Genomic DNA, 121,896 nt, shown 5'->3' with positions numbered 1-121,896 from the left:
ATGTCTGGTGATGTCTATGTGTTCGAGACTTCAGGCTGTAATTGACTGCAAAGGATTTGCAACCAAGTATTAAAAAAGTGAAAGTTTGATTTATGATTATTATTCTGTCCCATTACTTCTGGTCCCTTAACAAGTGGGAGGCACATATGCAAACTGTTGTAATTCCTACATCGTTCACCTGATTTGGATGTGAATACCCTCAAATTAAAGCTGACAATCTGCAGTTAAAGCACATCTTGTTTGTTTCATTTCAAATCCATTGTGGTGGTGTATAGAGCCAAAAAATGTTAGAATTGTGTCGATGTCCCAATATTTATGGACCTGACTGTATAAAAGGTCCAACAGCTTAAAAAAAATCTTCCCTATTTCAAACTTTAGAAAAACATAACTCTTCAGGCAATATGCCAAGTGGATTAAACTAAATGGAAGTGGGAGACTTCACAGGAGGGCATCAGATCCTGCCGTGCTGTTACATGACTGAACAGCTGGGATCCACTGTCTGGTGGGACTGAAAAAGAAAGAGGGAGACTTGTTAAAGCTGAAAGGTGCTTATGTAACAGGTGAGTGCTAGAAGGACAATTGTTATGGAAGATGTGGTTCAGAGACTCTTCTGATTGACACAGACATAACCAACTTCTAGGTGCCACTATAGGCTGAATGTATACATACAAATTTACGGAATCATTTACTCAGAATACAAAAAAAAAAAAAACATGTAAAAAAAAAAACTGTTTATTAATACATTTGTTTAAAAACACAGAATTCCACAAGAGTGGGGGAAAGACACCAAAAAGTGTCACACTGGACCCTGGCATAACACCTCACAAGCTTAAATTATTAAAACAAATATATATATATATATATATATATATATATATATATATATACTGTATGTATCCTGTGCATACAAATCATGCTACATATTAATCCGATACAAGTATCCATCAATTATGCCAGTACATACTTAACCACAATGAGCAGTGGGTAGAAGGGAGCGGCGTGACACCACCCCAACGTGGCGATCCGGGATCATCCTTTGTCGTGGGGTGAAAAAGGATGATCCCGGAACGCCACGTTGGGGTGGTGGCACGCCGCTCCCTTCTACCCACTGCTCATTGTGGTTAAGTATGTACTGGCATAATTGATGGATACTTGTATCGGATTAATATGTAGCATGATTTGTTTGCACAGGATACATACAGTATATATATATATATATATATATATATATATATATATATATATATATGTTTTAATAATTTAAGCTTGTGAGGGGTTTTGCTACGGTCCAGTGTGACACTTTTTGGTGTCTTTCCCCCACTCTTGTGGAATTCTGCGTTTTTAAACAAATGTAGTAAATGACTCAATTTTTTCTATCTTTTATTCTGATTAGTGGGAGTTCATGGTAGCAGTGTCATTGGGGTTAATTACGTGTTAATACTTTGTCATAGGGTTGGTACCCAGTGCATTAGTATTTTTATACTTTAATTTAAACACTTCTACCCTATATGTCTTTGAGGTTTACACATACAAATTTACATCTCACGTTCTATTATGGAGTCTACTGGAGCATCTGCTTCTGTACGGCGTATGCAGATAGCATCAGAAATACTGCCAAATTTAGAAGAATCCTTTCAACTTGTGTTTCAATATTTGCTACCAGAACCTTGTGCATACACATTGTCATTATACATTGACCAGCACAGACTGAAGTTAGTATTTTGCAGCCATTCTCACAAGTTCAATCAGTTCTTGAAGCAGATGTACTGAAAGCAGGAAAAATGGCCAAGGGTAAGGATTAGAGATGAGCGAAGTTACAGTAAATTCGATTCGTCACAAACTTCTCGGCTCGGCAGTTGACGACTTTTCCTGCATAAATTAGTTCAGCTTTCAGGTGCTCCCGTGTGCTGGAAAAGGTGGATACAGTCCTAGGTGACTCTTTCCTAGGACTGTATCCACCTTTTCCTGCCCACCGGAGCACCGGAAAGCTGAACTAATTTATGCAGGAAAAGTCAGCAACTGCCGAGCCGAGAAGTTCGTGACGAATTGAATTTACTGTAAGTTCGCTCATCTCTAGTAAGGATCTAAGGCACTCTGACAAGGACCAGAGTGTGAGGGCTAGTAAACAGAGTCCGAGCATTTCCCAAATGGTGGGTCTTGTCATGTTCCCGGTATGCAGTATTTAGTATCCACCATAAGAGTGACAACTGATGAACCAGGGATATGGTCATAGGCACCCAAGCCTAACTGATGTATCTAGAGCACTGTTTCCAAACCCAGGGGCCTCCAGCTGTTGCAAAGCTACAACTCCCAGCATGCCCAGACAGCCTTCGGCTGTCTGGGCATGCTGGGAGTTGTAGCTTTGCAACAGCTGGAGGCACTTCAATTGAAAAACACACAGATTTAGAGAGTAAAGGCTATTCTGTCTGGTCTGTCCCCAGAGAACTGCAGTACAATCTTGTTGGAAAAGTTAATTCCGCTTGCTGAGTATAGGGCTGTGTAGCCGCACAGCTCAGTTATAGTGTCCAGCCTGACCTCTGTCCACCACCAAGTACCTAAAAGTCGCACATGGGCAACAGAACCATTTTTGTACATCCTGTTTTATATCCACACAATGGGCATTGTTAGGAAAACCAACCCTCCCATTGGATAACCCCTTTATAATAAAAAAAAAAAGCTACTTTCCCTAGCAAGCCTGTTGTACAATTGCTAGGCTGTGGTATTTGTAATATAAAACAGGCATGATTCCCATTAGTATTTCATTGTACTTTGGCTAATACAAATGATCGATTATCTGCTGATGAAACAATGGAAACTATGGGGAAGATTTATCAAAACCTGTGGAAAGGGAAAGTTGACCAGTTGCCCATAGCAACCAGATTGCTTCTTTCATTTTTCACAGGCCTTGTTAACCTGTTAACGACAATAGACGTCTATACTCGTCCATGTGCCATTGACTGGGTATGGCGCGGGCTCCCGACTCAAGCCCACATCCTACCGGCCCCCAGCTGATTCCTGTAGCTGGGGGCCGACGTTAATGGCCAACCTGCGGCGATCGCTTTAGATCGCCGCTGTCAAAGCTGACATCGGCAGCTGAAGGTGCCTTTATCCCATCCCTGTCCCTGGTTGTCCAGTGGGGTGCGCGATTGCAAGGGGGGGGGGGGGGGGGGGGGTTGGCGAACCACTGCTGAGGTAGCCTGAGTGCTTACCTCTCCTGCTGTGCCGGCTCCTGCGCTGAGAATGATAAAGCCTGGCAGGACCAGGCTTTAAAGGGTAGCTAACACCATCCTATTTTTTTTTCTGTCCCTGCCTATTGCCAATCTATCCCTAACCCCCTCCCTGCTTTTAATTTTTATTTTTACTATATTAAAAATTACTTTTTTTCTGCCTGGTAGTGTGCTCACTACCAGACAGACTTCCCCAGCAGGCACCACGTCACTGATGCCTGCTGGGGGGGGGACTTCCGCCCTTAGTTCATCTACACAGGGTGCCTCCAGCTGTTTCACCACTACAACTACCAGCTTGCCCTGACATCTATTCCCTCCATCACAACCCCCCCCCCCCCCCGCATACCCAGTTCCCTCCATCACAAACCTCCCTCCCGCATACCCCGTTCCCTCATTACACTTACTGCAGAGTCCTGCAGCGGACGTGCAGGGACAGCGGCGGCGATTTGCGGGAGGAGTGGCCACCCAGCCAGTGGCCGGGGAGCCAATGCGCTCGCTCCTCCCTGTCTGATTGACAGGCAGGGAGCGAGTGCAGCCTAACTGAAAAAGGACTGATTGCCAGGCCAAAATCAGTCCTTTTTCAGGCGTGATGTCACGCCAGGCTGCAGCCGGCCACTAGGAGGGAGACCCCTAGTGGCCGGTTTTCAAATGTAAATTAAACCATTTTAATAAAAAAATAAAAATAAAAGTATATTAGAGATATGTTGTAGTACATAAGTACTACAACATATCAAAAAATAAAGTTGGTGACAGTGCCCATTTAATCAATAGAGTGCAGAGCACAAAGATCAATGTGGTTCCAGGAAACCAAATTGATCTTTATGAGGAATCTAATGATAAAAAAGTGTAAAAAAAAGTTTTTTAAAAGTTTTAAAAACGCACACATTGACCCCTTCCCTATTAAAAGTATAAGTCACCCCTCTTTTCCCAAATTCCATATAAAAACGAAACAAAAATAAACATATGGTTTCGCCGCATGTGTAAATGCCCGAACTAAAAATATATCATTAAAATATATCATTAATTAAACCGCAGGGTCAATGGTGTACGTGTAAAAATAAATAAATAAATAAAAAGTCCAAAATAGCGTATTTTTTGGTCACTTTTTATACCATAAAAAAATTTATAAAAAGCGATCAAAAAGTCCGATCAAAACAAAAAAAGGTACCGATAAAAACTTCAGATCATACCGCCCTATACGCGACAAATAAAAAAGTTATAGGGGTCAGAAGATGACAATTTTAAATGTATTAATTTTTGTGCATGTACTTCATTTTTTCCAGAAGTACGACAAAATCAAACCTATATAAGTAGGGTATCATTTTAATCGTATGGACCTACAGAATAAAGAGAAGGCGTAATTTTTACTGAAAAATGTAAACGGAAGCCCCCAAAACTTACAAAATGAAATTTTTTCTTAAATTTTGTCGTACAATGATTTTTTTTTGTTTCGCCGTACATTTTTGGGTAAAATGACTGATGTCATTACAAAGTAGAATTGGTGTAGCCCAAAAAAATAAATAGATAAAAAAAAGGCCCTCATATGGTTTTTTAGGTGCAAAATTTAAATGGGTTATGATTTTTAGTAAGGAGGAAGAAACAAAAGTGCAAAAACAGAAAAACGCTTGGTCCTTAGGGGGTTAAAGGGGCATTCCGGGATTTTTTTTTATTTGACTATGCTACAGTAAAGTTAGTGTAGTTCATAATATGGTGTCTGTACTTGTATGTGACGGTTTTCTCACAATTCTTCTGTGATTTTCACCCCACTATTTATTTTTACCAGCATACAAAATGACTGTTGTCTCAGGATTTTTCCCAGCTTGCTATGTGGCCGAGACCTGACTCACTAGTCAGCTGATGCCTGTCTGCTTCAATGGGTGGAGGGATCAATCTGCAACTAATGCAACAGCTGGAGGCACCCTGATTGAAAACCACAGGTCTGCAGCTCATTTAAGTTTCAATGGGTGGGGTGGCTGATGAGTGGAAAGGAGGAAAATAGAATTGTGGGATTTGTAGTCAAAAAAAGAAAAATCAAACAGGAAATACAAGTTCACAAAAAGCTAGCCACAGTGTTATGGTAATCTCACAACATAGCCATTTAGCCCCAAGACAAGCGCAGATCCTTCCTAAGCATGTCCATTACTGTCTGCCAGGTACGTGCTAAAATCACCTTATGCTGGATAACCCCTTTAAGAATGAAAGAAGCAATCTGATTGGTTGCTATGGGTAACTGGGCAACTCTGCCTCTCCACAGGTTTTAATAAATCTCCCCCTATAGGACATTAAAAAAGCTATAGCCTATGTTGTTGTGATGTTAAATGAGATGTATCAATGTGAAGTTATAGGATAAACGTCAGAACACAAAGTATTGCCGAGTTAATCTGTTTGCTACATCTAACCACATGGAGAATATGTGTTTTTCTTATAAATGCAGATATATTCCATTACTGTCAAACAGGCATACATTAGGCAATTGCTTGCATATTTGAGCCATGCTTGTTATTTGCATTAGGTGGCAGCATGCACATGATGACCCGCATGAGTGGCCTCACCTGCAGACTCCTGCCTGCTGCATCATGATACTAAGCAGCATTTTTTTTTCTTTCTTTTGGGCTGAATCAAAATTGAGAATGTGCAAATGGAGGAAAACATTGTTAAGTATTGTTCTTAATTGGATAAATACATTTTGATGGGAAAAAAGTATGAAAATGTATTACCTTAGAACGAAATTCAGCCAATTCCTCTTCGAGAAGTTCCTCATCTGTTTCCCCTTCATCTCTTCTTACTCTAAAGAGAGTCCGCTCGGCACATTCCTAAAATGATTGCTGCATAATGAATCTGAGAAAATGAATCCTAACATTCCAGGTATTTGCTGTCCATCTGTTTTGCTGCTTTTTGTGGAAGACTCAATGAATGTGCAGGTTATCTTCTCAGGACATGGGGTCTTTTTATAAACTGTGCAATTTCCTCAAGGGAAGCAAACAATGCTAATCTAGATAATAGAATAGTTAACTGAGGGTGGACCATTGCGCTGCGATCCCGGCCGGCCATCTATATTAAAACTTGATCCGCACCCTAGAATTTTAAAAACTCAGCCGGGAGCCCTCAATGAGTACTTGGTGCTGGCCATTCAGGGCTCACGGCAGGGTATGTGAATATTAATTTTTGACAGTAAAAACATGTCACCTGCTCCCCCAATTAATAACTTTTGATTGCATTGGGTTTCAGAAATGAAACCCGATGCGATCAATCCCTCAGCCCCTGTACTACTACCCCCAACATGAAACAGACTCTGTTCCATGATGGGTGTAATTGTACCCCCTGTGAATTTTTTATTTATTTTTATTTTATTAAACTAAACCTGGTAGTTCGTGCGGATTCCACACAGAATCAGCATGCATTCCGCATGAATTCGGCACCATTGACTTGGGATTGGGATTCCGCAGCCGAAGTGCAGAAAAATATAAGACCAGACTTCTATTTTTCTGGACTGCGTAATGCAGAACTTCAGCAGTGAAATTCTGCATGCGTAAATTCTGGTGTCTGAACTTGCAGAATCCCATTAAAGTTAATGGGCAATAAATTCCCTTGGAATATCTATCTATATCCTGCTGTAGAAGTTATTCAATGCGAGTGTGTATTTAGTGATTTAATCTGTACTGAGAACATAAAGGCATGACAATTCAGAAATCTCAGATCTCGTCTCTCTTGAGCTTACCGTATATACTCGAGTATAAGCCGACCCGAATATAAGCCAAGGCCCCTAATTTTACCCCAAAAACCCAGGAAAAGTTATTGACCCGACTATAAGCCTAGGGTGGGAAATACATCATCCCCCATGTAATCATCCAGACCCCCATCATCATCCCCCTCCCTTCATCATCACCGCCTGTCAATCCCTTCATCAGTGGTCTTCAACCTGCGGACCTCCAGCATGCCGATGGCTGTCCGGGCATGCTGGGAGTTGTAGTTTTGAAACCTCGGGAGGTCCGCAGGTTGAAGACCACTGCGGCCTTCGTCATCGTTCCCCTCACGGCCCCCCCTTCATCATCACCGCCTGTCAATCCCTTCATCAGTGGTCTTCAACCTGCGGACCTCCAGATGTTGAAAAACTACAACTCCCAGCATGCCCGGACAGCCATCGGCTGTCCAGGCATGCTGGGTGTTGTAGTTTTGAAACCTCTGTAGGTCCGCAGGTTGAAGACCACTGCGGCCTTCGTCATCATCCAGCCCCCTCCCTTTTGTTTTGTACTCATATCCCCTTGGCGGGAAGTTAGGGTGAGCTGGTCCGGGCCATCTATGCTGCAGGGACCGTCCGGTGGGGATGGTTAGTCGTTGCGGGCTGTCCATCTTCCAGCGGCTCTTCTCCGTGCTTCAGGCCCGGACTAGTGACGTTGCCTTGACGACGACACACAAGGATGTTGCGCATGAATGTCCCTGTGCGTCGTTGTCAAGGCAATGTCACTAATCCAGGGCCGGGCCCGAAGCGCGGAGAAGAGGCCCCCCCGGTGAAGATGGACAGCCCGCAACGACTAATCCTCCCCACCGGACGGTCCCTGCAGCAATAGATGGCCCGGACCAGCTCACCCTTCCTTCCCGCCGAGGGGAGGAGAGTACAAAACAAAGGGGGAGGGGGGGGGGGGCCTGGATGATGACGAAGGCCGCAGTGGTCTTCATCCTGTCCGGGCATGCTGGGAGTTGTAGTTTTGCAACATCTGGAGGTCCGCAGGGCAAGACTACCGATGAAGGTATTGACAGGCGGAGAGTTCACTCGAGTATAAGCCGAGGGGGGCGTTTTCAGCACGAAAAATTGTGCTGAAAAGCTCAGCTTATACTCGAGTATATATACGGTAATACACATTTTATTTAGAATCTCTCTTTCAGCAACCTAACCCTTCTGAAGTTGCTGGATACATGAAATGTTACTGCACAACAGAGAAACAGGAAAATAACTAGATATTTTACAATAAAAACATAATTTTGGCCATACAGCTTACCTCCCCTGTGGAGTCCACCAGTGTAACTTTAATATCATCCCCAGTTCCCCAAGATTTTTGAGCTTTCCATACGAAATCTGTGGGGGGGTTGTGAACAGCTCCAGCACCTCCTGCCCATATCTGTCAGAAAACATACACTGTAGTTAGTGGTAATAACTCAGAGCATCAAACACTGTACAAGGAAAATACAAAACAATCATCATCTGATGCAGCAGAATAACAATGTATTGCAAGACCACTGTGACCTTCATTCATGAAAACTTATCAAAATGTATCTGTGTTGCCCAGGGCAACCTGTCAGTTAAATTTTTGCACAGAATAGTCACTTATCTTAGATTCTATTTTTATCCAGAGCAAGATTGAAAATAAGTTCATATATAGACCCCACAAAGTTACCAGTAATACAAGGGAGAAGAATCCACTAATCTGAATGTAACCTAATGCACAGATGAAAGGTTTAAAGGGGTACTCCGCCCCTAGACATCTTATCCCATCGCAGCGGTCCCGCTGCTGGGGACCCCCGGGATTGCCGCTTCGGTACCCCGCTCTCATTACTGCACAGAGCGAGTTCGCTCTGCCCGTAATGACGGGCAGTACAGGGGCCGGAGCATAGTTACGTCACGGCTCCGCCCCTCGTGACGTTACGGCCTGCCCCCCTCAATACGAGTCTATGGGAGGGGGCGTGGCGGTCGTCACGCCCCTGCCTTAGACTTGCATTAACGAGGCGGGTCGTGATCTCACGAGGGGCGGAGCCATGACGTCACGCTGCTCCATCCCCTGTATCGCCCGTCATTATGCACAGAGAGGGACCGCCAGCAGCGGGACCGCAGCGATCTGACATCTTATCCCCTATCCTTTGGATAGGGCCTAAGATGTCTAGGGGCGGAGTACCCCTTTAAGTGATTATATCAACCTATTGTCTCCGTTCACATTAAAGGGGTTTTGTACCCAGTAGTCTACATGTTCTCTATCACTGAATTGTGATATTGGTAAGGGTCCCATTCACACTCGCACATCTGCAGCAGAAATTATTGGTGCTAGGACCACACGGACATGCACCTTCACAACAGACGGCAACGAAGTCCGCAAAAAGAATGAACATGTTCATTCTTACATCAGAAGATACGGAATTAAAGAGTTATTGTCATTAGTCATTAGTAAGAAAATGAAAAAAAAAAGTCACTAGTCAGGTCAGTAGAGTAATGTGCCCTTAGACCTGTATGCATAATAATATGCATGTGTTAATATGTAAAATACCTGGAGCTCCTTCTCCTCCCCATCCCTTGTCATGAGGTCTGACATCATGGCCCGGCCCCCTTAATGCAAGTCAATGGCAGGGGGCGTGACAACTGCCACGCCCCCTCCCATAGACTTGTATTGAGGGGGTGGGCTGTGACATTACGATGGGCGGGGCCGTGACGTAACGATGCTCCGGCCCCTGTATCACCCGTCATTATGCACAGAGCGAACTCGCTCTGTGCAGCAATGATAGCGCAGTGTCGCAGCGGCGATCCCGTGAGGTCCCCAGCAGCGGGACCCCGGCGATCTGACATCTTATCCCCTATCCTTTGGATAGGGGATAAGATGTCTAGGGGCGGAGTACCCCTTTAATAGTTATGGAAGCAGGGCCTACCTGTACACCCTGGTCCATTACCACTGTTTAAGCACTCTCACAAGCTGAGCACACTTCATATGCGGTGGGTTCTGACTGCTATCAGCAGCTAGGACCCAGAGTAAATGCTGGACTTTGCCGATCAAGCAGATGCCTGGCATAAATTGTTAGCTCGTTAAAACGTAACCTTTAATAATATTTCACAATAAGATAAATAGTCCTCAACAAAACAGAAATGTAATCAGGTATAGGTGAGATGGGAGGAGAGCTCAGACAAATAAATGGGGCTCCAATATCATCCCCTATCACAACAAAGTAATCCTACAATATACAACCTGTGCAATTGTACACTAAAAAGGCATAATAAATCCCAAATCAAAAATTTAGTGTACAATTGCACAGGTTGTATGTTGTAGGATTACTTTGTTGTGATAGGGGATGATATTGGAGCCCCATTTATTTGTCTGAGCTCTCCTCCCATCTCACCTATACCTGATTACATTTCTGTTTTGTTGAGGACTATTTATCTTATTGTGAAATATTATTAAAGGTTACGTTTTAACGAGCTAACAATTCTACTTCTGTGAACTGTTGTCCTAATAGCTCCAGCCACAATCAGCCATGCTTTATAATTTCAGTGATTTTGATGCCTGGCATTAACCCTTTAGACGCCACAATCAAAGTTGATTGCGGCGTCTGAAATGTAAAAAAAAAACTATTAGAACACTGTTAAAAAATGTATTAAAAAGAAAACAGAGCACTCGAATTAAATCGGTTCAGCAAGCATCTGAAACCTGTGAGCTGTATCTTCTCTTTTGTTCAACAGAAATGTGGTCAGGCAGGAATTTGTGTCCGCAATATGTAATGCTCCATAATGCTTATATCAGTGTACAGTGATCCCTCAACATACGATGGTAATTCGTTCCAAATGAACCATCGTTACCTGAATTAATCATATGTTGAGGGATCCCTGGCAGAGGGGTCACTGTATAATGTGAAGGTTTGTGTGTATGCCTTTTGCTCACCTCTTTTTGCTCATGTGGCACGCATGGGATAGGCATGATTTTGGTTTATAAATGCACAATGAAGTTGTTTTAGCGATATATTGCCATGACGACAAAGTGATTTGACCTATAAATCACAATTGAGGAGTTTTATAAAGATTTTAAGTCTTAAAGGGGTATTCCGCCCCTAGACATTTTATTCCCTATCCAAAGGATAGGGGATAAGATGTCAGATCGCAGCGGTCCCGCTGCTGGGGACCCCCGGGATCCCCGCTGTGGCACCGCGCTGTGCGTAATGACGGGCGATACAGGGGACGGAGCCGCGTGACGTCATGGCGCCTCCCCTCGTGACATCACGGTCCGTCCCCTTAATGCAAGTCTATGGGAGGGGGCGTGACGACCGCCACGCCCCCTCCCATAGACTTGTATTGAAAGGGGCGGGCTGTGACCTCACGAGGGGCGGAGCCGTGACATAACAATGCTCCGGCCCCTGTACCGCCCATCATTACGTGCAGAGCGAACTCGCTCTGTACTGTAATGATAGCGCGGTGCCGCAGCGGAGATCCCAGGGCTCCCCAGCAGTGGCACTGCAGCGATCTGACATCTTATCCCCTATCCTTTGGATAGGGGATAAAATGTCTAGGGGCAGAATACCCCTTTAAGGCTGTCTTCACATGTTGAATTTGAATTACTTTTTCACACATTGTTACTATACACATTGTATCCATTTTCCAAAGTTGTGATAAAATTTACAAGGTTTATACTATGTTTTGCAATTGTGGTACAAGCAACAATTGCAGCAAAAATATAAAAAATAAAACAAAAAACGGCAAGTGATGCAATGTGTGAACAAAGTCTCAGATGGAAAAGTATAACTGTATCCTGATCTGTTAGAGCAAGGAGATGAGCTGGGAGGGGTCTGGGAGATAGTAGAGAGGGCGGCGGTTCTGGTAGGTGAAGATGTCATCCGTTAGTCCATAGGAAGTCAGAAACCAGAGTGTGCATGATATGCACAAAAAAAACCATACCTGGAGTGCTTCATTCAGTGTCGCTACTACTACCATTTAGTAATAAAGTGGCAAAATATTCTACTGCACCACAATATTTCTTTATAAATATTTATTTATAAGCCCCCCTCCCTCCCTCCATTCATATAGCTACTACTTACAGTGACATGTTGGCCAGCTTTAAGAATAAACCTTCCAGGAAGCTTGAATCCAGTATCAGGCAGGCTTCCATGTTGTCTTCTAATGGTCCAGCCACTTATCTGCTGATCCTTTAAAAAAAGAAGGTAGATACTTTGTCAGCGATCTTTTACTTACTGTACTGCAGATTTTATTTCCATCACTTTGCACATAATATACCGTATTTTTCGCCGTATAAGACGCACTTTTTCTTCCCCAAAACTGGGGGGGGAAAGTTGGTGCATCTTATACGGTGAATACATCCCTATAGCAGCGGTCCCTGCGGTCATCAACGGCCGGGACCCGCGGCTAATACAGGACATCACCGATCGTGGTGATGCCCTGTGTTAACCCTTCAGACGCAGCGATCAAAGCTGACCGCCGCGTCTGAAGCGAAAGCGACACTAACCCGGCTGCTCAATCGGGCTGTTCGGGACCGCTGCGGTGAAATCGCGGCGTCCCGAACAGCTTACAGGACACCGGGAGGGACCTTACCTGCCTCCTCGGTGTCTGCTCCTTGCCGGTATCCCTCCTTCGACGTCATCAAGCACGCCGTCCCGTCATCCAATAAGAGCGGCGTGCGTAGATACGTGATGACGGCGACGGAGAGCGTGGATCCCGGGAAAGAAGACGTCCGGAGCATCGGGGACGCGGCAACAGCGATGGAGCGACATCCAGGGCAGCGGTGACTGGTCCGGAGCGGCGGGGACACGTGAGTATTACCTCCTATACCAGTGGTCTTCAACCTGCGGACCTCCAGATGTTGCAAAACTACAACTCCCAGCATGCTCGGACAGCCAACGGCTGTCCGGGCATGCTGGGAGTTGTAGTTTTACAACATCTGGAGGTCCGCAGGTTGAAGATCACTGTTGGGTTCAGAATCTTTTTTTTCTAGATTTTGCACCTTTAAAATTGGGTGCGTCTTATATGCCGGTGCGTCCTATAGGGCGAAAAATACGGTAAATACTTGTAACCACCATTGTTGCTCTTGAGCTACTGCAAAACTTCTCAGCTGGCCCTGACAGTTTGCAGCTATCAGAGCATGCTGGGAGTTTTTAGGTGTAAAACAAGTAGATAGCCACAGCTCTAGATAAATGACAAAAGAAAGACACATAAGAACACAAGATGACAGCTTCTGTACTATATAAGAAAATACCTCGTCTGAATTGTTCACAAGCCTCAAGTACTTTCCTTCAGGGTCTATTTCTTCTATAGACACCGGACCTGAAGAGGAGGCCTCTTGGATTATCTTAAACCCTTGTCTGCGCTCTCCTCTTTCGCTCTCTTCTAACTTTCTCTTCTTACCACGTGTCTGACTGATCCAAGAAACCGAGCTCTTTTGAGAAGGACTTGGAGATAGCTTCAGCCTAGACAACACAGATACAGGAACATTATTCTACAGTCCCACTCAACATTTGCCTTGAATCCGTTTTTTTTATCCTCTAATCTAATGGTCTACACTATTAAAGCACAAAAAAATGGATTTTGGACATATAATGCAGATTTAGAAATATTTCTGCAGTGCCATTTGTGTTTGTACATTTTGTAAATTTTTTGTACATTTTTTGAGCCCTTTCATTATTGCAGCTGGTTCACATGATCACCTATCTCAGAAGGGTAAGTTCACATTACATTTGTGATATCACAGCATCATGTAAAATGGGATACTGACATCTGTGCATGGACAGGTACAGGCCCAATTTACTTTGTTGTCCCAAACATAGCTAGTTGACTACATTTTGTAAAAGTATACATGTTTATACTTTGAGCCTAAACTGTGCTTTGTGTCGACTTTAGGGTCACATAAAAATCTCTTATACGTTCAGAAAATGACCCGAACTTAGTCAACTAGCCGATTACATTTGGGCCATTGACGTTTACTGGGCCTGTGCATGCCAACGTATCTATGACTCAGAATTAGAGATGTTCCCATACCATTTTTTTTAAGACTGTACGAGTACCGATACAAGTACTCACTGATACCAATTACCCTTTTGTTTTCTAAATGTCATGTGATTAATTTTATTTTTAATGGGAAGGGGGGGGGGGGTAAGTTATTAGAGAAAGGGCTTTTTTATTTAAAAAAAATAAACTTTTCTATTTACCTTTTTGAAGGGGGTAGTTCAAACTTTTATTAGGGGTTAAGGGGTTAATTCACATTTATTACTATTTGTTTGCACATTTTTTTGACTTTAGTCCACATAGAGATCACATACACTGATCAATGCTGCGCTATAACATTGCATTGATCAGTGTTATTGGTGTTATTTTACTACTGCCTGCCATGGCTGGCTGCAGTATAGGAGCGACGATCTGACGGCACAGAGCACAGTAAGAGATCTCCGTCCATCCTTTCAGCCAATTAGCATCCCTGAGATAACCCGCAGTTAATTTCATATTTTAAGATGCCTCAAACTTTGCTCGCTGTGTCTAAAAGGATTTATGCCGGACATCACCTCGATCAGTTATGTTCGACATTAGCCACAGGTCCCGGCTATGACGTGCGCTGCATAGCCCAGTGCACCTCTGATACCTGCCGAGGGGACCCCCCGCCTGATCTGCTTTGGTATTGGGGACGTTTGCACGAGTACAAGTACTCATGCAAATATCCAGTATCGGTCCAGATACCGGTATCGGGACAGCCACACTCAGAATACACAATCATAACGTAAACCTATGCTAAAGTACATGCTCTACTGTGTGTGGCTTACTTCTTGCATACTACACGGCTACATAATCACCTATAAAATCCTTCCAGGCAGCTTTCAAACCTTCCACTCCCACCAAGCTCTGTCCTCCTTGTGATTCTATATGCCCCTCCATCTATATTATGCAGATGAATCTATAATATCTGACTTTTCTAAAGAGACCAGGAGGGCAGCATGGTCACTGCACCTGCACTCACATTTAACCCCTGGACATGTTTTATTTATACAGTTATCGTTAGTCTGGGCACTAGTTTTCATGGATTATTACTTGAGATGCTTCTGTCAGAAATTTTCATGATTCAAAATTTGGCCACTTGACACTTAAGTTATTTTGCACCAAAATCAGCAATTCTGGGGCAAAGAAAAAAAAAAAAATAAAAAAATAAAAAAAAGTGGCACAAAAATTAGCTCATATTTTCAAAGAAGCAGAGAAAAAAAAAGACCTGATTAATATTGCTAGAGCAGAAATTACAGTAGTTTTTAAATATGTCCCCCAATGACTGTATCCCCTGCGATCTCTGTGTAGCATACCCCCTCCCATAGCCATGAATGGAAGGGGGGGGGGGGGGTGACGTCACAGCTCAGTCTCAGAGACTCTGTGTTTCCGAGACTGGCGCAGCACCCAGCACAGAATGCCAGGTGCTGCACATAGATGGCAGGGGGTTCCAGCCGCAGGATCCCCGCGGTCAGCTATCCAATCCCCCATCCTTTGGATAGGGGATAAGATGTCCAAGGGAGGAATACCCCTTTAATGTAGCTATAGGCCTTGTGAATACATTTATGGGGTGATTCATCAAAACATGTGCCGGAAATTAGGCCTGGCCATAGGCCCAGCACTCCCTCTCTGCCTGTGTATAATACAGGGGAGAGGGAGCGCCCTGCTCTGCATAGCTGTGTGCTCACAGACTAATTTGCATAACCCCGTCCCCTCTCTGTACTGAGCCAGTGTGAGACGGAGACTTGGGTCCCATGCAATTTTGCGTTGGCTCCTCCCCTCAGCTGTAAGGAGATTTCTGAACATACAGCGAGGAGAGGGAAATGCAGAGCTGTGCAGGACGCAACTCTACACCTCCCTCAGGAGGAGGGACATAGATTCTCACAGCCGCGCTCCTGGACATAAATTTTGACAGCTGTGAAAATCTACGTCCAGGGGGCTGTGTGAGCGGGGCTGTGCACCTCCCTCAGGAGAGGAGGGATTTTCACAGTCCCGGCTCCTGGATGTAAATTTTCATGCACCTCCCTAAGGAGGAGAGAAATTCACACAGCGCTGCTTGCACAGACCCCTGGACGTAGATTTTCACAGCTGTCAAAATCTACACCCAGGAGCGGGGCTGGGAGATTCTACGTCCTCCTGAGGGAGGAGCGAGGAGGGAACTGTGAACTGCGTCCTGCACAGCTCCGCCTTCCCCCTCCCCTCACTGTATGTTCGGAAATCTCCGGACATGGGGTGCAGCTTTGCACCTCACACTGGCCAAATGGCTAATTTGCATAGCCCTGCCCCCCTGACGACACAGACTGCAGATCTGTGCTATCATCTTCCTCCTCTCTGTATAGCAGGTGCAGTGCTAAACAGAGAGGAGACTCAAAAAAACAACAGAATGCTGTTCACCATGAGTTAGGGACAGATGTAGAAGTGATTTAGGGAAAGATTACTTACAGGTACGCTTTAAGGAACGATGGCGTACCTGTACACCCTGGTCCAGTTAACAGGGTTTAAACAGTTCTCACGAGCAGAGAACGCTTTAAGCCCGGTGGGTCCCAGGTTGCTACGGGCAGCCATGACCTACGAGAATGCCAAGAACCACCGATCAGGCCGATGCCCGGCATCAACCCTTTAGACGCCGCGATCAAAGTTGGATACAGTGTCTAAAATGCGGGTTAACTATGCTGGTTGACTCTGGAGCTGATCGGGACATCTGCGGCGACAAAAAAAATAAAAGTTAATAAAAGTGAATTAACCACTTCCCTAATAAAAGTTTGAATCACCCTCCCTTTCCCCATTTTTTAAATAATGTAATAAAAAAATAATCATATGTGTCCCAAATATTAAAATAAGGTTAGCTAAACCACACGGTCGATGGTGTACACGTAAAAAAAATACCAAAGTCCAATTTTGTGCATTTTTGGTCACTTCATATACCATAAAAAAAAAAATTTGTTATAAAAAACTATCAAAAAGTCCCATCAAAACCAAAATGGTACAGATAAAAACTAAAGACCACAGCGCAAAAAATGAGCCATAATATAGTCCCGTATGCAGGGGTAAATTTTATACATACAAATTTTGGTGCATGTAGTCATTTTTTTTTTTTTTAAGTAGTAAAATAAAATAAAACCTACATAAATTGGGTATCCTTGTAACCATATGGAGTAAGGTGTCATTTTTATTGAAATATGCACTGTGTAGAAACGGAAGCCCCCAAAAATTACAAAGTGGCTTTTTTTTTTCCAATTTCACCACACATTTTTTTTGGTTTTGTGGTAGACTGTTATAAAATGTGTAATGCCATTACAAAGTACAATTGGTGATGCACAAAACAAGCCCTTCTATTGAAAGCATTATGACTTTTAAAAGGGAAGGAAGAAAAAACTAAAGTGCAAAAAATGAAAAATTGGTCCTTAAATGGGCACTCTCATTAAAACTATTTTTTTTTGCCATTGCACTCCTGATGGCAAATACAAAAGATTTCTAATATACTTTGGTTAAATTTTTTTTTTAGTTTTCTATGTTTTATTTGTGATTAAAAAAAAGCTCATGAGCACATTTTCTCCCATTTCATACACAGACTTAGGATTGAGGTCCAAACGCAGGAAGTGCAGCCTGGAGTGCTGAGGGGGTTCCAGCCAACTGCATATGGTAGTTAAGTGTGAGAGGAGCTATGACTGGATGAGGCTGGACACTCCCCCCCTCAGCACTCCAGGCTGCACATTCTGTGTTAGGACCTTGGTCCTAAGTCTGTGTATAAGATGGGGGAAAATGTGCTCTTGAGCTTTTTTAAGCACAAATAAAAGATAGAAAACTAAATTTTTTTAACCAAAGTATATTAGAAATCTTTTTTATTTACCATAAGGAGTGCAATAGCAAGAATTAATTTTAATGAGAGTTACCCTCTAAGGTCAAAATGGGCTCCATCCTTAAGGTGTTAAAACATAAAAAAAAAAAAAAGCAATCTACAACAATTCTACAACGTTTCATTATGTATCAGAAATATAAGGATAAAAAAAATAAGAAAAAAAATATATATATAACATTATTGGTACGCACGCATACTACTATGCAAGTTATCTCAGATATGTTATATTTCCTTTATTTTTATTTATTTTAGTTTAGTCTTTTTTTATTTCTGTTTTCCTTTTGGTTTGGTTAAACAACTGCCTATCTTATATGTAAGATTGAATCGACAATCAAGTCTTCCTATATGCAGTAAACAACTGTTTAAACAACTGCTGTTTTTGTTGTCGTAAATTAATAAGTTGACAGCTGCGTCTGTCCTTTATACATGTTTGTTTTTCTATTATGGTAAAATTCAATAAAAAAAACTATTGAAAGAAAAAGAAAAAAAAAATCTAATTGGTTGCTTTGGGAAATTCAGCAACTTTTCCTCTCCCTCTATGTTTTACTGGAAAGAGCTGGAGGTACAGGTTCCCTTTCCTAACCAGTTACTTCCGGGATACGGCCCACTTTTGGCCATCCGTGCTCTCCATACACCACTGTGAGCTGATATACGAACTTGTACTTCATGTTGTTTATGCTCCTGACTACAGATGAGCGAACTTACAGTATATTTGATTCGTCACGAACTTCTCGGCTCGGCAGTTGATGGCTTTTCCTGCATAAATTAGTTCAGCTTTTAGGTGCTCCGGTGGGCTGGAAAAGGTGGATACATTCCTATGAAAGAGTCTCCTAGGACTGTCTCCACCTTTTCCAGCCCACGGGAGCACCTGAAAGCTGAACTAATGTATGCAGGAAAAGTCATCAACTTCCGAGAAGTTCGTGACGAATCGAATTTACTGTAAGTTCGCTCATCTCTACTCCTGATACATCTTTGTAGATGCTTGGATACTTTTTGTATTTAAACGTACGCTGGCTGATGATGTAAAAACATGATAAGAATGGGGCCCACCTTTTGTATGCCCACTATATAAACGTATTATGGTAACAACATTCATGCTACGGTTAGTAAAAATAATTCTAATAATATGAAGCCATACCTCTGCTCTTCTCCTTCCAGCATTTTTCTGTAAGCATTTATTTCCATGTCTAGCGCCAGTTTAACATCCAATAGCTGCTCATATTCTTCCAGCTGCGCCTGCAGTTTATACCTCATGTCGGACACCTCTCTGTCCTTCTCAGACATCTGCCTTCGGTGCATATCTTTTGTGCGATCCAGCATCTCCTGTAACTCTCTCACCTTGTTTTCCAGAGCAGAATTCTGTCAGAGAGCAGAGATTCCTTCAGAGAACGACATTCACCCCATTACCTGTCCTCATTCACCTGACCACAGACTGGTTTGTGCTTTATGTGCCGGGTCCCCCCAAGCTATTCTCTCTTGATAACGTGTGAGAAGAACATGTGCAGTCTCTACCAGGCAAAGAGCACAAAAGCAAGCAGTGTCACTGGCAGGAGACCGCGCTACTTTTACAAGCCTTTATTTGGGAAGCCGTTTGCCTTCAGAACACTAAAATTATTAACGTTTGTTACGGTTCACAATACATGCATAAGGTGCTCTAATCCAATCACTTTAAACACTGCGAGACACTGCAAGATTATGCATGACAATTACTGCGGGTATACAGTGATCCCTCAACTTACAATGGCCTCAACATAAAATAGTTTCATCATACAATGGTCTTTTCTGGACCATTGTAACTTGAAACCAGACTCAACATACAATGCTATGGACAGTCCAGATCTGTGACACGTGTCAATGGCTGGAAGAACTGACCAATCAGAATGGACATTTTACTTGTAAAAGCACCTGTATTAGTGAAGTGTATGCACTGACTGGTGTCTGGTAGCACCCCCTACAGTACAGGGAGGTATTACATGTTCTGTCCTACCCTTTACCTGTATTACTGAAGCGTATGCACTGACTGGTGTCTGGTAGCACCCCCTACAGTACAGGGAGGTATTACATGTTCTGTGCTCTTTACCTGTGCCAGGGTTAGCTGCTCCTTTGGACACCAGGTGAGGGCGACTCCATGTTACTTTTTTAGGACATTGCGTGTACTGTACAGAACCTGAAGAAGCTCCTGTCCTCTACATAGACCAGTGTTTCCCAACCAGGATGCCTCCAGCTGTTGCAAAACTACAGCTCCCAGCATGCCCGGACAGCCTTTAGCTGTCCGGGCATGCTGAGAGTTGTAGTTTTGCAACAGCTGGAGGCACCCTGGTTGGGAAACACTGACAGACAGTGATTTACAGCTCCCAGGAGATATTTCTTACTTTTATATGTACGATCTTACTTTATCTATATTAGTTATCTACTTATTTTTCTTTAATCCTCACTTTTTCCTATTTTTGGATGACATTTTGGGGGCTTCAGAACCAATTACCAGGTTTCCATAGAGTTCTGGTCTCAACATACAATGGTTTCAACATACAATGGTTGTCCCAGAATCAATTAATATTGTAACTTGAGGGACCACTGTATAGGGAGTTACCGAGCCTTTTAAAGCTAATGGCTTAGTGCTCCAGCACACCGAAGAAATGCAGGAAGGAATTTCCTCACAGAATTGCTTTAGCGGATCCATGCTGCCCGAATCAGTGCTTGTTTTCTGCAGAATTTAACTGCAGAAATAAAAATTGTCTTCATGGACGGCAATGCATTACCAGAGCAGAATCAGCAGAACCATTCAACGGTCCAACGTTTCTGCGGATGCTGGAATAGGGATTTCTGTGTCAGATATTTCTGAAATTCCTGTGAGTTCACAGTGCAGCAGAATCCTATTAAAATCAATCTGCAGCAGAAATTCCATGCAATATACCGGCAGAATTCCACTTGGAAATTCCGCCATGTGAACATAGCCTAAGAAAATTCTGCTCTGAATTTCTAAGGCGGAATCAGCTTGCAGCAGAACCCCAGTGATGCCACTTATCCCAATGGGATTCATTGCACACTATAGAAGGTAGCGGAACTTCTGTAGTGTGCACTAAGCAGCAGAATCCCCTTGGGATCAATAGGATTCTGCTACAAATGGCTTCTGCTCAGAATTTCATCTCAGAAATTCAGAGTAGGATTTCCTCAAGTGTGCATGGGCCCTTACTCTTCTGGGCTATAAATAATAAAACCGGTGTGGGGTATACTCTTGGCGAACCTTCCCCAGGACGAAGGTTCGCCGAAACGATCGTAGGGGTGGCGTCACTCCTGCTCTGCTGCTGGTATTATCAATCACATCTTACGAGTGGTATGCATGTCTGTATTTTTAACTATGTGCACTTTATAGAGGTCTTTTCCTGACCCTTTGATGTACGCACCTTATCCAATGCACCATGCACCTTTATTGTATTATAGTATTATGCACATGAGCAGGTAGTGTCGCCCCTTTTTGTCTAACCTCCCACAGTTAGTTTGTTCTTTCCCCTTTTCTATGTTTTTATGGAACTAATAAAAGCAATCATATTTTAACTATTTAAATGACTCCGTTCTCTTGGTGTTTTGTCTAACAATTTTTGGAGGCCATATATGAAGCCCCTTTGTACCGGGGATGCACTTTAGACATATTGTATGTCCTATTGATATATCTACACCCCGATACTCTGTTGCTATTTTATTATTTTTTGTAATTAATAGAATAATAGCATGAAGTGTCTGCCATGTTGTATGAATTCTCAGAAGGCCCCAAGTAAAGAAGGCCTAAGTGGAGTTCGTTGAAAGATCACATACCTTTGAATGTTTGAAAATGTGATATATAGAACAAAAAGTCCCGGCACTCCCCAAGTTGCAAGCCAATTTGTGTTTATTGTATGCGGGTAAACAGGACGCGTTTCGGCAAAGCCTTCCTCTGCTGTCTGACAGCAGAGGAAGGCTTTGCCGAAACGCGTCCTGTTTACCCGCATACAATAAACACGAATTGGCTTGCAACTTGGTGAGTGCCGGGACTTTTTGATCTATATGCCTATTTTTTCCACGTGCACCACCCACCACAGAAGTGCCGACTTTTTTTCCTATACTGAAAATGTGATATGTCTTCTAAGAGGCATGCAAATAGGTACTAGGCGTATGACAAACAAGTCAAGACAATACCCATAATGTTTGACAAGTCTCCAAGGAGAGTTCTGGAGAGAGAAACTCATTGTCTGTCATTTTGGGGGGGGGGGGGGGGGGGTCTGCTCTGTACACCTGGATACAGGTGTGTGGGTGTTTAACAATGGGTTGTATTTGCATTCTATTTGTCTATATCTCTGCCCATCTATTTGAGATGCCTATGAAGTATCAATGACATAGTCTTGTCTTTGAATGTGTATACAGGTGATAAGGTGACCACAATAATCTTTTGCATCTCTAACAAAATTATAGTAAATTATTGTTTAGCTGTGATGTCATGTGACTAGCCCTGATCTCCATACACACACACACACCAGTCATCATTGGATGATATATTTGCTTGGGTGGATCTTTAAGTCAGAAAATAAGTTAAAAGCAGGTGCAAGGAGGACAGAGGAGAGGAGTAGAGAGAAACTACAGGGAACACAGAAAGAGGTACCCCATCCTCATTACTGAAGTTCCTAGAGGTGTCGGGGTTAATAACATTTATGAATTATGAATTAATTATGGTCAACAAAATATGAAAAATATTATGACCGTTATGAATTGCCAAAAATATACAAACAATGCAATTCACCATATCTGGGCTAGACTATTTTCTCACATATGAGTTCTTTGAAGTAGTGGTAGAAGTAACTTTTGCAACATAATAAAGTAATACCGCAGTTTAGGGATTGACCGATATCGTTTTTTTAGGGGCGATACCGATAATCGGTGCAGGTTAGGGCCGATAGCCGATAACTTATACCGATATTCCGGTATAAGTTATCGGCTATTTAATCCCCTGCGACACCGCTGCAGATCATTGATTTAAAGCGGGCGCTTTAAATCAATGATCTGCAGTGGCTTTTGCGGGGCCATAGGCCGCCGCCGCCACCACCCGCTTCTCTCCCCTACCTGCCAGGGTGCTCCGGGCCATCCACCCATTGTTCCTGTAGTGTCCGGGGGCGTTTCGGGTGGAGGGTGGTCCGGTCCGGGCTGTCCTTCTCCGGCGGGCCTCTTCTCCACTCCGGGCAGGCTCCGGCCTAGTACGCTGCATAGACGTCGCTGCGCAGTGACGCCCGTGCGCAGCGACGCACCTGACGTCACGGCGTAGCGGCATCTATGCAGCGTACTAGGCCGGAGCCTGCCCGGAGTGGAGAAGAAGACCGTGGGAGAAGGACAGCCCGGACCGGACCACCCTCCACCCGGAACGCCCCCGGACACTACATGAAGGAAGGATGGCCTGGACCACCCCCATTACGGGTAAGTTTAATTTTTTTATTCACTCGGAGGGTGGGGGAGGGGCCCGACGGGTATAGCGGTATGGGAAAAAATCCATACCGGTATACCGCCTAGCATCACGGTGGGGGGTGCGACGCGGTGCGGTGGGTCGGAGGTGCAGTGCGGCGGGTCGAGGGGGTGGCGGTCGCGGTGCGGTGGGGGCGGTGCGGGGGGCGGGGCATTAACGGCTTATCGGCAAGATAATTGCCGATACCGATAATGCCCAAAATCGTGATTATCGGCCGATAATATCGGCCATACCGATAATCGGACGATCCCTAGCGGTATTATAAAAATGATATGTACATTTATTGGTTTCAATTTATTAACATTGAAGAGTAATAGACAGTAATATAAATGAAATTATATAAAGTATATCAATGACGTCATGTCAGATGTAAACCACTGATATATTAGTAAGATATTTAAAAAGATTAAACTTAGTCACATAAGTAGGTTAGTTAGTTGGCTCATTGAGCGTATATGAAACCAGTGTGGTTTCTTTCTAGGGGCAAGTAATAAATAATGATTTTAGGTCCTATTCTGTGATTTGTAGTTCAGATATTAGTATATTACTTTGTGTAGAGATCACATCAAATGATATCAAATGGGCATTTTACGTGTATAAAATGGGAGTAAACCCGGCCCAGTTCTAACCACAACTATCTCTGGTAAGATACGGTACTAAATATACAATTTATAGTACGCTACTGATTAGGATGACTTAAATTAAGTTTCCCCGTGGGAATTATTACGTCATGTCGGAGCAGAGTAGGATCCCAACAGATTATGCTAATATGCAATATGATCATTGCATTGATCCCCATAAGACGTGCCCCGTTCATCTGCAGTAGAAGGGGGTGTGGCATATAAACTACTATTACATCTCATAATTGAGGTTATATATAAGCCAGGTCTGCTCATATACATAACATAATTCTGTCCACATTAAAAGGAGGTAACTTAATCAAATAAGAAACCTATGCATCTTACCGAGAGTACTTCTGGATGAAAGATGGTTGCCCAGGGTCCATGGAAACGCCTGTAGTCATAACCGATTATCAGAGAAGAATGGGCTTATAGCATCAAGTTCTCTCAATGGCTCTTCATGGCTCCGCCCCTTCAGGTAGCCTCTAGGAGCTTCTGTGATGAGGATGGGCCTCATTTTCTGTGTCCTCAGTTCTCTCTCACCCATGTTTTTAACCGGTTTCCTATCTTAAGGGTCCATACAATGCCATTGATATTTCTCAGGCATCTCAAATAGATAAATAGAATGCAAATACAACCCATTGTTAAACACACACCTTTATCCAGGTGTGCAGATCAGAGCACTCACTGTGTACAGATCAGACCCCCCATTGGAGTCAAAAATTACAATGAGTTTTACTCTCTCGGACTGAGACTTGTCATTGTTTCTGTAAAACACTGTTGACAAACCATTGTCTGACTTGTTTTAGACAGATAATTTTACAAACATTCACAGGAATTTCTAGAGTGATACTTTGGTCTTTCAATTAATTCCACTTAGGCCTATTACTTGGGGCCTTCTGAGAATTCATACAACATGGCGGACACTTTGCCATGTTTTGTCCTTTCATATTATAACATTTGATGATATCGGCACAAAATAACCCAACAGAGGCTACCTGAAGAGGCAGAACCATGAAGAGTCAGGGAGAAAACTTGATCCAATAAAGTAATTTCTTCTCGGATAACCAGTTATGACTACAGGCGTTTCCATGGACCCCGGGCAGCCATCTTTCTTTCATTCAGAAATACTCTTGGTAAGATACTCAGTTACCTCCTTTTAATGTGGACACAATTATGTTATGTATAGCAGCAGACCTGGCTCATATATAACCTCAATTATGAGATGGTAATAGTAGTTTATAAACCACACCCTCTTCTACTGCATATGAACAGGGCACGTCTTATGGCGATCAATGATCATATTGCTTATTAGCATAGTCTAATGTGATTTTCCTCTGCTCCTCCACATGAGAATTCCCAAGAGGAAACTTAATATAAATTGGCACTGTCAGATACAAAAACTTTTGATATGTTGTAAAGCATGCAAAACCAATAGGTTTGGCAATTGCTTTCATTAGAAAATTTTCAGTATTTCATACTGAAAAAGTCAGTCAAACAACTGGCCCCCTGCCTGCTTGGACACATACTAGTCCTGCTGTGTCCATGCGTCATCACCTATGTCATGGACACATTTCCTTGATTGACAGCTGTGAGCGCAGGGCTCATAGCTGGAGGAAAAATCCTCCCACTGTCAGGTTGTGTCCCGCTACTGTCAGTGAGGACAAGCTGGGAGTTGTAGTTTTGCTAATGCTAGGGGAGATGTGAGCAGACAGCATACTGAGGGAGGGGGCGGAGACCTGCACAGTGAGGCCACGCCCCTCCCTTTGAGAGGAATTCCGACTAGTGAGCTAAATTAAAGAAGTGTAATAAAATAAATAAAGGTGCTAGACACAAAAATGTACATGGTCAGGATTAGGTACTGAGTGATATATTAAAAAAAATAATTTTGTTGGATCTCACAGGTACTCTTTAAGTCTTCCTAATTAGTAGCGTACTATAAATTATATATTTAGAACCGTATCTTACCAGAGATAAATGTGGTTAGAACCGGGTGGGGTTTACTCACATTTTATATATATGAAATGCCCATTTGATATCATTTGATGTGATGATCTCTATGCAAAGTAATCTATTGATATCTAAACTAACCTACTTCTGTGATTTTATTAAATATTATTATTAAATAACATTATTAAGGTATCATTGGTTTCTATCTGACATGACGTCATTGATATTCTTTATATAATTTCATTTATATTATGGTCTGTTTACTCTCCTTAATGTTTAACCAATTGTAACCAATAAATGTACATATAATTTATATAATAACTGCGTTATTTTATTATATTGCAAAAGTTACTTCTACCACTACTTCAAAGAACTCATATCTGGGAAAATAGTCTGGCCCAGATATGGTGAATTGCATTGTTTGTATGTTTTTGGCAATTCATAACGGTGATAATATTTTAAATATTTTTGTTGACCATAATTAACTCATAATTCATAAATTAGTTATTAACCCCGACAGCAATCTACTTCTCTGATACGCTAGAAGGCAGGCCAAAAAAGACAATGCCGGAGAAAATGGCAGAGGCAGGGAAGGGGACCTCTGTCTGCCTTCTCGGCTGATCTGATCCCCGCAGCCGGGCTGCAGGCATTCAGATCAGCCCTTAAAAGCACATCACTGCCACAGATGTTGTGTTCTGTATAGATCATGGTATCTGAGGGGTTAATGGCAGACAACACTGACACTGTCCCTAGCTGCTGATAGAAGCCGGGACCTGCCGTACATGAAGCAACCACCGCTATGGTGCTCGCTTCATGTACAGTACGTAAATATATGTCCTGGTGCACTAAGTCCCATCGCATCAGGATGTACATTTACGTCCATTGCCGTAAGGGGTTAGGCAAACAATTGGACATCTATGTGCAAAGCAGTCAACCATTCTAGAAATGAGAAGGTACCTGCTTATGATACTGGTTCAGCTGTGAGGACAATGTATCAATTCTGAGCTTTGTAGACATAATCTCTTCTCTTGTTGCACTTGCATAATCGCTGTTCTTTGCAGCCGCAAGCTGTGCATTCTCCAACTGTAAAACATTCAGAAGCATTTATATTACCATACAGTTATAGAAAATCAGATGACCCACACAAAGAATAATACTGTAAAAAGCATATATGTTGCATATGGGCTAAATCACCAGCTGACCATTGTTTACTTAAATAATTTGACTTTGTCTTGTGAATAATTCACCTAAACATTTTAGGGGAAATGTATCAAAACCTATGTAAAGGAAAAGTTGACCAGATTTCTTCTTTTATTTTTTCAGAGGCCCTTTTCAAAATTAATGAAGCGATCTGATTGGTTGCTATGGGCAACTGGCCAACTTTTCCTCTGCACATGTTTTATCTTTATGTGTTATCCTAGTCTGATTCACCTACAACTCTATCTGTACATTGACATCATAAACTGTAAATAGCCAGAAGCATCTAGTCCGCCCAGTAATCTGAATCCTATGAATAGTCCCTGGCCCTATCTTGTATGAAGGATAGCCTTATGCTTATCCAATGCATGTTTAAACTCCTCCACTTCTGCAGGAAGGCTATTCCATGCATCCACTACTCTCTCAGTAAAGAAATACTTCCTGATATTACTGCAGAAGCCTTTAAACCTTATCCTACTTGGAGGACCCATGACCTGCAACTAAGACTAAGCTTCCTTCATTTTCAGTGAATAATTATTACTTTTGTCATTTTTATTTATTTCAGGGAGTATTGTGGGGTTTTCTGTCTTTAATGCAAGGGTACTGACATTTTGTCCACATCTGTATTCACTAGGCTTGGAAAATAGGTACATAGTATATTGCATAATAAATAATATTTACAGACATATGTGCTCTTATATGTGTTTGACAGAAAGCAAAGAATGCTCGGCTTTGAAATACTATGTAACTCAAAACAAATTCACTCCCTATTTACCAAAACGTGCTGGTTATATAGTAAGACTCCCCTAATGGTGAACAAACAGTTCTTGGTTAAGCGGTACATCCAAATAATCAAGAAATTCAGCACTGTTTAGCAACCAAAATTTACATTACCTTTACTGCAGCCAAACGCCAGGAAATCAGAGGACAGAAGTATACATTTTGGGTATATATAGCAATCCTATTTAGCTACCCCTAAAACACAAATATATGCAACAAAGCACCAATACACAGAGCCAAAAGAAAATACATCACAATAACAGAATAATTAAATATTATTCATGTATATAAACACCACTACAAAATTACTTAAATTGTGGCCTTCTGTATCGGTTTTTCTATATTTTTGTGTTTGACCACCCAAGCTGCTTGGATGGGACCCCACTTTTGTCTGTTGTGAGCAAGGTTCAGTTTATTGTGCAATATTTCTACCGCAAGCATTTTAATCGTATGACATTGTATTTTTTTTCTGTATAAAGTTTACTAATTGTCCATTACATGCCTTTTTTGCTTTATACACAGCAATGAATTAAGGGGACTTTGCGTGAAGCCAAGTACGGAGTAGCTGTCTACCCGCAATGCTGTAGTAACATTTCTCTAAATTGTTAACCAGTTCAGAATACTTTCTTTACTTTTTAGGATGGCTATTCAAGTTAAAATAAAAATCTGCCCAAACTTTAAAGTTTGGGTGGGATCAGCCAATCATACAATGTGTATGGTAAAGTCCCGGAAGGGGCAGATGTTATATTCAGAGTGAACAGCGCATATATATTTGAACAGATAATTGCTCTTGGAAATCAGAGGTTTGAAACATTTCAAAGACAGTAAAGTGCGTGGAATCTAAATATTGTATAATTGTCAGAACCTATAGGGTTAAAAGGTTCTGTGTTTGTTTTGTTGCCGGGTTGCGCTTAGCTGTATGGCTGGTCAGCTGACCTTTTGATGAAAGCACCTGCGGGGTTGCCTATTTAACCTGGCAGTTTTGCTCTCATTCAATGCCTGTGAAAGAGTCCAACTCCAGTAGCTAGCGATTTACCCTGTTTATTCTTGTTTAGCCGGCAGCTGTGACTTTTGGCTTATCTTCTCGACTTTTCTCTGGTATTAGCGATTTTGTACTTTGACAACTCCTGGTTTTTGATGTGGATAGTGGACATTGACTTATTGTGTGAGTGTGTTAGTTTTGCTTCTGTCTGCTCCCTACTGTACCTTGACCTGTGTCTATTATTGTATTTTATTATTTTGACAGTTACGCCGCTCACTTGTCTAGGGAGGGACTGTCACCATGGTTACGGATAAGTCGCCTAGGGCAGGTATGTAATTAGGCAGGGATAGGGGACAAGGCGAGAATAGTGTGCACTCCTTCCTTGCCCATACGTGACAATAATATTTGGGGATTGAACAGAGAGCAAGCTGTAAGGTGAATTTTTTTTTCTGTGACTCTGAGGGACCCTTATTTTTTATTTTATTTTTGGGTGTGTGGTGATAAGTCTGTCTTTTTTTAATTAAGGTATTGACCTATTGATAGAATAAACATCCATAGGTATTGTCTTAAAAAAGACAAACAAAAAAAAGATAAAAGATTAAGATTAATGGAAAACAACGTGAATGATTGTCTCCTAACCAAGAGGGGTCTGGCAAGAAGCTTATTCTTCTCTTTATTTTATGGTGGAATAGGGAGGAATCGCTGCAGGCATGCTTATAATTTAACGTGAATGATTGTCTTCCAACCAAGAGTCGTCTGGCAAGAAGCTCATTCCTCTCATCTATTGATGGTGGAATAGGGAGGAATAGCTGCAGGCAGGTTTATGATTTAACACAATGTAGCTTTCTCTCTATATACTTCTATAAAGCTTTCATCCTATAGGTCTGTACCTGGCCTTGATCCTCTCTCTTCTCTATCTGTCTCTGGACCTCACTCACTACCTGTTTTTTAACTTCCAAATCTTCTTTTTGCTGCTGCTCTAATAGCTCTTTAGCCTCAGTATATCCTTTATAATACATCTGTAGATAGAAATGTTTTACATTTTTCACAAAGAATAACTGAACTTCTATCCCCAACAAACTATAAAATGTAGACATGGTGAATTACTATATTAACAAAATTTTTCCAAATTTTTTTTAAATCTGTCGATCATTTCTATACAGTCTAACTCTTCGTGATTAGTTAAAGGGGTAATCCAGAATTCGAAAAACTGTGGCTTAGTTCCAAAAACAGCGCCACTCCTTTCCTCGGGTTGTGTGCAGCATGCATTACAACTCTAGTTCATTCACTTCAGTGGAACAGAACTGCAGTACCACACACAAACTAAGGACATAAGTGGTGCGAATTTTGAAATACAGTAACTATGTTTTTTTTAATATATATATCTATATAAAGCACCCACAAAAGTAGCAAAAAGACCTTAAGACATCTATCCCATTCCATTCCCAGCTTTTTTTTGTCTTTTTCCTACTTTTGTGGGTGCGCATAAAGCAGCAAACAGTCTTTATGATTTATGATCTGCGATAGTCGAACATAGGCATAAAAAGAAGTCTCAAACCCCTCCAAACGTTTCTTACAAAACTGCCTTTGGAGGGCACTGTAAAAAGTCTCACAAAAGTCGAGGAGAGGAGGAAACATAAAATGGTATTCTGCAGTATTTAATGTTTTTCTTTTTTTTTTACTTACGTGTGCCAAAATGATCAAAGCCCCTGTGATCATATGATAACTATGTTGCGCAAAAGTAAAACTGAAGCAAAAAAAATAAAAAATAGCTTGAAAACACCATTTCCAAAGACAACAATGATAAGTGTCCCTCTGTGTTTTCAAATCAACTGGTGCCAGAAAATTATACAGATGTCACTTGCCACCTCTGTCCATGTCAGGAACTGTCAAGAGCATTAGAACAAAATGGTTTGGTCTTTTAAAAAATGTGTCATCCAGGTGGGTGGAAATTTACTAAAAAAATCTACTTGTCCAAGGGACTAAAATGGAGCAGGTTAGTGCAGGTGACGCTGAGGACACATTTCCTTTAAATTTGCTTCCACTCTGGACAGTTCCTGACACAGACAGAGGGGGCAGGAGTGAGCACCTACATGAACTAAACTACTTTCTCCAAGCTGTACAGCAATTGATAAGTAGTAGAAGGCTTTAGTATTTGTGTTTTATTTTTTTTTACCTTTCTTTCTTTAAACAAGAGTAAATTTACAGATCTGTGTAACTTTCTGCTACCAGTTGAATCGTTAACAATTTTTCTTTCTGGAACATCCCATTGGAGGTTACACATGAACTTCACTAGACTGTTAAAATGACTCTTTAAGGGGTACTCGGGTGGAAAACTTTTTTAAATCATCTGGTGCCAGAAAGTTAAACAGATTTGTAAACTACCGTATTTTTCGCCATATAAAGACGCTCCGGCATATAAGACGCACCGAATTTTAGAGGCTGAAAATCTAGAAAAAAAGATTCTTAACCAAATACAATGTTAACCTCTTAAGGACCCAGGACGTATGGGTACGTCCTGGGTTCCGGTCCTGCGATATAACGTGGGGTCATACGGTGACCCCGCATCATATCGCGGCGGGCCCAGCGTCATAATGAAGCCGGGACCCGCTCTCAAAGCTGAGCCGCGCAGCTAAAAAACTAAAGTGAAAGTTGCCGGTTAGCTCAGGGAGCTGTTCGGGATCGCCGCTGTATAATCGCGGCATCCCGAACAGCTGTAGCACAGGAGGAGGTCTTCTTACCTTCTCCTGTGCTGTCCGATCGCCGACTGAATGCTTCAAGCCTGAGATCCAGGCTTGAGCATTCAATCGCCGAAAACACTGATTGATCCATTCCTATGGAGATGGATCAATCAGTGTAAAAGATCAGTACATGCAATGTTATAGCCCCCCCTATAGGAGCTATAATATTGCATAAGAAAAGTGTAAAAAAATCATTAACCCTTTCAATTATTCCTTCCCCTAATAAAAGTTTGAATCACCCGGCATTTCCAAGAATAAAAAAAAACAGTGTAAATAAAAATAAACATATGTGGTATCGCCGCGTGCGGAAACGTCTGAATTTGACAAATATACAGCTTTTTAAACCGCACGTTCAATGGCGTACGCGCAAAAAAATTCCAAAGTCCAAAATAGCGAATTTATCACATTTATATCACAAAAAAAGTGAATAAAAAGTGATCAAAAAGTCTGATCAGAACAAAAATGGTACCGCTAAAAACTTCAGATCATGGCGCAAAAAATTAGCCCTCATAGCGCCCTGAACACAGAAAAATAAAAAAGTTATAGAATATGACAATTTTAAACGTATACATTTTTCTGCATGTATTCCTAAATTTTTTCTGAAGTGATACAAAATCAAACCTATACAAGTAGGGTATCATTTTAACCGTATGGACCTACAGAATAAAGATAAGGTATCATTTTTGCCAAAAAATGTACTGCGTAAAAACGGAAGCCCCCAAAACTTACAAAACAGTGTTTTTTCATCAATTTTGTCGCACATTGATTTTTTTTTCCCATTTCACCGTAGATTTTTGGGTAAAATGACTAATGTCATTACAAAGTGGAATTAGTGATGCAAAAAATAAGCCATCTTATAGAATTTTAGGTGAAAATTTTAAAGAGTTATGATTTTTTTTAAGTTAAGGAGGAAAGATTGAAAATGAAAAAACAGAAGAAGCCCGGGTCCTTAAGGGGTTAAGTATAGGACAGTGATCTTCAACCTGCGGACCTCCAGATGTTGCAAAACTACAACTCCCGGCATGCAACATCTGGAGGTCCGCAGGTTGAAGACCACTGGTATAGGAGGTAATACTCACGTGTCCCCGCCGCTCCAGACCCGTCACCGCTGCCCTGGATGTCGCCCTCCATCGCTGTCGCCGCGTCCCTGGGGTGTCCCAGTCGCTCCGGAACATCTCTGCTACCCGGTATCCTTGCTCTCCGTCGCTGCCATCACGTCGATACACACGCCGCTCCTATTGGATGACGGGACAGCGTGCGCGACGACATGATGATGACGAAGGAGAGCGCCGGCCATGCAGGGGCTCCCGGCACGGAGCAGACACCGAGGAGACAGGTAAGGTCCCTCCCTGTGTCCTGTTCGGTGGTCCCGAACAGCCGGGTTAGTGTCACTTTTGCTTCAGATGCGGCGGTCAGCTTTGATCGCCGCGTCTGAAGGGTTAATACAGGGCATTACCGCAATCGGTGATGTCCTGTATTAGCCACGGGTCCCGACCGTTGATGGCCGCAGGGACCGCCGCGATAGGACATGGTTTTAATGTGCGTCTTATACGGCGAAAAATACAGTACTTCTATAAAATGTAAAACTTTCCAGTACTTATTAGCTGCTGAATACTACAGAGGAAATTCTTTTCTTTTTGGAACACAGAGCTCTCTGCTGACATCATGACCACAGTGCTCTCTGCTGACATCTCTGCCCATTTTAAGAACTGTCCAGAGCAGCATATGTTTGCTATGGGGATTTTCTCCTGCTCTGGACAGTTCTTAAAATGGACAGAGATGTCAGCAGAGAGCATTGTGTTTGTGATGTCAGCAGAGAGCTCTGTGTTCCAAAAAGAAAAGAAAATTTCCTCTGTAGTATTCAGCAGCTAATAAGTACTGGAAGGATTTAGATTTTTTTAGTAGAAGTAATTTACAAATCTGTTTAACTTTCTGGCACCAGTTGATTAAAAAAATTAAAAAATAAAGCTTTCCATCGGAGTACCCCTTTAACCCCTTAAGGACTGAGCCCTTTTTCACCTTAAGGACCATTTTTTTGCAAATCTGACCACTGTCACTTTAAACATTAATAACTCTGGAATGCTTTTAGTTATCATTCTGATTCCGAGATTGTTTTTTCGTGACATATTCTACTTTAACGTAGTGGTAAAAAATTTTCGTAACTTGCATCCTTTCTTGGTGAAAAATCCCAAAATTTGATGAAAAATTAGAAAATTTTGCATTTTTCTAACTTTGAAGCTCTCTGCTTGTAAGGAAAATGGATATTCCAAATAATTTTTTTTTATTCACATATACAATACGTCTACTTTATGTTTGCATCATAAAATTGATGAGTTTTTACTTTTGGAAGACACCAGAGGGCTTCAAAGTTCAGCAGCAATTTTCCAATTTTTCACAAAATTTTGAAACTCGCTTTTTTTCAGGGACCAGTTCAGGTTTGAAGTGGATTTGAAGGGTCTTCATATTAGAAATACCCCATAAATGACCCCATTATAAAAACTGCACCCCCAAAAGTATTCAAAATGACATTCATCAAGCGTTTTAACCCTTTACAGGTTTCACAGGAATAGCAGCAAAGTGAAGGAGAAAATTCACAATCTTCATTTTTTACACTCGCATGTTCTTGTAGACCCAATTTTTGAATTTTTGCAAGGGGTAAAAAGGAGAACATTTTTACTTGTATTTGAAACCCAATTTCTCTCGAGTAAGCACATACCTCATATGTCTATGTAAATTGTTCAGTGGGTGCAGTAGAGGGCTCAGAAGGGAAGGAGCGACAAATGGTTTTTGGGGGGCATGTCACCTTTAGGAAGCCCCTATGGTGCCAGAACAGCAAAAAAACCACATGGCATACCATTTTGGAAACTAGACCCCTCGGGGAACGTAACAAGGGGTAATGTGAACCTTAATACCCCACAGGTGATTCACGACTTTAGCATATGTAAAAAAAATATATATATTTTTTACCTAAAATGCTTGGTTTCCCTAAAGTTTTACATTTTTAAAAAGGGTAATAGCAGAAAATACCCCCCAAAATTTGAAGCCCAATTTCTCCCGATTCAGAAAACACCCCATATGGGGGTGAAAAGTGCTCTGCTGGCGCACTACAGGTCTCAGAAGAGAAGGAGTCACATTTGACTTTTTTGAAGGAAATTTTGCTCTGGGGGCATGCCGTATTTAGGAAGCCCCTATGGTGCCAGGACAGCAAAAAAAAAAAAACACATGGCATACCATTTTGGAAACTTGACCCCTGGGGGAACGTAACAAGGGGTAAAGTGAACCTTAATACCCTACAGGTGTTTCACGACTTTTGCATATGTAAAAAAAAAAAAAAAATGTACCTAAAATGCTTGGTTTCCCAAAAAATTGACATTTATACAAAGGGTTAAAGCAGAAAATACCCCCCAAAATTTGAAGCCCAATTTCTCCCGATTCAGAAAACACCCCATATGGGGGTGAAAAGTGCTCTGTTGGCGCACTACAGGTCTCAGAAGAGAAGGAGTCACATTTGGCTTTTTGAAAGCAAATTTTGCTCTGGGGGCATGCCGCATTTAGGAAGCCCCTATGGTGCCAGGACCGCAAAAAAAAAACCACATGGCATACCATTTTGGAAACTAGAGCCCTCGGGGAATGTAACAAGGGGTTAAGTGAACCTTAAAACCCCACAGGCGTTTCACGACTATTGCATATGTAAAAAAAATAAAAATTTTTTTACCTAAAATGCTTCTTTTCCCAAAAACTTTACATTTTTAAAAAGGGTAAAAGCAGAAAATACCCCCCAAAATTTGAAGCCCAATTTCTCCCGAGTACTGCGATACCCCATATGTGACCCTTAACTGTTGCCTTGAAATACGACAGGGCTCCAAAGTGAGAGCGCCATGCGCATTTGAGGCCTAAATTAGGGATTGCATAGGGGTGGACATAGGGGTATTCTATGCCAGTGATTCCCAAACAGGGTGCCTCCAGCTGTTGCAAAACTCCCAGCATGCCTGGACAGTCAACGGCTGTCCGACAATACTGGGAGTTGTTGTTTTGCAACAGCTGGAGGCTCCGTTTTGGAAACCGTGGCGTACCAGATGTTTTTCATTTTTATTGGGGAGGGGAGGGGGGCTGTGTAGGGGTATGTGTATATGTAGTGTTTTTTTTACTTTTTATTTTATTTTTTGTGGTAGTGTAGTGTAGTGTTTTTAGGGTACAGTCGCACGGGCGGGGGTTCACAGTAGTTTCTCGCTGGCAGTTTGAGCTGTTGCAGAAAATTTGCTGCAGCTCAAACTTGCAGCCAGATACTTACTGTAAGCCTCCGCCCATGTGAGTGTACCCTGTACATTCACATTGGGGGGGGGACATCCAGCTGTTGCAAAACTACAACTCCCAGCATGCGCTGACAGACTGTACATGCTGAGAGTTTTAGTTTTGCAATAGCTGTAGGCACACTGGTCATGTATCACGGAGTTTGTGACCTTACTCAGTGTTTCAAAACCAGTGTGCCTCCAGCTGTTGCAAAACTGCAACTCCCAGCATGTACGGTGCATGGTGTAAGGTGACTGCTGGGAGTTGTAGTTTACAACAGCTGGAGGCACACCGGTTATGAAACACTGAGTTAGGTAAAAAAAATTAAAAAAAACTAAGTTTCACAACCAGTGTGCCTTCAGCTGTTGCAAAACTACAACTCTCAGCAGTCACCGACAGCCAACGGGCATGCTAGGAGTTGTAGTTATGCAACCAGCAGATGCACCACTACAACTCCCAGCATGCACTTTAGCTGTTTGTGCAAGCTGGGAGTTGTAGTTATACAACAGCTGAAGGTACACTTTTCCATAGAAAAAATGTGCCTCCAGCTGTTGCAAAACCATAAGTCCCAGCATGCCCATAAGGGAATGCTGGGAGTTGTGGTGGTCTGCCTCCTGCTGTTGCATAACTACAGCTCCCAGCATGCCCTTTTTGCATGCTGGGAGCTGTTGCTAAGCAACAGCAGGAGGCTGTAACTCACCTCCTGCTGCTGCTCCATGCAGGCTGTCCCTCGCCGCCGCCGCCGTCGCTCCTGGGGCCACGATCCCAACATGGACGCCGGGGATCGGGGTCCCCAGCACCCGGGGTGCACGTCCCGCACCCGCTCACGTCCTCCAGAAGAGGGGCGGAGCGGGTGCGGGAGTGACACCCACAGCAGGCGCCCTGATTGGTCGGCCGGTAATCCGGCCGACGAATCAGGGCGGTCGTGAGGTGGCACCAGTGCCACCTCACCCCTGCAGGCACTGGCTGTTCGGGGCCGTCAGAGACGGCCCCGAACAGCCAGTAATTCCGGGTCACCGGGTCACTGGAGACCCGATTGACCCGGAATCGCCGCAGATCGCTGGACTGCATTGTCCAGCGATCTGCGGCGATCGCCGACATGGGGGGACATAATGACCCCCCTGGGCGATATGCCGGGATGCCTGCTGAACGATTTCAGCAGGCATCCGGCTCCGGTCCCCAACTGGCTAGCGGTGGGGACCGGAATTCCCACGGGCGTATGGATACGCCCTGCGTCGTTAAGGACTCGGAATGCAGGGCGTATCCATACGCCCTGCGTCCTTAAGAGGTTAAGAGCACCATCCCAGTACTTTGGTATACTGGGATTTAATTTATGGGGCAATATAATACTGCAGACTAGGGATGTAAGAAAAAAAATCGATTCCCGCGATTATCGCGATTTTTCACTTGCCGATACTGAATCGATTCAAAATATTTTTGAATCGATTCTTTTAGTGATGTGGAATTTGTATCTCCTGATGCACAGAAAGCATGTCCCGGGCATCAGGAGATACAAGTTCCACATTTTGTCAGCCGGATCGGACACGGCGGCGGCGCTCTGGATGTATGGAGCGTGCTCCGACTCGTGCCCGCTCCATACTCTGCGGCCCCCGGCTGATTTCAGTATCCGGGGGCCGCTGATGCATCACCGCCGCTAATATCCAGCATGCGGTGCTCTGCAGTGTGTATGGAGCGGGCTCCCGACTCGTGCCCGCTCCATACTCTGCAGCCCCTGGCCGCTAATAGCCAGCATCCGCCGCTAATAGCCAGCATGCGGCGATCGCCTCGGCTGGCTATTAACCCTTTAGATCGCCGCTGTCAAAGCTGACAGCGGCGTCTAAAGGGAGATGTGTATGCTCTCCGTGGCTCTGTCATTGATAGAGCCTGGCTGGACCAGGCTCTATCAATGGATCGCAGATAAATGGAGTTCAATAGAACTCTATTCATCTGTCTGAGGAATCTAATGATTCCTAAAAGACTAATAAAGTGTACAAAAAAAAATAAAAATAAAAATAAAGTTTTAATAAAAGTGTAAAAGACATTGTTTTTTTTAGACAGAATCGGGATATATGGCGATGTATCGTCACCTAGACGGTATCGCGATATATCGGGATATATCGAATCGCCACACTGGTATCGCGATTCGAATCGAATCGCCAAATTCTTGGCGATTCACACCCCTACTGCAGACCCTCTAAAAGTCAGTGTTTCCCAACCAGGGTGCCTCCCAACTGTTGCAAAACTACAACTCCCAGCATGCAGCAGTTCTAGGCTGTTAAAGCTAAGTAGCCTGCACTATACCATAGAGCATATAAAGAAACCCTGATGTAAACTAGCCAAACAGGCCAAAAGTTAAATATTTCAGCCTCTAGAGGGTAATGTGGGATGTCTATGGTGCATACAGAAAATGGGCAGCGGCAATGCAGTGTGAAAAAAGCCTAAATAGATAGGGATCTGTAATGAAGATGGATTTTCTTAAAGAGGTATTCACGCGTCATTACCCCAGATTAGAATGACAGCAAGTGCAGCATAAAACTTAATATATTTGATCTTCAAAAGTGTGCCATATTTGCTGTAATCCTCCTGGCTCCCCATTATTGTTTATTGCTCATCTATGGTTACAGCCACTGAAATCTAGCAGCAATGACTGTGCTTGTGCAACCCTACACCTGTATCTTCTATAAAGGATGGCTGGGATCTCAGGAGAACGCATAATAGAGCATTCATGGTAATTCCCGGTGCAGCCACCTCTCTGCAGGCCTATTGACTTCTATGGGATGGCTACAGAATATGCATAATAGCCCTGCAGCCATCTCAGAGCTGCAGAACACTTCTAGCTTCCAGTTATCAGGATTGTGCATGACCTCAGCAGATGTATTGCCTTTTAGCACATCCCTGATAACTGCTAAGCAGCTGGGTGTGTTCTGAAGCATTTACACTACTAAAGTGAACATTGTGCTCCCGAGCTGACTGTGCTCTTCAGCAGCGTGTGAGCTTTTCAATGCTTCTAGCTGCTGCACAGTTATCAGGGATGCACTTGCTCAAAGGCATGGGACATGGTATGATGATGTTTCCAGAGCCTGATATGTCAATCAACAGAATGTGTCCACCCATAATCCGAGCAGTAGAACCAAGTTCAGAGCCTAAGAGCAGGTAAACCACGAGATGTGAATACCTCATTAGCTAGTAAACAAAAACAAAAAAATGTTTAAGTGCAACATTCCTGCCTTGTATGAAACAGGAGCTAGTATACTGCTTCAAAGCTATGCCAGTTTAAAGGAAGACAGATTAAAGGGGTACTCCGATTCTTAGAAATCTTATCCCCTATCCAAAGGATAGGGAATAAGATGCCTGATCACGGGGGTCCCGCCGCTGGGGACCCCCGTGATCTTGCACGCCGCACCCAGTTTAAAGTTAGTCCCCGGAGCATGTTTGCTCCGGGTCTGAATACTGTCGATCACGGGGCCGGAGCGTTGTGATGCCAAGGCTCCGCCCCGTGTGACGTCACGCTTCGCCCCCTCAATGCAAGCCTATGGGAGGGGGCGTGACAGCTGTCACGACCCCTCCCATAGGCTTGCATTGAGGGGGCGAAGCGTGACGTCACACGGGGCGGAGCCTTGGCGTCACAACGCTCCGGCCCCGTGATCGACAGTATTCAGACCCGGAATGAACATGCTCCGTGGACTGATATTAACTGGGTGTGGTGAGCAAGATCCCAGGGGTCCCTAGCGGCGGGACCACTGCGATCAGGCATCTCATCCCCTATCCTTTGGATAGGGGATAAGATGACTAAGCGACCAGTACACCTTTAAACTACACTGAACGGCAGAAGTGAAGAATCATGAAAAATAGAAAGTAGTGTTTGGTTTTCACTCTAGTATCAAGTTCTACTAATGCAGTGACACTCTTCCAATCACTGGTGAGCAACACAGAGGCCCCAAGAGCCATATGTGGCTACCAAGCCACTTGGCTAAACCTGTGATATTACACATTGACAGTACAGCCAACCTTTTGCCAATACCCTTAAGGGTACGTCCACACGGGCGGATTACCTTCAGAATTTCCAGAGCATATTTGCTATCATTTACTTCAATGGGTCCGAAGGAAAATCAGCAAAACTGCCTCTACTGCGGATTTTCTGCTGACCCATTGAAGTCAATGGAAGCAAAATCCACTGTGGACTTTCCGCAGGTAATCCGCCCGTGTAAACGTACCCTTATGGTCTATTCACACACAGTATTCTGTGCAGATTTGATGCACAGGATTTTCTGCTGCAGATTTCAATGTAAACTGAATGACTGAACACAGCTTGAAATCCTGCACATCAAATCTGCACAGAATACTGTACGTGTGAATAGTCCCTTAAGCAGCAACACCTGCACTGAACTACCTATATAGGTTAATAGTGTGGGTTAGGGTGCATTCACTCCACATTTTTGCAATACAGTTCCCGTATCAGGTTTTTTATGAAAAACGGATTCCTTAAAACTGGACTAAACTGTATCAAAATGTGTGTACAAATTTCAACCCGTATACAGTTAAAATCTGTATACGGATTGAAAAGTGATGTCCGGTTGAATCCGTTTTTTAAGAAAAAAAACATACAGGTTTTTAACTTTTCACTCCATTTTGAATAAATTTACACTTGTTTGATTGAAATTCCAAGAAAAAAACTCAGTCAAAAACCGTATGGTGAAAACCGGATTGGAACCGTACGCACATACAGTACTGTACGGTTCCCATTGACTCCCATGTTTAAAAAAAACGTATACGGTTTAATACAGTTTTTCACCCGGACCAAAAAACGTGCTAGACTACAGTTTTGGGTACGGGAAAAAAAACTGACAAAACCGTACACGATGCAAAACGGACACAACCGGATGCATTGTTTGGCATACAGTTTTCAATGGAGGGTCAATGCGTGCGCATTTCAATACGGTTCTGTACGGTTTTCCCATTGAAAACATATACGGGAACTGTATTACAAAAACGTGGTGTGAACCCAGCCTTCTGCTGATTCAAGCGTATTTTACCTGGAAAATATTAGTAAAACAATTCCTGAATAATCTTTATATTTCCTGATATGCAAAATGTCTTTCTGAGCAATGGAGGCAATGTTCTGCAGCGTGAGCAATGCTATTCCCATCCTTCCCGATCAGAAATCGCCTCCCTCTTCAACATGCATTATAACTTCCCTCCCACATCTGCATTACATAAGAGCCATTGCCCATGTGACCGCCTTGATTGTAAAGCACAGTGCAGGTGCCCGTACATACTACTGTGTTTGCCAACCAATGTGCTTCCAGCTGTTGCAAAACTACAACTCCCAGCATGCCCGGACAGCCGGGCATGCTGGGAGTTGTAGTTTTGCAACAACTGGAAGCACACTGGTTGGGAAACACTGACATACTAGGTACATCCGGAAAGCAGGTGCGATGCAACACATGCGCTTTGCATCACTGTAGTAAATGTAAAGAAATATTAATGACCATTAATAAAAATATCCATTGTTATCCAAGCATCTATCTCTCTACTGCTTTTCTTATGAGCGTGTACAGCAAAGCCTTAACATTACACTCAGAATCACCTTAGCACTGAATGTCTTTTCTAGCTGCTCCTTGTAGTCCATGATTTGTTGCTCGTGGTCTTTTCTAAGCTCCTGCATGGCTTCAGCTAGTTTGCTTTCAAACTCTACGCGCCGGCCAGAATCGATTTCTACAATCCTGGTATCATGGCGTTTTTTCATTTCCCGTACCTCCTGTGGAGGAGAGGAAGAAACAAATTCATCGTACCTCAAAGAAAGTCTTTGAACTGGTTACTTATCCATGTGACACAGAACGTCTTAAAGGGTACCTCTCATCAAATAAACTTTTGATATATTTTAGATTAATGAATGTTGAATAACTTTCCAATAGCATGTTAATGAAAAATATGCTTCTTTCTATTGTATTTTTCCCGATCAGTCCTGTCACAAGCATTTCTGACTCATGCTGGAGTCCTAAACACTCAAACAGGCTGTGAACAAAGCAGGCTGGCAGCTCTGAGTGTTCTCCTTTGTGAACAAAGCAGACTGGCAGCTCGTAGTGTTTAGGACTCCAGCATGAGTCTGAAATGCTTGCTGCCAGGACTGGTAGGGAGACCCCCAGTGGTCATTTCTTCAAAGTGGAAAATTTAATAGAAAGAAGCATATTTTTTAATAACATGCAATTGTAAAGTTATTCTGCATACATTAATCTATAATATATCAAACGTTTTTTTGATGAGAGGTACCCTTTAAAGGTGTACTATTTATTTTGCAAAATAAACTTGGCACTTGGCAAAAGGGGTTCTCCTGCTAGAAATGGAAGAAAAAATAGAAACCATAAGAAATGTTAGTGTTACATGAAAACATAGGGTATATTTACTAATCCCGGCATTACATACACCACTTAAAGCGAACCTGTCATCACTGAGCCAAATAAACAAAACACTGTAGTTATACTTGGTAATGGTCGCTGATCTGGCCGGATGAAGCTCGTGTAACAAGCGAAACAGAGTCTGTTGCCTAATACTTACCCCCCCTGCACTGATCCCTCTCCCTGACTGCATTTCATGTTGTGAGTATATACTAATAAAGAAGCTGATTTTAGAGAAGACCGGTGAGTGCCGATAATTTCTAACTCTCCACTGTATTGATAATTTACAAATCTGTTTAACTTTCTGGAGCCAGTTGAGATTGAGATTAATATTATATTTTATATATATATATATATATATATATATATATATATATATATATATATATATATATATATAAACATACACACACACAGTGGGGATCAAAAGTTTGGGCACCCCAGGTAAAAATTTGTATTAATGTGCATAAAGAAGCCAAGGAAAGATGGAAAAACCTCCAAAAGGCATCAAATTACAGATTAGACATTCTTATAATATGTCAACAAAAGTTAGATTTTATTTCCATCATTTACACTTTCAAAATAACAGAAAACAAAAAAAATGGCGTCTGCAAAAGTTTGGGCACCCTGCAGAATTTATAGCAAGCACTGACCCCTTTGCAAAGCTGAGACCTGCCAGTGTCATGGATTGTTCTCAATCATCATCTGGGAAGACCAGGTGATGTCAATCTCAAAGGTTTTAAATGCCCAAACTGACCTTGCCCCAACAATCAGCACCATGGGTTCTTCTAAGCAGTTGTCTAGAAATCTGAAACTGAAAATAGTTGACGCTCACAAAGCTGGAGAAGGCTATAAGAAGATAGCAAAACGTTTTCAGATGTCAATATCCTCTGTGCATTAACTCTGCAGGGTGCCCAAACTTTTGCAGACGGCATTTTTTTGTTTTCTGTTATTTTGAAAGTGTAAATGATGGAAATAAAATCTAACTTTTGTTGACATATTATAAGAATGTCTAATCTGTAATTTGATGCCTTTTGGAGATTTTTCAATCTTTCCTTGGCTTCTTTATGCACATTAATACAAATTTTTACCTGGGGTGCCCAAACTTTTGCAGACAAAAAAAAGGTGTAAAAAACTGCTCCACATACACCTACAATGATAAATGTGGGCCACAGAGCTTTAGTACATTGCTCCTATCCGCCCCTCACCTCCACCATGTATTTACCAGAAATGAAAAGAGGATACAGGGTTGTGTGTGTAGATGGCAGACAATGTTGTCAGCCTCTGCCTGTCAGTCTGCTCTTCCTACTGTCAGTGAAAACATGGCTGCTGCTCTCACACTGTCCTGTGCTCTGCAGTGATTGACAGGCCAGGAGCATACAGCACAGTACTAAGCCTGCCCCCACTTCCTGTGTGCCGACTGTCAGTAGACAGAACTTTTTCCCATAAAAAAGGTAAAATATTTAATTTCAAAACAAATTGTAAAGTTGCCTAACTTTATATAATCTATTAAAAAATAAAAAGTAGTTAATGGTGACAGTGCCCATTTAAGTAAAACCCTGCCAGTGTATCATTATTCAAGATTTATCTGAAAGAGGATATCCAGTAGTCGCAGCTTTACATGCAGAAGTATGACATACTGGGCCCAGTTACTTCCTGGGCCCTAAAGTCACATTGCAGTGGCCTGGAGCAGGACACCGGAGGCACCAGAGGAGCACTGGAGGTAAGTAAAGGATTTTTTACTTATAGAACACACAAATGGAAATAAAAATAAATAAATATCAATCAGCTGATGAATAACCCCTGTAAATGTGCACACATTTCCATACATCAGGGCTCATCTGTGGCTGCTTGAGGCAAGCTTTTAGTTACAACTTACATGCTTTAGTGAATCCTATTGTGAATTACCTGACTGTGAACATTTTTCTCAAAATCCAATTGCTCCTTGAGGGTTTGCATCTTATTTTCCAGATCAACTCTCCATAACATTTCATCATGAAGCTGTTTTGTGGTGTCTTGTAAAGAGGATTCAAGCTGAAAAGTGAGAAACACATTAGTCATATGTAGTATGCAACTTTATATTAATGTTATTAATAACCGTACCCTTCCATACTGCCCCCATATAACAGTAGGCCACCCATCACTGTACAACCCCCACAAAGCAGTAGGCCACTATCTATCCTTCTACAGCCACCATAAAGCAGTATGCCCCCATTCAGACCCACATAGCAGTAGGCCCCCATACAGCAGTAGCCCTTCCCCTCCCATACAGCCTCATATAGCAGTAGGCCCTCACCCCCAAAAAGCCCCACATAGCAATAGGCCCCGGTCACCATATAGAAGTGGGCTGGAGGTGAACTGTGAGCTGAGGTTGCCACCTTTGCTAAAACAAATTATAGCATAACAAAATATTTATACACACTAAATATTCAATACTGCACAACATATATTCTTCTATGCATAAAGCAGCTAACTATGCGTGTGTTGACCGCTATGTGAGGACTTTGTTTGTATTTTTGTACAAGAGTTTGGTATAAACCTCATGCAGATTTTGCTAAATAATTTACCCTTTACACGTCCAAGGATGAAACCCAGGCCCGGACTGGCCTACCGGGCATTATCCCGATGGGCCGCTGGGCCGCTTTGGTGCCGGATTAACGTAGGGGCCTATAGGGCGCAGCTCTGCCTGTAGCTGCAACCGCCCAGCAAAGCCCATATAATATCCCCATCCCATGTTTGAGGAGCGCGGCAAGCAAAAAGCAGCATGCTCCAGCTCAAAACATGCCCTGCCCCCCCCCCCCCCCCCGCATGTTAATACAGGAGCGGAGCAGGGCTGAGAAACCGCCCATCCCCCCCCGCATCACCCTACCGCCGCGCTCACCATTCTAATTGGCCTGCGGCGGGCCAGCACTGGAGGACAAGTGACGCCCCCGACGCTGCGCAGGGGGACGTCACTCGTCATCACCGGAGCGCTCGCCCTGCTGTGAGACACACTGGTGAGGAGACACGCTGCCTCCTGCCTGCTCGCTGCCCTGACTGATCTGAGCAGGTGAGACGGCAGCTGGGGAGGGGGGGACTGGGGTATTAGGGGAGTTAATTAAGTCGTCGTGGGGTGGGGGGTTAATTAAATCGTACAGGGGTGGGGTGGAGGGGTTAATTAAATCATACAGGGGTGGGGTGGAGGGGTTAATTAAATCATACAGGGGTGGGGAGGAGGGGGTCAATTAAATCGTACAGGGGTGAGGAGGGGTTGGGGGGGGGGTCAATTAAATCGTACAGAGGAGGGGGGAGTGTGTTAATGAAATTGTACAGGGGGGGAGGAGGAGGAGGGGGGGGAGGGGGGGGGTGTTAATTTCATTAAACCCCCACCTCCCCTGCCTCCTCATGTAATCCCCTTACTACTTGGGTGACACACTGTAACAAACCTCCTCCCCATGTAATCACATTACTACTGGGGTGACACACAGTAACAAACCTCCTCCTCATGTAATCACCTTACTACTGGGGTGACACACTGTAACAAACCTCCTCCTCATGTAATCTCCTTACTACTGGAGTGACACACTGTAATAAACCCCCTCCTCGTGTGATCACCTTACTACTGGGGTGACACACTGTAACAAACCTCCTCATGTAAGGGAGAGGAGGGGAGGAGTTAATGAAATCGCACAGGGGGGCAGGAGGGGGGGGATCGGCAATAGAGAGCGCTGGAAAAATGCAGGGTCTAACATGTTTGTCCTGCAGATGCTGAAGAGATGAAGTTTTGGCTGAAAGAAGACGCCGTGGCGGTCTGAGCCGGATGGAGAAGAAAAGGAAAGAGGACGACGCTGATCAGAAGAGATGTAATTGTGAGTCCCAAAATGTAACTGTAATCACTTACATGGTATACAGATCTATATACAGCTGGTATATACCTCTATATGTTCCTGTATATAATCACTTATATGGTATACAGATCTGTATACAGCTGGTATATACCTCTATATTTTTCTGTATATAATCACTTATATGGTATACAGATCTGTATATACAGCTGGTATATACATCTATATTTTCCTGTATATAATCACTTATATGGTATACAGATCTGTATACAGCTGGTATATACCTCTATATGTTCCTGTATATAATCAATTATATGGTAATGATCTGTATACTGCTGGTATATACCTCTATATTAGTTTTTGCCAACCAGGGTGCCTCCAGATGTTGCGGCCTTTGGCTGTCCGGGCATGCTGGGAGTTGTAGTTTTGCAACAGCTGGAGGCACCCTGGTTGGGAAACACTTATCTAATAGCTCTGTGTGTGATATTGTCTGCGGAGCTGTGTATCTAATCCCCCTATAGATACACAGATACTGGTCCCCCTATAGATACACAGATACTCTATCTAAAGCTATAATGTGTGATACTGTATGCTATACTTGTGTAAGGAGATTACATGAGGAGGAGGTTTGTTACAGTGTGTCACTCCAGTAGTAAGGAGATTATATGAAGAGGGGGTTTGTTATAGTGTGTCACCCCAGTAGTAAGGAGATTATATGAGGAGGGGGTTTGTTACAGTGTGTCACTCCAGTAGTAAGGAGATTTCATTAGGAGTGGGTTTGTTAGTGTGTCCCCCCCAGTAGTAAGGAGATTACATGAGGAGGAGGTTTGTTACAGTGTGTAACCCCAGTAGTAAGGAGATTACATGAGGAGTGGGTTTGTTACAGTGTGTCACCCCAGTAGTAAGGAGATTAAATGAGGAAGGGGTTTGTTACAGTGTGTCAGCCCAGTAGTAAGGTGGGGCGAGTAAAAGGGCGGAGCCAGTGGGTGGGGTCAAGGGGCGGCAAAATTCACTTTTTCCTAGGGCGGCAAAAATCCTTGCACCAGCCCTGAGCGGGCTGCACAGACGGCCCGCATAGGCCGCCTGGCGCCGACGATAAATATCTTACCAGAAAAAGAGGGCCGGCCCTGCACTGTCCCAGGCCGGCCCTGCTTCTTACTTACGGCCCTGGGTGGTCGGCTGCCTGGGAGAGGCACTTTGAGCTCCAGCGTGGCGCATTGCTGCGCTTAGACGTGAGGTCATGTCACCGTGGGGGTGACGTGACCTCACGTCTAAGCGCAGCAGCGCAACGTCGGAGTTCACTGTGCCACCGATCAGTGTACAGAGCCCCGCTTGTCCTCGGTGTACAGAGCCCCGCTTGTCCTCGGTGTACAGAGCCCCGCTTGTCCTCGGTGTACAGAGCCCCGCTTGTCCTCGGTGTACAGAGCCCCGCTTGTCCTCGGTGTACAGAGCCCCGCTTGTCCTCGGTGTACAGAGCCCCGCTTGTCCTCGGTGTACAGAGCCCCGCTTGTCCTCGGTGTACAGAGCCCCGCTTGTCCTCGGTGTACAGAGCCCCGCTTGTCCTCGGTGTACAGAGCCCCGCTTGTCCTCGGTGTACAGAGCCCCGCTTGTCCTCGGTGTACAGAGCCCCGCTTGTCCTCAGTGACTGCACCTAATGTGGGGGGGGGGGGGGGGGACTATACTGCACCTAATGTGGGGGGGAACTATACTGCACCTAATGTGGGGGGGGAACTATACTGCACCTAATGTGGAGAGCTATACTGCACCTAATGTGGGGGAACTATACTGCACCTAATGTGGAGAGCTATACTGCACCTAATGTGGGGGAACTATACTGCACCTCATGTGGGGGAACTATACTGCACCTCATGTGGGGGAACTATACTGCACCTCATGTGGGGGAACTATACTGCACCTCATGTGGGGGAACTATACTGCACATAATGTGGAGCGCTATACTGCACCTAATGTGGAGAGCTATACTGCACTTAATGTGGGGGGAACTATACTGCACCTAATGTGGGGGGAACTATACTGCACCTAATGTGGGGGGAACTATACTGCACCTAATGTGGGGGGGAACTATACTGCACCTAATGTGGGGGCCCCCCCACATTAGGTGCAGTATAGTTCCCCCCACATTAGGTGCAGTATAGTTCCCCCCACATTAGGTGCAGTATAGTTCCCCCCACATTAAGTGCAGTATAGCTCTACTATAGACTATACTGCACCTAATGTGGGGGAACTATACTGCACCTAATATGGGGAACTATACTGCACCTAATGTGGGGAACTATACTGCACCTAATGTGGGGAACTATACTGCACCTAATGTGGGGAAACTAATATGCTTTAAAATGCATGATTTTACCTTTTATGAGCAAGAAAATGACGACGCGCTGGTATAATGACAACACTATGGGGCTGGTATGTAATTTTTTCCAGGGCTGGTTTTCACACCCAGTCCGGCCCTGATGAAACCTTTGAGAAAAATCCCATTCCACAATAGGTATACTGTATGCATGCAATATGTGCGGATTGTGTAGTGGATTCACACCAGAACATATGCTCAGAGCACCAGGGTGCCTCCAGCTTTTGTAGTTTTAGTTTAGCAACAGCTGAAGGCACCCTGGTTGGGGTCTGTCCTGTACCGATTCTATGGTTTACGAGTCAGGAATAATGCCAGGCACAGCTGAAATATTGTAGTCTTCTAATTGTTAGTAAAGTAAACCGATACCGCATGTTCTTGGCAACGCCGCGTTACAGGTGGAGACTCACACTGGCAACCTGGGCCTTTAGCTCCTGATTCTGAACGTCAAGGCTCCTCTTGGCACTTAATGTGGTGGCGAGCTCCGCTTCCTTTGCATTCAGTTTTGCTTCTAGATCTCTCAACTGGTTCTGGGACGAGGCTAAGTCGGATTCTTTTCTACTATTTCTGAAATGAGATTAGAAATTGTTAACATTTGAGCCTGTGCAATGGAAAAAATTGTCCTCTTCTGACCCTTATAACACTTATTTTCCATATACAGGGCTGTATGAGGGCTCGTTTTTTGCAATGTGATCTGTAGTTTTTAATGGTACCTTTTTTTGTTTTGATGGAACTTTTTATCATTTTTTTCCGACACATGATCCAAAAAACAGCAACTCTGGAGTTTGGTATTTTTTAAATTTACGCCGTTCACTGAAGAATTTAAATCATTATCCGCACACGGATACCAAATATGTGGTAACAAGGAGTTGATTTATATTTTTATATTTATTTAGCACTTTAAGTCCCCATAGGGGACTACTGATAGCAATAATTAGATTACCAAGTACCCCTCAGTACTATGTAAAATATTACTGATCAGTACTATGGGCGATCTTCAGACTCTGCAGGCTTCACAGGAAAATCAACCATCCTGCACGCCAAAGAGATGGTAACAAATGTTTAATATGGCGAAAATCTATACAACTTAATATGTGTGTGTGTGTGTGTATGTTCCAGCATCAATTTCAAACAGCTGGAGATATCTCAATGAAACTTGCTACATGTCATAGATAGATAGATAGATGATAGATTAAGCCTAACCCCCCCCCCCCCCCCCCCCCCCATTTGCAAAGATCAGGGTTTTTGTCTAAAGTCCCATGCAAGTCTATGGGATTTCAGGTACCTCATGCCACGAGCTCCACTCTGCATCTCCAGCTTGCAATCCACACACCTTCCACAAGCCACATTGTTTCCAGCCCTTTTTTACTTTCAGCTCCAGGCCAGAAAAAACTCAATTTTTGCCCAATACACCCACATGACAGATCCTTCAACCATAATCTCTATCAGCCCCACCTTACTTCACAAGCTCCGCATCTCCAGGTAAATGAGTTGGTCTGGCTTTTAAGCCACGCCCCTCCAACCCCTTCTGTTTTCAGTTTACAATCTCCATCACAGCTCAGCCCCCGTTGAGGTTGGGACATCAGGTGAACACCAGCATCACTGTTGCTTTTTATCTTCTATAAGGTTTAGGTAGAAAGACCTGGAAGCACTGTGTACTCTGCTAGTATCTCAGGGGGTGTGGAAATTTTATTTAAAAAAAAAAAACTATCGTATATACTCGAGTATAAGCCGACCCGAATATAAGCCGAGGCCCCTAATTTCACCCCAAAAACCCAGGGAAAAAAAAAAAAAATAAATAAAGTTATTGACTCTACTATAAGCCTAGGGTGGGAAATACATCATCCCCCCATGTCATCATCCCCCCCCGTCATCATCCGGACCCCCGTCATTAACACCCCCGTCATCATCACCCTGTCATTTTCACCCCGTCATCATCACCCTGTCATTTTCACCCCGTCATCATCACCATCACCATCACCCTGTCATCATCCCCCCATCCCGACTGTCAATCCCTTGTGTAGTGGTCTTCAACCTGCGGACCTCCAGATGTTGCAAAATTACAACTCCCAGCATGCCGGACAGCCATCGGCTGTCCGGGCATGCTGGGAGTTGCAGTTCTGAAACCTCTGGAGGTCCGCAGGTTGAAGTCTACTGCGGCCTTCGTCATCAACCAGACCCCCCCCCGTTAGTTTTCTACTCACCTCCCCTCGGTGGGAAGGAAGGGTGAGCTGGTCCGGGCCATCTATGCTGCAGGGACAGTCCGTTGGGGAGGGTTAGTCGTTCCGGCCTGTCCATTTTCACCGGGAGGCCCTCTTCTCCGGGCCAGAACCCGGCCTAGTGACGTTGCCTTGACGACGACGCACAGGGAAGTTCATCGTCAAGGCAACGTCACTAGGCCGGGGCCGGGCCCAGAGCGGAGAAGAGGGCCTCCCTGTGAAAATGGACAGACCGGAACGACTAACCCTCCCCACCGGACGGTCCCTGCAGCATAGATGGCCCGGACCAGCTCACCCTTCGTTCCCACCGAGGGGAGGTGAGTAGAAAACTAAAGGGGGGGGGGGGGGGGGGTCTGGATGGTGACGGAGGCTGCAGTGGTCTTCAAGCTGCGGATCTCCAGAGGCTTCAAAACTGCTCCTCCCAGCATGCCCGCATGTTGGGAGTTGTAGTTTTGCAACATCTACAGGTCCGCAGGTTGAAGACCACTGATGAAGGGATTGAGAGGCGGAGAGTTCACTCGAGTATAAGCCAAAAAAAATTCTGCTGAAAAACTCTGCTTATACTCGAGTATAAACAGTACTTGTCCAAAGGACTAAAACTGAGCAAAATCTACTTGTCCCTCATGACGATCCACTTGTCCTGGTAAACAAAATAATTTTAACCAAAATAGTCTGTAAGAAGTGTCTTTAATAGTTTATTTTGTTTTTGTACTCTCGTTTTTTCCTCCTCACCCTATTTTTCCCCATCTATAGACCCATATGAGGCTTGTTTTTTGCGGGACCAATTGTCCTTTGCAATGACACCTTTTATTTTTCAATAACAGACTCCGAAACAAAAAAAATTATTTGTGAGGTGAAATTACAAATTTGGGGGTTTTATTTAAGCCGTTCACCTTGTGGTCTGACTTACATGGCATTTTGATATTTCAGGTAGCCCTGATTACAGCAATACTAAATTTGTTTAGTTTGTCACGTTTTACAAATGTAAAATTCTAAACTACACTGCTCAAAAAAAATAAAAGGAACACTAAAATAACACATCCTAGATCCTAATGAATGAACTAATCGTATGAAATACTTTCGTCTTTACATAGTTGAATGTGAAGACAACAAAATCACACACAAATTATCAATGGAAATTAAATTTATCAACCCATGGAGGTCTGGATATGGAGTCACACTCAAAATCAAAGTGGAAAACTACACTACAGGCTGATCCAACTTTGATGTAATGTCCTTAAAACAAGTCATAATGAGGCTCAGTAGTGTGTGTTACCTCCACGTGCCCGTATGACCTCCCTACAATGCCTGGGCATGCCCCTAATGAGGTGGCGGATGGTCTCCTGAGGGATGTCCAAGACCTGGACTAAAGTGACCGCCAACTCCTGGACAGTCTGTGGTACAACGTGGCGTTGGTGGATTGAGCGAGACATGATGTCCCAGATGTGCTCAATCAGGTTCAGGTCTGGGGAACAGGCAGGCCAGTCCATAGCATCAATGCCTTCCTCTTGCCGGAACTGCTGACACACTCCAGCCACATGAGGTCTAGCATAGTCTTGTATTAGGAGGAACCCAGGGCCAACCGCACCAGCATATGGTCTCTAAAGGGGTCTGAGGATCTCATCTCTGTACCTAATGGCAGTCAGGCTACCTCTGGAAAGCACATTGAGGGCTGTGCGGCCCCCCCATTACTGACCCACCACCAAACCGGTAATGCTGGAGGATATTGCAGGCAGCAGAACATTCTACACGGTGTCTCCAGACTCTGTCACGTGCTGTAAGCACAACCCCACCTGTGGACGTTGGGCCCTCACACCACCCTCATGGAGTCTCTTTCTGACAGTTTGAATGGACGCATGCACATTTGTGGCCTGCTGGAGGTAATTTTGCAGGGCTCTGGCAGTGCTCCTCCTGCTCCTCCTTGCACAAAGGTAGAGGTAGCGGTCCTGCTGCTGGGTTGTTGCCCTCCTACGGCCTCCTCCACATCTCCTGATGTACTGGCCTGTCTCCTGGTAGCGCCTCCATGCTCTGGACACTATGCTGAAAGACACAGCAAATCTTCTTGCCACAGCTCGCATTGATGTGCCATCCTGGATGAGCTGCACTACCTGAGCCCCTTGTGTGGGTTGGAGACTCAGTCTCATGCTACAACTAGAGTGAAAGCACCGCCAGCATTCAAAATTGACCAAAACATCATGCAGGAAGCATAGGAACTGAGAAGTGGTCTATGGTCGCCACCTGCAGAACCACTCCTTTATTGGGGGTGTCTTGCTAATTGCCTATCATTTCAACTTGTTGTCTGTTCCATTTGCACAACAGCAGGTGAAATTGATTGTCAATCAGTGTTGCTTTCTGAGTGGACAGTGTGATTTCACAGAAGTGTGATTGACTTGGAGTTACATTAATTTTTTAGAGCAGTGTATAAAAAAATAAAATAAACAAATATTAACTTAAATTGCCATTTTCTGACCATGATAACATTTTTAGTTTTCCGCATACTGAGCTGTATATGGCAACTTATTTTTTGCACTGTAATCTGCTGGTATTAGCCGTACAATCTTGGTATTGATTGGACTTTTTGATTGCTTTTGCTAAAAAAATCGCAAATTTTTTCTGGATATGGTGTTATAAAAAATGAAATTCTGTAGTTTGGTATTTTTTTATGTTAATGCCATTGACCGTACAGAATATATAATGTTATGTTTTAATAGTTGGGACAATTACGCACGCGCCAATATCAAGTACATTTATTTTTATTATGTTTACATTTTTTTTGTATAGAAAATTGGAAAGGGTGATGTGAATTTTTTATATGAAAGGGGTTAACCCTTTAATGACTCAGCGTTTTTCCACTTTCGTTTTTTCCTCCTCACCTTTTAAAAATCTTAACCCTTTCAATTTTAGTCTTTTGCATCACCAATTCCACATTGTAATGACATCAGTCATTTTACCCAAAAATCTACGTCAAAAGAAAAAAAAAGTGTATATGTGGGACAGAATAAAAAACAAACAAACAAACAAAAACAAAAAAACGCCCACATATCAACAGTATGCTTCACTATGTACCACTCATGCATATGTCAATTTCGTTGCCATTACTGTACCGTGTTAAATTTTCAATAAATCTTTGTTTGAAAAAAAAAAAAAAAAACGCTGTGTAACTTTTGGGGGCTTCCATTTCTTCGGTAAAAATGACACCTTATCATTATTATGTAGGTCCATAAGATTAAAATGATACCCTACTTATATAGGTTGGATTTTGTTGTACTTCTGGAAAAAATCTACATGCCCAAAATTTTATATGTTTAAAATTGTCATCTTCTGACCCCTATAACTTTTAAATTTTTCCGCATACAGGGATCTTTGAGAGCTCATTTTTTGTGGCGTGATCTGAAGTTTTTATCAGTATCCTTTTTTGTCTGGATCAGACTTTTTGTTAGCTTTTTATTCATTTTTTTAATGGCATAAAAAGTGAGCAAAAAGACGCTATTTTGGACTTTGGATTTTTTTTACGTGTACACCATTGACCATGTGGTTTAATTAACCATATATTTTTATAGTTCCGACATTTACGCACGTGGAGATACCACATATGTTTAAATTTCTTATTATTTACATAGTTTTTTTTTTTTTTTATGGAAAAAGGGGGGTGATTCAAACTATTATTAGCGAAGGGGTTAAGTCACATTTATTAACCATTTTTTTTTTTTTTTTACACTTTTTTTGCAGTGTTATAGCTCTCATAGGGGATTATTACATGCAATACCTTGATTGTATATACTGATTAATGCAAAGCCATAGCATAGCACTGATCAGTGTTATCGGCGCTCCTTTGCTCCAGCCCGGATCTCAGGCACGGAGCAGTCATTCGGCAATCGGACATGCAGGAGGCAGGAAGGGACCCTCCTCGTGTCCTAACAGCTAATCTGGACACCACAGTTTTACCACGGTGGTCCTGATCAGCCTGACTGAGCTGCCAGGAATGTTTTTTTTTTTTTTTAACTTTAGACGCGGCGATCAACTTTGATTGCCGCATCTAAAGGGTTAATACCAGGCATCATCGCGATCGATGATGTCCGGTATTAGCTAGCTACGGGTCCTGGCTATCGTTAGCCGCTGCGACTGACCGGATATGACCCCGTGTTATATCGGGGGGGAGCAGGGTGTCCTTAAATACAGATCCACAGCAGCCAAGGAAGGAGTGGTAAGCCCTCCGGCTACCTCCAAAGTGGATTGCGTCCCGCCATGATCGCGCTGCGAGGGTGCGATCTGCCCCACTGAACCACCAGGGATGGTTAAAAAGGTACCTTTAGATGCCGCTGTCAACTTTGACAGCGGCAATCTAAAGGGTTAATAGCCGGCCACAGTAATTGCCAAATGCCAGGCTATTAGCGGCGGCCCCCAGCTACTGAAATCAGCTGGGGGTCACCGGTTATAGAGCGGGCTCAAGTCAGGAGCCCGCTCCATACACCCTGAGCACTGCCTGGTTGACTCTACTAGCCCCAAGCAGGGCTAAATGTTGGCAGAATTCCCCTGCCGGCGCCCGGAGCTGCATGTCCCTGGCATTGTGCGATAGGAATTCCACATCCCTGGAGTTATGTAGTGAAAAAGAACATATATCCTTTGGATAGGGGATACGTTCTAGATTGTGGGGGGTCCGAGCACTGGGACACCCCGCAATCCCCTGTACGGGGCCCCAGCAGTCTGCTGGAAGGGGACGTGCCGACCCCATTGCACGGAGCTGCTGCTGACACGCCCCCTCCATGTATCCCATAGAGATAAATGGAGGGGTGTGACGGCCGAGGCTTCCTGCGGGGGTCGGAACGGCTGCTTCAAGCAGACTGCTGGGGCCCCGTTTAGGAGATCATTGGGGTCCCAGCACTCAGGACCCTCCAATCTATAACTTATCCCTTATCCTTTGGATAGGGGATAAGTTATTTTTTGCTGCACTATTCCTTTAAAGAAAGAAATACTTTGGGTACTATGGGTACTTCCTGGGGTGAGTAAGGCAATGTTCACACTTCTGGAATGTCTGCACAGAAAAGCTCAATGCGGATCTGTAAGCGCTAGGACTGCACGGGATTCATTCTTTCTGCGGACACGGCAAACAGAATTTCCTTGCCGGAAACATCTGGCACGGAAATTCCGCATTGAATGGGACTCTGCTGCCACAGAATCTCGGAAATTCTGGACGTCTGACTGAGGGGCGGGGGAACAGTCCGATATCCTGACTGATGGGCGGGGGAACAGTCCGATATCCTGACTGATGGGCGGGGGAACAGTCCGATATCCTGACTGATGGGCGGGGGAACAGTCCGATATCCTGACTGATGGGCGGGGGAACAGTCCGATATCCTGACTGATGGGCGGGGGAACAGTCCGATATCCTGACTGATGGGCGGGGGAACAGTCCGATATCCTGACTGATGGGCGGGGGAACAGTCCGATATCCTGACTGATGGGCGGGGGAACAGTCCGATATCCTGACTGATGGGCGGGGGAACAGTCCGATATCCTGACTGATGGGCGGGGGAACAGTCCGATATCCTGACTGATGGGCGGGGGAACAGTCCGATATCCTGACTGATGGGCGGGGGAACAGTCCGATATCCTGACTGATGGGCGGGGGAACAGTCCGATATCCTGACTGATGGGCGGGGGAACAGTCCGATATCCTGACTGATGGGCGGGGGAACAGTCCGATATCCTGACTGATGGGCGGGGGAACAGTCCGATATCCTGACTGATGGGCGGGGGAACAGTCCGATATCCTGACTGATGGGCGGGGGAACAGTCCGATATCCTGACTGATGGGCGGGGGAACTGTCATATCATGACTGATGGGCGGGGGAACTGTCATATCATGACTGATGGGCGGGGGAACTGTCATATCATGACTGATGGGCGGGGGAACTGTCATATCATGACTGATGGGCGGGGGAACTGTCATATCATGACTGATGGGCGGGGGAACTGTCATATCATGACTGATGGGCGGGGGAACTGTCATATCATGACTGATGGGCGGGGGAACTGTCATATCCTGACTGATGGGCGGGGGAACTGTCATATCCTGACTGATGGGCGGGGGAACTGTCATATCCTGACTGATGGGCGGGGGAACTGTCATATCCTGACTGATGGGCGGGGGAACTGTGATATTCTGACTGATGGGCGGGGGAACTGTCTGATATCCTGACTGATGGGCGGGGGAACTGTCTGATATCCTGACTGATGGGCGGGGGAACTGTCTGATATCATGACTGATGGGCGGGGGAACTGTCTGATATTCTGACTGATGGGCGGGGGAACTGTCTGATATCCTGACTGATGGGCGGGGGAACTGTCTGATATCCTGACTGATGGGCGGGGGAACTGTCTGATATCCTGACTGATGGGCGGGGGAACTGTCTGATATCCTGACTGATGGGCGGGGGAACTGTCTGATATCCTGACTGATGGGCGGGGGAACTGTCTGATATCATGACTGATGGGCGGGGGAATTGTCTGATGTAATGACTGATGGGCGGGGGAACTGTCTGATATCCTGACTGATGGGCGGGGGAACTGTCTGATATCCTGACTGATGGGCGGGGGAACTGTCTGATATTCTGACTGATGGGCGGGGGAACTGTCTGATATCCTGACTGATGGGCGGGGGAACTGTCTGATATCCTGACTGATGGGCGGGGGAACTGTCTGATATCCTGACTGATGGGCGGGGGAACTGTCTGATATCCTGACTGATGGGCGGGGGAACTGTCTGATATCCTGACTGATGGGCGGGGGAACTGTCTGATATTCTGACTGATGGGCGGGGGAACTGTCTGATATCCTGACTGATGGGCGGGGGAACTGTCTGATATCCTGACTGATGGGCGGGGGAACTGTCTGATATCCTGACTGATGGGCGGGGGAACTGTCTGATATCCTGACTGATGGGCGGGGGAACTGTCTGATATCCTGACTGATGGGCGGGGGAACTGTCTGATATCATGACTGATGGGCGGGGGAATTGTCTGATGTAATGACTGATGGGCGGGGGAACTGTCATATCATGACTGATGGGCGGGGGAACTGTCATATCATGACTAGAGATGAGCGAACTTACAGTAAGTTCGATACGTCACGAACTTCTCGGTTCGGCAGTTGATGACTTTTCCTGCATAAATTAGTTCAGCTTTCAGGTGCTCCGGTGGTCTGGAAAAGGTGGATACAGTCCTAGGAGACTCTTTCCTAGGAATGTATCCACCTTTTCCAGCCCACCGGAGCACTGGGCGGGGGAACTGTCTGATACCATGACTGATGGGCGGGGGAACTGTCTGATACCCTGACTGATGGGCGGGGGAACTGTCTGATACCCTGACTGATGGGCGGGGGAACTGTCTGATACCCTGACTGATGGGCGGGGGAACTGTCTGATACCCTGACTGATGGGCGGGGGAACTGTCTGATACCCTGACTGATGGGCGGGGGAACTGTCTGATACCCTGACTGATGGGCGGGGGAACTGTCTGATACCCTGACTGATGGGCGGGGGAACTGTCTGATACCCTGACTGATGGGCGGGGGAACTGTCTGATACCCTGACTGATGGGCGGGGGAACTGTCTGATACCCTGACTGATGGGCGGGGGAACTGTCTGATACCCTGACTGATGGGCGGGGGAACTGTCTGATATCCTGACTGATGGGCGGGGGAACTGTCTGATATCCTGACTGATGGGCGGGGGAACTGTCTGATATCCTGACTGATGGGCGGGGGAACTGTCTGATATCCTGACTGATGGGCGGGGGAACTGTCTGATATCCTGACTGATGGGCGGGGGAACTGTCTGATATCCTGACTGATGGGCGGGGGAACTGTCTGATATCCTGACTGATGGGCGGGGGAACTGTCTGATATCCTGACTGATGGGCGGGGGAACTGTCTGATATCCTGACTGATGGGCGGGGGAACTGTCTGATATCCTGACTGATGGGCGGGGGAACTGTCTGATATCCTGACTGATGGGCGGGGGAACTGTCTGATATCCTGACTGATGGGCGGGGGAACTGTCTGATATCCTGACTGATGGGCGGGGGAACTGTCTGATATCCTGACTGATGGGCGGGGGAACTGTCATATCATGACTAGAGATGAGCGAACTTACAGTAAGTTCGATACGTCACGAACTTCTCGGTTCGGCAGTTGATGACTTTTCCTGCATAAATTAGTTCAGCTTTCAGTTGCTCCGGTGGGCTGGAAAAGGTGGATACAGTCCTAGGAGACTCTTTCCTAGGAATGTATCCACCTTTTCCAGCCCACCGGAGCACCGGGCGGGGGAACTGTCTGATACCATGACTGATGGGTGGGGGAACTGTCTGATACCATGACTGATGGGCGGGGGACCTGTCATATCATGACTGATGGGCGGGGGAACTGTCATATCATGACTGATGGGCGGGGGAACTGTCATATCATGACTGATGGGCGGGGGAACTGTCATATCATGACTGATGGGCGGGGGAACTGTCATATCATGACTGATGGGCGGGGGGAACTGTCATATCATGACTGATGGGCGGGGGGAACTGTCATATCATGACTGATGGGCGGGGGGGAACTGTCATATCATGACTGATGGGCGGGGGGGGAACTGTCATATCATGACTGATGGGCGGGGGGGAACTGTCATATCATGACTGATGGGCGGGGGGGAACTGTCATATCATGACTGATGGGCGGGGGGGAACTGTCATATCATGACTGATGGGCGGGGGGGAACTGTCATATCATGACTGATGGGCGGGGGGGAACTGTCATATCATGACTGATGGGCGGGGGGGAACTGTCATATCATGACTGATGGGCGGGGGGGAACTGTCATATCATGACTGATGGGCGGGGGGGAACTGTCATATCATGACTGATGGGCGGGGGGAACTGTCATATCATGACTGATGGGCGGGGGGAACTGTCATATCATGACTGATGGGCGGGGGGAACTGTCATATCATGACTGATGGGCGGGGGTAACTGTCATATCATGACTGATGGGCGGGGGTAACTGTCATATCATGACTGATGGGCGGGGGTAACTGTCATATCATGACTGATGGGCGGGGTGAACTGTCATATCATGACTGATGGGCGGGGTGAACTGTCATATCATGACTGATGGGCGGGGGGAACTGTCATATCATGACTGATGGGCGGGGGGAACTATCATATCATGACAGATGGGCGGGGGGAACTGTCATATCATGACAGATGGGCGGGGGGAACTGTCATATCATGACAGATGGGCGGGGGGAACTGTCATATCATGACAGTTGGGCGGGGGGAACTGTCATATCATGACTGATGGGCGGGGGGAACTGTCATATCATGACTGATGGGCGGGGGGAACTGTCATATCATGACTGATGGGCGGGGGGAACTGTCATATCATGACTGATGGGCGGGGGGAACTGTCATATAATGACAGATGGGCGGGGGGAACTGTCATATCATGACAGATGGGCGGGGGGAACTGTCATATCATGACAGATGGGCGGGGGGAACTGTCATATCATGACAGATGGGCGGGGGGAACTGTCATATCATGACAGATGGGCGGGGGGAACTGTCATATCATGACTGATGGGCGGGGGGAACTGTCATATCATGACTGATGGGCGGGGGGAACTGTCATATCATGACAGATGGGCGGGGGGAACTGTCATATCATGACTGATGGGCGGGGGGAACTGTCATATCATGACTGATGGGCGGGGGTAACTGTCATATCATGACTGATGGGCGGGGGTAACTGTCATATCATGACTGATGGGCGGGGGTAACTGTCATATCATGACTGATGGGCGGGGGTAACTGTCATATCATGACTGATGGGCGGGGGGAACTGTCATATCATGACTGATGGGCGGGGGGAACTGTCATATCATGACTGATGGGCGGGGGGAACTGTCATATCATGACTGATGGGCGGGGGGAACTGTCATATCATGACTGATGGGCGGGGGGAACTGTCATATCATGACTGATGGGCGGGGGGAACTGTCATATCATGACTGATGGGCGGGGGGAACTGTCATATAATGACAGATGGGCGGGGGGAACTGTCATATCATGACAGATGGGCGGGGGGAACTGTCATATCATGACAGATGGGCGGGGGGAACTGTCATATGACTGATGGGCGGGGGGGGAACAGTCTGATATCATGACTGATGGGCGGGGGAACAGTCTGATATCATGACTGATGGGCGGGGGGAACAGTCTGATATCATGACTGATGGGCGGGGGAACAGTCTGATATCATGACTGATGGGCGGGGGAACTGTCTGATATCATGACTGATGGGCGGGGGAACTGTCTGATATCATGACTGATGGGCGGGGGAACTGTCTGATATCATGACTGATGGGCGGGGGAACTGTCAAACAGGTGACTGTGAGAACATCAGCTGAATACTAGATGTGTGTTCACACTAGAGGCCCCATATTTACTACAATATTTATTTTAAAATTCAAACAGATGGGCACCCAGACCAATACCAGACTGTGACAAGTTCTCCAGATCTGAGGTCTGATAAACAGTGGGGTACAGTCAGACAGTGCGGTTATTCCCCCCCGGGCTCAGTAAAGCCGTACCCCCGTACCTGGTCTGCAGCTGCCGGTGCTCCTCCCGCACCTTCCCCAGCTCCACCTGCAGCCGGGCCCGCTCGTTAGCCGTGTGGTCCAGCAGCTTACGGGCATCGGCCAGCTCGGTCTCGTAGAGCAGGCGCAGGTTTTGCACCTCCCGGCCGGTCACCTCCTCCCGCTCCTCCAGCTGTAGCCTCAGCAGAGACTTGTCCGCCTCCAGGGACCGCACCCGCTCGATGTAGGCGGCCAGCCGGTCATTCAGGTGCCGCAGCTCCTCCTTCTCCTGCAGGCGGCTCAGGCGGGTCGGGCTCCCCGGAGATGCTGCGGATGCGGTGGAGCGGGTTGTGCGGGGTGTGGACGAGGCCATGTCTGCTTCTTACTGCGATCCAGCCGGGGCCAAACGTATGAGTGCTGCGGCCGCTCCGAGTGTCCCCCTATATTACCTCCCCCCGGAACAGCGGAGCGCCGCTCATGTACCGGCACAGGTTACTGCCGGGGATGGGCCGGCATTCTGAGACTTGTGGTGCTGCGGAGCAGTCGATGTGCCTGACAGGTAGTGATGATGCTCAGCTTTCAGGTTACATTACTTTTTATGGCTAGAAAAAAACCCACAACGAATTCATATCGGCTGTATTTACACGGGTCAGAAATGCTGCAGATTTACAGGCAGAAAATCCACATCCGAATTGGCGCACTTTATTTTATTATATATATTACGAAGCCAGAGAAAAATTATATGTAAACTGAAAAAAAAATCTGTTCCTTGCTGTGTTCTGATCCCTGCAGCTTTTTATTTATTTTTCCACTTACGGAGCTTTGCTAGGTTTATTTCTTGTGCCATGAGCTGTAGTTTTAATGGCACTTTTGCGTAGTTCTGGCTTTTTGATCACTTATTTATTTAATATTTTCTGGGATGTGACCAAAAATCTGCAACTTTAGCATTTGGAGTTTTTTTTTTTTTGCATTTACACCATTGGCTGTGTAGGATCAGGAATATAATAATTTAACAGTCTGGACAATTATGCATGCAGTGATACTAAATATGTTGTTTTTTTATTTTTTTAAATATTTTATTAGGAAAATAGGATCCAGCCCATTTTGGCCTTAAAGGGGTACTCTGCCCCTAGACATCTCCTTTGGATAGGGGATAAGATGTCTGATCCCCACGATCTCGTTTATCTCACTGCCATGCCCCCTCAATGGAAGTCTGTAGGAGGAGGCATGGCAGTGATGTCACAACACCCACAAAACTGGGGCAGCAGAGTACCCCTTTAACCTCTTAAGGGCCAGGGGTTTTTCCGTTTTTGCACTTTCATTTTTTCCTCCTTACATTAATTCAATTTTGCCCCTAAAAATCCATATGATGGCTTATTTTTTGCGCCACCAATTCTACTTTGTAATGACATCAGTCATTTTACCGAAAAGTCTACGAGGAAACAAAAAAAAAAAAATCATTGTGCGACAAAATTTAAGAAAAAACACCATTTTGTAAATTTTGGGGCCTCCGTTTCTACGTAGTACATTTTTCGGTAAAAATGACACCTTTTCTTTATTCTGTAGGTCCATACGGTTAAAATGATACCCTACTTATATAGGTTTGATTTTGTCGTACTTCTGGAAAAAATCATAACTTCATGCAGGAAAATTAATAGTTTAAAAATTGTCATTTTCTGATCCCTATAACTTTTTTATTTTTGCACGTACAGGGCGTTATGATAGCTCATTTTTTTTGTGCCGTGATCTGAAGTTTTTAGCAGTACCATTTTTGTATTGATCGGACTTTTTTATCACTTTTTATTCATTTTTTTCATGATATAAAAAGTGACCCAAAAATAAGCTATTTTGGAATTATTTTTTTTTTGCGCGTACGCCATTGACTGTGTGGTTTAATTAACGATATATTTTTATAATTTGGTGATTCTGATTTTTATTAGGGAAGGGGTTAAATCACATTTATTAACTTTTTTTTCCCACTTTTTTTTTGTAATGCTATAAACACACTGATATTTTACCTTAATCAATGGTTTCTCATAGGAAACCATTGATCAATGATTCTGCTGCATTACTGCTCATGCCTGGATCTCAGGCACTGAGCAGTCATTCGGCGATCGGACACCAGGAGGCAGGTAAGGGGACCTTCCTCATGTCCTACAGCTGTTTGGGATGCCACAATTTCACTGCGGTGGTCCCAAACAGCCCACTGAGCTAACCGGGAGTAGTTTAGTTTCACTTTAGATGCGGCGATCAACTTTGAACGCTGTGTCTAAAGGGTTATTAGCGCACAGCACCGCGATCAGAACCATTTGGCCCATCTAGTCTGCCCAATAATCTGAATCCTATGAATAGTCCCTGGTCCTATCTTATGAAGGATAGCCTTATGCTTATCCCATGCATGTTTAAACTCCTTCACTGTATATGCAGCGACCACTTCTGAAGGAAGGCTATTCCATGCATCCACTACTCTCTCAGTAAAGTAATACTTCCTGATATTACTGCAGAAACCTTTGCCCCTCTAATTTAAAACTATGTCCTCTTGTGGTAGTTTTTCTTCTTTTGAATATCTTCTCCTCCTTTACCATGTTGATTCCCTTTATGTATTTAAAAGTCTCTATCATATCCCCTCTGTCTCTTCTTTCTTCCAAGCTATACATGTTAAGGTCCTTTAAAGGAGTAGTCCAGTGCTGAAAAACCGACCGCTGGAGCCCACCCGTGATCTCCTGTAGGGGGCCCCGCGGGAAGGGGGCATGTTGACCACCGCACGAAGCGGCGGCTGACACGCCCCCTCAATACAACTCTATGGCAGAGCTGGAGCGCTGCCTTTGGCAATCTCCGACTCTGCCATAGCCAAAGCGCTGTATTGAAGGGGCGTGCCGGCCGGCGCTTTGTGCGGTGGTTGACACCCACTATCTGGCCAGCGAGTTGGGACCCCGTGTAGGAGATCGCGGGGGGGCCCAGCGGTCGGACCCCCCCACGATCTGAAACTTAAGATAGGGGATACGTTTTTCAGCACTGGATATCTCCTTTAACCTTTCCTGGTAAGTTTTATCCTGCAATCCATGTACTAGTTTAGTATCTTCTCTGAACTCTCTCTACAGCAGTGATGGCGAACCTGTGGCACGCCGAGCCCCCTCTGTGGGCAGTCGGCCACAGGCCCCCGTCACATTCCGGACATCTCTGTGTCCCGAAAGGTCATTTCGGGACACAAGGATGTCCCGGAAACCTCTCTGCGGTCCAGCGTTAGCTTTAACCTGTTCAGGACCCAGGGCGTAATTTTACGCCCTGGCGCCCTGGTACTTAAGGACCCAGGGCGTAAACTTACGCCCTGGGGTTTTCCGGTCCCTGCCGCGCGCCGGGCAGAGATTGGAAGCGGATGCCTGCTGAAATGCTTCAGCAGGCATCCAGGGCAAACGCCGAGGGGGGCCATGTAGGAAATCACCCCTGCGATCTGCGGCGATACCGGGCTGATCGGGTCTCTGGGACCCGACCGCCCGGCAATTTTGCATGATCCCGGTTGTCACAGACCGACCAGGACCATGCTGGAGTATAGGAGCGAGGTGGCAAACCGGCCACCTCCTCCTATCCCCTGCGATCCGTCGGTTAGTTAACCGACCAATCGCAGGGGGGGGGGGGGGGCGTTACTTCCTCCGGCCCTGCCCGGCCCCTGAAAGTCCGGAGAGGACGGGAGGAAGACCGGAGGACGCGGCGGGGGACGGCAGAGTGCTGGGGACCGGCCCCGGTACTTACCTCGTCCCTGAAGACCCGGATCCTGGCTATGAAGATGACGGCTGCAGCGACAGGTGAGTTCCTCTTCAGCCGCGGTCGGGCCCTTTACAGCAATGCACGTCGCCGTAAAGCGACATGCATTGCTGTAATGGGACCCTGTATACTACAACTCCCAGCATCCCCAGACAGCCCTTGGCGTCTGGGCATGCTGGGAGTTGCAGTTTTGCAACATCTGGAGGTCCACAGTTTGGAGACCACTGTGCCCTTCCAGATGTTGCAAAACTACACATCCTCAGCATGCCCTTACTGTCCAGGCATGCTGGGAGTTGTAGTTCTGTAACATCTGGCCCTTCAGATGTTGCAGAACTACAACTCCTAGCATGCCTAGACAGTTTTGGCACACTGGGAGTTGTAGTTTTGCAACATCTGGAAGGGCACAGATTGGGAACCACTGTATTAGTGGTCTGCAAACTGTAGTCCTCCAGATGTTGCAAAACTACAACTCCAAGCATGCTGGGACTTGTAGTTCGGCAACATCTGGCTCTAAAAATGTTGCCGAACTACTACTTCCAGCATGCCTGAGAATGTTTGGGAGTAGTGGTTTTGCAACAACTGGAGGCACACTGGTTGGGAAACATTGTCTGTTTCCTAACTCAGTGTTTCCCAACCCTTGTGCCTCCAGCTGTTGCAAAACTATAACTACCAGCATGCACTGATAGACTGTATATGCTGGGAGTTGTAGTTTTGCAACAGCTGGAGGTTCCCCCCCTGTGAATGTACAGGGTACATTCACATGGGCAGGGGGCTTACAGTGAGTATCAGGCTGCAAGTTTGCGATGCAGCAAATTTTGCGTGGCAGCTCAAACTCGCAGTGGAAAACTCGCTGTAATCCCCCGCCCATGTGACTGTACCCTAAAAACACTACACTACCACAAAATAAAATAAAAAGTAAAAAACACTACATATACACATACCCCTACACAGCCCCCCTCGCCTCCCCAATAAAAATGAAAAACGTCTGGTACGCCACTGTTTCCAAAATGGAGCCTCCAGCTGTTGCAAAACAACAACTCCCAGTATTGCCGGACAGCCGTTGACTGTCCAAGCATGCTGGGAGTTTTGCAACAGCTGGAGGCATCCTGTTTGGGAATCACTGGTGTAGAATACCCCTATGTCCACCCCTATGCAAATCCCTAATTCAGGCCTCAAATGCGCATGGCGCTCTCTCACTTCGGAGCCCTGTCGTATTTCAAGGCAACAGTTTAGGGCCACATATGGGGTATCGCCGTACTCGGGAGAAATTGCCTCACAAATTTTGGGGGGCTTTTTACACTAACAAATTTTTTACACTAACATGCTGGTGTTGCCCTATACTTTTCATTTTGACAAGAGGTAAAAGGGAAAAAAAGCCCCCCAAAATTTGTAATGTAATTTCTCCCGAATACGGAGATACCCCATATGTGGGCACAAAGTGCTCTGGGGGCACACAACAAGGCCCAGAAGGGAGAGTGCACCATGTACATTTGAGGTGATTTGCACAGGGGTGGCTGATTGTTACAGCGGTTTTGACAAACGCAAAAAAAAAATAAAAAAACCCACATGTGACCCCATTTCGGAAACCACCCCTCACGGAATGTAATGAGGGGTGCAGTGAGAATTTACACCCAACTGGTGTCTGACAGAGCTTTGGAACAGTGGGCTGTGCAAATAAAAATGTTGTACAGCCCACTGTTCCAAAGATCTGACAGACACCAGTGGGGGGTAAATGCTCACTGTACCCCTTGTTACATTCCTCTAGGGGTCTAGTTTCCAAAATGGTATGCCATGGGCGGTTATTTTGCTGTCCTGGCACCATAAGGGCTTCCTAAATGCGACATGCCCCCCGAGCAAAATTTGCTCTCAAAAAGCAAAATATGACTCCTTCTCTTCTGAGCATTGTAGTTTGCCCGTAGTGCACTTCAGATCAACTTATGGGGTACCTCCAAACTCAGAAGAGATGGGGTTACAAATTTTGGGGGGGTATTTTCTGCTATTAACCCTTGCAAAAATGGGAAATTTGGGGGGGAAACACACATTTTAGTGAAAACATTTTTTTTTTTTTACCTTTGCAAAACTCGTGAAACCCCTGTGGGGTATTAAGGCTCACTTTATTCCTTATTACGTTCCTCAAGGGGTCTAGTTTCCAAAATGGTATGCCATGTGGTTTTTTTTGCTTTCCTGGCACCATAGGGGCTTCCTAAATGCGACATGCCCCTGAGCAAAATTTGCTCTCAAAAAGCCAAATATGACTCCTTCTCACCCGTAGTGCACTTCAGGTCAACTTATGGGGTACCTCCATACTCAGAAGAGATGGGGTTACAAATTTTGGGGGGTATTTTCTGCTATTCACCCTTGCAAAAATGTGAAATTTGGGGGTAAACACACATTTTAGTGAAAAAAATTATATATAGGGCTTCCTAAATGCAACATGCCCCCCAAAAACCATTTCAGAAAAACATACTCTCCAAAATCCCCTTGTCGCTCCTTCGCTTCTGAGCCCTCTACTGCGCCCGCCGAACACTTTACATAGACGTATGAGGTATGTGCTTACTCGAGAGAAATTGGGCTACAAAAATAACTGTTACGCCGAGCACTCCGGGTCCCCGCTCCTCCCCGGAGCGCTCGCAGCGTTCTCTCATTCGCAGCGCCCCGGTCAGACCTGCTGACCGGGTGCGCTGCGATATTACTCCCAGCCGGGATGCGATTCGCGATGCGGGACGCGCCCGCTCGCGATGCGCATCTCGGCTCCCGTACCTGACCCGTTCCCCGTCTGTGTTGTCCCGGCGCGCGCGGCCCCGCTCCTCAGGGCGCACGCGCGCCGGGTCTCTGCGATTTAAAGGGCCACTGCGCCACTGATTGGCGCAGCAGGCCTAATCAATATCCTCACCTATGCACTCCCTACTTATACCTCACTTCCCCTGCACTCCCTCGCCGGATCTTGTTGCCATTGTGCCAGTGAAAGCGTTTCCTTGTGTGTTCCTAGCCTGTGTTCCAGACCTCCTGCCGTTGCCCCTGACTACGATCCTTGCTGCCTGCCCTGACCTTCTGCTACGTCTGACCTTGCTTTTGTCTACTCCCTTTTACCGCACTTATCTCAGCAGTCAGAGAGGTTGAGCCGTTGCCGGTGGATACGACCTGGTTGCTACCGCCGCTGCAAGACCATCCCGCTTTGCGGCGGGCTCTGGTGAATACCAGTAGTAACTTAGAACCGGTCCACCGACACGGTCCACGCCAATCCCTCTCCGGCACAGAGAATCCACCTCCAGCTAGCCGAATCGTGACAGTAGATCTGGCCATGGATCCCGCTGAGGTCCCGCTGCCAGTTGTCGCCGACCTCACCACGGTGGTCGCCCAGCAGTCGCAACAGATAGCGCAACAAGGCCACCAGCTGTCTCAACTGACCGTGATGCTACAGCAGCTACTACCACAGCTTCAGCAATCATCTCCTCCGCCAGCTCCTGCACCTCCTCCGCAGCGAGTGGCCGCTTCCAGCCTCCGATTATCCTTGCCGGATAAATTTGATGGGGACTCTAAGTTTTGCCGTGGTTTTCTTTCGCAATGTTCCCTGCATTTGGAGATGATGTCGGACCAGTTTCCAACTGAAAGGTCTAAGGTGGCTTTCGTAGTCAGCCTTCTGTCTGGGAAAGCCCTGTCATGGGCCACACCGCTCTGGGACCGCAATGATCCTGTCACTGCCTCTGTACACTCCTTCTTCACGGAGATTCGAAATGTCTTTGAGGAACCTGCCCGAGCCTCTTCTGCCGAGACTGCCCTGCTGATCCAGGGTAATTCTTCTGTTGGCGAGTACGCCATCCAATTCCATACTCTTGCCTCCGAATTATCCTGGAATAACGAGGCCCTCTGCGCGACCTTTAAAAAAGGCCTATCCAGTAACATTAAAGATGTGCTGGCCGCACGAGAAATTCCTGCTAACCTGCATGAACTTATTCATCTTGCCACCCGCATTGACATTTGTTTTTCCGAAAGGCGTCAGGAGCTCCGCCAGAATATGGACTTTGTTCGCACGAGGCGGTTTCTCTCCCCGGTCCTCTGCAATCCGTTCCTGTGCCTTCCGCCGTGGAGGCTATGCAAGTTGACCGGTCTCGCTTGACACCTCAAGAGAGGACACTACGCCGCATGGAGAACCTTTGCCTGTACTGTGCCGGTACCAAACATTTCTTGAAGGATTGTCCTATCCGTCCTCCTCGCCAGGAAAGACGCACGCTGACTCCGCACAAAGGTGAGACAGCTCTTGATGTGAACTCTGCTTCTCCACGTCTTACTGTGCCTGTGCGGATGTCTTCTTCTACCTTCTCCTTCTCTGCTATGGCCTTCTTGGATTCCGGATCTGCAGGAAACTTTATTTTGGCCTCTCTCATCAACAGGTTCAACATCCCGGTGACCAGTCTCGCCAGACCCCTCTACATCAACTCTGTTAATAATGAAAGATTGGACTGTACCGTGCGTTACCGCACGGAACCTCTCTTAATGTGCATCAGACCCCATCACGAAAAAATTGAATTTTTGGTCCTCTCTAACTGCACTTCAGAAATTCTTCTTGGATTACCATGGCTTCAACGCCATTCCCCAACCCTTGATTGGACCACAGGGGAAATCAAGAACTGGGGTACTTCTTGCCACAAGGACTGTCTTAAACCGGCTCCCAGTACTCAAGCAGAGACTTTGCCTCCCCACAGGCCTTATGACTGTCCTATTGACCTCCTCCCGGGTACTACTCCACCCCGGGGCAGAATCTATCCTCTGTCTGCTCTATAAGACTCCTCGCCAGAAGCCTGCTGGTCTCCTTCATCCTCTGCCTGTTCCTGAACAACCTTGGTCACAGATTGGTATGGACTTTATTACTGACTTGCCTTTATCCCGTGGCAACACAGTTGTTTGGGTGGTCGTTGATCGATTCTCCAAGATGGCACATTTTATCCCTCTTCCAGGCCTTCCTTCGGCGCCTCAGTTGGCAAAGCAATTTTTTATACACATTTTTCGCCTTCACGGGTTGCCCACGCATATCGTCTCGGATAGAGGCGTTCAATTTGTGTCTAAATTCTGGAGGGCCCTCTGTAAGCAGCTCAAGATCAAATTAAACTTCTCTTCTTCTTATCATCCCCAATCCAATGGGCAAGTAGAAAGAATTAATCAGGTCCTGGGTGACTATTTGCGACATTTTGTTTCCTCCCGCCAGGATGACTGGGCAGATCTTCTACCATGGGCCGAATTCTCATACAACTTCAGAGTCTCCGAATCTTCTGCTAAATCCCCATTCTTTGTGGTGTACGGCCGTCACCCTCTTCCTCCCCTCCCCACTCCCATGCCCTCTGGTTTGCCCGCTGTTGATGAAGTGACTCGAGACCTTTCCACCATATGGAAAGAAACCCAAAATTCTCTTTTACAGGCCTCATCCCGGATGAAAAAATTTGCTGATAAGAAAAGAAGAACTCCCCCCATTTTTGCTCCCGGAGACAGGGTATGGCTCTCCGCTAAGTATGTCCGCTTTCGTGTCCCCAGTTATAAACTGGGACCACGCTATCTTGGTCCTTTCAAAATCAAGTGCCAGATCAACCCTGTCTCTTACAAACTCCTTCTTCCTCCTTCTCTCCGTATTCCCAATGCCTTCTATGTCTCTCTCCTTAAACCACTCATCCTTAACCGCTTCTCTCCCAAAGTTGTTTCTCCCACTCCAGTTTCCGGTTCATCTGACGTCTTTTCGGTGAAGGAGATTCTAGCATCCAAGACGGTCAGAGGTAAAAGATTCTTCCTGGTTGACTGGGAGAATTGCGCCCCAGAGGAGAGATCTTGGGAACCTGAGGACACAATCCTGGACAAAAGTCTTATCCTCAGGTTCTCAGGCTCCAAGAAGAGGGGGAGACCCAAGGGGGGGGGGTACTGTTACGCCGAGCGCTCCGGGTCCCCGCTCCTCCCCGGAGCGCTTGCAGCGTTCTCTCATTCGCAGCGCCCCGGTCAGACATGCTGACCGGGTGTGCTGCGATATTACTCCCAGCCGGGATGCGATTCGCGATGCGGGACGCGCCCGCTCACGATGCGCATCTCGGCTCCCGTACCTGACCCGTTCCCCGTCTGTGTTGTCCCGGCGCGCGCGGCCCCGCTCCTTAGGGCGCGCGCGCGCCGTGTCTCTGCGATTTAAAGGGCCACTGCGCCACTGATTGGCGCAGCAGGCCTAATCAATATCCTCACCTGTGCACTCCTTACTTATACCTCACTTCCCCTGCACTCCCTCGCCGGATCTTGTTGCCATTGTGCCAGTGAAAGCGTTTCCTTGTGTGTTCCTAGCCTGTGTTCCAGACCTCCTGCCGTTGCCCCTGACTACGATCCTTGCTGCCTGCCCTGACCTTCTGCTACGTCCGACCTTGCTTTTGTCTACTCCCTTGTACCGCGCTTATCTCAGCAGTCAGAGAGGTTGAGCCGTTGCCTGTGGATACGACCTGGCAACTTAGAACCGGTCCACCGACACGGTCCACGCCAATCCCTCTCTGGCACAGAGGATCCACCTCCAGCTAGCCGAATCGTGACAATAACAATATGTTTTCTCCTTTTAGCCCTTGTAAAAATTAAAAAATTTGGTCTACAAGAACATGCGAGTGTAAAAAATGAAGATTGTGAATTGTCTCCTTCACTTTGCTGCTATTCCTGTGAAACACCTAAAGGGTTAAAATGCTGACTGAATGTCATTTTGAATACTTTGGGGGGTGCAGTTTTTATAATGGGGTCATTTGTGGGGTATTTCTAAGATGAAGACCCTTCAAATCCACTTCAAACCTGAACTGGTCCCTGAATAATTGTGATTTTGGAAATTTTGTGAAAAATTGGAAAATTGCTGCTGAACTTTGAAGCCCTCTGGTGTCTTCCAAAAGTAAAAACATGTCAATTTTATGATGCAAACATAAAGAAGACATATTGTATATGTGAATAAAAAAAAAATATTTGGAATATCCATTTCCTTACAAGCAGAGAGCTTCAAAGTTCGAAAAATGCAAAATTTTCAAATTTTTCATAAAATTTTGGGATTTTTCACCAAGAAAGGATGCAAGTTACCACAAAATTTTACAACTATGTTAAAGTACAATATGTCACGAAAAAACTATCTCGGAATCAGAATGATAACTAAAAGCATTCCAGAGTTATTAATGTTTAAAGTGACAGTGGTCAGATGTGCAAAAAATGGCCGGGTCCTAAGGTGTAAAATGGCTGGGTCCTTAACCCCTTAACGACGCAGGACGTATACTTACGTCCTGCGCCGGCTCCCACGATATGAAGCGGGATCTCGTCGGCCGGGACCCGCGGCTAATACCACACATCGCCAATCGCGGCGATGTGCGGTATTAACCCTTTAGAAGCGGCTGTCAAAGCTGACCGCCGCTTCTAAAGTGAAAGTGACCCAGCTGCTCAGTCGGGCTGTTCGGGACCGCCGCGGTGAAATCGCGGCGTCCCGAACAGCTTGCTGGACACCGGGAGGGCCCTTACCTGCCTCCTCGGTGTCCGATCGGCGAATGACTGCTCCGTGCCTGAGATCCAGGCAGGAGCAGTCAAGCGCCGATAACACTGATCACAGGCGTGTTAATACATGCCTGTGATCTGTGTAAAAGATCAGTGTGTGCAGTGTTATAGGTTCCTATGGGACCTATAACACTGCAAAAAAAAGTAAAAAAAAAGTGTTAATAAAGGTCATTTAACCCCTTCCCAAATAAAAGTTTGAATCACCCCCCTTTTCCCATAAAAAAAATAAAACAGTGTAAAAAAATAATAAATAAACATATTTGGTATCGCCGCGTGCGTAAATGTCCGAACTATAAAAATATATCATTAATTAAACCGCACGGTCAATGGCGTGCGCGCAAAAAAATTCCAAAGTCCAAAAGAGCGCATTTTTGGTCACTTTTTATACCATTAAAAAATGAATAAAAAGTGATCAAAAAGTCAGATCAAAACAAAAATCATACCGATAAAAACTTCAGATCACGGCGCAAAAACCGCCCTGTACCGCCATACCGCCCTGTACGTGGAAAAATAAAAAAGTTATAGGGGTCAGAAGATGATATTTTTAAACGTATAAATTTTCCTGCATGTAGTTATGATTTTTTCCAGAAGTGCGACAAAATTAAACCTATATAAGTAGGGTATCATTTTAACCGTATGGACCTACAGAATAATGATAAGGTGTCATTTTTACCGAAATTTGCACTGCGTAGAAACGGAAGCCCCCAAAATTTACTAGTAGGACTGGTAGGGAGACCCCTAGTGGTCATTTTTTCAAAGTGGAAAATTAAATAGAAAGAACGATATTTTTTAATAGCATGCTGTTAGAAAGTTATTCTGCTTACATTAATCTATAATATATCAAAAGTTTTTTTGATGAAAAGTACCCTTTAAAATCGCAGGGACCGCCGGGAGGTAGAGCACGCAGGGACGTCACGTCACTGACGTCCCATGCGTGCGCCCGTAAAGCAGAGCGGAGCATCGGGGAGGACCGAGGATGATGCACGCATGGTAAGTGACCAGCGTGACGTCATCTTCGGTGTTCCGACACAGACATACAGCCTCCAGCCATACACTGTATATGGCTGGAGGCTGTATGTCTGTGGGGGACACTGCCTGTCTAATGTGGGGGAACTCTGTCTGCCTAATGTGGGGTAACACTGCTTGTCTAATGTGGGGGAACTCTGACTGCCTAATGTGGGGGAACTCTGACTTCCTAATGTGGGGGAACACTGACTGCCTAATGTGGGGGAACACTGACTGCCTAATGTGGGGGAACACTGCCTGCCCAATGTGGGGGAACACTGCCTGCCTAATTTGGGGGAACACTGCCTAATGTGGGGGAACTCTGACTGCCTAATGCGGGGGAACACTGCCTGCCTAATGTGGGGGAACACTGCCTGCCTAATTTGGGGGAACACTGCCTAATGTGGGGGAACTCTGACTGCCTAATGTGGGGGAACACTGCCTGCCTAATGTGGGGGAACACTGCCTGCCTAATGTGGGGGAACACTGCCTGCCCAATGTGGGGGAACACTGCCTGCCTAATGTGGGGGAACACTGCCTGCCTAATGTGGGGGAACACTGCCTGTCTAATGTGGGGGAACACTGCCTTTGTAATGTGGGGCAACACTGCTTGCCTAATGTGGGGGAACTCTGTCTGCCTAATGTGGGGGAACTCTGTCTGCCTAATGTGGGGGAACTCTGTCTGCCTAATATGGGGGAACACTGCCTGCCTAATGTGGGGGAACACTGCCTGCCTAATGTGGGGGAACTCTGTCTGCCTAATGTGGGGGAACTCTGTCTGCCTAATGTGGGGGAACACTGCCTGCCTAATGTGGGGGAACACTGCCTGCCTAATGTGGGGGGAACTTTACTACCAACCTTGTGTCGGGAATTATACTGCCAACCTTTTGGGGGGAATTATACTGCCAACCTTGTGGGGGGAATTATACTGCCAACCTTGTGGGGGGAATTATACTGCCAACCTTGTGGGGGGAATTATACTGCCAACCTTGTGGGGGGAATTATACTGCCAACCTTGTGGGGGGAATTATACTGCCAACCTTTTGGGGGGAATTATACTGCCAACCTTGTGGGGGGAATTATACTGCCAACCTTGTGGGGGGAATTATACTGCAAACCTTGTGGGGGAATTATACTGAAAACCTTGTGGGAGGAAGTATACTGCCAACCTTGTGGGGGAACTATACTGCCAACCCTAATGTGGGGGAACTATACTGCCAACCGAATGTGGGGGAACTATACTGCACCAAATGTGGGGGAACTATACTGCCAACCCTAATGTGCGGGGAACTATAATGCACCTAATGTGGGGGAACTATACTGCCAACCTAACGTGGGGAACTATAGTACACCCAATGTGGGGGAACTATACTGCCAACCCTAATGTGGGGAACTATACTGCCAACCTAATGTGGGGGAACTATACTACACCTAATGTGGGGGAACTATACTGCCAACCTAATGTGGGGAACTATAGTACACCCAATGTGGGGGAACTATACTGCCAACCCTAATGTGGAGAACTATACTGCACCTAATGGGGAGAACTATACTGCACCTAATGTGGAGAACTATACTGCACATAATGTGGGGCGACTATACAGCACCTTATGTGGAGAACTATACTGCACCTAATGTGGGGGAACTATACTGCACCAAATGTGGGGAACTATACTGCACCTAATGTGGGGGAACTATACTGCACCTAATGTGGGGGGGACTGTACTGCACCTAATGTGGGGGAACAATACTGCGCCTAATGTGGGGGAACTATACTGCACCTAATGTGGGGGAACTATACTGCCAAGCTAATGTGTATTCTGATTTAATTGCTGTGCTGGCACTTTGAGGGGAAAAAAGTTGGCGTGCATTATGGTTCGGGCACTCGGGCTCAAAAAGGTTCCCCATCACCGCTCTAGAGTATCTATATCCTTCTGGAGATATGGCCTCCAGTACTGCGCACAATACTCCAAGTGAGGTCTCACCAATGTTCTGTACAGCGGCATGAGCACCTCTCTCTACTGCTTACACCTCTCCCTATACACCCGAGCATTCTGCTAGCATTTCCTGCTGCTCTATTACATTGTCTTCCTACCTTTAAGTCTTCTTAAATAATTACACCTAAATCCCTCTCCTCAGATACTGAGGTCAGGGCTGTGTCAAATATTCCATATTCTGCCCGAGGATTTTTATGCCATCCATTCTTCTAGTTTGCCTAAATCGTTTTCCATTTGGCATATCCCTCCAGGAACATTAACCCTCAGGGTTGTGGAAATTTAATATAAGAAAACTACTTGTCCACAGGACTAAAACAGCAAAATCTACTTGTCCCTCATGACGATCCACTTGTCCTGGACAACCTTCGCTTTTACACTCTCGTTTTTTTCCTCCTCGCCCTATAATAGCCATAACAAACTACTATAATGATACCTTTACATTTTTCCATAACATATGATCCAAAACCCAAAAAAATATTGGTGAAGTGAAATTGAAATAGTAAAAGATAATTTTGCAGATTTGGTAGCTTTCTTTTCTACGCAATTTACTTGGGGTTGAGTTAACATGTTATTTTGATGCTTTAGGCTGACCTGATTACAGCAATACCAGATTTGTATAGTTTCCGTCATGTTTTACTAATTTAAAAAAAAATTCCTGACTTTTTGGAAAAAAATGTAATTGCCATTTTCTGACCCCTGTAGCTTTCTCTCTCTCCCCCCCCCCCCCCCCCCCGCATACGAGGCTGTATGATGGCTCATTGCGCCATAATTTTTTTTTTATCTGTACCATTTTGGTACCATACATAAAATTTGCAATGTTTTTATATAGGAAAAAGGGGTGATTTGAACTTTTAATATGGAATGTGTGTCTTTTAAACTTTTATAAATGTTTTTTTTTTTTTTTACACTTTATTAGTCCCTTAGGGGACTTATAGGAGGATCCTCCCCACTAGCACACCAGGGAGCATTCACATGTCCCTTTAGATGCCGCTGTCAGCTTTGAATGCGGCAATCTAAAGGGTTAATAGCAAGCCGCGGCAATTGCCACATGCTGGCTATTAGCAGCAGCCCCCAGCTACTGAAAACAGCTGGGGGCTGCAGAATATGGAGCGGACACGAGTCGGGAGCCTTCTCCATATACTCCTCCGAGTGCCGCCGTGCTTTTCGGGGGCTTTCAGGACCGGCCCTGCTTGCCTGAAGCAGGGCCAAGGGCCTGAAAAGTTCACCTGCCCAGCTCCTGTAACTGCATGTCCCGGGCGTCGGGTGATAGGAATTCCACATCCCTGTTACATATCTTTGTGTCATCGGCAAAAAGATCAATACCTTAACATCGAGACCTTCTGTAACATCACCAATAAAGATATTAAACAAAATTGGTCCCAGTACAGATCCCTGAGGTACCCCACTGGTAACAAGATCTTCCTCTGAATATTCTCCATTGACTATAACCCTCTGTTGTCTGTCACTCAGCCACTGCCTAATCCATTCAACAATATGGGAGTCCAAGCTCAATGACTGCAGCTTATTGATAAGTCTTCTATGTGGAACAGTGTCAAAAGCCTTAGTAAATCTAGATATGCAATATCTACTTCCCTTCCGCCATCTATTATTTTAGTCACCCAGTCAAAAAAATCTATAAGATTTGTTTGACATGATCTCCCTGAAGTAAACCCATGTTGTTTTTCATCTTGCAGTCCATGGGATTTTAGATGTTCCACAATCCTATCCTTTAGTAGGGATTCCATTAATTTCCCCACTATTTATGTCAGACTTACTGGCCTATAGTTGCTTGAGTCCTTCCTACTACCTTTCTTGTGAATGACATTTGCTAATTTCCAATCTTCCGGGACAACTCCTGTTACCAGTGATTGGTTAAATAAATCTGTTAACGGTTTTGCAAGTTCACCGCTAAGCTCTTTTAATAATTTTGGGTGTGTCCCATCAGACCCCTGTGACTTATTTGTCTTCACTTTAGACAGCAGACATAGAACCTCTTCCTCTGTAAAGATACATGCATCAAACGATTAATTAGTATTCCTCCCTAATTGAGGTCCTTTTCCTTCTTTTTCTTCTGTAAAAACTGAACAGAAGTATTCATGAAGGCAGTCAGCTAGCCCTTTATTCTCTTCTACATACCTTCCATCCTTTGTTTTTAATTTAGTTATTCCTTGTTTTAATTTCCTTTTTTATTTATTTATCTGAAGAATGTCTTATCCAATTTTTTCACAGACTGGGCTAGTTTTTCTTCTGCCTGCAATTTAAAAGTTCTTATAACTTATTTGCCTCTTTCTGCCTAATTTTGTAGATTTCCCTATCTTCATTGCTGTTGTTTTTTTTTATTTTTTATTTTTATTTATAATTACTAAATGCTAGCTTCTAGTTTTTTTTTATGATTTTAGCCACTTCTGCTGAGTACCACAGCGGTCTCTTTCTTTTTCTGCTTTTACTGACAAGTAGAATGCAATTTTTTACTTCGTCATCATAACAGCACCACCATGGGATTATCCCCTGTAGCTCTAATAGGAACAGGAAAAACAGAGAGGTTAAATAGGCCCCTCCCTATCCACCCCTTAGTGTTTTCTGTTCCTAGGAGCATACAAGGAGAGTGAGGTTCTTACCTCTAGTGGGCTGGTTTCTGCTCTGGATGGGCCTACCAGGCAGCGGGGGCTTTGGTCATGGTGGCGTCTCCCTCCCCCTGTGCTGGATCGGATCCTGCTTCCTCCGGGTTGTTGCCTCCTGGTCCCTTTCTCCTTCCTCCTTGTTCGGTTCTCCTTTGAACTCCATGGCTGTTCCGGGCTCCATGCTGCCGTGTCGCGCACGTCTGCTGCTGTGCACGTGTGTGATGTCACACGAGCGCACGGACACGTGCGTGTTCAGGCATTGGCTGGAGACCGGAAATCCCTCCCACAAGATGGCAGCGCCCACCGGAGAAGCGTGGAGGGGATCAAAATTTGAACAGAGGAGTATAAATTGCTACTCTGTTCCATCCTACATTCCTCTGAGTCATGGATGTGTCTGCTGCCCCCGCTCTGCTTATCTAGAGCTCGCTGCATCAGCTGTAACCGGGAGTAGCTGGCCCTTAGGGGGTTCACTTACTTTCTGTGCTGCTTTTTCTTATGTATCATATGGTGTTTTCTATAGCAGCGGTTTCTTTGGTGTTAGCACCATATTGCCTTCCTCTATGCAGCTTTTCCCCCCATATTCTACTTTCTTAAGTAGTAGATAGTGATTCTTATGGGTATCTGTGCTATGGCTACCGGATACCCATCCTAAACTCCTTTGTAAGGCTTGCACTGACAGAATTGTTTTACAAGAATCTCTGTCCTTTATGGATGAGCTTCGTTCATTTATTAATCAGCACGTACAGTCTGCCATAGCTACTGCACTGCCTAGTACCTCAGCTCCCGCTACTATTGATATGCCTGTGGCTGAACCTCCTCCACCAAAAAACAAATAACTGCTATTGTTTTGGACTCAGACTCGGATTCTAATGAAGATTTGAATTCTGGTGTTACTTTCTCTGAAGAAGAGGGTGAAATTCAAGACACTCCTAAGAAGTGTGATAAAAAATATAATTTTTCTTCTGAAGATACAGATATCTTACTGCTGTAAGAAATACCATGAATATAATAGATACTGCAGAACCTATGTCTGTCCAGGACAGGATGTTTGCTGGTCTGAAACCTCAAAAAACAAAAAATGTTTTGGTTCATAATAGCATAAAAACTCTTAGCACAGATGAGTGGCAGGTTCCAGAGACGCGCTTGCAGGTTTCTAAAGAATTTCGCAATCGTTTCCCCTTTGAATCTGTGGAGTGAACCTTAAAAAATGTATGTGCAGCTTTCTTAAAGGGGTATTCCAGGAAAAAACTTTTTTTTATATATATATATCAACTGGCTCCAGAAAGTTAAACAGATTTGTAAATTACTTTGTGAAGTCACGCCCGCCCCCTCTACCAAAGTCTATGGGAGGGTGAGACGTCACGAGGGGCCGGGGTGACTTCACGCCCGGCGGCCACGAACACGGAAGCCTGCACACAGCGTTCGGAGTAATGAACTTCTGTACGCTGTGAGCGGAGCTCCAAAGGCCGGGCAGTGCACAACCCCTTTAATCAACCAAAATATTGTGGCTACTTCTGTAGCCAGGTCTCTCTTTATATGGCTAGAGGAATTAGAGAGCCATTTGCTCAATAAAACATCTAGAGAAAATATTTTATCTTCCATTCCAATGTTAAAACTAGCCACAGCCTTTTTGGTGGATGCATCAGCGGAATCGTTTAGATTTGTGACAAAAGCCACCGCCGTATCTATCTCTGCTAGAAGGGCCCTATGGGTTAGAAATTGGCTAGGTGACTCTACCTCTAAGATTAAACTTTTTGCCATCCCCTTCCAGGGTAATATTGGCTTTGGCCCAGTCCTTGAAAAAATTCTAGAACAGGCGGCTGACAGGAAAAAAGATTTCCCTATCCAGAAAAAAACCTAAACAAAAACATTTTTCAACTTTTAATAGGAACAGAGAATATAAAGGGAAAGGTAAAGGAAGTCGCTGGAGCTATCCCAAAGGAGGGAAAAGCAAAGACTTTAACCTCAATCCCAATTCTGATTACAAAAAACAATGACAGTGTTGTGGGGGGGGGGGGGGGGGGGGGGAGGCTGTCTCTATTCAGTCACCAGTGGTCCCAGATCACAAAAAATCCCTTCATTCTAAATTCCATATCTCAGGGATACAGAATAGAGTTTCAGCCTTCCTCCTCCAAGATTTTGTTCCACAAATGTTGGATCAGACATTTTAATCGAACATCTCTTTTCAGGCATAAAGGATCTTTAGTCTCTAGGAGCTGTCATTCCGGTCCCCATCTTGAGACAGGGTCTGGGTCACTATTTCCATCTATTTTTGGTGCCCAAGCCAAATGGCACCTTCAGAACTATTATAAATTTAAAAAATCTAAACAAGTTTATTTCATACAAAAGGTTCAAGATGGAGATCATGAAGACAGCCATACCTCACACTTCAAAGAGGCTCCTGGAGGTGCACCATCGATCTAAATGATGCCTACTTCACCTTACCAATTCATCCCTCTCATCAAAAATACCTCAGGTTTGCAATTCAACACTATCACTCTACCCTCCATTTTCAATTTCAGGCCCTTCCTTTCGGAGTATTCTCCGCCCCGAGGATATTTACGAAAGTAATGGTAGAGGTGGTTGCTCATCTGAGATAAAAAGGAATTTTAATAATTCCTTACCTGGATGATGTACTAATTATTGCTCAGTTAAAGGAGACACTTCATCAGCACCTCCTTCTAACTCTGTCTTGTCTTCAGAACCTTGGCTGGATCATAAACTAGCAGAAGTCAGATTTAATTCCAGCAAGGAAGAAGAAATGAAAAGACTTTTCTCCCAGAAGACAAGATTCTCTCCCTTCAGCTGAAAATAAAAAATCTGATACAGAGAAATTCTTGTCCTATAAAAACAGCTATGTCTGTCTTAGGGTCAATGACATCCTGTATACCGGCAGTACCGTGGGCTCAAAGCCATCCGAGACCCCTTCAATCCTGATTTTGAAAGTATGGGACAGATCCCAACTGTCTTAAGAGAAGAGATTTCAAATTCCACATCAGGTAAAAGCCTCATTAGTTTGGTGGCTGAAGAAAAATAATCTCGCTATGGGAATTCATTGGATCCTCTCTTCTGCTGTTACAGTGACGTCACCGACCGAAAAATGCCTCTTTATGAATATTATATTAAAATATAACTTTTATTATTATTAATTAAAAGATAAATCCTAGCTTAAATACAAATAACTAAATACACCTCAAAATAATACGTTTGTCCAATACCAAAAATTGTGTGTGTGGATGACTGGTACTCAGTCACGGATCGCGGAGCATATGATAAATGAGATATAGATATGTTCTTAGCCAAGTAAAGTGGGGAGGTATGTAGTTAGATAGATAATGTATCCCACAAATACGATGATGAATAGTCACTGTTGGGTGTAGTGACTAGAGGCAATATATAAGAGGTGAAAAATAGGGGTAAGTGCACGCTAGGCTAGATGGCCCCTCCCTCTGTCCCTGCCTTTTGAGGGACCCACCTCCTTAACAGGGTGGCCTCAACCACGATGACGTTCCCTAACTTATATAAGTGAGGGACAAAATAATAAACAATGCAAAAGACTAGATAGAGAATATGCTCGGCGATCCGCAACTGCCCAGACACCACAAGTGATAACCAACTGAACAGTGCAAAAAACTGTAAACCAATAAACACCAATACCTAGTGTAAGATTAAAATAGGTTCCAAATAAATTATATTAGTCCAATGCGTTTCAACCATCTATTGTTCATGGTCTCATCAGGGAACCAGTCAGACCTATTATCAGGATAGCTAAAAAAGGGGACAATAACCATTGCACATATCAAGACAATAATTAGAACAAGAACGTAGCTGGATCCAAAATATTAGATCAATATATATATATATATATATATATATATATATATATAGAAATAATAGATCAAGGGGAGCACCGTGCACCAGGATTCCAGATCCGCCCGGGTGCCAAGCTTCGGGAACCGACCAACTCCCAGATAATATGTAGAATCAAGTAGAAGCGGCACACCAGTATACCAATGAAAGCGTGGGTTTATTCACACATCTGTGCAGAAAAGCTACGTTTCGGCTCAACAATAGAGCCTTTCTCAAGCTTTCCTGCACAGATGTGTGAATAAACCCACGCTTTCATTGGTATACTGGTGTGCCGCTTCTACTTGATTCTATATATTTATATATATATATATATATATATATATATATATATATATATATATATTATCCGTTAGTCTGGTCTGCAATACTGTGATAGAGATATATATCAATGGAAACAAATAATGATGGGTTTTTTGATATCGAGGTGTAGGCGCCCAAGACACCACCCAATAGGAACCGTTTGCAGATGAATAAGCTCGCTAGATAGTACTAGTCAATTAATATACGTGTGTCCCCCTCCACTATAGATATACATATATATCCCAATCAGATGTATCCGATATAATTATAGATAGCAAGATATAACAAGGTGGGCCATAATGGAGGGGACTGCAACAGTTAATAGAGCATGATAACAAATAATGAAGGAGCGTGTAATGGCACGCTACTTCTGCTACTTATCTCCCAGGATGAATGGCATGACCCTGGACCGAAACCATGGTGAGTACTGTCCCCCTCTGTAAGGTTGGTTGCAGCTCCAGCTTTGTGAGCGTCAACTATTTTCAGTTTCAGATTTCTAGACAACTGCTCAGAAGAACCCATGGTGCTGATTGTTGGGGCAAGGTCAGATGAGTCTGGGTATTTAAAACCTTTGAGATTGACATCACCTGGTCTTCCCAGATGATGATTGAGAACAATCCATGACACTGGCAGGTCTCAGCTTTGCAAAGGGGTCAGTGCATGCTATAAATTCTGCAGGGTGCCCAAACTTTTGCAGACGCCATTTTTTAGTTTTCTGTTATTTTGAAAGAGTAAATTATGGGAATAAAATCTAACTTTTGTTGACATATTATAAAAATGTTTAATCTGTAATTTGATGCATTTTGGAGATTTTTCCATCTTTCCTTGGATTCTTTATGCACATTAATACATTTTTTTACCTGGGGTGCCCAAACTTTTGATCCCCACTGTATGTGCTACTGACACTTTCGTTGTTTCCTCCTCCCCTTGTAAAAAAGGCTTCCAACGCTTTCAATTTTTCACCTAGATACCCATATAAGAGCTTCTATTTTGGCATCACCAATTGTACTTGTAATTACATCAATCATTTCATAACAAAACTTATGGCGAAAAAAAAAAACGTGGGGCGAAATTGAAAAAGTAAACGCCATTTTGTAACTTTTGGGGGCTTCCAATTCTATGCCGTATACTTTTCAGTAAAAATGACACCTTATGTTTATTCTGTAGCGTCCATATGGTCACAAGGATACCTAATGTATGTAGGTTTTATTTTATTTTACTACTTTTATTTTACTACATCTTATAAGGTGCTGGATGTTCCAGACCTTAGAAGCCTGGTAACTGATTGCACAGAGGAACATTCACAGTGTAGGGTCCGTCCCAATGAGGTCACCTTATCGCGGTGGGATGGTCCAAACTATTTGGCCAAATGGTGAGCAAAGCACCTCAATTTTTTCATTTTTTGCATTGTAGCAATATAGCATTAAATTTTTCATCTGTTTATTTGTGCTAGCAGTGTGCTGCTGCATTCTCCTGTTTAAAAAAATTATAGTTACATGCACCAAAATTGGTATGTTTAAAATTGTCATCTTTTGACCCCTATAACTTTTTTATTTTTCCGCATATGGAGCTATATGAGGGCTTATTTATTGCACCATGATTTGTAGTTTTTATCAGTAACATTTTTTATTCGATGGGACTTCTTGATCGCCTTTTATTTATTTTTTATGGTATATAAAATGACCAAAAATACGCAATTTTGTTTGTGGTATTTTTTTATGTGTACGCCACTGACCTTGCGGTTTAACTATATTTAGCTTATATTTTAATAGTACAGACATTTACGCATGCAATGGTTCCACATATGATTATGTTTATTTTTTATTCAATTATTTTATTTTAAAAAATGGGAAAAGGGGGGTGATTCAAACTTTTATTAGGAAAGGGTTAATTCACTTTTATAAACTTTTTGTTTTTTTTACACTTTTTCATAGTTTTTGTCCCCGTAGGGGGCTATACCATGCAATCTTTAGATTGCAAACACTGTTCAATGCTGAACTTTGGCTCAGCATTGATCAGTGTTATCGGTGCTCTGCTGTCCTAGCATGCCATGGCTGGCTGGAGACATCAGAGCACCGATCGGATAGTGAGGAGGAAGGTAAGAGACCCCACCGTCCATTTAGCTGATCGGGACCCACAATTTCACCACAGATATCCTGATCAACTCAACTGAGCTAACCGGCACGTTATCCCCAGCATTTAGATGCAGCTGTCAACTTTGATTGCGGCGTCTAAAGGCTTAATGCCGGTGAAGTGAAAAAAACTGTGGCCCTTAGCCATAGCTCAGCACTCTCAGCCCTTCTCAGAGCTGATCGCTTTTAGAGGTGGGGATTAGGGAGTAGGGTTAAGATTAGCGTTAGGGTTATGATTGAGGTAAGAATTAGGGGTCAGGGTTAGGATTAGGGTTAAGATTAGGGTTAGGCGATGTCCGGCATTAACCGTGGGTCCTGGCTGTCCATAGCAACCGGGACCGAACGGGTATGAAGCGTGCTCAGCTCGTGAGCACGCATCAAACTCTGGTAATGGGACCAGCACATACAGGTACACCCTCAGTCTTTAGGTACCAGGATGCAGGGTTGTACTTGTACGCCCTGTACGCACTGCACACTGTACTACAGACACAAGGGTGCAATGCTCTGCATATACTGCTATAAACATAGGGATATATACAGAGCATTGCACCCTTGTGTCTGTAGTACAGACTAGAGTGCAATGCTCTGCACATACCCCCACCTGTATAGGAATGTACACACACTGCTATACACATGGGGGGTATGTGCAGGCTGCAGAGCATTGCACCCTTAGGTCTGTAGAAGACCCTAGGGTGCAATGCTCTGTCTGCAGTCTACTCTGCACATGACACCCCCATGACCCCCGCCACATTGGATGGAGCATAACAGTTTTTCTATCTGATTCTGTCTTATAATACAATTCGATAATAGTGTAGCCACGGTGAGTTTTACCTGGGGCGAAAAATCCTCAGCAAATTAGGTTGACTTCAATTAGGTTTGCTGCGGAAAATCTGCTCTTGTGTAGATCCCTCCTGTGGGAAACGTACCCTTAGAATGTTAAATGAGTTTGAAAATAAAGTGACATAATTGATTACAAAGCAATAAAAAGACACATGATACAATGTAATTTATTTGTAAAAAGCTTTCATCTCTAGCAACAAATGAATAAATACAGATGGCTACAGCCTTATAGACTGCCAAGAAGAGCATGGTGGCACTGTTGTGGATAAACTCAATAGTATAACAAATTGATATATTATTTGATTATTTTATTGCTTTAGGGCTTGTTCACATGGGCGGATTTCATTGCAAGTTAGCAGCGTGTTTCCTGCTGTACAATTGAATGAGGACGGGCTCTCCGCAGCAGATTATCGACAGCACAGTCTCCCCTGCAGAAAATCTGTCGAAGACCACTTTGACTTTAATGAGGTCTGCAGCTGAATTTCACCAGAGGAAATTCCAATGCTCAAAATCTGCCAGAGAGAGCTTTCCCTCATTCATACTCACAGCAAGTAACAGGCTAAGTCACAATGAAATCCTCCCGTGTGAACGAGCCATAAGGGTCTGTTCACACGTATGTACTGTGCTTCAAAATTTGGTGCAGATTTTCCACTGCTTTTTTTCTGCTGAGAAAATAAGCAGCTAAAAACCAGCAGAAAATCAGCTGTAGAAAAAAATCTGCAGCAAAATACACCTGTGCAGATTTTCCGACCTTTTACTTCAATGGGTCAACAGAAAATCCGCAATAATGGATTTTCTGCGGACAAAATAACAAACTGCACTGTAGCCACCTCACCTATTCCAGCAAAATAACCTCTTATTTAATAACCATGTGCCGGCGTGACTTTGACGTGTGGCTCCGCCTCCAAAACTCACTGCACACGTAGGGCTGCCGCCGGAAAGCCTTGTGTGTATAGTGAGCAAGGAATACGCAGCGTATTTCCCACTGCTGCCGTAAATTTTGCGCAGCGTGAAATACGCTGCATATACACCATGTGGGAACGCACCCTTAGGGTGCATTCACATCACAAATTTGCTATATGGTTGTAGTATACTGTATGTTTTCAAATTCAAAACTGTATGCAACCGTATAGAAAACCGTATACATTGGCCTACCATACAAAAACGTACACAACTAGATGTATCCGGTTGTGTAAGTTTTTGTACATGTACTTGTGCGTTTTTTCCTGCAGTTTTGTGCATGGTTTTGTACTGTTTTTACAGTTTACTCCACTCCGAATGACTTTTTTACAGATGCAAAAACAGTATACGATTTTTATAATGCACAATTTTTCATACAGTTTTGTCACTTTATTGTTTCCCTGCAGAATCTTTTCTTATAACTCTGTGTTGTACTGTTCATCTTAGGGTAGGTCCACAATTTATTTCTTCAAAATTTCTTTCCTTCAATCATTCTTTCCTTCAAAACTTTAGAAACATAAAATGAACCTATGCAGACCTATTAGTCACCATTTGGATTTGATGAATCCAACACACTACAATGGCATTCAATATAGAAATATTCCATAGTGCAAATGTGAACATAGGCTTAAAGTTAATGTTATGTACCTCTGAGTGCATGCTATACTGTATCTCTGATTAAAGGTAAAGGGGTACCATGGTGGAAAACAAATTACTTCTGTTTAAAAATCTTAAAGGAGATCTGCAGCCCCGGACACTTATCCCTTATCCGCAGGATATGGGATAAGTGTCTGATTGTGGGGGGTCTGAACGCCGGGACCCCTCGCAATCTCCTCTCCGGGGCCCGACTCTGCCGCAGCTCTCCCGTACAGGAGGCGTGTCGACCACAGCATGGCACCACGGCTGACAACCCCCCCCCCCCCCATATATGTCTATGGGAGAGGCAGAGATGCAGTGTTCTTGCATCCCTGCCTCTCCCATAGAGCTGTATAGAGGGGGCGTGTCGTCGACCTCACTGAGCATTTGCCATGCAAAGCAGTGGTAACACCAGGTCCCTGTACAGGAGATCACGTTGCGGATAGGGGATAAGTGTTCAAGACTGCAGTACTCCTTTAATCCTTCCAGTACTTATCAGCTGCTGTATACTACAGAGGAAGATGTATAGTTCTTTCCAATCTGACCACAGTGCTCTCACAGTGACACCTCTGTTCGTGTCAAGAACTGCCCAGAGTAGAGGCAAATACCCATAGCGAATCTCTCCTGCTCTGGACAGTTCCTGAAACAGACAGAGGTGTCAGCAAAAGCACTGTGGTCAGACTGGAAAGCACTACACAACTTCCTCTGGAGCACACAGCAGCTGAAAAGTACTGGAAGGGTTAAGATTTTGAAATAGAAGTAATTTACAAATCTATTTAACTTTCTGGCACTAGTTGATTTTAAAACATTTATTTTCCACTGAAGTTCCCCTTTAATTCCCATTTGTACTTTCTGGCTTGTAATTAACAGAGGTTGGGACAGTGACATCACAAGGCAGGACTTTGCGCTCTTGCTACGACATCATTGTCACATCATGGTCAGTGAACCCATTAGTGACTTGAGCTTTTTGCATCTATTTCCCTTTTAACAAGTGACAGGACTGATTACCCTTGCAGCCAGGGCTGGATTAAGAGCATCATGGGGCCTGGTGCTAAGGATTTTGATGCAAGTGGCCCTGACCCATCAGCTGTAGGTTGCAGTGCGACTCCATTTACTTACATGAGCTCGACAGCGCCATCTTGAAAGAGGGAATGAAGCCTCCGTAATATATATAGATGTACTGGTAAATTAACAAAAAACATTTTTAAATATACAATCTGATTTGTCCCTGTTTGGGATATGTACAGTGGTAGGGATGTATCCCCGTCCCTCACTCAAAGAGATCACTCACTCTTTTACAGGCTGTCAGCACAATCAATGCGTTGGTCCTCGAGAATAATTATTTTCTTTTTAATAATGAATTTTTTTTTACAGAAAAGAGGGACCGCAATGGGGAGTAACACTGCGCCTACATACGCAAATATTTATATGGCACATTTTGAGGAGATGTACGTCTATGTGTCGCACCACTTCAGGCATGTCCTGGGGTGGTGGCGATACATAGACGACATCTTCCTCATTTGGAGTGGGGGAGTGTCTGAGTTACTCTCTTTTCAGAACTATCTCAATGATGTCACAACAAGCATTAAGTTTACTCTCACACATTCTCATGAGTCCATTAATTTTCTCGATGTACTGGTCAGTGTTGAAAATGGTGGTTTGACCACTGACTTGTACATTAAACCCACAGATTGTAATATGTTATTGAAATTTGAGAGTTGTCACCCGAGACCTATGGTTAACTCCTTGCCCTTCAGCCAAATGCTGAGGGCAAGGAGGATTACAGATACAAAGGATAAATTGGAAGCGGCATTGAAAAGGATGACTGACAATTTTGTCAAGAGGGGTTACCCTAGGGATTTGGTACAGAGACATAGAATTCATGTGGAACAAATGGAGGAGGTACCAGAGAGAAGGATTAAGAATGACACACGGGTGCCTTTTGTAACTACCTACAGTGAGGATTCTAAGGCTATTGGCAGGATCATCAGAAAACATTGGCACATTATACAAGATTGCTGTAATATCTCTGAATTTAACTCTTACCCCCTTTTATCCTATAGAAGACAAACAAATCTAAAAAACAGACTGGTTAAGGTGGACATTTCCCAGAAACAAGGAGGCACACAGAGGTATCTGTCCATTGTGAATAAAGGAAGCTTTCCCTGTAGACAATGTATAAATTGCGGATTGATGTGTAAGGGTGACAATTTTGTTCACCCTAGGAGTGGACAAACATATCCTATTAAGTACTACCTAACGTGTAACAGTTCTTATGTGGTTTACGTGTTTTGGTGCCCATGTGGCCTCCTGTATGTGGGGGAGACCACTTGGGACCTGAAGACACGTTTAAACCAGCACAGGTACACAATACGTAAAAAAAAGCTAGATTTGCCGGTATCGAGTCATTTTGCGACTTTTGGACACACAGAAAAGGAATTAAAATTTGTTATAGTCGATCATGTCCCTCCACTTAAACGAGGTGGGGATCGACAAGCTGTCTTAAAGAGATTAGAGCTGAAATGGATTTTTAAACTTGGTTCATTGAAACCAGGGGGCGTGAACGTTGAGTTTAAGACCCCCCATAGGGTGGTTGCTCAATAATCCTTCAATATATGTAATTCGTGGTATTGAAGCTTGGTGTTGCTATATCTTTTTGTGTTACCACTATATGTAACTATACTAATCTGCTCTTCTTTAGTTTTTTAGGTGGATCGGGGGAATTTTTGAACACTCATCTGATGATTTATTTATATATTTGTATAATTATTAGTATAAGAAATAAAAATTTTTTGTATACTTTTACTTAATTGTTCATGAGTTGTTTGCATGTCCTACTAACGTAACAAAAGGGGATGAGGCCTCGTAAGAATATTTATTCATTTTCGTTGTTTTCTCTAATTTTTTTATTTCTTTAATTATTTTCCTTTTGTTTTTTTTGTTTTTTTTATATATTTTGGTGCTCTTTTGCACAATTTCTATTTTAAATTTTATTTTGTATTCTTTGTTTTGTTTTATTTTTATCATTATTATTTATTTATTAATTTCATTTTTTATCTTATTTAGTAGTGGATGGTCCCTTTATGTCCCTGGGAGTGAGTCTCTGAATGTGATTGATGGACCGAGAGGGTCCTAGGGCTGCCAGCGATCTATGTTGCTGCATACATGTCCCCTCGCACTTGCGTGCGGGGGGTACATGACTGCGTGCACACTATGCGGCACCTGGCTCCGATTCTCGGGGCTAGGTTACGCATTGATTGTGCTGACAGCCTGTAAAAGAGTGAGTGATCTCTTTGAGTGAGGGACGGGGATACATCCCTACCACTGTACATATCCCAAACAGGGACAAATCAGATTGTATATTTAAATTTTTTTTTTGTTAATTTACCAGTACATCTATATATATTACGGAGGCTTCATTCCCTCTTTCAAGATGGCGCTGTCGAGCTCATGGGGATGTGCGCATGCGTACTGTGACGCTGCGCCCGTCTCCTTGGGAACTACAATGCCTGCAACCGATTGGTTGAGTCACGTGGACATGGACAAACACTCATTGAACAGGTTACGCAGGCGCAGTCTGCATTACCCCACGCTAGCTACTGTAATGGCGCTGACTATGTGATCATCCGGTGAGTGTTTACTCCCCCCACCTTTTTAATCTTTATTATTTTCCACACATGGTTATCACTTGTCTAAATTAAATGCGATTAAGCATTTATCTTAATATCTTTTGCACTGTATGATATGTGTGCTTTTTCCAATTATGTATACAATTTTGATATATTGTGTGATCAATTTTTGGTGGTTGAATATTTTATATGCACTTTGATTATGCACTACGATGCACTTTATTCACTAATTGTTATTTATTCTATTTGGTATCTGGTGTGATTGATACCCTTATATAAATGTGGTTAACACTATTGATATACTGCTTGAGAAAGGTCAGGTTGAGCTGACTGAAACGTCGCTGCTGTATTGACACCTGTTATGGAATAAAATTTTCACTTTTTTTGGAATTGGTGCTGTGGACAAGATCTCTTTTTGCTAGGTAGGATGTTATCTAGCTGGGTAGGTAGGTAGCTAGGTTGTTTGCTAGCTAGGTCAATAGATAGACAGGTAGGTAGGCACATAGGTAGGTAGATACCTATGTAGGTAGGTAGAGCTCACATCCTCTGCACTCAATGCCCCATGTGCTTAGCCACAGCTCTGACCTCTCCAGCTCCTGCAGATCATCGCTGCCGTCTAATGCCATCCTCCCCGCAAGGGAGGGAGTTGGCTGTAGAAAGGATCTGTATACCATATTAGTGATTATATACAGGACCATATAGAGGTAGATACCAGCTGTACACAGGAAGTGATAACAGTTACATCTAGGGACTACAGGGAAATTACGTCTTCTCTGATCGCAGTCTTCTTTACTTTTCTTCTCCATCTGGCTCAGACCGTCATGATGACTTCTTTTAGAGGAAACACATCTCTTCAGCATCTGCAGAACAAGCATGTTAGGCTCCGCATTATACACAATCTTCCCATGATAGATAGATAGATAGCCAGGCAGATAGGTTGTTAGGTAGGTAGCTAGCAAGGTAGCTTCTTAGGTAGATAGATAGACAGACATATAGGTAGCCAGGTAGGTAGGTTATAAGGTAGCCAGGTAGGTAGACAACCAGTTAGGTAAGCAGACAGGAAGGTATGTAGCTAGGTAGGTCACCAGGTAGGTAGCTATCTAGGTTGTTAGGTAGCTGGGTACATAGTTAGGTAGCTAGCTAAGTAGGGGCCAAAAACCAAAACCATAATTGATTTGGCCTGCCCATCTAAGAAATGTAGTACTAGTTTGGGCAGTTGCAGAGCCAAAGACTGTGCCAGGGTATGCGGGGAGTTGCAGTTAGTTACTAACTACAACTTCCAGCATGCACTGATACAGCCTATGAGTCTGCAGCTGCCCAAACCAAAACTATAACTCCCAGTATGATGCACTATATAATAGTATAGTATAAGTTATAGTGCAACATGCTGGGAGTTGTATTTTTGGCTTCGGACAGCTGCAGAGCCATAGGCTGTATCAGGGCATGCTGGGAGTATCAGTTAGTTATTTCCTACAACTCTCAGCATGCCCTGATACAGTCTATGTGTTACGAGTAGCGCTGCTGCCAGACGCGCTGCCACAAGCGCACTCCTGCCCCGTCTTCCTGTGCTGGCTCTGGTTCGCATCGTGGGACGCACCCACATGCGAACGCCGGGCCGTCACTCAACTCCCCACGGCTCTGTCCCCTCCGCTGTCCCTGGCCACCAGAGCCTGCGTCCCTGCCTCCTAGGGTGCATGTGTGCCGGCTTCCTGTCATTTAAAGGGCCAGCACACAATTGTTTGGTGCTTGTCTGGTCCTGACCTTATATAACCCGCACTTCCTCTTGACCCCTGCCGGATCTTTGTGCCATTCAGCCTAAGAGAAAGCGTTCTGTTTGTGTCTTGTCTTGCCGTGTATCTGATCCCATTGCTATGTATCCTGATCTTGCTCCTGTGCCGCCTGCCCTCTGACCTCTTGCTATGTGACCTGATCTTGCTACAGTGCTGCCAGTCCTGACCTCCTGCCTGTCCCTCACTACGACTCCGTCTCATTCCTTCTGTGCCACGCATCTCCTCAGCAGTCTTTGTGGACGACTCGCGCCAGGGGTAGCGACCTGGGAGCCGCCTGCCGCAGCAAGTCCATCCTGCTTTTTGGCGGGCTCTGGTGAAAACCAGCGGCTCCTTAGACTCCATTCCCTGGTACGTCTCATGGCATCATCCACGACAGGTATAGTAGATCAGATGACGTTGCGCCTGCCGGGACCTGCCCACTTCCTCCCTTCTCAGACGCTCCTCTCTGAGCTACCGAAGATGAACATAAAAAGGTATTTTTATGTGGTTTTTAAGTAAAAAATGTTTCTATATATACGGTTTACTGCACTCAGGATACGGAGCCCTGGGATAGACATAGGGAAGCCACCCATTATGTGCACACCTGTGGTCTGATTATATTGAAAAGTTGATACGTATAACTACAACTCCCAACATTTCCTTCGGTTGTCTGGGCATGCTGGCAGTTCTAGTTTTGCAACAGCCGGAGGAACATGGGTTGGGAAACACTGAGTTAGGAAACAGACAGCGGTGCGGAAACACTGCAGTAGTCTGTTACCTAACTCAGTGTTTCCCAGTGTGCCTGTAGCTGTTGCATGACTACAACTACCAGCATGCATGGTCTGTCAGTGCATGCTGGGAGTTGTAGTTTTGACGCCACCCCCCCCCCCCCGCAGCAAGTTTCCCGCTTCAAGTTTGAGAAGTGGCAGATTTTCTGCTGCAGCGGGAAACTCACTGTAAACCCCCGGCCGTGTGAATGTACCCTAAAAACACTACACTACACTAACCCTAAATAAAGAGTAAAACACTACATATACACTACACCCTTACACTGTCACCCCCCCCCCCAATAAAAATTTAAAACGTATTGTATGTCAGTTTTTCCAAAAGGAAGCCTCCAGCTGTTACAAAATAACAACTCCCAGTATTGCCGGACAGCCATTGACTGTCCAGGCATGTTGGGAGTTTTCAACAGCTGGAGGCACCCTGTTTGGGGAAAACCGACATACAGTATTTTTGGTGGAGGAGGCAAGTGTAACGCTTGCATCCGGTTACACCCCTATGAAAATCCCTAATTTAGGCCTCAAATGCGCATGGCGCTCTCTCATTTCGGAGCCCTGTCGTATTTCAAGGCAACAGTTTAGGGCTACACATGGGGTATCTCCGTACTCAGGAGAAATTGCGTTACAAATTTTTAGTGGCTTTTTCTCCTTTTACCCCTTATGAAAAGGTAAAGTTGGGGTCTACACTAGCATGTTAGCGTAAATTTTTTTTTACACTAACATGCTGGTGTTGCCTTAATACTTTTCCTTTTCATAAAAAAAGACCCTCAAAATTTGTAACACAATTTCTCCCAAGTACGGAAATACCCCATATGTGGACATAAAATGCTCAGCGGGCGCACAAGGCTCAGGAGTGAGAGCGCACTATGTACATTTGAGGCCTAAACTTGTGATTTGCACAGGGGTGGCTGATGGTTACAGCGGTTCTGACATAAACACACAAAAATAAATACTCACATGCGACCCCATTTTGGAAACTACACCCCTCACGGAACGTAACAAGAGGTGCAGTAAGCATTTACACCACACAAGTGTCTGACAGATTTTTGGAACAGTGGTCCGTGAAAATTTAAAATGTAGTTTTTCATGTGCACAGCCCACTTTTACAAAGATCTGTCAAATGCCAGTGGGGTGTAAATGCTCACTGCACCCCTTGTTACGCTCCATGAGGGGTGTAGTTTCCGAAATGGGGTCACATGTGGGGGGGGGGGGCTTTGTAAACGCACATGGCCCCAGACTTCTATTCCAATCAAATACTCTCTCCAAAATTCCATTGTCGCTCCTTCCCTTCTAAGCATTGTAGTGCACCCACAGAGCACTTTACATCCACATATGAGATATTTCCTTACTCGAGAGAAATGGGGTTACAAATTTTGGGGGACATTTTCACCTATTACCCCTTGTAAAAAGTAAAAATTTGGGGTAACATCAGCATTTTAGTACAAAAAAATGCAAATTTTCCTTTTTACATCCAACTTCAACGCAAAGTCGTCAAATACCTGTGGGGTGTTAAGGCTCACTGTACCCCTTGTTACGTTCTTTGAAGGGTTTAGTTTACCAAATAGTGTGCCAAGTGGGGCGTTTTTCAGCTGTTCTGGCACCATGGGGGCTTCCTAAATGAGACATGCCCCCAAAAACCATTTCAGCAAAATTCACTTTCCAAAAGCCCAATATCGCTCCTTCCCTTCTGAGCCCTCTAGTGCACCCACAGAGAGCTTTACAACTACATATGAGGTATTTCCTTACTCAAGAGAAATGGGGTTTCAAATTTGGGGGGACATTTTCACCTATTACCCCTTGTGAAAATGAAAAATTTGGGGTAACATCAGCATTTTAGTTAAAAAAAAATGTATTTCATTTTCTTGTCCAACTTCAACGCAAAGTCGTCAAACACCTGTGGGGTGTTAAGGCTCACTGTACCCCTTGCTATGTTCCTTGAGGGGTGTAGTTTCCCAAATAATGTGCCATGTGGGGTGTTTTTCGCTGTTCTGGCACCATGGGGGCTTCCTAAATGCGACATGCCCCGCAAAAACCATCTCAGCAAAATTTGCTCTCCAGCCCTAATTCCTAGTGCACCCACAAAGCACTTTACATCCACATATGAGATATTTCCTTACTTGAGAGAAATCGGTTTACAAATTTTGGGGTTTTTTATTCCTTGGAATTTTTCACCAAGAAATTATGCAAGTATCGACGAAAATTTACCACTAACATAAAGTAGAATATGTCACGAAAAAAACTATCTCTGAATCAAATTCATAAGTACAAGCATTCCAAATTCATTAATGTTTAAAGTGACAGTGGTCAGAATTGCAAAAAAATGCCCTGGTCCTTAAGGTCAAAATGGTCTTGGTCCCCAAGGGGTTAAAAAAGGACTTTTCAGTAGAGTGAAGGATGCTCTCGCTGCACAAGATCTTCCATCTTCCCTGGGTGACCTCATTCAGTTATCCACTCGTATAGACATGCATTTTGCCGAGAGGCAGGAGGAACTTCACCAAGAACGTGAACCAGTTTGGACATGTCGTCTTCTCCATTTGGCGCCTGTGTTCCAGTGGCCACCTCAACCACCCTCATTGCCTTCAGCCGAAGAAGTTATGCAGGTGAATCGTGCCCGTCTAACCCAGCAGGAGAGGTTCAGCTAACTAAATGAAAATTTGTGTCTGTACTGTGCCAGTCTGGAGCATTTCCTCAAAGAGTGTCCTTTGCGACCATCACGTCCGGGAAATGCACACACCTAGGAAACGTGGGAGAGGCGTCCCTAGGTGTGAATTCCACCTCTCCTCGATTGACCACACCGGTTCAAGTCTATACCTCTACCAGTGCTTCGTTCTTCGCCTCAGGTTCTGCTGGAAACTTTATCAACGCCTCCCTGGTCCACGAATACAGTGTCCCAGTGACATGGCTCGTTAAGCCATTGTACATTTCCTCTATCAACGGAGAAAGCCTAAACTATGCGGTGCAATTCCGCACTGAACCTCTTTTATTGCAAGTGGGAGTATTGCACAAGGAGAAGATTGAGTTCTATGTGCTTCCTCATTGTACTTCAGAACTTCTTCTCGGTCTCCCTTGGCTACAGCGTCATGCCCCGGCTCTAGACTGGCAAACTGGTGAAATCACCCGCTGGGGGTCCTACTGCCAGAACCACTGTCTGCCAACTCTGCAACCCAAGAGTGTTTCGCCGCCTCCTTCCCTGCCGGGCCTGCCTCTTCCTTTATCAGGACTTTACAGATGTTTTCTGCAAAAAGCATGCTGAAAGCCTTCCTCCACACCGTCCCAATTGACCTTCTGCCTGGGACTACGCCTCCTCGAGGAAGAATCTACCCCTTGTCTGTTCCCGAAATGCAAGCTATGGCTCAATATATCAAGGAGAATCTCCAGAAGGGCTTCATCTGGAGATCCTCCTCCCCTGCCGTTGCTGGATTCTTCTTTGTGGAAAAGAATGACTGCTTTCTCCGCCCTTGTATTGATTACCAGGGACTTAATAAAATCGCTGTCAAGAATCGATACCCCTTACCTCTGATTTCATAACTGTTTGGTTGCCTGCGGGGTGCCAAAATCTTCTCTAAGCTGGATCTGCAAGGTGCACAACCTCATCAGAATACGGGAAGGAGACAAAGGGAAGACAGCTTTTAATACCCATAATGGGCACTTTGAGTTCCTTGTGATGCCATTTGGTCTCTGTAACGCCCCGGCCAATCTTCTCTACACATGTGTCGTGGTCTATCTGGATGATATCCTGATCTTCTCACCCAACTTGGCGCTTCATCGCACACATGTACGACAGGTCCTACGCATCTCTACGCAAAACTCGAGAAATGCCTCTTCGACAAGTCTTCCGTTTCTTGGATATATAGTCTCCAATCAAGGCCTTCAGATGGACCCTGATAAGTTGTCTTCGGTTCTTAACTGGCCTCGACCTACTGGCCTGCAGGCTATTCAACGCTTTCTGGGGTTTGCCAATTATTATCGACAGTTTATTCCACATTTTTCCACCTTGGTTGCTCCGATTGTGGCTATTACTAAAAAGAACAGTAACCCCAAATCCTGGCCTCCTGAGGCAAATCCTTGCCACCAGTTTTATCGAGACCCGACCAAGAAAAACCCTTCTTTCTCAAAGTAGATGCCTCTTTGGTAGGAGCTGGAGCTATTCTGAACCAAAAGACCTCCAGGGGTAAAACCGTGACTGGTGGTTTTTTCTCCAAGACCTTTTCACCTGCAGAGAGAAATTATTCCATTGGAGATCATTGTTACGATTCGGCGGGCTGGAGGTGGATCCTCTGTGTCAGAGAGGGATTGGCGTGGACCGTGTCGGTGGACCGGTTCTAATTTGCTACTGGTTTTCACAAGAGCCCGCCACAAAGCGGGATGGTCTTGTAGCGGCGGTAGCAACCAGGTCGTATCCACCGGCAATGGCTCAACCTCTCTGACTGCTGAGATAGGCATGGTACAAGGGATAAGGCAAGAGCAAGGTCGGACATAGCAGAAGGTCAGGGCAGGCAGCAAGGATCGTAGTCAGGGGCAACGGCAGGAGGTCTGGAACACAAGCTAGGAACACACAAGGAAAGGCTTTCACAGGCACAATGGCAACAAGATCCGGCCAGGAAGTGCAGGGGAAGTGAGGTCATATGGACAGGGGGCAGGTGGAAGCTAATCAGACTGATTGGGCCAGGCACCAATCATTGGTGCACTGGCCCTTTAAATCTCAGAGAGCTGGCACGCGCGCCCTAGAGAGCGGAGCCGCGCGCGCCAGAACATGACAGCCGGGGACCGGGACAGGTAAGTGACTTGGGATGCGATTCGCGAGCGGGCGCGTCCCGCAATGCGAATCGAATCCCCGCCGGCAGAGTCATTGCAGTGCTCCCGGTCAGCGGGTCTGACCGGGGCGCTGCAGAGAGAGGAACGCCGCGAGCGCTCTGGGGAGAAGCAGGGACCCGGAGTGCACGGCGTAACAGTACCCCCCCCCCCTTGGGTCTCCCCCTCTTTATGGGACCTGATTATTCTTTAATCGAAAAGACATCTGAGGACCCGGAGACAGGAGTAGCTTTCTCTAGGCACTTGACTTCAAAGGGTCCAAGATAACGTGGTCCCAGATTAAAACTGGGGACACGGAAGCGGATATACTTGGCGGAGAGCCACACAAAGACAGGAGGAGTTCTTCTTTTTTTGTCGGCATGCTTCTTCATCCGGGATGAGGCTTGTATGAGGGATTTTTGAGTCTTTTTCCAGACGGTGGAGAAGCCCCGGGAAACCTCATCAACAGCGGGCAAACCAGAAGGCGTGGGAGTGGGGAGGGAGGGAAGAGGGTGAAGCTTGGCATGGGGCAGAGTGTTAACAGGACGGGGGCTATGAGTAGGAGACACTGAGGTTTGACTGATGGGACTGGGAGCAGACGTGAGGCATTTTTTGTGGCAAGAAGCACCCCAGCTCTTGATCTCCCCGGTGGTCCAGTCAAGGGTAGGAGAGTGGCGTTGGAGCCATGGCAGACCGAGGAGGACTTCAGAGGTGCAGTTGGGCAAAACAAAAAGTTCAATTTTTTCGAGATGCAGTTCAATGCTCATGAGCAGGGGTTCTGTGCGGTAACGCACAGTGCAGTACAGACATAAATTTTTATTTCTGCGGTGAGTCCTCTCTTCAGGGGTCAGGCAAGACCGATCCACTTGCATAGCCTCCTCGGCGGGAGGCACAGGGGTAGCTTGCAAAGGATACTGTGAGAGAGGTGCTCCGAGCGGTGTGGCCCATGACAGGGCCTTCCCAGACAGGAGACCACGGCAGAGTCTAGAGTCCCCATCAAATTTGTCCGGCAGGGACAAGCGAAGGTTAGGAGCGGCCGCTCACTGCGGAGGAGGTGCAGGAGCAGGCGGAGGAGATGGTTTATGCTGTAGCAGCTGCTGTGGCTGTGACTGAAATTGCTGTATCATGGTGGTCAAGAGCGACAGCTGGTGATCTTGTTGGGCGTACAGTAGGGTTTGCTGGGCGAGCCGCGTGGAAAAGTCAGGGAGACTTGACAGCGGCACCTCAGCGGAATCCATGGCCGCTCGCTGCGGAGGAGGTGCAGGAGCCGGCGGAGGAGATGGTTGTTGCTGTAGCAGCTGCTGTGGCTGTGACTGAAATTGCTGTATCATGGTGGTCAAGAGCGACAGCTGGTGATCTTGTTGGGCGTACAGTAGGGTTTGCTGGGCGAGCAGCGTGGAAAAGTCAGGGAGACTTGACAGCGGCACCTCAGCGGAATCCATGGCCGGATCTACTGTTACGATTCGGCTGGCTGGAGGTGGATCCTCTGTGTCAGAGAGGGATTGGCGTGGACCGTGTCGGTGGACCGGTTCTAAGTTGCTACTGGTTTTCACCAGAGCCCACCGCAAAGCGGGATGGTCTTGCAGCGGCGGTAGCAACCAGGTCGTATCCACCGGCAACGGCTCAACCTCTCTGACTGCTGAGATAGGCGTTATTACAAGGGATAAGGCAAGAGCAAGGTCGGACGTAGCAGAAGGTCAGGGCAGGAAGCAAGGATCGTAGTCAGGGGCAACGGCAGGAGGTCTGGAACACAGGCTAGGAACACACAAGGAAAGGCTTTCACAGGCACAATGGCAACAAGATCTGGCCAGGAAGTGCAGGGGAAGTGAGGTTATATGGACAGGGGGCAGGTGGAAGCTAATCAGACTGATTGGGCCAGGCACCAATCATTGGTGCACTGGCCCTTTAAATCTCAGAGAGCTGCCGCGCGCATGCCCTGGAGAGCGGAGCCACGCGCGCCAGAACATGACAGCCGGGGACCGGGACAGGTAAGTGACTTGGGATGCGATTCGCGAGCGGGCGCGTCCCGCAATGCGAATCGCATCCCCGCCGGCAGAGTCAGTGCAGCGCTCCCGGTCAGCGGGTCTGACCGGGGCGCTGCAGAGAGAGGAATGCCGCGAGCGCTCCGGGGAGGAGCAGGGACCCGGAGTGCTCGGCGTAACAATCATGAACTATTGGCCATTAAGCTCGCCTTGGAAGAATGGCGTCACCTATTCGAAGGCTCTACTGATCCAGTCAGTATCTACTGACCATAAGAACCTTTTTGTTCCTTCAGTCCGCTCAGCTTCTGAATCCCCGGCAGGCCAGGTGGTCTCTTTTTCTTCTCTAGATTAAATTTCCTAATCCAATTCCGGCCCGCGGATAAGAATATCAAGGCCTATGCTCTCTCCAGGGCTTCTGATGTGGTGGGTCTGGACTCCTCCCCTCGGCACATAGTGCTTCCTGAACATTTGGTCTCTGTCGCACCTCTTGACCTTCAGTAAGTTCCACCTGGGAAGTCTTTTGTACCATCCCGCCATAGAATTAAGGTAATGAATTGGGAACATTCTTCTCTATTAGCCGGGCACCCCAGAATTCGAAAGTCTACTCAGCTCATCTCTTTTCATTATTGGTGGCCGAACTTGGAGCACAATGTTTCTGATTTTGTCCGTTCCTGCACTATTTGTGCCAGAGGCAAAACTCCAAGTCTTAACCCTGCAGGCTTTCTTCAACCTTTGCCCATTCCATAGTGCCCTTGGACTCACATCACCATGGACTTCATCACTAGTGTTGCTCGCGAATATTCACAATGCGAATTTTATTTGCGAATATCGCATATTCGCGAATATTCGCGAATATAGCACTATATATTCATAATTACGAATATTCGTTTTTTGTTTTTTTTTCACAGTACACATCACAGTGATCACCCCTCTCTGCTTCCAGCTTGTGTGGTGTAAGAGGTCTCTAATACTACTGTGTGAGACTGGCGTGCAAATTTTCGCATGTGCGAAAATTTGCATATGCTAATTTTCGCATATGCGAATTTTCGCCTATGCTAATTTTTGCATAAGCGAATTTTCGCTTATGCTAATTTTTGCATATGCTAATTTTCACATATGCGAAAATAAAACGTGAATATTCCGAATATGCGAATTTAGCGAATATATGGCGAATATTCGTCCATATATTCGCGAAATATCGCAAATTCGAATATGGCCTATGCCGCTCAACACTATTATTCACTGACCTACCATCCCCCTCTAACAACACAGTCATCTGGGTTGTCACAGATCAACCATTTTGTTCCTTTTCCTGGACCTCCCTCTGCTCCTCAGCTGGCGGATCAATTCTTCAGGGATATTTTTCGTTTACATGGTGTGCCGTTACACATTGTCTCTGACCGAGGGGTACAATTTGTCTCCAAAATCTAGCGGGCGCTCTGTTCACGCCTCAAAGTCAAGTTGGACTTTTCTTCTACTTATCACCCGCAGACCAATGGCCAGCTAGAGAGAGTGAACCAAATTCTGGGTGACTACCTCCGTCACTTTGTCTCCGCACGTTAGGACAATTGGGCCAATTTGTTGCCGTGGGCTGAATTTTTTTTATAATCACCGGGACTCTGAGGCTACTAAAAGATCTCCATTCTTCATTGTCTATGGCTGCTATCCTCACCCTCCTCTCCCATTACCCGCTTCTTCTGGGGTACCTGAATGACCAGATCCAGGATTTCATAACTATTTGGCAGAAGACTCAACTGTCCTTGGTACACGCCTCTACCCTTATGAAGTCTCACGCAGACAAGACAAGAAGACCACCTCCAAACTTCTCTCCTGGTGATAAAGTTTGGCTGTCTGCCAAATACGTTAGACTGAAGATCCCCAGCTACAAACTTGGTCTTCTGTTCCTTGGACCTTTTAGGATCTTATATCAAATCAATCCGGTCTCCTATAAGCTCTGCCTGCCTCATTCCTTACGCATTCCAAATTCCCTCCACGTCTCTCTCCTCAAGCCACTGGTCCTCAACCGTTTCTCCCAGGGCGAAGTCTCTCCTACTCCCGTGTCCAGCGCTGCCGATGTTTTTGAGGTTAAGGAGATTCTTGCCATCAAGATCATCAGTGGGAAACGGTACTTCTTGGTGGATTGGAACGGTTTTGGTCCCGATGAGAGGTCCTGGGAACCTGATGAGAACATCCTAGACCTAAGGGGGGGTACTGTTACAAGTAGCACTGCTACTTGGCGCACCATTGTTTGGTGCTTGTCTAGTCCTGACCTTATTTAACCCCACACTTCCTCTTGACCCCTGCCGGATCTTTGTGCCATTCAGCCTAAAAGAAAGCATTCTGTTTGTGTCTTGCCTTTCTGTGTATCTGACCCCATTGCTACGTATCCTGACCTTGCTCCTGTGCCGTCTGCCCTCTGACTTCTTGCTACGTGACCTGACCTTGCTACAGTGCTGCCAGTCCTGACCTCCTGCCTGTGCCTCACTATGACTCCGTCTCATTCCTTCTGTGCCACGCATCTCCTTAGCAGCCTTTGTGGACTAGTCATGCCAGAGGTAGTGACCTGGGAGCCACCTGTCGCAGCAAGTCCATCTCTCTTTGCGGCAGGCTGTGGTGAAAACCAGCAGCTCCTTAGACTCCGCTCCTTGGTACGGCTCACGCCATCGTCCACAACAGGTATAGTGGATCCACACCACCAGCCGTTACACTATGGCTCTGCAGCTGACCCCAAGCTAAAATTCCCAGCAGGTTGCACTATATAGTAGTACAGTATAGGATAGGTTATAGAACAACATGCTGGGAGTTGTAGCTTTGAGTCATCTGCAGAGCCATATGGTGTATCAGGGCATGCTGTTAGTTACTGACTGCAACTCCCAGAATGCTCTGATACAGCATGTGGCTCTGCAGCTGACCCAAACAAAAACTAAAACTCCCAGCATGTTGCAGTATATAGTAGTATAGTATTAGTTATAGTGCTGGGAGTTGTAGTTTTGGTTAAGGACGGCTGCAGAGCCATAGGCTGTATCAGGGCATGCTGGAAGTTGTAGTAAGTAACTGCAACTCCCAGCATATCCTGATACAGCCTATGGCTCTGCAGCTGACCCAAACCAAAACTACAACTCCCAGCGTATTGCACTATTTAGTAATATAGTATAAGTTATAGTGCAACATGCTGGGAGTAGTAGTTTTGGTTTGGGATGGCTGCCTAGCCATAGCCTGTATCAGGGCATGCTGGGAATTGTAGTAAGTAACTTCATCTCCCAGCATACCCTGATACAGCCTATGGCTCTGCAGATGAATGAAAACTACAACTACCAGCATGCTCTGATACAGCCTATGGCTCTGCAGCTGACCCAAACCAAAACTACAACTCCTAGCATGTTGCACTATTTAGTAGTATAGTATAAAGTTATAGTACAACATGCTGGGAGTTGTAGTTTTGGTTTGGGACAGGTGCAGAGCCATAGGCTGTATCAGAGCATGCTGGGAGTTATAGTAAGTAACTACAACTCCCAGAATGCCCTGATACAGCTGAAAGCTCTGCAGATGACCCAAAACTACAACTCCCAGCATGTTGCACTATAAAGTAGTTTATGATGAGATTTGTAGTTTTGGGTCATCTTTAGAGCCATAGCTGTATCAGGGCATACTGGGAGTTGCAGTTTGTTACTTCCTATATCTTCCAGCATGCCCTGATACAGTTTATGGCTCTATAGCTTAACCCAAAATACAACTCCCATCATGTTTTTACTATTACTTAACCTTATCATGGTGTCCAGCAATGTTAGAAACTCCTGATGTGCGCCCACAAGCCACGCCCATTTCACTTGGCCATGCCCCCTTTCTTAAGCTACACCACCAAACTTTTGGCCTTTTTTTTAAATTAATTAATTAATTTATTTTTTAATCTTCTGGCCCAGATGGGCCTATTTTCATATAGGGGCATGGGGCTGCAGCTCCATCAGCCCCTATGTTAATCTGGCCCTGCTTGCAGTAGCTGCTGGGCACTTAACTGCTGCTATATAACTGATACACTGTTCTCCTAATCAGGGCTGTGAAATTTGGGTACCTGGAGTCGGCAAACAATGCACCGACTCCCACTCCTACTAAATTTTGATTGGAATGAGAAAAAAAAAGCAAGTTTAAATGTCCCAATTCACAAAAAAGTTATAATTAATGACTTCTCTACTGTAAGAATAAAGACCAATGCATGCAGTGCCTCACGTAACTGCAAAATGATCACGTAAAGTGACTGTGAAGAAGCATGCTTTTCATGTGCTTCACTATATGGCACGCAACGCTCAATTAGGAGCAGCAATACTTATACTTTCCATAGTGTTGTGTTCTGCTGTTACAGGGAACCCATGGGTAACCTAGCCTCTCACTGATAAGGGATTAAGTAAATATGTTTTTTGCAAGACTAGAGACACTTGTATAAGTGAAGGGAATGGAGGGTCAATAGTTCCAGACTGAAGCTGTAAACCATTGGAAAAACTTAAAATTAAATAAATAAAAAAAAATTAATCAAACTTTGTTTTCATTGTGTTTGTCCTTCTCTTAAAGGGGTACTCAGTTACCTTGCTGTCGGAGCTCCGCTTTCCAGCTTCCGGAAGTTATTGTTCCGAACGATGTGTGTGCGGGCTTCCATGTTCAGGGCCGCCCCTCTTGACGTCACGCCCGCCCCCTCAACGAAAGTCTATGGGAAGGGGGCATGACGGCCGTCGCGCCACCTTCCCATAGACCTTCGTTGAGGTGGCAGGCGTGACGTCACGCACACACATCGGTCGGAACAATAACTTCCGGATGCTGGAAAGTGGAGCTCCAACAGCAAGGTAACGGAATACCCCCTTTAAACTGTTCAATACAGTAGACTGTTGGCTTCCCAGCCCGTAGTCCTGTGGTAATGACATGTATGTTGCCTCTCTTTCCTTCAAGGAATGTATAAAATACATTGGCATATTAATACAGAGTCAGGGAGTTGGAAGTCCAAAAACTGTCGGAGTCGGAACATTTATCTACTGACTCCACAGCCCTGCTCCTAATTCATCTTATATCATGTCTATATAGTGGTATTATGTATTATATGACAATGTCCCTTCATGAGAGCTCATCCATGAAATGAGACCTGTCATCAGTTTTATACTGCTCAAACAGCGGGCAGCATCACGATTGCAGGACAATTACTCTCTGGAGTATCATCATTTAAAAATGCTGCCAAGACCTAGGTAACTATGCTTCTGGTGGGATCAGCATAAAACCGATGACATATTCCCTTTAATAACCTGCAGAGGTATTATAAACAAATCAGATTTTTGTCCCATTACAACTCTAAGCTACATCATCTGCGGTATATATATCTGGCAAGGCTCCCAAGGTTATCAAGCTTCGAACACATTTCTAATTTACAAAATATTTTTTTGTTTGAAACAATTTTGGTATTTTGAAGCTATTACAAGAAAGTTCCTTCATGTAATGTCTAAATCCCAATCACTACATGATCCGACCATACTGTGAAAGAAATACCAGGCTGTCATAGATCTAGTTGTGTCTGGTGTCTGAGGAATGTCTGTATAAATAGCTAGTGATGTTATGGCAGGTCACAAGCTGAGCACAGACATCTTTGGACTGCAGACTGCTGCCTGTACTATATAGAGCTGTCGGTAGTAAACTCTCTATTAACTGTGACAATTTTGACACCTGCCAAAGTAGGACAGCAAATTTCTAATAATGTGCTACTAATGTAAATCTGAAATAGACCTCCGTTCACATCATGCCAAGAGGCTTCCACTGGAGGATATACGTCAGGAGGATGTCTTGAATTATACCTTTGATAGGAGTGACCTACATCTGTGTAGAAGCTGCAACATGTAACCTACATCTGTGTAGAAGCTGCAACATGTAACCTACATCTGTGTAGAAGCTGCGACATGTAACCTACATCTGTGTAGAAGCTGCAACATGTAACCTACATCTGTGTAGAAGCTGCAACATGTAACCTACATCTGTGTAGAAGCTGCAACATGTAACCTACATCTGTGTAGAAGCTGCGACATGTAACCTACATCTGTGTAGAAGCTGCAACATGTAACCTACATCTGTGTAGAAGCTGCAACATGTAACCTACATCTGTGTAGAAGCTGCAACATGTATCCTACATCTGTGTAGAAGCTGCAACATGTAACCTACATCTGTGTAGAAGCTGCAACATGTAATCTACATCTGTGTAGAAGCTGCAAAATGTAACCTACATCTGTGTAGAAGCTGCAACATGTAACCTACATCCGTGTAGAAGCTGCAACATGTAACCTACATCTGTGTAGAAGCTGCAACATGTAACCTACATCTGTGTAGAAGCTGCAACATGTAACCTACTGTTACGCCGAGCGCTCCGGGTTCCCGCTCCTCCCCGGAGCGCTCGCTTCACCTCCTCCGCTGCAGCGCCCCGGTCACGTCCTCTGACCCGGGGCGCTGCGATCCTGCTGCTAGCCGGGATGCGATTCGCGATGCGGGTAGCGCCCGCTCGCGATGCGCACCCCGGCTCTCCTACCTGACTCGCTCCCCGTCTGTTCTGTCCCGGCGCGCGCGGCCCCGCTCCCTAGGGCGCGCGCGCGCCGGGTCTCTGCGATTTAAAGGGCCACTGCGCCGCTGATTGGCGCAGTGGTTCCAATTAGAGTTATCACCTGTGCACTCCCTATATTACCTCACTTCCCTTGCACTCCCTTGCCGGATCTTGTTGCCTTAGTGCCAGTGAAAGCGTTCCTTGTGTGTCCCTTGCCAGTGTTTCCAGACCTTCTGCCGTTGCCCCTGACTACGATCCTTGCTGCCTGCCCCGACCTTCTGCTACGTCCGACCTTGCTTCTGCCTACTCCCTTGTACCGCGCCTATCTTCAGCAGCCAGAGAGGTGAGCCGTTGCTAGTGGATACGACCTGGTCACTACCGCCGCAGCAAGACCATCCCGCTTTGCGGCGGGCTCTGGTGAAAACCAGTAGTGGCTTAGAACCGGTCCACTAGCACGGTCCACGCCAATCCCTCTCTGGCACAGAGGGTCCACTACCTGCCAGCCGGCATCGTGACAGTAGATCCGGCCATGGATCCCGCTGAAGTTCCTCTGCCAGTTGTCGCTGACCTCACCACGGTGGTCGCCCAGCAGTCACAACAGATTGCGCAACAAGGCCAACAGCTGTCTCAACTGACCGTTATGCTACAACAGTTGCTACCACAGCTTCAGCAGTCATCTCCTCCGCCAGCTCCTGCACCTCCTCCGCAGCGAGTGGCCGCTCCTGGGATACGCTTATCCTTGCCGGATAAGTTTGATGGGGACTCTAAGTTCTGCCGTGGCTTCCTTTCCCAATGTTCCCTGCATCTGGAGATGATGTCGGACCTGTTTCCCACTGAAAGGTCTAAGGTGGCTTTCGTAGTCAGTCTTCTGTCCGGAAAAGCCCTGTCATGGGCCACACCGCTCTGGGACCGCAATGACCCCGTCACTGCCTCAGTACACTCCTTCTTCTCGGAAATCCGAAGTGTCTTTGAGGAACCTGCCCGAGCCTCTTCTGCTGAGACTGCCCTGTTGAACCTGGTCCAGGGTAATTCTTCCGTTGGCGAGTATGCCGTACAATTCCGTACACTTGCTTCTGAATTGTCCTGGAATAATGAGGCCCTCTGCGCGACCTTCAAAAAAGGCCTATCCAGCAACATTAAAGATGTTCTGGCCGCACGAGAAATTCCTGCTAATCTACATGAACTTATTCACCTAGCCACTCGCATTGACATGCGTTTTTCTGAAAGGCGTCAGGAACTCCGCCAAGATATGGACTCTGTTCGCACGAGGCGTTTCGTCTCCTCGGCTCCTCTCTCCTCTGGTCCCCTGCAATCTGTTCCTGTGCCTCCCGCCGTGGAGGCTATGCAGGTCGACCGGTCTCGCCTGACACCTCAAGAGAGGACACGACGCCGTATGGAGAACCTCTGCCTGTACTGTGCTAGTACCGAACACTTCCTGAGGGATTGTCCTATCCGTCCTCCCCGCCTGGAAAGACGTACGCTGACTCCGCACAAAGGTGAGACAGTCCTTGATGTCTACTCTGCTTCTCCACGTCTTACTGTGCCTGTGCGGATGTCTGCTTCTGCCTTCTCCTTCGCTACAGTGGCCTTCTTGGACTCTGGTTCTGCAGGAAATTTTATTTTGGCCTCTCTCGTCAACAGGTTCAACATCCCAGTGACCAGTCTCGCCAGACCCCTCTACATCAATTGTGTAAATAATGAAAGATTGGACTGTACCATACGTTTCCGCACGGAGCCCCTTCTTATGAGCATCGGATCTCATCATGAGAGGATTGAACTTTTGGTCCTCCCCAATTGCACCTCGGAGATTCTCCTTGGACTTCCCTGGCTTCAACTTCATTCCCCAACCCTGGATTGGTCCACTGGGGAGATCAAGAGTTGGGGGTCCTCTTGTTCCAAGAACTGTCTAAAACCGGTTCCCAGTAACCCTTGCCGTAACTCTGTGGTTCCTCCAGTAACCGGTCTCCCCAAGGCCTATATGGACTTCGCGGATGTTTTCTGCAAAAAACAAGCTGAGACTCTACCTCCTCACAGGCCTTATGATTGCCCTATCGACCTCCTCCCGGGTACTACTCCACCCCGGGGCAGAATTTATCCTCTCTCTGCCCCAGAGACTCTTGCCATGTCCGAATACGTCCAGGAGAATCTAAAAAGGGGCTTTATCCGTAAATCCTCCTCTCCTGCCGGAGCCGGATTTTTCTTTGTCTCCAAAAAAGATGGCTCCCTACGTCCCTGCATTGACTACCGCGGTCTTAATAAAATCACGGTTAAGAACCGCTACCCCTTACCCCTCATCTCTGAACTCTTTGATCGCCTCCAAGGTGCCCACATCTTCACTAAATTGGACTTAAGAGGCGCCTATAACCTCATCCGCATCAGAGAGGGGGACGAGTGGAAAACGGCATTTAACACCAGAGATGGACACTTTGAGTATCTGGTCATGCCCTTTGGACTGTGCAATGCCCCTGCCGTCTTCCAAGACTTTGTCAATGAAATTTTTCGTGATCTATTATACTCCTGTGTTGTGGTATATCTGGACGATATCCTAATTTTTTCTGCCAATCTAGAGGAACACCGCCGGCATGTCCGTATGGTTCTTCAGAGACTTCGTGACAACCAACTCTATGCCAAAATTGAGAAATGTCTGTTTGAATGCCAATCTCTTCCTTTTCTAGGATATTTGGTCTCTGGCCAGGGACTACAGATGGATCCAGACAAACTCTCTGCCGTCTTAAATTGGCCACGCCCCTCCGGACTCCGTGCTATCCAACGCTTTTTGGGGTTCGCCAATTATTACAGGCAATTTATTCCACATTTTTCTACCATTGTGGCTCCTATCGTGGCTTTAACCAAGAAAAATGCTGATCCCAAGTCCTGGCCTCCTCAAGCAGAAGACTCCTTTAAACAACTCAAGTCTGCCTTTTCTTCGGCTCCCGTGCTCTCCAGACCTGACCCTTCCAAACCCTTCCTATTGGAGGTTGATGCCTCCTCAGTAGGAGCTGGAGCTGTTCTTCTACAAAAAAATCCTTCCGGGCATGCTGTCACTTGTGGTTTTTTCTCTAGGACCTTCTCTCCAGCGGAGAGGAACTACTCCATCGGGGATCGAGAACTTCTAGCCATTAAATTAGCACTTGAGGAATGGAGGCATCTGCTGGAGGGATCAAGATTTCCTGTTATTATCTACACCGACCACAAGAACCTCTCCTACCTCCAGTCGGCCCAACGGCTGAATCCTCGCCAGGCCCGGTGGTCTCTGTTCTTTGCCCGATTTAATTTTGAGATTCACTTTCGTCCTGCCGATAAGAACATTAGAGCCGATGCTCTCTCTCGTTCCTCGGATGCCTCAGAAGTTGATCTCCCTCCGCAACACATCATTCCACCTGACTGCCTGATCTCCACTTCTCCTGCCTCCATCAGACAGACTCCTCCAGGAAAGACCTTTGTTTCTCCACGCCAACGCCTCGGAATCCTCAAATGGGGTCACTCCTCCCATCTCGCAGGTCATGCGGGCATCAAGAAATCTGTGCAACTCATCTCCCGCTTCTATTGGTGGCCAACTCTGGAGACGGATGTTGGGGACTTTGTGCGAGCCTGCACTATCTGTGCCCGGGATAAGACTCCTCGCCAGAAGCCCGCTGGTTTTCTTCATCCTCTACCTGTCCCCGAACAGCCTTGGTCTCTGATTGGTATGGATTTTATTACTGATTTACCCCCTTCCCGTGGCAACACCGTTATTTGGGTGGTCGTTGATCGATTCTCCAAAATGGCACATTTCATTCCTCTTCCTGGTCTTCCTTCTGCGCCTCAGTTGGCTAAACAATTTTTTGTACACATTTTTCGTCTTCACGGGTTGCCTACGCAGATTGTCTCGGATAGAGGGGTCCAATTCGTGTCTAAATTCTGGAGAGCTCTCTGTAAACAACTCAAGATTAAATTAAATTTTTCCTCTGCATATCATCCCCAGTCCAATGGACAAGTAGAAAGAATTAACCAGATCCTGGGTGATTATTTGCGACATTTTGTTTCCTCCCGCCAGGATGACTGGGCAGATCTCCTTCCATGGGCCGAATTCTCGTATAACTTCAGGGTCTCTGAATCTTCCTCCAAATCCCCATTTTTCGTGGTGTACGGCCGTCACCCTCTTCCCCCCCTCCCTACCCCCTTGCCCTCTGGTCTGCCCGCTGTGGATGAAATTTCTCGTGACCTTTCCATTATATGGAGAGAGACCCAAAATTCTCTCTTACAGGCTTCTTCACGCATGAAGAGGTTCGCGGATAAGAAAAGAAGAGCTCCCCCCGTTTTTTCCCCTGGAGACAAGGTATGGCTCTCCGCTAAATATGTCCGCTTCCGTGTCCCTAGCTACAAGTTGGGACCACGCTATCTTGGTCCTTTCAAAATTCTGTGTCAAATTAATCCTGTCTCTTATAAACTTCTTCTTCCTCCTTCTCTTCGTATCCCTAATGCCTTTCACGTCTCTCTTCTCAAACCACTCATCCTCAACCGTTTTTCTCCCAAATCTGTTCCTCCCACTCCTGTTTCCGGCTCCTCGGACGTCTTCTCGGTCAAGGAGATTTTGGCTGCCAAAAAGGTCAGAGGAAAAAATTTTTTTTTAGTAGACTGGGAGGGTTGTGGTCCTGAAGAGAGATCCTGGGAACCTGAGGACAACATCCTTGACAAAAGTCTGCTCCTCAGGTTCTCAGGCTCCAAGAAGAGGGGGAGACCCAAGGGGGGGGGTACTGTTACGCCGAGCGCTCCGGGTTCCCGCTCCTCCCCGGAGCGCTCGCTTCACCTCCTCCGCTGCAGCGCCCCGGTCACGTCCTCTGACCCGGGGCGCTGCGATCCTGCTGCTAGCCGGGATGCGATTCGCGATGCGGGTAGCGCCCGCTCGCGATGCGCACCCCGGCTCTCCTACCTGACTCGCTCCCCGTCTGTTCTGTCCCGGCGCGCGCGGCCCCGCTCCCTAGGGCGCGCGCGCGCCGGGTCTCTGCGATTTAAAGGGCCACTGCGCCGCTGATTGGCGCAGTGGTTCCAATTAGAGTTATCACCTGTGCACTCCCTATATTACCTCACTTCCCTTGCACTCCCTTGCCGGATCTTGTTGCCTTAGTGCCAGTGAAAGCGTTCCTTGTGTGTCCCTTGCCAGTGTTTCCAGACCTTCTGCCGTTGCCCCTGACTACGATCCTTGCTGCCTGCCCCGACCTTCTGCTACGTCCGACCTTGCTTCTGCCTACTCCCTTGTACCGCGCCTATCTTCAGCAGCCAGAGAGGTGAGCCGTTGCTAGTGGATACGACCTGGTCACTACCGCCGCAGCAAGACCATCCCGCTTTGCGGCGGGCTCTGGTGAAAACCAGTAGTGGCTTAGAACCGGTCCACTAGCACGGTCCACGCCAATCCCTCTCTGGCACAGAGGGTCCACTACCTGCCAGCCGGCATCGTGACACCTACATCTGTGTAGAAGCTGCAACATGTAACTTACGTCTGTGTAGAAGCTGCAACATGTAATCTACATCTGTGTAGAAGCTGCAAAATGTAACCTACATCTGTGTAGAAGCTGCAACATGTAACCTACATCCGTGTAGAAGCTGCAACATGTAACCTACATCTGTGTAGAAGCTGCAACATGTAACCTACATCTGTGTAGAAGCTGCAACATGTAACCTACATCTGTGTAGAAGCTGCAACATGTAACCTACATCTGTGTAGAAGCTGCAACATGTAACCTACATCTGTGTAGAAGCTGCAACATGTAATCTACATCTGTGTAGAAGCTGCAACATGTAATCTACATCTGTGTAGAAGCTGCAACATGTAACCTACATCTGTGTAGAAGCTGCAACATGTAATCTACATCTGTGTAGAAGCTGCAACATGTAATCTACATCTGTGTAGAAGCTGCAACATGTAACCTACATCTGTGTAGAAGCTGCAACATGTAACCTACATCTGTGTAGAAGCTGCAACATGTAATCTACATCTGTGTAGAAGCTGCAACATGTAATCTACATCTGTGTAGAAGCTGCAACATGTAACCTACATCTGTGTAGAAGCTGCAACATGTAACCTACATCTGTGTAGAAGCTGCAACATGTAACCTACATCTGTGTAGAAGCTGCAACATGTAATCTACATCTGTGTAGAAGCTGCAACATGTAACCTACATCTGTGTAGAAGCTGCAACATGTAACCTATATCTGTGTAGAAGCTGCAACATGTAACCTACATCTGTGTAGAAGCTGCAACATGTAATCTACATCTGTGTAGAAGCTGCAACATGTAATCTACATCTGTGAAGAAGCTGCAACATGTAACCTACATCTGTGTAGAAGCTGCAACATGTAACCTACATCTGTGTAGAAGCTGCAACATGTAACCTACATCTGTGTAGAAGCTGCAACATGTAACCTACATCTGTGTAGAAGCTGCAACATGTAACCTACATCTGTGTAGAAGCTGCAACATGTAACCTACATCTGTGTAGAAGCTGCAACATGTAACCTACATCTGTGTAGAAGCTGCAACATGTAATCTACATCTGTGTAGAAGCTGCAACATGTAATCTACATCTGTGTAGAAGCTGCAACATGTAACCTACATCTGTGTAGAAGCTGCAACATGTAATCTACATCTGTGTAGAAGCTGCAACATGTAATCTACATCTGTGTAGAAGCTGCAACATGTAACCTACATCTGTGTAGAAGCTGCAACATGTAACCTACATCTGTGTAGAAGCTGCAACATGTAACCTACATCTGTGTAGAAGCTGCAACATGTAACCTACATCTGTGTAGAAGCTGCAACATGTAACCTACATCTGTGTAGAAGCTGCAACATGTAACCTACGTCTGTGTAGAAGCTGCAACATGTAACCTACGTCTGTGTAGAAGCCGCAACATGTAACCTACGTCTGTGTAGAAGCCGCAACATGTAACCTACGTCTGTGTAGAAGCCGCAACATGTAACCTACGTCTGTGTAGAAGCCGCAACATGTAACCTACGTCTGTGTAGAAGCCGCAACATGTAACCTACGTCTGTGTAGAAGCCGCAACATGTAACCTACGTCTGTGTAGAAGCCGCAACATGTAACCTACGTCTGTGTAGAAGCCGCAACATGTAACCTACGTCTGTGTAGAAGCTGCAACATGTAACCTACATCTGTGTAGAAGCTGCAACATGTAACCTACATCTGTGTAGAAGCTGCAACATGTAACCTACATCTGTGTAGAAGCTGCAACATGTAATCTACATCTGTGTAGAAGCTGCAACATGTAACCTACATCTGTGTAGAAGCTGCAACATGTAATCTACATCTGTGTAGAAGCTGCAACATGTAATCTACATCTGTGTAGAAGCTGCAACATGTAACCTACATCTGTGTAGAAGCTGCAACATGTAACCTACATCTGTGTAGAAGCTGCAACATGTAACCTACATCTGTGTAGAAGCTGCAACATGTAACCTACGTCTGTGTAGAAGCTGCAACATGTAACCTACGTCTGTGTAGAAGCTGCAACATGTAACCTACGTCTGTGTAGAAGCTGCAACATGTAACCTACGTCTGTGTAGAAGCCGCAACATGTAACCTACGTCTGTGTAGAAGCCGCAACATGTAACCTACGTCTGTGTAGAAGCCGCAACATGTAACCTACGTCTGTGTAGAAGCCGCAACATGTAACCTACGTCTGTGTAGAAGCCGCAACATGTAACCTACGTCTGTGTAGAAGCCGCAACATGTAACCTACGTCTGTGTAGAAGCTGCAACATGTAACCTACGTCTGTGTAGAAGCTGCAACATGTAACCTACGTCTGTGTAGAAGCTGCAACATGTAACCTACGTCTGTGTAGAAGCTGCAACATGTAACCTACATCTGTGTAGAAGCTGCAACATGTAATCTACATCTGTGTAGAAGCTGCAACATGTAACCTACATCTGTGTAGAAGCTGCAACATGTAACCTACATCTGTGTAGAAGCTGCAACATGTAACCTACATCTGTGTAGAAGCCGCAACATGTAACCTACATCTTTGTAGAAGCCGCAACATGTAACCTACATCTGTGTAGAAGCCGCAACATGTAACCTACATCTGTGTAGAAGCTGCAACATGTAACCTACATCTGTGTAGAAGCTGCAACATGTAACCTACATCTGTTTTAGAAGCTGCAACATGTAACCTACATCTGTGTAGAAGCCGCAACATGTAACCTACATCTGTGTAGAAGCCGCAACATGTAACCTACATCTGTGTAGAAGCGGCAACATGTAACCTACATCTGTGTAGAAGCGGCAACATGTAACCTACATCTGTGTAGAAGCTGCAACATGTAACCTACATCTTTGTAGAAGCTGCAACATGTAACCTACATCTGTGTGGAAGCTGCAACATGTAACCTACATCTGTGTGGAAGCTGCAACATGTAACCTACATCTGTGTAGAAGCTGCAACATGTAACCTACATCTGTGTAGAAGCTGCAACATCTAACCTACATCTGTGTAGAAGCTGCAACATGTAACCTACATCTGTGTAGAAGCTGCAACATGTAACCTACATCTGTGTAGAAGCTGCAACATGTAACCTACATCTGTGTAGAAGCTGCAACATGTAACCTACATCCGTGTAGAAGCTGCAACATGTAACCTACATCCGTGTAGAAGCTGCAACATGTAACCTACATCCGTGTAGAAGCTGCAACATGTAACCTACATCCGTGTAGAAGCCGCAACATGTAACCTACATCCGTGTAGAAGCCGCAACATGTAACCTACATCCGTGTAGAAGCCGCAACATGTAACCTACATCCGTGTAGAAGCGGCAACATGTAACCTACATCCGTGTAGAAGCTGCAACATGTAACCTACATCCGTGTAGAAGCTGCAACATGTAACCTACATCTGTGTAGAAGCTGCAACATGTAACCTACATCTGTGTAGAAGCTGCAACATGTAACCTACATCTGTGTAGAAGCTGCAACATGTAACCTACATCTGTGTAGAAGCTGCAACATGTAACCTACATCCGTGTAGAAGCTGCAACATGTAACCTACATCCGTGTAGAAGCTGCAACATGTAACCTACATCCGTGTAGAAGCTGCAACATGTAACCTACATCCGTGTAGAAGCTGCAACATGTAACCTACATCCGTGTAGAAGCTGCAACATGTAACCTACATCCGTGTAGAAGCTGCAACATGTAACCTACATCCGTGTAGAAGCTGCAACATGTAACCTACATCCGTGTAGAAGCTGCAACATGTAACCTACGTCTGTGTAGAAGCTGCAACATGTAACCTATGTCTGTGTAGAAGCTGCAACATGTAACCTACGTCTGTGTAGAAGCTGCAACATGTAACCTACATCTGTGTAGAAGCTGCAACATGTAACCTACATCTGTGTAGAAGCTGCAACATGTAACCTACATCTGTGTAGAAGCTTTTGAATGACCTGTAGTCACATGACCAGGCTGTGCAGATCCTCAAGTGTGTAAACAGTACCTAGGTCAGTGTTTCCCAACCAGGATGCCTCCAGCTGTTGCAAAACTACAACTCCCAGCATGCTCGGACAGCCAAAGGCTGTCCGAGCATGCTGGGAGTTGTAGTTTTTCAACAGCTCGAGGCACCTTGGTTGGGAAACACTGACCTAGGGAGACTAGTGCAGGTGGTGTGTGGTGCAGCAGTCTAGTCTCTGCAAGAAGGAGACAACCTGCTACAAAAGCTGCTTTGCAGAGAGGTAGAAAGCCTGCTATAAGAGCTGATTCTCAATAAGCAAAAAGTCTGCTACATTAACTGCTTAAGGACTCAGGGTTTTTCCGTTTTTGCATTTTCATTTTTTCCTCCTTACCTTTTAAAAATCATAACCCTTTCAATTTTCCACCTAAAAATCCATATTATGTCTTATTTTTTGCGTGACCAATTCTACTTTGCAGTGACATCAGTCATTTTACCAAAAAATTCACGACGAAACGGGAAAAAAATCATTGTGTGACAAAAATCGAAGAAAAAACGCCATTTTGTAATTTTGGGGGCCTCCGTTTCTACGCAGCGCATATTTCGGTAAAAATGACACCTTATCATTATTCTGTAGGTCCATACGGTTAAAATGATACCCTACTTATATAGGTTTGATTTTGTCGAACTTCTGGAAAAAATCATAACTACATGCAGGAAAATTTACATGTTTAAAAATGTCCTCTTCTGACCCCTATAACTTTTTTATTTTTCCACGTACAGGGCGGTATGAGGACTAATTTTTTGCGCCGTGATCTGAAGTTTTTATTGGTATATTGGTATGATTTTTGTTTTGATCGGACTTTTTGATCACTTTTTATTCATTTTTTTAATGGAATAAAAAGTGACCAAAGTACGCTTTTTTGGACTTTGGAATTTTTTTGCGCGTACGCCATTGACTGTCCGGATTAATTAACAATATATTTTTATAGTTCGGACATTTACGCACGCGGCGATACCACATATGTTTATTTTTATTTACACTGTTTAATTTTTTTTATGGGAACAGGGGGGTGATTCAAACTTTTATTAGGGAAGGGGTCAAATGACCTTTATTAACACTTTTTTTTACTTTTTTTTTTGCAGTGTTACAGGTCCCATAGGGACCTATAACACTGCACACACTGATCTCCTATGCTGATCACTGGCGTGTATTAACACGCCTGTGATCAGCTTTATCGGCGCTTGACTGCTCCTACCTGGATCTCAGGCACAGAGCAGTCATTCGTCGATCGTACACCGAGGAGGCAGGTAAGGGCCCTCCCAGTGTCCGGCAAGCTGTTCGGGACGCCGCGATATCACCGCGGCAGTTCCGAACAGCCCGACTGACTAGCTGGGATATTTTCATTTTCGCTTTAGAAGCGGCGGTCAGCTTTGACCGCCGCTTCTAAAGGGTTAATACCGTATATTGCCGCGATCGGCAATGTGTGGTATTAGCCGCGGGTCCCGGCCGTTGATGAGCTCCGGGACCGACGCAACGTGATGCGGGGTCGCAGCCCGACCCCACTTCATATCGTGGGAGCCGGTGCAGGAAGTAAATATACGTCCTGCGTCATTAAAGGGTTAAAAAAGTACTCCAGGATAGTTTTTTTTCAAAATTATAGGTAAAATTTGGGTATTAAAAAATTATTGTTAACTTACCTTCTGCTTCTCCCCAGGTGCCTCTGTTGTTATGTTGCAATCTCCAGTGTGCTCCTCTTCCAGGTTCCCTGTGGTCAACATTAGGGATCGACCGATTATCGGTTTGGCCGATATTATCGGCCGATATTCATGATTTTGGATGTTATCGGTATCGGTAATTACCATGCCGCGCTGCACCACCCCGGCCGCTGCCCCATTGCCTCCCCCATCCCCGGTTTTATAATTACCGGGGTCCACGCTATTTCTGGCTCCTGCACGTCCTGTGTTACGCTGTGCGCTGCGCACCGCAATGACGAGTGACGTCCTCAACACGACGTCACCGTCATTGACAGTGACAGCTCAGGAGGACGGCGCCGGAGACAGAAGTAGAGCGGGCCCCGGGAACAGGTAATTATAAAACCGGGAATGGGGGAGGCAATGGGGCAGCGGTCTCTGGCCGGAGCGGGGTGTGGGGGTAAATTTGATTTAACCTCTTAAGGACCCAGGACGTACGGGGACGTCCCCGCACCCTGGGCCTTAAGGACCCAGGACGTCCCCGTACGTCCTGGCGTTTTCCGGTCTCTGCCGCTCGCCGGGCAGAGATCGGAACTGGATGCCTGCTGAAATCCTTCAGCAGGCATCCAGGGCAAACGCCGAGGGGGGCCATGTAGGCCCCCCATGTCGGCGATCGCCGCAAATCGCAAGGGAAATCGCCCTTGCGATCTGCGGCGATACCGGGCTGATCGGGTCTCTGGGACCCGACCGCCCGGTAATTTCGCATGATCCCGGCTGTCACAGACAGCCAGGACCATGCTGAAGTATCGGAGCGAGGTGGCAAGCCGGCCACCTCCTCCGATCCCCTGCGATCTGTCGGTTAGTGAACCGACCAATCGCAGGAGGGGGGGCGGTTACTTCCTCCCGTCCTGCCCGGCCCCTGAAAGTCGGGACAGGACGGGAGGAAGACCGGAGGACGCGGCGGGGGACGGGGGAGTGCTGGGGACCGGCCCCGGTACTTACCTCATCCCTGAAGACCCGGATCCCGGCGAGGAAGATGGCGGCGGCGGCGACAGGTGAGTTGATCTTCAGCCGCGGTCGGGCCCTTTACAGCAATGCACGTCGCCGTAAAGCGACATGCATTGCTGTAATAGGACCCTGTAAACTACAACTCCCAGCATGCCCAGACAGCCCTTGGCGTCTGGGCATGCTGGGAGTTGCAGTTTTGCAACATCTGGAGGTCCACAGTTTTTGGACCACTGTGCCCTTCCACTGTGCCCTTACTGTCCAGGCATGCTGGGAGTTGTAGTTCTGTAACATCTGGCCCTTCAGATGTTGCAGAACTACAACTCCCAGCATGCCTGGACAGTTTTGGCATACTGGGAGTTGTAGTTTTGCAACATCTGGAAGGGCACAGATTGGGAACCACTGTATTAGTGGTCTGCAAACTAGTCCTCCAGATGTTGCAAAACTACAACTCCAAGCATGCTGGGAGTTGTAGTTCGGCAACATCTGGCTCTAAAGATGTTGCCGAACTACTACTCCCAGCATGTCTGAGAATGTTTGGGAGTTGTGGTTTTGCAACAGCTGGAGGCACACTGGTTGGGAAACATTGTTTCCTAACTCAGTGTTTCCCAACCCGTGTGCCTCCAGCTGTTGCAAAACCACAACTCCCAAACATTCTCAGGCATGCTGGGAGTAGTAGTTTTGCAACAGCTGAAGGTCCCCCCCTGTGAATGTACAGGGTACACTCACATGGGCAGGCGGCTTACAGTGAGTATCGGGCTGCAAGTTTGCAATGCAGCAAATTTTGCGCGGCAGCTCAAACTCGCTGTAACCCCCCCCCGCCCGTGCGACTGTACCCTGAAAACACTACACTACCACAAAATAAAATAAAAAGTAAAAAACACTACATATACACATACCCCTACACAGCCCCCCTCCCTCCCCAATAAAAATGAAAAACACCTGGTACGCCACTCTTTCCAAAATGGAGCCTCCAGCTGTTGCAAAACAACAACTCCCAGTATTGCCGGACAGCCGTTGACTGTCCAGGCATGCTGGGAGTTTTGCAACAGCTGGAGGCACCCTGTTTGGGAATCACTGGCGTAGAATACCCCTATGTCCACCCCTATGCAAATCCCTAATTCAGGCCTCAAATGCACATGGCGCTCTCACTTCGGAGCCCTGTCGTATTTCAAGGCAACAGTTTAGGGTCACATATGGGGTATCACCGTACTCGGGAGAAATTGACTAACAAATCTTAGGGGGCTCTTTCTCCTTTCACCCCTTATGAAAAGGTGAAGTTGGGGTCTACACCAGCATGTTAGTGTAAAAAAAATAAACTTTTTACACTAACATGCTGGTGTTGCCCTATACTTTTCATTTTGACAAAAGCCCCCCAAAATTTGTAATGCAATTTCTCCCGAGTACGGAGATACCCCATATGTGGGCACAAACTGCTCTGGGGGCACACAACAAGGCCCAGAAGGGAGAGTGCGCCATGTACATTTGAGGTGATTTGCACAGGGGTGGCTGATTGTTACAGCGGTTTTGACAAATGCAAAAAAAAAAAAAAAAACACATGTGACCCCATTTCGGAAACTACACCCCTCACGGAATGTAATAAGGGGTGCAGTGAGAATTTACCCCCCACAGGTGTCTGACGGATCTTTGGAACAGTGGGCTGTGCAAATAAAAAATGTTGTACAGCCCACTGTTCCAAAGATATGACAGACACCAGTGGGGGGTAAATGCTCACTTTACGCCTTCTTACGTTCCTCAAGGGGTATAGTTTCCAAAATGGTATGCCATGTGGGGGTTATTTTGCTGTTCTGGCACCATTGGGGCTTCCTAAATGCGACATGCCCCCCGAGCAAAATTTGCTCTCAAAAAGCCAAATATGACTCCTTCTCTTCTGAGCATTGTAGTTCGCCCGTAGTGCACTTCAGGTCAACTTTTGGGGTACCTCCATACTCAGAAGAGATGTGGTTACAAATTTTGGGGGGTATTTTCTGCTATTAACCCTTGCAAAAATGTGAAATTTGGGGGGGAAACACACCTTTTAGTTATTTTTTTTTATTTTTTTTTTACGTATGCAAAAGTCGTGAAACCCCTGTGGGGTATTAAGGCTCACTTTATTTCTTGTTACGTTCCCCGAGGGGTCTAGTTTCCAAAATGGTATGCCATGTGTTTTTTTTTTGCTGTCCTGGCACCATAGGGGCTTCCTAAATGCGACATGCCCCCGAGCAAAATTTGCTCTCAAAAAGCCAAATATGACTCCTTCTCTTCTGAGCATTGTAGTTCACCCATAGTACACCTCAGGTCAACTTATGGGGTACCTTCATACTCAGAAGAGATGGGGTTACAATATTTGGGGGGTATTTTCTGCTATTAACCCTTGCAAAAATGTGAAATTTGGGGGGAAACACACATTTTTGTGAAATTTTATTTTTATTTTTTTACATATGCAAAAGTCGTGAAACACCTGTGGGGTATTAAGGCTCACTTTATTCCTTGTTACGTACCTCAAGGGGTCTAGTTTCCAAAATGGTATGCCATGTGGGGGATTTTTGCTGTTCTGGCACCATAGGGGCTTCCTAAATGCAACATGCCCCCCCAAAAACCGTTTCAAAAAAACGTACTCTCCAAAATCCCCTTGTCGCTCCTTCGCTTCTGAGCCCTCTACTGCGCCCGCCGAACACTTTACATAGACATATGAGGTATGTGCTTACTCGAGAGAAATTGGGCTACAAATATAAGTATACATTTTCTCCTTTTTCCCCTTGTAAAAATTCAAAAATTGGGTCTACAAGAACATGCGAGTGTAAAAAATGGAGATTGTGAATTTTCTCCTTCACTTTGCTGTTATTCCTGTGAAACACCTAAAGGGTTAAAACGCGGACTGAATGTCATTTTGAATACTTTGGGGGGTGCAGTTTTTATAATGGGGTCATTTGTGGGGTATTTCTAAAATGAAGACCCTTCAAATCCACTTCAAACCTGAACTGGTCCATGAAAAATTGTGAGTTTGGAAATTTTGTGAAAAATTGGAAAATTGCTGCTGAACTTTGAAGCCCTCTGATGTCTTCCAAAAGTAAAAACACGTCAATTTTATGATGCAAATATAAAGTAGACATATTGTATATGTGAATAAAAAAAAAAATTATTCGGAATATCCATTTTCCTTACAAGCAGAGAGCTTCAAAGTTAGAAAAATGCAAAATTTTCAAATTTTTCATAAAATTTGGGGATTTTTCACCAAGAAAGGATGCAAGTTACCACAAAATGTTACCACTATGTTAAAGTAGAATATGTCACGAAAAAACAATCT

General features: G+C 45.4%; 1 protein-coding gene across 4 annotated transcripts; it reads right to left on the bottom strand.

The window, feature by feature from the left end:
* Positions 1-271: 271 nt before the first annotated feature.
* LOC130368461 (lamin-L(III)-like) lies at positions 272-61,765 on the bottom strand. Of its 4 annotated transcripts, XM_056572143.1 has the most exons (13): positions 61,303-61,765; positions 48,849-49,005; positions 44,155-44,280; positions 41,439-41,609; positions 29,711-29,839; positions 26,819-26,944; positions 18,945-19,165; positions 13,181-13,391; positions 12,009-12,116; positions 8,225-8,344; positions 5,945-6,040; positions 5,780-5,840; positions 272-508 (listed from the first exon to the last, which is right to left on the bottom strand). In XM_056572143.1, the coding sequence occupies exons 1-12, from the start codon at positions 61,650-61,652 to the stop codon at positions 5,802-5,804; spliced, it is 1,854 nt and encodes a 617-aa protein (XP_056428118.1). In that variant the 5' UTR covers positions 61,653-61,765; the 3' UTR covers positions 272-508; positions 5,780-5,801. The 4 variants fall into 4 exon arrangements, with proteins under 4 accessions (XP_056428118.1, XP_056428121.1, XP_056428117.1 ...); XM_056572146.1 differs by lacking the exon at positions 29,711-29,839 and having other exon boundaries at positions 61,303-61,764; XM_056572142.1 differs by lacking the exon at positions 5,780-5,840 and having other exon boundaries at positions 61,303-61,762.
* Between the last annotated feature and the right edge of the window lie 60,131 nt (positions 61,766-121,896).

This window comes from Hyla sarda, chromosome 4 (assembly GCF_029499605.1).
Source record: "Hyla sarda isolate aHylSar1 chromosome 4, aHylSar1.hap1, whole genome shotgun sequence".
Taxonomy (NCBI): Eukaryota; Metazoa; Chordata; class Amphibia; order Anura; family Hylidae; genus Hyla; species Hyla sarda.
Note: the sequence above shows the minus strand (reverse complement) of the source record. Positions and strands in the feature narration are given on the sequence as shown.

Excerpts from the sequence above, each read along its gene's own strand:
- LOC130368461 (XM_056572143.1), bottom strand. The coding sequence starts at position 61,652 with ATGGCCTCGTCCACACCCCGCACAACCCGCTCCACCGCATCCGCAGCA. Across the intron at positions 12,117-13,180 it reads TTGTGAACAATTCAGACGAG|GATCAGCAGATAAGTGGCTG; the intron begins GTATTTTCTTAT and ends CTTTTTTTAAAG. Across the intron at positions 6,041-8,224 it reads TGGTGGACTCCACAGGGGAG|GAATGTGCCGAGCGGACTCT; the intron begins GTAAGCTGTATG and ends CAATCATTTTAG.